The following is a 110,772-nucleotide window of genomic DNA, read 5'->3' as shown; positions in this document are numbered from 1 at the left end:
TTGGCTTCTCCATTTCCTAGACTGTTCTTAACATCCCCCTGTCTATTTTGTACCTGCCAATTATGCTTCTTAATCCCTGTACCTTTTCCCCCATTTTCCCCCTTCCCCTTCTCAGCTGATAACCCTCAATATGATCTCCATATCTATGATTCTGTTCCTGTTCTACTTGTTTGCTTAGTTTGCTTTTTAGATTAAGTTGTCGATAGTTGTGTATTTGTTGCCATTTTAATGTTCATAGTTTTGGTCTTCTTTTTCTTATATAGTTTCCTTTAATATTTCATACAATAATGGCTTGGTGATGATGAACTCCTTTAGCTTTACCTTGTCTGGGAAGTACTTCATCTACCCTTCCATTCTAAATGATAGCTTTGCTGGGTAGAGTAATCTTGGTTGTAGGTCCTTGCTTTTCATCACTTTGAATACTGCTTGTCAATCCCTTCTTGCCTGCAAAGTTTCTTTTGAGAAATCAGCTGACAGTCTTATGGGAACCCGTTTGTAGATAACTCTCTTCTCTTGCTGCTTTTAAATTCTCTCCGTATCTTTAGCCTTTGGCATTTTAATTATGATGTGTCTTGGTGTCGTCCTCCTTGGGTCTAGCTTGTTAGAGACTCCGTGCTTCCTGGACTTTTATGTCTATTTCCTTCACCAAATTAGAGACGTTCTCTTTCATTATTTTTTCAAATAAGTTTTCAATTTCTTGCTCTTTCTCTTCTCCTTCTGGCACTCCTATGTTGATATGTTTAATGATATCCCAGAGACTCCTTATTCTAGTCTCTCTCTTTTTTAAATTATTTTTTCTTCTTGCTGTTCTGATTGAATGCTTTTTTCTTCCTTATGTTCCAAATCATTGATTTGATTATTGCCTTCATCTCCTCCATTGTTGGCTCCCTGTGGATTTTTCTTTATTTCACTTAATGCAACCTTCATTTCTGCCTGGGTCTTTTTTATGCTGTTGCAGTATCCAGTAATTTCTTTGAGCATCTTGATAACCAGTGTTTTGAACTCTGCATCTGATAGGTTGCTTATTTCCATTTCATTTAGTTCTTTTCCTGGAATTTTGTTCTGTCCTTTCATTTCGACCATATTTCCTTGTTTCCTCAATTTGGCGGCCACCCTGTGTTTTCAATGTATTAGATATAGCTGCTTTGACTTCCTGTCTTAGTAGTGTGGCCTGTTGTGAAAAGGCACCTGCAAACTGTCTGGGGAAGAGCCTTAGGTAGTCACCAGGGCAGAACAACCTATTTCACCTGTTTGTGGCTCTGTGTAGGAAAGGGCTCAGAGAGGGGACAATGCCGCTGCCTGGCCTCTGGAGTTTTGCCCAAGAGGAAGCTGTCTTCCTGGCACTTGCCCCTTGCCAGTCACTTTACTTTCTCCCTGTATGTCATTTGTGCCCTTCCAGCTGTTGCCCTGGTGCTGAATCCCAGCGTGGGTGGATCTATGTGAGTCCTTATAGTCTGTTGTGGAGCCCTTATGAGAAGTCCCCTGAGAATCCTACACTTTCTTCCACCTCCGCAATCCCACTGTTTTTTTGTAGCCAGAAGTTATGGGGACTTATCTTCCTGGTGCTGGAGCCCTGGGCTGGATGGTCTGGTCTGGGGCTGGGACCCCTCAGTCCCAAAGTATCTCTCCCAGTTTTTATCCACCACATGTGAATGTGACACCACCATTCCACTGCCCCTCCTACCCTTCTGGATGAACATGGCTTCTTTAAACACTTGGTTGTTGGACTTCGATACAGCTCGATTTTCTGACGAATCTGAATGTTGCTTGTTTTGTAGTTTAGTTGTAATTTTTGCTGTAGTTGTGTGCAGAGGCAAAGCATGTTTATGCCTCCATCTTGGCTGGAAGTTCCTCTTGTACATTTTTTTATTCATTTTTAAATAAAATGAATACTCGCCTATTTTTTACTTGTTATATAACAATGGGTAATTCTTTCCAAATGTTCCACATGATCAATTGCTTCAAAGTACAATTTTCCTCATAGGCCAAGCATCAGTCAGATCACCATCAGCTGCACTTCTTTCCTGGAAGATCTACCTCTGAGAGCTTATGCCTTCTGAGCTGGCTGCTTCCTGGGCCACCACACAAATATCACCTAGGCTTCCCCATGACCATGCCTTTTTTGTTCATTCTCTCTCCCATAAATTTGATGACTCAGTGCTATGCTTCCTACCTGGGCATCAAAGGACACTTTGTCAAAACTCTGCAAGTGAAGAGAGTTTTTAATTGTGGATTTTCATTTCACAAATAGTATTTTGTTTATCCTAAAGAATCAACACTTGCACTAATAATTCACAACTGAAAGACACTTTCAAAATTAAGGCTTCGTCCTTAATCTAGAGTATTTATAACTTGGGTCTCTAGGCATATTCTCATACATCTGGAGTGGTATCTTTTTCTTTAAAAAGAGCTCATTTGGCCCTGGCTGATGTGGTTCAGTGGTTTGAGCACCAGCCTGTGAACCAAAGGGTCTCCGGTTCAATTCCCAGTCAGGGCACATGCCTGGGTTGTGGGCCAGGTCCCCAATTGGGGACGCACAAGAGGCAACCATACATCGATGTTTCCCTCTTTTTCCCTCCCTTCCCCTCTCTAAAAAGAAATAAATAAAATATTTTAAAAAATACTTTATAAAAAAAAGAGTTCATTTGTATACCAAAATGTGAGAAACATCATCTTAACTGAAAGTAATAGTCCCCTAACAGTTTCCTCTGGACTCCAGCTGCAGTGGGTAGGAGATGGAGTCTGTGGCAGGGGTAATGGTAATAAGGGATGCTTTTTATCACCGAGACATTCAGCTGCCCAACCTCCATGTGCATTTAATGAATACACACACACATGTACACACACAAGTGCATGTGTGCGTGCACACACACATACATACCTACTATTTCTTAATCTTCTATCTTTACTCTCCATTGATGTTAATGGCAAACCTCATTCTTATAGGCTGGAAAGTCCAACTTTGAAATATTCTATTCTTCATCTGGGCCTAAGTATAAGCAATCATTTTCTACTAAATCATTGGGCTTTTTTCTTAAATAAACTTTTCATTTGGGATAGTTTTAGATTTACAGAAAAATTGTGAAAATAGTACAGTGGATCTCCATATGTCCCAAACCTAGTTTCCCCTATTAGTAACATCTTAACATTAGTGTGGTACATTTGTCGCAATTAATAAACCAATGTTGATACATTGTTATTAACTAAAGCTCATACTTTATTCATATTTTCTTAGTTTTTACCCAATGTCTTTTTTCTGTTCTAAGATCCCATCCAGGATACCACACTAAGTTCAGTCATCATGTGTCCTTAGTTTCCTCTTGGCTGTAACAGTTTGTCAGATTTTCCTTATTTCTGATGACCTTGACAGTTTTGAGGAGTTCTGGTCAGGTATCTTGTAGAGAGCCTCTTAATTGGATTTGTCTGATGTTTTTCTTATTATTAGACTAGGGCTATAGGTTTGGGGAGGAAGGCCACACAGGTAAAGTGCCTTTTTCATCACACCATATTGAAGTTACATACTAGCAACATGACTTACCACTGTTGATGTTGCTGTTGATCATCTGGCCAAAGTAGTGTTTGTCGGGTTTCTCCACTGTAAAGTTACTCCCTTTCCCCCTCTATACTGTACCTTTTGGAAGGAAGTTACTCTGTGCAGCCCACAATGAATGAATTCCCTCTCCTTCCTTGAGGGCAGAGTTTCTACATAAATTATTTGGAATTCTTCTGCATAAGCGATTTACCTGTTCTCTCCTGGTTATTTATTTTTTTAATCATTTGTTTATATCAGTATGGTCTCATGGATATGTATAGTATACTTTGAGTCATTACTCAATATTACTTTTTTATTTTGTTACTCAAATTGTTCTAGCTTTGACCATTGGGAGCTTGTGTGTCCTTTTCACATGTTCTCATTATTATGTGTTTTGTTTTGCTTTGTTTTGTTGAGTATTACTTTATTTTTTGGCATTTCAAGATGCACCAGGCTCATCGTGTATATTTTAAGTACCTGTTTTCACAAATGATGTGCCTATTAGAACTGATTACTGTTTTATAGCTTAAGACCTAAAACAAATAGTTCACTTGGGGAAGGTAGCAATAGATGTTAATAAAAATTTTCTGAAGTACCTGCTCTTCTTTCTCTAATTCTTACCTTTGTAAGAACCATAAACTAGGGCCAGAAACCTCAGAATCTCCTGCTTTCTTTTATGCTCCACTACCCTCTTTCTTGTTAATTTGACTGTTTTTCAAATGTTTACCTTCCTCTCCATCCCATTGCCAAACTCAGCCTATTTCCCTGTGCCTCATGAGACAGCAGCAAAAGCTTTTGTCTGCATAGTTTCCTACGTTCACTTGCTTTGCTGACATATCTATCCCTTTCCCTTATGCTAATTGTCATAAAACATGTTAGCTCTTTACTTAACATGGCCCTTGCTGAGATTGGCATCTAAGGCCTTCCTCAGATATGGTCCCATACAGCTGCATCTTCCAGGACACCCCAACCCCCCCGGCACTCTGCCCTGGTTACCCCAGAACACTGGGCCCTCAGCATGGGGTAGACCCCTAACCTCTATCCTCAGCCTGTTGGACCCAGCATAAGTTCCACTTCTTCATCCCTTAGTACTCTCACTGGACTCTGTTTATAACCCTGTTATAGCCCACATCATTCTCCAACTGGTCCTACAGTTGTGGATATGTCTCTCCCACTAGGTTGGAAGTCCCTTATGGGCAGGGGCCTGTTTGTCTTATTAAGCTTTCTTTCCTTCATGGTGTCTGGCTCAGGACCCCACATTTAGAGGCAGTTTGATATCTGCTGAACTGATGAATGTGCAAATACTGTGTACTCATATACCTGTTGTTTTGTTCTCAAACACCAGAGGGCACTATTAGTGTGTCAAGGAGGAACATTATAATCCCTTAGACCTGGAAGGTGGAGAGTGGCTAATGAAAAGCTTGCCTCTGTTTCGAGAGGCACAGGATTTACTGCTCTTCTCTTGTTCGAAACACGTCCGTTTGAGTTTATTCATGAGTTCTGCTCCTCTTGGGTTTAGAGATTAGTATGAGAGTTATTAATGACACATCACAGGTCAAATCCTCAGACAGGATTGCCTTCATGGTCCCTCCATACCCAAAGTACCCCTTCCAACTCCATCTGCCCTCCTCCCACACCCAAAATTGGGATTGCCAGTCCCAAAGGGAATGGGTGATATGGTTCTGTTCCTCTTCTGCCCAGCCCTCCTACCACACACACACTGACTTTGCGGCCTCTGAGTGATGGGTTTGTTTGTTTAGAGAGAGGAAGGAAGAGAGAAAGGGGGTGCCGGGGGAGGGGCATTCATTTGTTGTTCCACTTATTTATGCATCCATTGGTTAATTCTTGTATGTGCCCTGACTGGGGATCAAGCGCACAACCTTGGTGTTTCGGTGGCGGTTTAAAAGCTTTAATGACCTATGGGCAGGTTAGGAGGTTGTTAAGAGAAACAGCACCTACACTGGCCATAACTCCAGGGTCACTGCATCAGCTCCCTGTATGTTCCCAGGCTGGCTGAAGGTGAGTTGCAGCATCCCCAGGTGTGAGAAGGGCCCATAAACTAGGGAGCTCCAATCCAGAGAACTTGATTGCCTGTTTGCAAAGGTCTTGTGTCTTGTACATTTTTTTTTTCCAAAAAGCAACATGGAAATTGAAGGCAATAATGTGAAAAGTTGATGATTTTCAGAAAACAAAAACACTTGTCCTCCCTTTTCCCTAGCAAACCCCCTTCATCCCTGGGGTCCCTGAGCAATGGGATAGCATGAGACCCTGGTGGAAGGAATGAGGCCCAGGAACTCCTCCCCTTATCTGTGGTAAAAACTTTTTCCTTGATCCTGCCCTGCATGTCTGCCTGATAAACAGGAAGGCATCGCACCGTCAGTATCCATCCGTCTCAGAGCATCTGAGCCCTGTCTGGGCCATCAAAGCCACCCCCAGCGTCCAGGAGCATTCTGGAGGGCACTCCAGTTTCACCAAAAACAATCCCCCATTGTGTTTCCCTCTTGGAAATCATGGATTTGTAAACAGTCCCTTACATTTAGGTAGGTCCTGCCCTGGCTTTGTGCTGGTGTGTTATTTTTTTCTTCCTTGAACAATGTCCTTTCCAGTAGGGCCAGCCTGTTCACACCATTGTCTGAGACCCTTGGACTACAGGAAACAGCACCAGATTCTTATCAGCTGGTGGAGAGGGGGAGGGGTGGGCAACCAGAGTGAACAGATGAGGTCATGTCCATAAAGCAAGCTGCTGGTCTGCCATATCATTCTACTATACCTTTATCTGTGAGAGCAGAGCCTGCCCCCCTTGTCCTCCTAACAGGACAGTCTGGGCTTCAAGTGTCCCTAGCATGGTCCCTCCATCTGATGGAAGAGACCTGGACTCCGCTTCACAACTGTCCGCTTGCCCTGGTCTCTCTCTGCTCAATAGGATGCTCATCATTGTGAAACATCCTCATTGGTACAGATTAGGGTACACTTTAATCATCTCCCTCCCTAGCGGAAAGAAGTCAAGATTGGTTGGTCACCTGAGTCCTCCTCATCAGCAGAGTCCCTGAGACAAGCTGGTGGCCTGGTGTAAGAATGAGGACAGGCATTCTTTAAGAGGCCGCCTCCCTGGAGACTGCAGTGTTTCCCATCCTCTGTGGAAAATGATTTTTTTTAAGACGGCATTGAAGAACCAGGAGTTTCCTTAATGAAAATCCAGCATGGGAAGTGAAAGGCTTCATTAGGACAGTCTCTAAGGGACAGGGACCAGCAGTGGTACCCATGGTAAAGGTGGCAGGGGCTGTACAGTGGGAAGTAGGCACTGGGCCACAGCGTCGTTGCCTCATCTCCTGTGCACCAGGGGTGTGGGTGAGTCCGGAAGAGGAGCCAGGGTGGAGGCCTAACAATCCCTGAGCTCATCAGGTATTGTATCCAAACCTAGCCCCACCCATTAATTCTCTCTCCATACCAGGGCCAAGTCTCAGAACACCCTGGGGATTTGATCTTGGTGTGTGTTGAACTTTCTCCTTGCAGGAGCTCCTGCAACAGGGACTTGGGTAAGGCTGGGGTAGATCCTTAACTCAGATGGAGATTGGAGTGTTTCCTTGTTCTAAGAAGGCAATGTGGCTGGCTGAAGAAGCCTCCATCTGCTGGGCTAGCAGAAGCATGCAAGCAAGTTTTCTGGGGTCCACCAGCTCTCGCTACTTCTGAGGCATCTGCCATCCGGAGAGGACAGCCTGGCAGGGAGCTGGCCAGGCTCCTGATGGCTGCTGACTGCCACCTCCTCCAATTGGGAGATTCTGGGTGTATCTGGGGACCTAAGCTGGGCTTAGCTGAAATGGAAGCATAGAACCATTTGAGAAAGAGAAAAGGGCTGTTTTCCTCTCTTACTCTGTCTTCTCCATGCCCGCTACTCTTCCTTAGAACTAGTCTGTGGACTGCAGGACAGACACCGACTTGGGGTGAATCCTAGCCCTCCACAGAGGACCATACCAGACACAGGAGGAGCAGGAAAGTGAGCTGGGGAGGCATGTTGGGTGTAGAGGGCAGAGTCCAGGCCCAAGGGTCAGCAGCCTGGCAGCTTGGCAGCCTGGCCCTGAGGTGGCAGGTCCTGTTCTGGTGCTGACCATGGGAAGCCAAGATGCGACTATTTCATCTGGGAAATAGGGGCCTCCCAAGGAAGAGATTAATAATCTCACACGTTAAGGGAAAGAATCTAATCAGCTCTTTCCCAAAGTATACTCTTCAAAACATTAGAAACGTGATATGGTAACTGCTCCGTGGGGGAAGGGGATAGAGGACCAAATGTTTTGGAGAATGTGGAACACACAGTAGGCATGCAAATTAAAAAGAGACCATTATGGGCTCCTCAGGGATTTCACAGGGCAAGCAAGCAGGCAGTGCCCAGCTCTGCGGGGCTAAGAAGGCAGAAATCCCTGGATTTATATGACTATTTTAGTGAAATAATTTTTCCACAGGACACCATTTTGAAAAACACTTGACTAATGCCTTTAACAAAGACCTTTCCAGCTCTAAATGTGTTTGGGAAATCATAAAACAGACACTCAAAGGCCAGGGGAAGTATAAGATTTAGAGGAAAAAGCTGGCAGAGGAAGATAGAGTGAAATCCCTGAGGCAGGAAATACAGCTTAAGATGGGAGGAGAGAGGAGGATGGGGCCCAGGGAGAAGGGCCTACTCAAGGGGTCTTCAGGGCACGCATGGCAGTGACAGTGGGAGCAGAGGTGCTGTGTGACTTGGAGAGCCATGTGTGAGGGGCGAAGGGGGCTGTGGAGGTCACATTCACATACCCCTCCCAGCCCAGCACTGTGACAAATAGGTGCGCTGATGATGCTCATGAGTTGGTGGCTTGAGGTGGGGCAACTGAGTTTCAGGTTGAGTCAGGTATGGGTGTTTGTGCACAAACTAGGAGACAAACCTAGGGTCCCCAGGCTGCAAGACAGGACTGATGATTGAGTTATTAAGCCCCCCTAGTCTATCACATGGATTGAGGGGCCCATGCAAGCAAGAGGCTAGTCTCTCTGCTGAGATGGAGCTATGTCCATTCCCACCTTTTCTCACCTCCCTCTGTCACCAGTGGAGTCTGCTCTCTGGGCAGCAGCATAATGTCACAAAGGAGTGGGAGCCTTCTAAAGCACACCTGGTAAGCCAGACTATTGGGGCCTTCCTTCCTCCCCAGAAACTGCAGCCCCCACAGCACAGCCTGGCCCCCAGGCAAGAGCACAGTGACCTTAATAAACGTTGGTATGTGGTTTGGGATGAAGACAGGCGCCAGGCCAAGTGTTGCTGTCACAAACGTCAAGTGTTATTGTGAAAAAGAAGCAGGGCTGCCTACGTGCCCAGCTGCCCTTTGCCAGCACTTTATTTTTTTTTTTTTCTGGCTCAAGATCTTCCTGAAGTTCCAAGAAGGTCAGACTCAGAAGCCTGAAGGGCAGGATTTTCCTTATTTAATAAGCAAACTCAGCTTCATAGACAATATCCTCTGACTCCTTCCTTCCCTGATGCCCACCCTCCCTTCTAGAAAATACCACCTAGGGAGGCCTTCTCCCTTGTGGAATGGATGGGGAAGGCTCTTCATTCCAGTTCACACAGATGGTATCAGTCAATTTAGTACAGAAATACACAGAAACAATAACATAATTATGTGATGTAAATATTAACTTCATTCCCTTCCTTTTAGGTTCTGTGTGGTAGACCATTGTACTATCCTCACTAGAGCTCAGGGGTGGTCATGACAAAATAACAAAAGTAATAAGAGGAAGTATGTTCTGAAGACAGAGAAACCACAAAGCCCATCTCAACATATGGATACAAAAATAGAATTCACACATAGAGGCATTTCCAGGAGTTCTAACACATAGTACCATGGGGTTGGGAGTTGGTAGAATCTATTGATGATGATCCACATGCAGGTGTTTGTTGTTCAGGATTTTGAGCTCCTCCCTCTGTCTTTCAGAGTAGCTTCCCCAAAGGACCCTACCTGGAGCCAGCCACACCTGGGTCCAGACTACAGACCCAGGGCCTGGTTGTTTCTTCCTAGCTCCCCTGGGCAGAGGGGCAGGGCTGGCTGCAGCTTTGACACTATTGCCGGGGCTCTGCCCCTCTCCTCCCCTTCTTGTATGGCCTCTATCTCCCTGCCCCTCTCTTCTCCAGCTCCCTGCCCACAGTCCTCCTCTCCTCTGCTTTTTCCCGGTAACAGCCCAGCCATAGTAACCCAGGCCCAAAGTGTTGTCAGGTTCATCTCGATGCTTCTGGTTCACTGTGCAACGTGTGAAAGGAGGGCCTATTTCATCCCAGTTGGGGATTGGGGGACTGGCACAGAGACAATCCAAGGCAGACACAGTCTGGGTTTGGGCTCAAGGGTACAGGAAGTCCTGTCTGCTTTTTATCTATTTTGTCCTCTTTTATTCATCTTGGTTTTTTAATGGAGGGACTCTTGAACCCGATGCTCCTGTCTCCCTCCTGTCAGTGTTGTGCGTCACTAACTTGTTCACATAGCTGGGAACAACTTTTCATTTAGTCCCTCTTCTCCTCCCCTGCTGTGCTCCCCAGCTCAAACAGACATAACTGCTGATGGCAAAACACCTCCCTACGCGCACAAACAGAATGCGTCCGTCCTGGCCACCTGAGCCTCAGCCCCAAGAACAAGCAGGACCTAGAGTTCTTAGCAGTTTTTTCCCCTTAAAAGGAAAAAAAAAATCAGCTTCATAAATGAACCATCCACAACCAGTCCTTATTTAGCAGAAACCAAAGATTCTGGGGTGGGAAACATCTGGCCTTCCTGGTGGCTCCTGAGCTAATTGATGCCATCTTGAGTCCTTAAGTGTGCCTGCTCCTGGGACCCACAGCCCATCCTAGGGTCTCCCACCCTCTCCCCATCTCAAAAGCCTCTCAGTTATCTGTGTCCCCGGGCGCAGCCCTGCCCCTCCCTGGCCCTGCCTGCCAGCTACGGCTGGCTCCCAGAGCTGCCACATTCCCACCCTCCCAGGCTGTGGGCGTGCTTGCATTGCCCTGGGAAAGACAGCCCACTCCTCCCCATCTCTGGTTCACAGAAATGGAGATGACATTCTCCTAGAACCCATCCTCACCCTGATCATCAGCATGGACACCATGATGGTGGGGAAGGGGGACACTATCAAGAGGGGTAGGCATCCCAGGAAACGTGGCCTGGCAGCTCAAGAGCCCGGGGAAGGGAAGTCAGGCTGTGAAGGCCCCTTTGGTTTATAAAGTAGGGCCCGAGTCCCAGCTCGCCCCCAGGTTGCAGGGAACTCTAGCAATCTGTGCTTCTGTGATTCTGAGATGGAGAACAGGTGGTGGGCAACGGCAGGTGACTACCAAGAGATCAGGGCACGGAGTGGGGGGTGGGGGTGGGGATAGAGGTCTACCTTCTCAGCATTTCCTTTTTCCCTTCCCAGCTCAGTCAGTGTGGGTCTTCTTAACCGGTGCTACCTACATTAGAGGTAACATCGACCCTCCTCCGGCTGCCTAAGGGCCCCCTCTCACTACCTCCTCAGAGGCACCCATAAGCCCACTCTAAGGGTCACTCATAATGGCCTCTGTCCTGCAGCTGGGAAAGAACTGCCCAGTCCTCTTGCCTCTGGGCACAACAGGAAATGGGCTCTGGGGCCACCTCTGAGAACACATAGCAGGCCCACTGGGATTGCCAGTGGCCAGAGGGTGCTGGCTCCATCTGGAACTAAGAGCAGAAAGATGCAGGGAACAGGCGCAGGGTCCCTCCATCAGGCCCCAAGCCTTTCCTGTAGCGGTCTGGTAGGGGTTTGGGGTCTGAGACTCTAAGAGGTGATCAAGCCTGCTGGCCCCCTCTGCCTTAGTTGGGTGGGTGGGAGACACTGGGGGCTGATACTGGGCCACCTGGCCCATCCCAACCACCCCCTCCTTCGCCTTCTATGTGGCCTCCACTTCCCGGGGTGTCCGATTTCGCTCGGCCTGCACCCGGCTCTTCACCTTCTTGCCCAGCTCCAGCCCCGCCCAGCTCTTGCCCTTGGCCTGTTTGCCCCTGCTCCGAGAGGAGCACCACATGCGCTCACAGTACTCATCCACCCGGGGCAAGTTGGTGAAGCCGATGAGCTGCAGGATGTCCTTGTACCAGGCCTTGGGTGGGGTGGAGGCCAGGCCTCCCCGGGCCCGGGGCTCCTCTGGCCTCCGCTCCCTATGGAACAGGCTGTTGAGCTGCGCAGCCACAATCACCTCCAGAGCCAGGCGGGCCACCGTCTGGGAGAAGCCGTGCTCCAGCGTCGTGCAGGTGTACGTGCCCTCATCGAGGCGGCTCAGCCTGCGGAACAGCAGCCCCTGCTCCGTTTGCAGGATTCGCTCATCTGTCTTTACCTGATGGGTACCAGGAGGGCGTGAGGGGCGCGTGGAGCAAGGCACACATCATCAACTTCTCTGCACCCAGCTTTTCCAAGCGTGCCATCTCAGGGCCCGGTACCTGGGCACTGCCCTTGCCCATTCTCCCCTTCCCAAGAAGGGACCAGCAGCTTGGCAGGCTAAACCTCCTCAAGACTAAGCGAATTACAGGCAAGGCTTCACCTTCTCATCATCCAGAACATGGCCTGTGAAGGGCGGTTTTCAAAAACTTGACTGGCCCTGGCTGGTGTGGCTCAGTGGATTGAGCGCCAGCCTGTAAACCGAAGGGTTGCTGGTTTGATTCCAAGCCAGGGCACATACCTGGGTTGCGGGCCAGGTTCCCAGTTGGGGGTGGGAGAGAGGCAACCAATCTATGTTTCTCTCGCACATCTATGTTTCTCCCTCCCTTTCCCTCTCTAAAAATAAATAAATAAAATCAAAAAAATTGTTTTTGATTAGTTTCTTCCTAGTCAAAGCTCTGGGACAGCCCTGGTTGGTGTGCCTCAGTGGACTGAGCACTGACCTGAGAACCAAAGGGTCGCCTGTTCGATTCCCAGTCAGGGCACATGCCTGGGTTTCAGGCTACGTCCCCAGTTGGCATGTGAGAGGCAACCACACATTGATGTTTCTCTCCCTCTCTTTCTCCCTCTCTTCCCCTCTCTCTAAAAATAAATAAATAAAATCTTTAAAATATATATCTCTGGGACACCTATGTTGGCTTTGTGGGGGGCCCTGGCACATGTTCCCACTGACCGAGGGGGTAAGAGGGTGTTCATGGGCTATTACCCAGCCCCAGGACTAGAATTCCCCTCACTCTTCACGGTCTGCATTATTCACTTCCCCCACAGTGCAGGCCCACAGCCCCAGCCAAGGGTGGGCTCTGTGGGATGAGCGCCCATCACAGGGTGGGAGGTGAGAAGTGCTGTTCTGACTCTGGCCCAGCCGCTGTCTGGGCTTTAGTTTACACATCTGTAAGCTGAAGCTGGCCTGCTTGGGCAGCTAGTGCTGTGTAATTTCATTTCATTGCTCGCCCTGCCTCTGGCCCCATGGGGAGTCTCTCAGCGCCTTGCCCAACAGCTGGCCCAGGGCTGGCCTCCCCCAGTTCCCAAGCAGGAAGGAGAGCCCCTACTGTAATCAACCCACTCCCTCCCCTTCCCTGGCAGTGGGAGCTCCTGAGAATGGTTTCTCCCCCTGCCACACCCACGCCCATTCTCAGGCCCCAGAAAGAAGCTGTCTCTGGGGTTGACAGACCTTTCCCAATGGGGTAGGAAGGCCTGGGCAAATAGTTGGACTCCAGGGAGGAAGTTTGAGGCCAGGCAGTGGGGGTTTGGGGGTGGGAGATGGCCAGTGGCACAAGCCTGAGGCAGAGGAGGACCAGGAACCCCTGGGGAAGAGGTCCCTTCAAAGATGAGCCATATGTGTAAGCATGGGGGCTTCCTGACCAGCCTAGACCTCTTTCCTTCTCTTCCATCTCTGCTTCCCACCTTTCAGAGTTCAGCTCACTCCCTTGGGAGTTGGAGGGCTCCCTGTCACTGGCAGAGTTCCAGGCACATCAGGCCTGGGCATTCCCAAATGGCAGGAGTGGGGCATCTCCTTCCAAGCACCCCAGGGGTCTAATACGCAGTTTTCTTCAGCTGAACTTGGCAGGTTACCCCTCAGAGCACCTTCCTAGGACTCAGGACTTGGGGTTCAGGGAGGAATGTGACCTAAAGGCAAGGGCAAACTGGAAGTAGGGTCCTCACTCACCTGATCGGGCCCCTGGTCCCCCGGCCTCTGCAAGAGCCAGCGCACAGTTGCCTGGGGAGACTTGGGCAGACACTCCAGGAAAGTGCTGTTGTGCTCCGTGCCATAGACTGTAGTGGTCTCCACGAGTCCTGCAGCCTCTTCTGGAGGAAGGCAGAGCAGGCTCAGCTCAGGAACTATGCATGGGACCCCTGACTCTCACAGTCCAGGACCCCCCACCAGTGATATAGGGACCTCAGTGTCCATCAGTCCCCAAGCTATTCACTCTGTCCAAAGACCCAACACCTGTATACTGACAGAAGCCCCACAGATAGGGAAACTGAGGCCCAGTTTACAACAGGGCAAGTCTGAAGCCTCATTTCACAGAGGTTGAGCCCAGGCCATGGGGTAAGTAGGAGTCTTGTGAGAGCTCAGCCGGCGCCCACATGGCTGCCACTCACCTTCCTGGCTCTGGCCCAGGCACTGCAGGGCAGGGTTGCCGTGACGGATGTCCTGCCGGCGGAACCGGCGCTTGCTGCTGCCAGGCCGGTAGCGGGTACAGGAAGCACCATCCCAGGCACAATATGGGTCCCGGGCCAGGCAGCACTCTGCACAGGCACTGCCGTAAGTCTCGCACTGGTGCAGCTGCAGCCGGGCCACGCCCAGCCGCGAGCCCACATACAGCATTTGCTGGAGAGGGACCCAAGTAGAGCCCACAGTGAGCCTGGGCTTCCCCAGAAGCAGCTGGGCTCTCAGCCTCCTTGGGTTTTCTGAAATCCCTGACATTTTCAAGCAGTCTTCCAGAACCTCTTGGGTGCATTCACAGAAACAAAATGTGTATCACCCACATGCTGTACACCAGATCTTGTGCTAGGGCATGCAGATGATGGGGCACACCGGGGGCCTTTTCTCTAAGGGGCTTCACCTGCTCACCCTGCTTCTGACCTGGGCCCCCACCCTGATGGCCTTTAGCCTGACTTCCTTCCCTCTGACCTTAGAGGTGCACTCTGCTTTAAGCAATCCCAGTACCAAAGTTGGGATTTACCCAAAGATAAACTGAGGCAGATGAACTTCGGAAGATGGCATTTGCCACTTGCAAAAGGACATGGCGGGCCTCTAAGAAGTGGCTGACTTCCTTGTTTGATTTCAAATCTGGACTTGGTTTTCAAACACTTTTTTGCCTCTGCTGAGAAACAGGTCCGTTGTGGATCTCCTCTTATCTGAACACAGCCTCACTTACTCAGGGCCTCCCACTGCCCACTGGTTTCATGACTGGGAATCTCAGCTACCAGCCCTCCTTGCAGGTCCTAAGCAGGCTGCCCAGCGCCTGCAGCAGGGGCTTTCCAGCAGATACAGGCAGTGCTCAGGAGGCTTTGAGCCAAGGGAGGGGAGGAAGGAGGTGCGAGGAGGGTGCAGCTGCTCTTACCCTTTTGACGGAGATCTCCATCTCAGTGATGGCTGTTGGCGCCTGGGGAAGGAGCAGAGTACCAGGAGAGGGCTGTCAGAGAGCTCTCCACTGCACCCCCTGCTTTCGGCCTCCTTTAGCCCCACAGTGGGAGCCACCTAGCTCCCAGCCTGGGTCAGTGCATGCCCTGGCAAGATGGCTGGACAGTCTTTCCCAGAGGTCAGGTTACAAGAAAGGTCTCCTTACCCTGGCTGGCCTCCAAGCAGAAGGCTTGGAAAAGCAGATCTCCAGTGTCCCCTCTCACAGCCCTGTTCCCCAGCAATGAAGCAGCTGTCTCAAATCACCCATCCCATGTTGGGAGGCATGACAGTCCCCCAGACACACCACCTGTCTGATTCTATAGAGGAGTCAATGGAACCCCTTGAGCACTTGGACTCTCAGCTACCTCCTCACAGTGAGTGTGTTGATCAGGGCTTTGTCAAGGGGGTGTTCATCTTGCCCATCCCTCCCTGGGTACACCCAACTTCCAGCTCACAGATCGCACCAGCATGCCCCTCAGTCATTCAGCAGCATCAGTGAGCCCCTGCAGTGGGACTGTGATCACTTCCAACCCCCACTGGCTGCAAGTTCAGTAAAGACAGGCCCACCTCCCCTGTGTTTTCCCCCTGCTTCCCTAGAGCCAGGGCTAGACCCAAGAATGGAGCTTGAGGGGATCCCTCCCATCAGCCCCCTCCTCGCTCACCTTAAACACCTGGAGCTCTTCCAGAACCACTTCCTCAGGCTCAGCCAAGCCCCCAGCCTGGAGGGCCATGACCTTAAACACTGAACCCGAGTCTGAGGCAGGAAAGAAGGGGTCAGAAGGGGAGGAAGGGGCAGTCTGGGGGCCAGCGCACCTCCCCAGTCCAGTCACTTTACTCAGCCCACCCACCAGTCCCCAGGAAGATGACATCATAGGTCCCGTCCTCTGCCTCCACGCGATCCACCACGATCTGGCGCAGCTGCTGGGCCAGGTGGGTTTTGACGAGGACAGGTCGTCCCTGACGAGGCCGCACGGACTGAAACATGAGCGGGTGGGCGCGGGCAAACTGCAGCACCTCATCTGGGTAGTCCTTGGTGCTGCCAAAGGGTCGTCTGGGCTGCGCGGTCATCTTGCTGGGGCACTGTGGCAGAGGCGAGGGGAGCACCCAGAGTCCTGAGATCACACATGCCCCACCCCAGCCTGTTTCCACACCTCACTGTCTGGGCATGCCAACCTCCCAGGGACTGCTCTCACTGTGTGAGGCTCCTTAACGTGGTCAGGGCTCCCTGCGGTGCCACACCTCACCGTGACCCCGCCCCTCTGGAACCCTAGCTTAGAGCTGCTATGGAGCTGCACACAGACACAATGCTATCCCTACGTAGTGCCCTCCTGGCTTCTGCTCTGCTGTCTTCCCTGGCCTGGCCAGATACTCACCACACCAGGGCGGGGGAAGGGCACCTTGCCCCCATAGGGCCCCCACTGGTGCTGGGGACCATCTTGGTGGGCAAAGGGCCCCTTGAAGACCTCCCAGATGTCCGCCATGTGATATAAGCAGACCGCAAAGCCCTGGAACACAGCACTGCAGAGGGCAGACAGGAACAGTCAGGCCAGGGTGGGCATCATAGGTGGTAAAGGGGAAGTCTAGCTCTTTGGGCACAGCAGAGTGCGACAGTGCCTGCAGTCAGCAGAAACCAAAAAACAGACACTCAAGCAAAGGTAAAGAGGGAGAGACAGAAAATATAGCCACAGGGTCACTGAATCGGGGACAGAGATAGGGACCCATGGCAAATCCAGGATACGAAGGCAGAGGCTCAACAGAGGAACCCAAGGTACAGAGGCCTGGCCCAGGTGGGGTAAGGGGAGGCCAGTGTGCCTACCTGACTGTGCTGAAAAGTGCGTACACCTCGAGGTCCTTCCCTGCCTTGGGCCACAGCAGGAACACATCCTCTGAGAGACAGAAGGCCACTTCCAGTGTCCCCCAATCACTGGCCCTGAGCCCTCCCCACTCCTGCTCCCAGGCCTGCCCTTGGCCCTTCCCTTACCCAGCTGGTCAAAGTGGGTCTCGGCACCCCCGGGACCCGGAACAGAGCAGACCAGCCTGGCCTTGAGAAAAGTGCTCCATTTATTCACCAGCACCCTTTGGCCGCCAGCATCATTCTGTGGGTTGGGGGCTCAGGGTCAGCCTTGGGTCCCAGAGGACAGATAGGCCCCTTCTCCTGCTCCTCCCCCCTCACCCTTCGGCAGAGAAGCACAGACATTGGCTTCATACCCTCACCTCATTTTCCCTACTGCTGAGGGAGGGGACAGGTTGGGGAAGAGGAGTGTAACAAGGACTGAAGTCCCTCACTGCCCCTTCCCAGCTCTCACCACGCAGACACGGCCCACGCGGCTGACAGTGACATGGCCTGGGCCACCGTCTGGCGAGGGGGCAGTCTCCGAAAAGAAGAAGTACACCTTGTCATCATTCTGGTCAGAGTTGTCAGCGATCCGGGTGGCCATCACAAACCGGGGGTCTGGGTGAGAGGTGGTGATAGGATGAAGCTGGTCGGGGAGCCTTACAAGGGAGGACGGGTGGCTGAACACAATGGGGAGGGCAAGAGGTATGGGGACCCCACTGGAGGCTGGTGTCCCAGGGGGTACAGTGGGGATGGGCTGCTCCTCCTCTCTCCACTCCAGCATCAGCTCTCCTGCTTCCTGCAGACCTCCAGCCGGCCTCACCCTCAGCAGACCCCTTCACTCACCATGCAGGAGGCTCTGGTCAGAGTCAGAACGCAAGGCCGGCCAGGGACCCCCACTCCGGAATATCATGGCCTCACGCCCCAGGAAGTCAGCAGTGAGACCAGTGTACAGCTCCCCACCTGGGGTGGGGTGGGGGCAGAGTTAGGGGAGGAGGGCCTAGCCACCATCCTTTCCCAATGAATCAGCCAGCTGCCACCCTCCCATGTCCACCCAAACCTGGGCATCACCCACCTACATAGGTGCTGGCGAAAGGACGGTTGGGCTCATGAGGGCACCGCCCCCGCCCACTTTCAACACTGTGAGGCTCCAGATGGAGTACGTGCTGGGAGAGAGGGAGAGAGGGGTGTCACCTGGGAAAATAGTAGCCCCCCAGGCAGTGGCCATTGCGTGCAGCTGGAGAGTGGGGGTGGATGAAGCTGCCCTTGATTCGGGGCCTTGCCAATGGGGTCAGCTCTCTGGCACAAAGGCGCCTTTCAGGGCCCTGAAACCTCTGCCCTGACCCAGGCTCAATGGGGAGAGTTCAGGCAGCCTGGAGGAAATGTCATGCTTCCCAGGCCCTTGTGGGGCCTGCCCAGGCTCACCTCCCCACGGTGCCCAACCGCGATGAGGGCGCAGGTGGGATGGAAGGCTCCAGTGCCACAAGCCAGCAGGTGGGTTCGGTTGTGAGGCTGCAGCACCCTCACGAAGTTGGCACACTCCATCTAGTGGGGAGAGGGGCAGGGGATGAGGGGCTGCTCACCATGTCCTCGGGTCCCAAGACTCAGCCCTGCCTGGCTGATGAGCTCTGGGGGTCTAGGATGACATTCTTCATGGATCTTTAAGAGCCCTTCATATCTGTTTCAAATTACCCCAGCACAGGCAGCTGGAGGAGTGACCAGCCATAGGCTATCCTGGGGGTTGGTCAGGGTTGGGACAATCACTCCTGAAGGCACTCACCAAAGGATCTCTTCCCTTTCGAACACACTCCTCTCTCTGTCCGGGCTGCGGCGGCCACAGAACCTGAAACACAGCCAGGCTGACCCCTGACCTCACAGCCTCACTTTCCCCACTGGGTCCAGAGTTGCCCAGCTCTCCGACAAACCCTCACTTAGTCATCCCAGCTCACCTCCCGGGGGTCTGCCCATGCCTGGTCCAGCTGCAGAGAGTAGATGGCATCGCGACCTCCCAGAAAGAGGCGGTCTCGGTACTCATCCAGGTACATAGCCCGAAGGTCCAGGGAGCCCCGGGGACCCAGAAAGATGGCAGAGCGGTTGGAAGACAGGAGGTCTACAAGGGAGCAAGGGCAGAAGTCAGGGCCCCCTCAGCCAATGTGTGGAAATGAAGGGTCCCAGCTGTTCACGCCCCCCCCCCCGACATCTGGAAAATGTTTCCATCCACAGGGCTGCTGGAGGGCTTCTGGGAAATGGCTTCTGGGGTGGGTGGGACAGGGGGCTCTAAGCCCCCACCCAGACCAGCCCACCCAGGGGCCAACTCTTCTCCCTCCTTTCCTGAGCCCTCGATATTTCAATTCACATCTCCTTCCCAGTGGCCCGTCTGTGTTCTATGCAATCCCAAGGACAGATGGCCCCATGGCAGAACTTAAGGGAGCAAGCTCCAGGCTCTAGTCCAAGGATGTGGCTAAAGAGGATTTCCTCCTCCATAGACCCCACCTACCCAGGCCCTAGGGACAGAGGGTGGCTGTCTGGGGATGCTGGTCCTAGGGGTTAGGCTCCTGAAATAAATCCTTGGAGTTAGGCTAGGGAGTTGGAGGTGATGGGTGGGTAAGGGGGGCAGACAGCAAGAGGGGTGAAAGGGGCCTTGGCCACACTTGGGAAGAAGGCCAAGCATTCTATGCCTGCTCAAGTGGTCATCCTCAACCCAGCGACCACTCCATTCCAAAATTCATTGACAGTCTCTTCCAGGAAGCTCTCCATGGATGACAGTACTTTGGAGGGGATTTGCCCTATTTAGGCTTTTTCTTATAGCCTGACCTCCCTCAAGAACCACAGCTCCAAGGGCAGAACTACATTCTTCCCCACCCCCCAGACCCCACTTTCAGACTCTCCAGAGTGGAGCCATAGCTCCCCACTCATACTCTCCAGAGCCTGGGTCTCCCCCCTTACACTAGGGTTCCCAGGGAAAGTGAGCAACCCTCTGACTTTCTAAGAAGAACCTGTGGAGAGCCTGTGTCTCAGGGACCTTCTCCTGTGTACTGTCTCCACAGACTCAGAAGCCTGTGCCAGCAGCAGCACAACACATCAGGTTAGATCTACAGAGAGACTCCTGGGCCAGGCTGGAGAGGGAGGAGCAAGGCCAGCATTGGGAAGTGGGCTGCAAGAGGCAGGTGGGTGGGAGGAGGAGGCTGTGAGGACCGGGTGAAGGACCCCATTGCAGAGAGAGGAGGAGAGGGGCAGGATCCTGCTACCCATCCCCCCCTCCCCCACCCCACTGTCTGCCCTGGGCAAGGAACCCCTGCTGAGTGCAGACAGATCCTTCAGACCTCCCTTGTCTGCCCATCCCCATCTCTCTGCCTATCTCTACTGAGGTCACTCAGGGTCTCCATTGGTCTCTCTCCTTTTCGCAACAGTCCCTCAGGTTTTCCTCTGTGTGACTCTGTCTGTACCACCTTCACCCTGGCCATGCCTCTGGGAGCTGTCCCTTGCCTTCTCCCCAGTGCCTGCCTCTGGTGGCAGCCAGAACACCATCCCCAGGGAATGACAAGGAAATCCTTCCCAAGGGCTGTGCAGGTAGTGACTGCATCCCTCCAACTGGCAGAACAGACTGCCCTGGGTGGCTGGGGGCCCCCACAGCTGAGGGCACTACAGGGTCCCAGATTCCCGCAGACACACAAACAAACAGGGCACATGGTCCCTACCTCGGTAGGAGAGCCTCAGACGGGGCACGCTGGGGCTGGGACTAGGACTGCCCCCACAGAGCAGGAGGCCCCCCAAAAGGCAGCAGATGGCGCAGGCTGAGGGGGTCATGATGGGGGACCGAGGACACCACGCTGCCCGTGCAGCCACCCTCTGGTCCCACTGCTGGCTGTAGTTTGCTCTCTTGCCACCAGGGCCGCCACTTATAAGGCAACGGCTCCGCCCCATCCAGGGCCAGGAAGGCGGAGGAGGAGGGAAGGGCGAGAGCCTGCTTTGCACCTGCACTGACGCTCTCCATCCCGACCGGCATGGTTTATGCCTCTGTCTGATTGGCCAGTTCCCCTGTTGCCCGCTGGGGAGACTCTTTACCATCTGGGGTGTGGGTAGTTTACAAAAAAAAAAATGTCCACAATCCAAGTCTCCAGGCTCTAGCAAAATGTCAAGGGGGTGATAACCTGGAAGAGAGGTCAGGAGTCAGAGATCAGAGGTTAAAAGGCTGGATGAGGGTCTGGTTGGGCTCTCCTTTGCTCTCTGCCCCTCTGGTGCCCATGACAGAGACAACCCACACATACAAACCGACTCTAAGCCCCAGTCTCTGATACCAGCGACGTCCAGATCCCCGAGACCTTGACTTGGCTCCCGAGCTCCCTACAGGGTTCCAAGTTAGTGAATGTGTATGTGTGTGTGTGTGTGTGTGTGTGTGTGTGTGTCAGGGCAGGGGACAGGGCATGTCATTCCAGCCGAAGGAGCTCCATATTTTGGGTGGAGGCTTGAGGTTTGCCACACTTTACAGATCTGGGATTGGCAAGAGATGAATGTCTGACCTCCAGGTCCCATCCTAGCTCACTGGGCAAGGGACCCTCCCACTATCCTGCCTGTCTCAGCCATCCAGTCGTTCCAGAGACCCAGGGCCCAGAATGTCACTCAGGGAGTGGTGAGCTCTTCCCAGAACCTCCCTCTGCCCCATAAACCCTGTACATACGATCCCTCCAGAGTGAAGATGAAGGGAGGATGCTCACCCTGCCACTCCCTCTGCCCTAAGCTCAGATCCAGGGGGCAAGGAAGCCACAGAGAGAGACATGAAGGAGATGAGACTGAGGGGCTGAATCAAAGCAAGTGAGGGGACTATCACATGCCCCCTATCCTACAGTAGTTCTCATCCCTGTCCCCCAACAGCTGCCTCTCCACCGCACCCCTACACTCAGAATCTGAGGCCCTGGCAGCAAAGAAGACTTCAACCTTGAGCCAGTATTGGAACTCCCAGAATTCTAGAAACTCCTGCAAGTTACGCCTCCCAGATGAACCGGACTGAGACCTCAGATTATGGTCTCAGATTGGGGGTTTAGAGAGTGAAGGAACTAGCCCAGGCAAAACAGCGGGCAGAGAACAGGCCCCATCAACCCTGCCCCTTGCTGGCATTCTTTTTTGCTTTGGTGGCTCCTGGAGTTGGTACTTGGACCTCACTTCTCCTCCCCATCTCATCCTTGGAACGTAAACAGGTCGGCCCCTTGAGTTAGCATGAGAAGGACCCAGGAACCTTGAACCCTGTCTCCCTATCCCCACCTCCCCCTGACATACACATGCCTTCTCCCAGAGGGAGCTCTGGCCTGTGTGGACAAGAAGCTACTCAGGGAGGCCAGTGACAGGCCCAGACCACCCGTCTCTGACTTCACTTGAAAACGTTAGCCAAAGCCCTTTCCCACTCTGGGTCTCCATCTCCTTCCAGGACCAGGCACTAGTCTCCTTGGGTGTAACAGACTCTGTAAATTGGTGAGGGGTGCTTGCACAGGGACCGCCATGATGGTGATTATATTCTGGTCCCTCAGAGGGGTGAAACCCCTCTGCTGCCATCTCCCTGGAGAGATGTTTTGGGAGATAGCCAGTATCTGGTTGGAGTTTGAGCCAGACAGCCCCTCAACCAGTATGTAGCCATAGGCTCTGGGCAGAGGCCCAACAACTCTTCATCCTCCCAGCTTGCTGCAGGGATCTCAGCTCAGCCAGACCCCAGAGCTGAGGCTGCAGGGGAAGCCTGGATCTACTGGAGCACGATGTGGGGGGCAGCCCCTTCCACACAGCTTGGGCCAAGGGCAGGGAGCCCGAAATCTAAGGTTAATTTGTTGTGTGACCTCAGGCAGGTCCTCTCCTTCTTTGGGCCTCAGTTTCCCAATCTGGGAAAGAAGTAAGGATCTTCTGTAAAGGTCCTTGTTTTTAGGCTGCAGATGAAAATAGAACCAAAGGTGCCCCTGAGAATCTGTGGGCCCAGCCTCATGCATCTTGTGCCATCTAACGGACAAAGTGGGAACTGCGGAAGGTCCCAATGTTGCTGGCTCTGTCAGGCTCTGTGCAGGTCAGCAGGGCCACCCAGGAGAAATCTCTTGGGGTGGCAGTCAATAACCAGGCAATCATAATATGAAGAGGGAGGGGCAGTGAGAGAGGTTACAGTCAGAGACGTTCCAGGAGACAGAGGAAGTCTAGGGAGGCTTCATGGAGGAAGTGCTATCAGGGCAAATGATGACACAGCCCAGAAGAAATGGAGAGTAGTGAAGGAAGAAACACAGTCAGAACTAGGTGATATATGTAGAGGAGCTCAATGCCATGTGTTAATGGGAGCTTGTGTGATGTGTGTTAATGAATCAGATGCTACCATGTAGGTATGTGGAGTGTCACAGTCCAGCCTCTCCCAGCTAGAAGGAAAGGATGCCCCAGCCTCTCCCCCATCAATCTCCTTCCGGAACAGAGATATTGGGACAATCCCATGGGGCTCCCTCCTTGTGGACCCTTTCCTTAAGGCACTAGCCAGTACCCCTCCTTAGATGAGCTTCCCTGAACTCACATCTCCCTCAGCTCCCATCCATTTCTCTGTTCCCTGAGCATTTGCAAAACGTCACCAGTGTTTTCTGCACTCTCCATCTCCCCTTTACCTTGCTCAACCCTTTGGTCCTCTCCAGCCAGATTCCCATCCCACTGCTCCAATGAAATCCTTATGTGCAGGTGGCCAAGGCCTCAGGGGCCTCCAAGTTCCCTAAAACCAGAACCATCCTCTGTCTTTCATGCTTCCTTTCTTCCCTCCCGGCTCTTGGGGCCCCTCACTGACCCAGGGTCTCTCCCACTTCACTGGTCATGTGGGATGCAGCTACCCATGTGGGATGCCCAACGCACAGCCCTGGGCCCCCTCTCACTACACACCCTTTTTCTGGGGTCTCATCCAGGACCAGGGCTGGGCAAGTGCTCCTCACTCTGATGACACCTGAGTTTATAGCTCTCCCTCTGCCCTCTTCTTGTCTCCAGTGTTGCCACCATCCTGTTCCAGAGGCATCTCAGCTTTGCCAAGGACCAAGAACTCTCCATTTCCCCTGTGATAATCCTGCCAGAAATGCCTGTATCTAGTCCTGAAGAAATCCCAGACAAACTCAAATCGCATGAGAGTCTACAAAATAATTGGCCTTTACACCCCAAGTGCCAATGTCATGAAAGACAAGAAAAGACTGAGAAATTGACACAGGTTGAAAGAGAGTAAGTGGATAGGATGACAAGACACAGTGTGTGATCCTGGGTTGAATCCTGGTCCAGGAAGAGGTCTTTAGCAGGACAACTGACAAATGTGAGTGAGAGAGGCAGATGAGTTAGTAGTGGCCTGGGTTTGCTCATTGTCCTGTGGCTATTTAAGATGTTAACATTTGGGGAAGCTGGGGGAACTGCAAATGGGGAGTTCTTTGTACTATTTTTGCAAGTCTGGAATTTCAAAATGAAAAGTAAAAGAATGTAGGTCCTGGCAAGCAGCTCAGTTGGTTAGAGCAATGTCCTGATATGCCAAGGTTGCAGGTTCAATCCCCTGTCAGGGCACATACGTGGAAAAACAAATGAATGCAGAAATAAGTGGAACAACAATGCGGTGTTTCTCTCTCTCTTCCTTTCTCCTTCTCTCTTTCTAAAAAATAAAATCAGTTAAATTTTTAAAAACATTTTAAAGAAAAGTTAAAAAAAAATTTAAATCTAAAGGAAATAAGGAAACTCCACTTTCCAATACCCCACCACCAAGAACCTGTGCCTCCCCCAGGCTTCCATGTCAGGGAACAGCAGTTTCATCCTTGATATTAAAGGCCATCCTTGAATCATTACTTTCTCATACCTCACATTCAATCCTCTGGTTCCAAATATGCCCTGAATCTGTACACCTCCCTCCACCCTTCTTGCCTCACTGTGCTGAGAGCCACCATGCCTTCTCACTCTAAGGCTGCTGAGGCTGCCTTTCTGCTGAAATGCTACAGTCTCTTTCCATATGCCCTCCCTCTGTGGTTCTTCAGGCCTCAGCGCAGTGCCACCTCCTCCAGGAAGCCTTCCCAGGTCACTCTATCCCATGGCTACCACACCTCTACAATCCTCATTCCAGCACCATGCTGATTTACTCACTGCACTCATCTCCCTCTTTGTCTTCCTGAGGTGACTACAAATTCCACAAAATTAGGGACTGAGCCTCTCTCTGAATGGCCCCGGCATCCAACCAGCGCCAGGAACGTAGTAGGAATGACTGAACCATGAAATAGCGCTCTGGTTGGTGGTGCTGCCCACTGTAGTCCTGTCTCCTCTCCTGAGAAATCGTCATTCCTGGGTGCATGTGTAGGTCCTGGAACTCTCCAGCTTGCTAGGGTCTCCTGCCAGCTCTGGCCTCCGCTAGAGGCATCTTCAGAATTCCAACACTGTCTCTGGAATGCTGGGCCTGCCTAGGGAATGCCAAAGCTGGGGCACAGGTGGGGAGGCTGTGGAGCGGCTGGGTGGAGCGCCTGGGTGGAGCGCCTGGGTGGAGTGAGGACAGCTGCTGACATTCTGACTGGAGCCTAGACACCATGGCAGCTGTCCCAGCTGCAAGCACAACAGCTCACACTTCCACTTCCTTGCAGCACCCCCACGCCCAGGACCAGTATGTATCACTCTTCTGGTTGTAGCTCTCTGGCCTGGATACCCTCACCAAGGTGGGAGCCACTGGGCTTTGAGCCTCCATTCCCTGTCAGGGAGGGAAAGTGGGTTGCTGGAGCCTCCAAGGTTCAGGAAAACTGGAAATTAGTCTCACATGGACCTGGTCCATCAGACAAGAGACCTCACTGGGAGCCATGTGGCTCTGCTCTCCCCCAGACTCACTGGATGACCTTTACAGGTCCTTGTGCCTCTCTGGGCCCCAGGGTCCTCACCTGTCACATGGGTGAGGGAAGGCAGAGTAGATGATATACCCCTTGATCCCTGGGAGTCAATGGTATCAAAGGGAAATCCAAGTGAGTGGCAGATGGACTAGAGCTGCAGGCCCACTGGGTCCCACAGTGCTCTGCTTAGATGGAGCTGGGGCTGCTGTGCGCATCCAGGGCCCAGCTGGGTGCTGCAATTATTTCTCCCTCCAAGTACAGGACCCTCTGGCTGCCAACTAGCTAACCAAAGCCATGGCCCCAAGGAGCTTGTGAAATGCAGATTCCTGGGCCACCCCAAACTCTAGATGCTGAATCGCTGGAGATGACACCTGGGCATCAGCAGTTATAGAAAGGAGGCAGTGGGGTATGGTAGTCAGATCTAACCTAATCCCTTCTACACAAGGCTTATTTCAGGACCAGTCAGAGCAAGGACTCTGGGATAGATGGATGTGGTCCCCAGGGCCAGAGCGTTTTCCGGCTGGTGAAATGTCCACAGCACCCCCAGAAGGAAAGCAAGACACCAGGCCTCCAGGGAGCAGAGCTTTATTTGCATTCCCTAGGACAGAGCTAAGGAGGGAGTCAGGGAGTGCCTTCCATCAAGGATACACCGAGGGTCACATCCTGGGGACCTCGGCCCCCTGCCCTACCCCAGGGCCCAGCTGGAGTTGGAAGGTAGCACACGCAGCTCTGAGCGAAGGTCAGCATCTACTCCACTCCCTTCATGAACTCCAGGAATTCTGTGGAGAGAAGGGCAGGCATGAGCTAAAGTTGGGGGCCTGCAGGGCGTGGGCAGCGGGGGATCCAGCGCACCACCCCTCACCATCATAGTCGATGCGGCCATCGTTGTTCTTGTCACCATCCTTCATGAGCTCCTCAATGTCATCCTCCGTGATGGTCTCGCCCGTAGCCTGAAGCATCACCTTCAGCTCCTCCAGGTCAATGTAGCCGTCAGCATTTCTGCAGGGGTGGGAGCAAGGGAGGCCTCAGAGCCTATGGTGGTGGAGGCCAAGGGGAAGAAGAGCCAGCCCCACCCACAACCCAGTAGGCAGGGCAGAGCCACTAGGAGATGAGGCATCCCATTCCCCCAATGCACAGAATGGGAGACTGAGGCCTGGAGCTCATAAGACTGTCCCTCTCCCCAGCTCTACTAGAGTTGGGGTCAGAGGTCAAGGGTCATATACTCACTTGTCAAACATGCGAAAGAGGTCAGACAGCTCCTCCTCAGACTTCCCTTTACTGTCATCCTTCATGCACCGAACCATCATGACCAGGAACTCATCGAAGTCCACTGTGCCACTGCCTGGGAGTTAGAAGGCATGACCATTAGAGAGGGATGGTCAGAAAGGCTGGCACTGCCCTTGACCCTGGACCTGAGTATTCTCACTGCAACCACACACCAATTTCATGAGGCAAGGTAGTCATTATACACATCGTATGTATGAGATGACCGAGGCTCAGAGAGATTCAACAGCTCCTTCAAGAGCACAGAGAAATAAGTGGCAGAGCCAGGATTCAGGTCCCCAATGACCTGGGGGTGGTATGGGTCTGGGGACTGGGGCAGGGCAGAGGGGCTTACCATCCTCATCCACCTCATCAATCATCTCCTGCAGCTCCTCAGGTGTGGGGTTCTGGCCCAGCATCCTCATCACCTTGCCCAGCTCCTTGGTGCTGATGCAGCCATCCTCAGCGCCCAGCACGAAGATGTCAAAGGCTGCTTTGAATTCTGTGTTCCATAGGGGATGGGGAACAGAGTGGCCAGGGCTCAGCAGCCAGGACCCCAGAAGGCCAGAATCCTGGGGTCACCTACCAACCTGCCCACTTCCCTCTGAGACCTCTATGGTCACAGCAAGGGGGACCCCAGGTTCTGGTCTCCAGCCTGGGGTCCTCATGATCCCCTAGCCCAGCCCTGTTATTGGGGCACTCACCATTTTTCTGCTCTTCTGTCAGCTGCTCTACCTAGAGAGGAAGAGGTCTCAGGACTCAGGCTCTCGCCACAGTTGAGGAAACCTACCCATCTCACAGGTGGGACCACTGAACCCAGGAAGAGGCAGGCCATTTCCAGGTCACAGAGCAGAGGCCTCAGTCCTCCCTCCCTGCCCTCAAAGCCCTTCGGTAACCCAGCTGGCTTCACTGAGACTGGGCTCAGGGCCAGGGTGACAGGTGGGCACCCCCTCCAGGACTAAGGTGACCCTGAGTAACAATAGTCAGTGACCACTCAATGCCCGATCAGTGGCCCTGCTGAAACCCAAGCAGGGTAGTCCGAGGGACAGCTGTGCCTCAGGTTGGGACAATAAAACCAGTGTGGGGGTAGGTAAAGCCACTCACTGTAACCTGACCAGGGTGGCCACTGGGCTATTTTTAACGGGGGACAAAGTTAAACCTGGTGATTGTTCTGGGGACTCTGGCATGCAGGGGGTGGGGCAGCGTTATCTGTCCCCCTGGCCTGCTGGTGCCTCAGGAGCCAAAATTAGTCCCCAGCCCTGACTGGCCTTGTATGGACACGGGGAGAGGGCTGCTCCCCCCAGCTCTATGGACTTCTACAGGATAGGCAGAGGCACCCCGAGAGCCAGCTGCAGCCCTTCCCTGCCCAGCAGTGGGACTACAATCCCGGAGCTGAAAGAGGGGCTCCTTTGGGGACAGCAGTCTGTGCCAGATGTCCTTATCTGTGGGGCAAGGGGAGGTCAGCAAACTAACCCTCCCTGAGATGGAATAGCATCTGAAGCCCCTCAGTGATCTCAGAAGGTTACAGCGAGGTGAGGCGACCACTCTCCAGCCCTAACCCCCAGCTAAGCCACTGAGCCCTGAGCCTGCTAGGCCAGATGGCGGTTTCGGCTTCTATTCCTTCTCCCTGGCTCTTCCCCATGCCCAGTCCTTCCCTGCCTGCCTCAAACTTCAAAGCCCCTTTCCCAGCTCAGGATTTGGCGCTGCAGCCTCTTCCTCACAACCCCTTTCACCGCCTCCACAATATCTTCATCCATCCCAGGGACTGGAGGGGGCTGGGGAACTGTGAGAGTGTGGGAAGCAGAATTTGAGGGGCAGAAATGGGTATGGGGACAAGGAGACAGTGAAAGACTGAGATAGCTCAGAACAAAAAGATGGAAAGATGCTGAGAAAGGCAAAGGCCCAGAGACCAAAGACACAAATGCAGAGAGATATGGCCAAGAGACAGTGACACAGACTACACATTTGGAGACAGAGGCAGACGTGATGTTAAAAGGTGTGACCTCCCTACCTACTCTGACAGCTCCTCTCCAATCCACACCCCAGAACACCAGACCCACTGTCCTCTTCAGGGCCTCTCTTAGGTCCCCACCACTTTGCTGGGGTGACCTTGTTCCCCCATCCTGAGCTGAGTGACTCCCAGTGGGCCCACCAATCCCAGTCCCTTACCGCAGCCTTGTAGATGTCATCCATGCTGTCGGCTCAGAGGGCAGGCTGCTGAGGCTGCCAGGAGTCCCTGTGCTTAAATAGCTCTGCCCCGCTGCATTCCGGGCCCAGCCCACCCCTGCAAGTAGCATCCTCCACCCCCTTTGCCAGCCCTGGTGATCTCAGGCTGGCCTGAGTCCCTGTGTCCTCTGTCCAGGGCAGGAAGATGAAGGGCCCTAAGACCAGCTCTCTTTTCCTTTGTTCCCCTATAGTCCCCGAGGTGACTCTCTGTAAAGTTTTCTTCAATGAATGAAAACAGAAACCTGGGACAGAACAGGAACTGCAAAGTAGTGGGTCTGGGCCAGGCCCCTACACACAGCAGCTTAGCCTCCCATCCAATCAGGAAGGTGGGTGATACTCCCACTTTTCAGATAAGGAAACTGAGGATTCTGGAGGGGTGGTGACTTGCCCAAAGCCTGGTAGACTTGGCAGCCCCTGCCTCAACTTAACTTCTCTGCAGTAGGGGGCAGCTGTATGCAAGGAGAGGTTTGGGAGTATAGGGCCTGCTAAGAGAAGCCTCTAATGCTAAGTTCAGAGCACAGTGCTGATGCACTTTAGGACAGAGTGGTCTGGAGCACTTCAGCAAGGAGTGCCAGAGGAACCACACCCCACAACTTTCATCTCATCTGAGCAGTGCTATTTCTGGGCTTGGGCCAGCTGCATTCAGTCATCCAACAAACACATCTACAGACGCCCCATCTATGCCAGACCCTTTCCCATCCAGCTGGGTTGCCACTACCTTCTTCCAGGTCTGGGTCTCCTTTCCCTGGGTTAGGGCTCTGTCTCTGTGCCTGTGCTTCCCATTCCAGCACTGTAGTTCGTCGGTTCAGGGCCAGTCTGCCGGCCCCTCATTTCAAGCTCTAGCAGGAGACCATCTGGCAGTCTTGTGCCCAATGACCAGCACATAAGCCTTCCTTCCATCTTCACCCCGCTGCCCCATACTGAGTTTCCTCTAGATAACCACACCAGCTCCCTGCCTTGCAAGCCAGGGCACTTCTTGAATTAACCCACTCAATTCTCCAGCGGCCCACGTGACAGAGGATATCGCGTCTTGGAGAGGTTAACAACTGGTCAGTTACTCCGAGCTCTAAACACGGCTGGTATCTTCTTTAACCCTCTCATGACCAACAGAGAATGAGCCCAGGAGCCAGGGAGGGGACATTACCTCCTCTCTTTTTCAGAGAAGGAAACTGAGGCGAGATGGAGCACTGACTTCCTTCGGGTAGCCAGGGAGGTACCAGGCACCGAACGGTATTTTCCAAAGCTCCCCGCCACGGGCTTCAGTTGCTCCGCGGCTGCAAAGAGTGCGAGGGGCTGCGCAAGCCCGGTACAGATTACGCAACCGGAAAGGCCCGCACAGCCTGCGCATGCGCGCCAAGAGCGGTTGCTGTCAATATATGCGCGAAGGGCGGGGCGAAGGCTCGAAGCAGCGGAGGGGCCAAGATGATGGTGTGTCGCGCGATGGGGGTGGGGGAGGGGGCCTGTGGAGGCCGGGGGACGGTAGGACGCTGACCCCGCCCCCTGCTGCTGCCTGTCTGCGCCGGGCGGCCGCTGAGCCCGGAACATGGCGACTGCGGCGCTCAGCTTCGGGCCCGAGCGGGAGGTCGAGCCGGCGAAGGAGGCGCGCGTCGTGGGCTCTGAGCTCGTGGACACGTATACGGTGTGCTGAGAGCGCGGGCGCCGGAACCGGGGGTGGCGGCTGGAACCCGGAGTCCGAGTCGTGGGGGTTGGGGAGGAGGTCCGGGCTCCACAACCAGGGAGATACGGGTAGGGGGCCAGCGATTTCGAGGAGTGGGCCTGAGATAGGGGTATCTGGGGAAGGGATATGGATCCCGTAGGTCCAGGAAGAGCCCCAGGGAGAGGTATTGGGAAAGGGTACTCGTTCAAGAAAGGAGGCTTGGGTTGAGGAAGATCTAGGGATAAAGGGAGTCAGGGGAGAAGAGGGGTTTAGATGAGGAGGAGGTGCTTCTAGAGTCTGAAGGCCTGGAGGAGCGCCAGCCTGGGAGGATAAGACGGGGTCCAGGAGGAGGGGATTAGGGAGGGGGTGTCTCATGAATGGAATTTGGAGAACTCTCCAGTCCTTATAGAAGGAGAGGGGGCGGGGTTTTGATCTGGGGAGCTACGGGTTGCAGTTGAGATTTGCTCCAGAAATGAGGGCGGAATTGTGGTCCCGAGGTCCTGGGGGTCAGGCGGTGACAAGAAAGGGGGATTGAGTGGAGCATATATACGGGGAATTTGGGGGGGGGCGTCTCTCAGGGCTGAAAATACAAGACCGAGGACTCTGAAGGGTCTTGATGGCTTGGAGAGCAAGCCCCCCACACACACACTTCAAGACTATATGGGAGAGATGGTGGACAGAATTGGGGCGGGGTGCGGTACCCGACTGTGATGGGGTTGGACGCCAAGTCTAGGGCCTGATAGGCTGCCTGAGGTGGGGGCTTACTGAGCACCTCCCAGCCTCCTATCCTTTGTTCCCAGAGGGTGGGGGGCTTTGGCCCTGCCTTTGCTCCACCTCCTTGGCTCTCATCTTCACCCTTCTTCTGAGGGTCATTCCTCCTTCCTTAGGCGGAAGAAGGGGGAGGGAAGCTGCCAGGCTGGGAAGAGGGGCTGAGGGCGGATCCTGGAGCAACAGGCCGACCCTGGAGAAATGGCTGCTTCGCTGTGGAGGCATCAGCTGAGTTGATTATTTTCTCCTCCCCCTTCCCTGCTGGCTGCAGAAGGGGTGGGGCACTAGGACCAGGGGTCCTCCTCTAGGTGAGGGTTGAGTTGTCTAAGCCAATGGCTGGCTGGCCCTCAACCGTGGGCTGCGTTGAATTGGAGGGTCAGCCCAGAAGAGCTCTCTGTATTCCATGGGCTGAGCCCCTCCTCTGAATGGGCGTGGGCAGGTGGGTGATCCAAGCCTACCCTACCATCTTGTTTCCCGGTGTGCTGAGTTGAATGTTATGTTATTAATATACCTACCTTTTCATTGAACACTTGCTGCATGTCAGGCCCTGTACAAAGCATGTTGCATGCATTACCTTATTTGATTCTTAAACCTATCAGATTTTAGGACAGAGGAACTGATGCTCAGTGAAAACTTAAGCTCCCAGTCACTTACATAAGTGACTCATACATAAGCCACAGCCAGGAAATGTCAGAGTCAGGTTTTGAACTTAGGTCTTCCTTGACTCCAAGGCCCAGAGCCCTAATCACTAAGCCATTTTGCCTCCTGTTAGGGCTTGCTAGTCCATCACCACTCTCCCCTCCTCCCACTCCCACCCCCTTTTCTATCAGCTTTTTAGTGCTTTGACTCTTGGCTCAGCAACAAAAATCACAGCTATTAGCCAGCTGAAAGAGTTGGGAAAAGGCTTGCTTCCAGGATATAGGCAGGATCCCTGGGAAAAAATACAGCAGAAAAGCTGGCCCTGCCAGACCTAGCCCTATTCTGCCTCCGTCAGAAGGGTGGCCTTACCTGAAGCTCTGGCTGGATTGGGCTTTGGATTATCTGGAGAATGGAAGCAAAAAACTAAAGAGATGCCTTGATATGATAGCCATCTTTTTAGTTCCTCACTATTGGACAGAGCCACAGACTTATCCAGTGTGCCTGCCACATCCAGTGGTAGGCCATGCGGGAGGCTGAGAGTGTGCCCTGCTGCACAGCAAGAGTCAGGTGCAGGGGCTCGTGGGCAGGGGGCAGCCTAACTTCGTCCTGGGGGTTGAGAAGGTCTGAGTGTGCTATAGCTATTGCTAGGGTTTGGGTGCGGGTCTCTTTGTTACTGACTAGGCAAGGACTGACTGGTTTCCCTTTTAGGTTTACATCATCCAGGTCACTGATGGCAACCATGAATGGACAGTCAAGCACCGCTATAGCGACTTCCATGAGCTGCATGAAAAGGTAGTGAGAGCTGGGGGACCTGTGTCTTAGGACTTGGGGGCTTTTAGGCCAAGTAATCATTGTGCCACATACTAGTTTTAGGACAAAACTGGCTCCATGCCTATAATTTTCTTTAGTAAACCAGTTTATTAATTTAACTGGCAAAAAAAGAAAAGAAAAGAAAAAAAAAGACCTAGTGGCTCCCCGGAGGTCAACCCTAGCTTGAGATAGTGTGTGAGGAACATATTTGAACTTCAGTTTTAAGATAGCCAGTCCTAGCTTGGATGTGAGATGCTGGGACACTTTCCTGAGGAAGGAACAGGTTTGAACTTGTTTGACCTGACTATAGCTATTCCATAGCCTTTACTCTAAAACTGGCTGTAATTCCATTTCTTTCTTTGCTTTTAGAAAGAGATGCCTTTTTCTGAGTCATTTGCAGCCGGAGTGTTTTAAAGATAGGCCACTGCCCTGATTGGTTTTCTTACTTGTTTGGAGAAGATGATGATTTTTTTAGGTGCCTAGAGGGCTCCTTTTCTAAATGTCTCCGGGTGGAGCTTCCTATCTGGAATTGTGTTGGTATTTCTAATACTAACTGAACTCGATGAGGCCAAGGCCAGATGCACTGGTTTGACCACTAATCCTGGTACACCTGCCACAAGCACCGGGGAAGTTATGTCAACCATCAGGCTGCTTGCCTTGGTCTTGCACAGCCTCAGAGCCTCTTGGTCTGTGGTTGACATGCTTATGTTTTCTTACAGCTTGTTGCAGAGAAGAAGATTGATAAAAATCTGCTTCCGCCTAAAAAGATAATTGGAAAAAACTCAAGAAGCTTGGTGGAAAAGAGGGAGAAGGATTTGGAGGTCTACCTTCAGACACTCCTGGCCACTTTCCCTGGTGTTGCCCCCAGAGTGCTGGCCCACTTCTTGCATTTTCAGTTCTATGTAAGTTCCTCTCAGGTTTTCTCTTTTGCCTGCAAACCCACAACCACCCAAGCTCAAGGTAGCAAACAGTGTAGACCTCATCTTGGAGGAAAGGTGGCCTGAAGTTTGATCCTGAGGCTGACAGATGGAGGAACATCACCCTGGCGGGGATGGTGTGTGGGCAGGAGCATATTCACTGACATATTTGCCTTACATTAGATGAACTGTGACTAAAGAGAGGCTTCCTTCCACCACAGGGTAGCAGAAATGGTCTATGGGTGTTTAAGCTAGGTTTCCATCCAAATGGTTGGGGACAGATTAGAAACAGCTGACACCTGGCATAGGCTAGTGTTGAGTTGTTGGTTCACAGCTCAAGACTTAGAATTGCCACCTTGGGGCATTGTTAGGGTATGAGGTGTGAGTGAGGGTTGATAACTTCCTTTGATGGGAGTGTGTGTCCTGGAGCAGCCTTGCACTCCCTTCTGGATAAAAGAACAGCTTTCAGGGGCTGCTGGTAACAGGATGAGCTGGCAGGCTTCAGGGAGGGAAGTTTGACAGTGTGAAACCAAAACATTAAAAACAACTAACAGTTCCATTAAAGAAAATTATTAATGACTTCAGAACTAGAAGATGGGTGAGGGGAGGGGAGAGATAGGCACCAATCTGTTGCTGCACTTACATATGATTTCACTGGTTGATTCTTGTTGTGCCATGACCAGGGATCGAACCCACAACATTGGTATATCAGGACAATGCTCTAACCAATGGAGCTAATCCAGCCAGGACACAATTCCACTTCTTAGGATTTTTTTCCCCACTTCTTAGAATTTATTCTAAGGAAAAAAGTTAGGAAACTGTGGAAAGGATTTAGGTAGTCATTCCAGGATTGTAGCAAGATACTGAAAATAATCAAAAGTCCAATAGGAGGTGATTTTAAGAAAAGGAAAGAAGGAGTACAAACATCCAGTTGAATATTGTGCTGGAAAAATGATGGTGTGGCTATGGATTTGTTGACATAGGAAAATAAGTACATTACTGTATGAAAAGAGCGAGCTATAAAACAGTATGTAGAGTATGGTACCATTGTATTAAAAAAGATTTTATATTTGGTCTGGGAAAATTCTAGAAGGTTATACACCAAAACAATAGTAGTAATTATCTCTGGGTGATAGATTTTTGATTATTATATATTTTTTTTATCCTCATCTGAACACATGCTTATTGATTTTGGACGGAAGAGAAGGGAGGGAGAGAGAAAGGGAGAGAAACATTGATTGGTTGCCTCTCACATGCCCCCTGACCTGGGACCCAGGCATGTGCCCTGACTGGGAATGGAACCCATAACCTTTCAGTCTACTGGCCGACACTCCAATCAACTGAGCCACACTGGCCAGGGCTGGGTGATAAATTTTTAAGTAATTTACATGTACTTATTTTCCCTTCATGTGATAAAGATGGAAAAGAATCCACTCCCTTTTCAGGCTCATCTTTTAGGAAGGGACTTACAGAGTTGTGGTCTTAAAGGTCCAGACATGTTTAAAACGCAACTTTTCCTGAAGTACTTTCAGAGTAGGACAACTGAACCTTTCTTGGAATGCTAGATCAAACGTGGACATTTTGGTAATAGCACTAGTGTTGGGCTACTAAGCTTAGAGGGGCCATAAGGGGATGGCAGTTACAGATGGGATATGTCTATAGGCTTTGGATTTTATTTAGCATATACCAACAATGTATGTGATTAGCAGCAGTTCCCTGGTGTAGATATTTTTTTACATTTTCTTTCCTTAGGTCAGAAAAAAATTCACGAGTCTTTCGGACTCTGCTGGGTAGTATTTTAAGAAATACTGCACTTTATGAAGCTTTGATTAGCTATTTAAAGATAAAACTTGATAAGCAGCCCTTTGAATGTATGATTCACTGATTATGACCTGGGTCTTTGAGGAGGTGGTCTCTGGCTGTCTCAGGTTTTCTCATTTCTGAGCATGGAAAGGCCTGCACTTCTCTTTGGAGATGTGTTTGCCTGAGATGGGCCTGCGATTGGCCCACATGTGTGGTTGTGGTTTGAGTCATGCTCTACTGCTTGGAGCAGTATGAACATATTTGAAATTACTGTTATCATACAGGCCCCTGGGTTATATAAATCCAAGGAGTTAAAAAAGTAATTGACACCTTCATTCAATTAAATCAGGGGTTCTCTCCCTCGGCACTGTTGGCATTTAGGTCTGGGTAATTGTGGGGGCTGTTCTGTGCAATGTTTAACAGCATCTCTGGCCTCTACCCACTAGATGCCAGTAGCACCTCACCCGCCCAATTAATCACAACCAAAAGATGTCTACAGACTTTACCACATATCCCCCTGGGGCAAAATTGCACCAGATCTGGAACCATTGGATTAGATCTTCAAGTGAGTTTGAACAAACAGGGCCTAAACATGTGTCAGCCTTTACTATAGTCTGGGAGCCCTTAGAGAATGTTTCTCTTAATCTCTGCCCCATCTAGGTCCTTTCTGAAATTGTTCCCAGCATGTTCCACCTCTTGTAGGGCTGACATTGGGCAAGGTGGACCCAGGGAACCCTATTTGGCTAAGGGGTGGATTTTTTTTTTTTAATTGAGATATAATTCACATATTAAAAACAGTTCATTCTTTTAAATGTACAATTCCCTGGTTTTTAGTATATTCACAAAGTTGTGCATCTATCACCACTATCTGATCCCAGATCATTCATCACCCCAAAAAGGAACCCTGTACCATTAGTAATCATTTCCCGTCCTGCCTTGCCCCTAGCAATCACTGACCTAACTTTCTATCTCCATGGTTTCACATAAATGGAATCATACGATATGTGGCCTTGGTGACTGGCTTCTTTCACTTAGTGTGATGTATTCAAGGTCCTTTCATATTGTAGCATAAATCAATACTTTGGTCCTTTTATGGACTGAGTAGTTTGTTTGGATATATGACATTTTGTTTATCCATTTGTCAGTTGATAAACATTTGGATTGTTTCCACTTTGTAGCTATTATGAATAATGCTGCTATGAACATTCATATAGAAGTTTTTGTGTGGACATGTTTTCATTTCTGTTGAGAGTAGAATTACTGGGTCATATGGTAAATGTTTTAACTTTCTGAGGAACTGCCAATTTTTTTTTCATGGCAGCTGCACCATTTTACATTCTCACCAGCAATGTGTATATTCTTAAACACTCCACATCTTTTCCAGCACTTGTTACTGTTCATTTTTTTTGATAGCCATCCTAGTGGGTATGAAGTGGTATCTCACTGTGGTTTTGATTGTACTCACCTAATGGCTAAGGATGTTAAGCATGTTTTCATTTGCTTATTGGTCATTTACGTATCTTTGGAAAAATGTATTCAAATACTTTGTACTTCTAAAAGTTAGGTTACTTGTCTTCTTGTTGTTGAGCTGTAATTCTTTATTTTGGATGGTAGATCCTTACCAGAAATGTGATATGCAAATATTTTCTCCCATTGCGTGGACTGTCTTTTCATTTTCTTGATAATGTCCTTTGAAACAAAAGTTTTAAATTTTGATGAAGTTCATTTTATCCTTTTCTTCCCCCCATTGGTGTTATACCTTGCCTAATCCAAGGTTACAAAGGTTTGCAACTGTTTTCCTCTACACATTTTACTGTTTTAATTAGCTTTTATGTTTAGATCTTTGATCCATTTTGAGTAGTATATGGTGTGAGGTAGGAGTCCAACCTCTTTCCTTTGCAGAATGGATTTTAATGGCAAGGAAAGAAAGCACTCCTGCTCTCCCAGCCAACTCTGAGATGGAGAATCTGGGGGCTGGTGCAGCCCTGGGTTGCAGTGAGAGGGCACTGGGTCTGTTACTGTGCTGTCTCTCTTCAGATAACTGATCCCACCCTCCTGGACCCTTAGTGATAGAGCTCACCCCAGAACCCTGTAGAGCAGAGGTTTTCCCATTCAATGAGGTAGAATACCAGGGAAAATGCCAACACTCCATTTTGGGGGGGACGCTCTCTAATTGTGGACTTCAGAGGCAGGCAGAGTGAAGTTGATCCCTCAACCCAGTTGCTTCCAAGTCAGTTATCTAACCTCTCTTGTGTCCCAGTTCCTCTTTTGTCAGCCAGAGAGTGATGATCTTGGCTCTTGAGGATTTTAGGATACAGCGCAGTGAAGGTAAACAGCCTGGAAAACCAATGGCCCGTGGCTGGCACACCAGGTGCCAGCCAGTACTGTCTGTCCTGGTAAGGAAGGGCCCTCAGTTCTTTTCAGAGGTGGCACTTATGTTATTTTCTTATTTTAAAGCCAGTTGGCTAAAACAAAGATGCTTTTTGACATTTGAAATCAGGATCTAGGATGGAATTGTTGTCTTCACATCAGCCTTAGCATTCCCACCCACCATTTTTTTTAGTTGCAAAGTACTGATTTCTTTGCAACTTAGTCTTGGAGTTCTCTTCAGTCAAAGTTTAGGCTTGAATCCCTCAATGGGGAATGTTTATTCCCTGATTCCTCCTAGAATGCCTTGTCATAGACATGAAATGAGAGTTAGACAGGGGCATGGACACAAGCATGTGTGTGTGAACCGCAGTGATGTGTAACTGAGTCCCTCGATAATGTCCTGTGGAGCACTCTGCTCAGGCGTGTGCCAAATGGAGGCATCAGGCTGGCCTGGGGTTTGCATTGAGTGCAGGTGTGTGTGTGCTGGGGCACAGCTGGTTATGGGGATCCTGTGTGCACAGACATGCCCAGTGAGAATGGAAGTTGCGGAGCCACAGCGTAACTAGTCCATGGTGCGTTTGTGTGCAGCTCACACTGCTGCCCAAGGCTGCACACCAACACAGGAACCCGATCAATTAGTCTATAATACATTTGGGGGTAGGTGTTATAGTTTTTAAGCATAGCTAATAATATTTTTAATTGAACTTTTTATTGATGTAGAAAGAATGTCTTTTCTTTCTCTTTTTAATACATTCCAATTCAGACATTTGTTGCACCCTGAAGCACTTCCAGTCCCTTCAGCACAGGTTGGTTGGGGCATGTGAAGCAGGAAATCCTTTTACCCAGGAGACCTCCTAGGAGCCCCAGAGTGAATAACACAGGGTGGAGGGGCTTAGAGCTGCTCAGACTCTCTCTCAAGGCTCTCCAGGCAGTTTGACTGCAGCAGGGATAGGGAGGTACAGATTTAGAGATAGGGCTTGATTCTCAAAACTGTTGGTAGAAAAATGAGCCTTTGGATTCAAGCTCTTCCTAATCTTCAGTTCTTCACAGGAGCCAAGGAAAATGTAAAAATGTAATTGAGTTTAAGTTGTTGCAAGAGACTGAAGTTGAATGCCAGTGTGAACTGACAGCCTCTCCCTTCTAGCTAGAGCACTCTCTGCTTGGAGCCTGCCTCTGTCCCTCTGATGGCCCTTTTACATTCTACCCTGCATCTTCCTAGACTCTGAGCCCCTTAATGCTGGGGCTGTGTTTACTCATTTTTTCCTCTTTGGCTTTTTGTCCATTTGTGGCGGAGAAATCTCTTAAGTTATTCTCACATTATATGTAAACTGAATTTCAAGCAGATTAAAGAAATAGACACATTTTTAAAAGACACCATAAAGTACTAAAAGAAAACATTAGAAAAATATTTGTATAATCTTGGGGTGGGGGAAGAGGACTCAGAATCCACAAAGGAAAAAAAATCACAGATTAAACAAAATAAAAATGAGAAACCACCATGAACAAAGGTAAAAGTCAGACAGGGAAAAGATATTTGCAGCATGTGTATACAAGATAAGGAAGAGACAAACAAACAAAAGAGAAAAAAACAGGAAAAGGATACCCTTGTCTCTTGCAACCTGTTGCCTTTCGAGTCCTGTAAACCTGTGAATTACATATCCTAGTGGCAGAGATGTTCCTGTGAGTTACGCAAGCAATTGTGCAACCTCCATCTGGACCTGTTTATGAAAAGTCCTGTTGGCTTCCATCTGTCAATTAGTTACAATTCTTACCTGCAGGATGTGGGTCTGAGGGCCTGATTATTCCACTAAAGTGCTAAAGCAGTTGGTTGTGTACCGAGAGGTTTCATGGCCAAGTTCTTGGGTGTGTGACTGCTACTTTCTAACTACATAGAATTGGAGAGTTATATTATAGCACCCCTCTCCTCAGTTTGCTCATCGGAGAATCAGGTTCCAAAATAATATCTTCCTCACGTAGGGCTTTGGTAGGATTGAGTGAGCCACCACATAGCGAGTACTCAGACCACCGCCCATCGTGAGTCAGGACCTCAGAACTTGACTGAAGGCTTGTCCTTGTCATGCCTCCTCCTCCATCACATCATTCTTAAAGGGTGTTCTTTTCCTTCATCTTTCTCATGACCCTGGGGCCAAGTGGCACTGTTGCAAGGCTTGAAGGGATGAGCACAGGAAGAGAGCAAGTGCTCACTCTTACCTAAGACGCTGTTAAAACATAAAAGAAAGTGGCAATGGCCACTGTCAGGGAGGGTTGGCTCTGGGAGGTCTTTTATCACAAAGGTCATGGGAGCCCCCTTTCCAAAAGAAACAGGACATCCTTTCTACCATACCCTCTCCCGGGCTCTCCCAGAGCCAGTTTTGGGAGCTGCTGGCTTCTGGCCAGTGCTTGACATAGCCAAGCTTTGTCGGACTCCTCGGTCTCATGCTCTCAGCCAGTGCCCATGTGGGCATTAGTCTGGTTTCTGTCCTCTTTTGAGGAGATATTTTCAATGTTTATATAACTGGAAATACTTAGTTTCCCTTTCTGTGCACCGTGGTTCGTTACAGTTTACTCTCCTTTATTTTGTCTGACTTTGTGGAGAGCTGGCACTGCAGCAGTAGAGGAGATAGGCAGGGAGCATGCACGTCCTGGTGACTAGGGGCAGGGGGGCTTCCTAACTGGGTTTTGTTTTCTCTGCAGGAGATAAATGGCATCACTGCAGCATTGGCTGAGGAGCTCTTTGAGAAAGGTATGGGGCCAGGGTCCCTGCAATACTGGGTGCAACTGGCCCAGCCCTATTACGCAGCCAGGGGTGTAGGGTGGCACAGAACTCCATCAGTTGGGCTACGCCAAATGAATTCTAGCCAGGGCTCACCTCCCTCCAGTTGCCCAAGTCCCTGGATCTAGTCCACCACCGCCAAGCCTGCCCGCCTACCTGCCCTGCAGGGAGCCAAGTCTGATGAGCTGTGGTCCTTTGCCTTAGGGCTCTCAGGCTCGTCTCAGGGGCTAACCCCAAGCTCAGGATCTAGTTTAAAACCCTATGGTGGAGTTCTCGAACGTGTGTGGCATTGTGTCCTCTTGCATCTGGTTTGTCCTTACCTGAAAGAGTTCAAATGACAAACAGAAGCCAAGCATGGGTCATGGCCCTGCCAGAGAGCATAGTTACAGTAGCTAACATGTAATGGCTGTTTTCTGTGAGTGTTCAGCATCTTACTGTCTACACCCCCAATCTGGGGGGTGCAGAGAAGGACACTGAGGGTGACAGGCCTGGTAATCTGCTTGAGCATACATGACTTGAAGGAGCCTACTGGGGACCAAATGCCAATTTGTCTGGCTCAGAACTGTCACATGTTCTCAGGCCCTGCACTGTGCCAATACCTTAGGCCTCACCTAACTCAAGATGTCTGCATCTTGGAGGTTGCATCATACATCTGTTGCCCACAAGACTGCCTCACATCAGCTTTGTCCTTGCTCAGTGCCTAAGATTTCAACTGAGACTCTCTTCAGGGAGGCTTCCCCAGTTGCACGTTCCCATGGCTCTTCCCTCCTTTGTAATCACATGTTCTGGGTGTGCCCTCTGCCCACCATGAGTTCAGGAGGGCAGCTGCTCCTGTGTGCCCAGGACCGTGGTTTTGTCCTGATGTGGTGCATTACACGTAGCAGGTATTTGCCAAATGCTTGTTAACTGCTAGCCAGGTGAGCAGATGCCCTGACCGCTTGACTGGGACTGGACTGGGGGTGGATGCTCACCCTGCGGGGCATGGCTGTTGCAGGAGAACAGCTCCTGGGGGCCGGCGAGGTCTTTGCCATCAGGCCCCTGCAACTCTATGCAGTCACCGAACAGCTGCAGCAGGGAAAGCCCACGTGTGCCAGCGGAGATGCCAAGACTGACCTTGGGCACATCCTGGACTTCACCTGTCGCCTTAAGTACCTTAAGGTAAAGCTGCAGCAGCTCACTGGCTGGCTGTGTGTGAGTAAGGCTGGATGGGCCATCCCGACACGGAAAGCCACCTTTGGTGTTCTTGGCACTGAGCTTCTGGCTGTGAGCACTAGGGGGCAGTCGTGACTCAGTGTCCTTTGATTTAAACCTTGGCTTCAGCCTGCTTTGTTGATGGGATGTGTGCCCATCCTGTCTCACAGCCAGGCAGAGCTTCATCAGGGGGTTGTTGCTGTGGCATGGCCCGGTGACATGGATGTGGTGCCATGTGGCAGCATCCTTGACTCAAGTCATACCTGTGGCTTCAGGTTTCTGGCACAGAAGGACCTTTTGGGACCAGCAACATTCAGGAGCAACTCCTGCCTTTTGATCTGTCAATATTCAAGTCTCTTCATCAGGTGGAGGTAAGGTCCAGTGCCCCTGGTGTGTAGGCAAGGCTGAGCCCTGCACAAGCATCATCGTGCTTATGACTGTGTGGCTAGAGGTATTTTTGATGTTGTGTTTGGACTAAATCGTAAGACGCTGTTACTTTTGTATTTGTCAGTATGTGGCAGTAAGGCAGTAAATAAGTAATAAGTAAGGCCAAGCCGAAAGCAGAGGAAGGGGGCCTCTGCTGTTCTTGGCTGGTCTACATGTCTCTGCTCCTGTCGTGGGCAGGGCGGAGCACCAGTGCCCAGCTCCTTATAGGCCTCCTCGTTGTTCGAGTTGAAGTGTGAGAAGTCATCCTGAGGGTCAGGCAGAGCCACTTCCACATCTTTCCCAAGACAAGTTGGCAGAGGGCTTTGAGAGCTCTCTGCCCTCTGGCATGCCCACACAAAACAGGAAATACTGTGCATTACTCACTACTGAACTCTTGGGTTTGTCATGCCAATTTTGTTACTGTTTTAAAAATGATAGAGGACTCCATAACAGATACTAAAAACTGTATTTAAGCTTCTATTTCTCAAGCATGGCCTTTGTATTTGGCCCTGAAACATGGCTGTTCCTTTTTCCAGATAAGCCACTGTGATGCCAAGCATATCCGGGGACTGGTTGCGTCGAAGCCCACCTTAGCCACGATGAGTGTCCGCTTCTCAGCAACCTCAATGAAAGTGAGCGCCCCGTTTCTTTCCTGAACACTCTGTGGGGCAGGGTCCTGCACTGTGGTTCCCCCACTGAGGGTGGGTATGAGCACTGCCACAATCAGAAACCAGAGGCTGGACCTTCTCTGGGCCTCGGAAGCCACACAGTCATGCAGGCCCTCCCAGGTCTTAGCAGCTCCTGGATGCTTTAGTGTACATCTTCATCAGAAATCACACTGTAAAACAAGATATTTTAAGGAACTGGGTCCCCCACCCTCAAAAAAAAGTCACTGGTGTTTGATGAACAAATTGTTAAGCAGTGGCAAGTGGCAGGACATTTATTGGATTGATATAAATGTTCTTCTAAGCTTAAAAAGCCCTGACTTAGCACTTGTTTGTGTCTTGTTCTTAGTGAACTTGAAGGAGACGGGTGAGGTTATGGATATTTTAGGCTGTTTTTTGTATGTGAGCAACAGAAATACTCGAATTGCATATGTAAGGGTTTTTTCTACTTACCTTTTTATGGGTTGCATCTTAGTAATGTTAAAATCCTTCTCCAGAAAAGCATAGTAGCTACTTTTATGACTTAGACCAGTGATTTTCAACCTTTGTCATCTCATGGTACACATAAACAAATTACTAAAATTCTGCAGGACACCAAAAAATATATTTTTTGCCGATTTAACAAAAGAAAAAATATATAATTTTTATTTTATTCACACTGGGTGGCTCTTGTGTTGGCTGTTGTCGTTTTTTTATTTTTTTTTTCAGATTTAATGTGTTTTATTGATTAAAATATTACATTTGTGCCAATTTCCCTTCCCTCTGCTCCCCTCCACCCGGTGGCCCCCCTCCCTCCAGTTGTCCCCCCCTTTTAGATTATGTCCATTAGTTGTGCATACAGTTCCTCCCAACCTCTCTCCGTCTATTCCATTCCCTCCTACCTTGATCCCCAATTCCTATATCATCTCCCTCCCTTTCCCCATTCCCCCTCCCTGTTGACCTCCCCCCAATATGCTTCCCGTACCCACAGTTCCTTTTCCACTCTCGTTGCCTATTTAGTTTGCCTTTGTTTCATCTCCCTAGCTTCTGTTTTTTAAACCAGTCCCTTTAACATCTCATATAACAGTGGTTTGGATCTAATGAACTCTTTCAGTTTTATTTTGTCCTGGAAACACTTTCTCTGTCCTTCTATTCTGAATGACAATTTCGCTGGATAGAGTATTCGTGGTTGTAGGTTTTGGATTTTCATTACTTTGAATATTTCTTGCCAGTCCCTTCTTGCCTGTAGGGTTTCCCTTGAGAAGTCTGCTGATAGTCTAATTGGGACCCCTTTGTACATAATTCTTTTCTTCTCTCTTGCTGCTTTTAAGATTCTCTCTTTATCTTTAATTTTTGACATTTTGATTATAATGTGTCTTGGAGTGGTTCTCCCTGGGTCCAGTCTCTTGGGAACTCTCCTTGCTTCCTGGACCTGCAAGTCTATTCCCTTCCCCAAGTCTGGGAAGTTCTCCTTTATTATATTTTCACTCAATTTTTCAAGTTCTAGTTCATCTTCCTCATTCTCTGGCAAACCAATGATTCTTATGTTGGGCCTTTTATAGCTGTCCCAGAGGTTTCTGATCCTCTCATTGTTGCTTCCTATTTCCTCTCGCTGCATTGGTTGACTGCTTGTTCCTTCTCCATATTCCAGTTTGTTGAAATGAACTCTGGATTTTTTTTCCTCACCATCTGTCTCGTATGCGGTTTTGTTCCTTTCGTTATGAAAGTTTTTCGCTTCTTTCTTATCTTTTTCCTGCTCTTTTGTGAATTCTGTAAGCCACCTGATAACAATGGCCCAGAACTGAGCCTCTGACAGGTTTCTTATCTGTTCATCTGTCAGGTTCTCTATCTGCTGCCTGGTGAGCTGTGTCACCGGGATTTCTATAGTTGTCTGCCTCATTTTGACAGATGCATTTTGTTTTCTTGGGCCGGCTGTCGGGGGCAGTGCCTGTGTACGCGTCACAAGTCAGCGACCGGCGCCTGTCTGCGACCTATTTCGCAGCCCTGTGGTGCTTTCTTTCTTTGGGGGCGGGGGTCCAAGATGGATTCACACAGTTATTCAGCTAGGAGACCGGGATCCGTCCTCCCGCCCCCCTGGGCCTCACTGTTCAAGGCGATGCGGTGGCCGCTCTCCCCAGCGCTGGGGTCGCGCACTGCCAGGGGCTTGACTGCCTCCGGGATTTTTCGCCGCCCCAGGTGCGACCGCAAACAGCTTTGCCCTCTTTAACTCTTACCTGCCCAAATGGCACCGCTGGTTTATAACTTCATATGTTGGGCTTCCGTGTAGTTTTATTTTCTGGAATTTCTAGTTATCCTTTGTTTTGAAGTAGTTGTATTCCTCTCTAGTTGTAGAGGGAGACCTAGCGTGTCCGTCTAAGCCTCCATCTTGGCCGGAAGTCCCTCGTTTTTTTATTTTTAATGCTAATCTGAAGGAAAAGAGGTCAGTGCCCCTGACTAAATAATCAGATACTACATGATTTAAAATTTCTTGCGGCACACTGGTTAAAAATCACTGACTTAGAATGTCTAATTAGCATTTGGATTTGGTGAAATTTGAGGCTTACTGGCTAAAAAAAGGAGGCTTGTGTGGAGAGCAAGGGTGCTAGGCAACCTTGCCCCTTTCCGAAGCACTTCCTGCCGCCTGGCCCACGGCGCCCAAAGTGATCCATCGAGAGGAGAAGTGTTGTGGGCGTGGAAAGTCAAAATGCAGAGGCCTGCCTCCCTTCCCTTGGTGGGTCCCTGTGCTTCATGCTGCTATCTCAGAATTGTTGGGTTGGGGCCCTGTGAAGTGACAGTTAAAAGGGCACAGTGGGGGTCACAGCGCCAGCTTGGAAAGCACAGTTGCCTGGAAATACCATGAATTCTGACCTTTAGCCTCAGGGGTAAGCCAGAAAAGGCATCACTGTATATATGGCAAAAGCATTTGCTCATGAATCAGCACCAGAACATATTCCAAAAAGCTGTTAATATTGCTAAGTTTTTCAGTTATTTCACAATCGTTTAAAGACATATGAACCAAAGCCCAATTTTAATGCAAGTTTACTTCCACATGCTAAATATGTTCAAGCCCTTCCTGAAATTTTGCAGTGATTGCGTTCCCAGTGAGTGTTGCGTGAGGGCCCAAGTATGCTCAACAGATGTTCTTATACAGGAAGTCCTTGTTCCTGAAGCCTCGGAATTTGATGAGTGGGAGCCAGAAAGCACAGCGCTGGAAGGTCCCGTGACTGCCATCATCCCCACATGGCAAGCGCTGACCACTCTAGACCTGAGCCACAACAGCATCTCCAAGATTGACGAGTCTGTGGTATGCTGTCAACAGTGGGCTCTAGGGTCTTCTCTGGCCCGACCAAACCCTGAGGTTGGGTATTTAACTTGGCTTTTTCTGGAAGGACCACAGAAAACCTGAGCTTTGTGCATTGTTCACAGGTTTTTAATTTATTTCAAAATGGGATTTTTTTAAATAAGTGAGATAGTGCTTAGAATCAATGCATATTAATTGCATGCACACTTGATAGAAAAACACAGTGAAAAATGGAATTTACTCTCAAGGAATGGAGTGGAAAAATCACTCCAGCAATTCAGATGTGTCCCTGGAAGAGTGACATTTGGGAAGTAGGAGTGTGATTTCTGTATCTGCTTCTCAGTGGGTAGGGTTGGAGAAGGGTGGACAGACTTCCTTCTCTGGGACCTTGCCATTTGTTATTTTCATAAGCCAAGTGCTCCATAAAAATGGAGGTGTGTGCTCATTATTGGAGTCCCTTTGTGTTCCTGTGGACATGCTGCAGGGTGGACACTGGGACATGTCACATTAGTGGCCCCGCAGAGATGGCCAGCCCAGGAGTCCAAGGGCAGAAGGAAGCGTGCCAGGGTGGTGTCTGTCTGCCATGTGCATGGGGTGACGTAGAGTCCAGCCTCCTAAAATAATGTCACATGTTGGTTTAGTTTTGTTTTGTTTTCTTCACAAGAAACTGATTCCAAAGCTTGAGTTCCTAGACCTGAGTCACAATGGAGTGCTAGTCGTGGACAACCTGCAGGTAATTAATGTCTTTGGAGACCGTTACCACCTATGGGCTTCTTACAAGGTCCCTGAAAGTTCAGAAGGCTGACGCAGCCTTGGGAGTTTGGCTGTACCTTGGAGTTTTCTCTCATAATCACCTGAAAGGTATCTGGGTGCCCCTGAGGTTTGTAGGGGCAGAGGCTGCTGCTATCCCTTTAGGGTCCCAACAATGCTCTGAGCAATTGTTGCTGTAGTTCCCCAGAACTAGAAAAGATGCATAAATACAAATCAAGCAAGATGAAGATGATACACCTCCATCATAAAGACGCAAGCCTCGTTTTTAAACTTCACACCTACCCTGTTGGTTGTGCTTCCTTCTACAGGGTGGTGCCCCTGGGCTGTGGGATGTGCGGGTGGGAAGAGGGAGTTCCCTTCCAAATATGGACAGAGGCAGTGGAGCTGGGCATTTTAGGTTGGAAGACCCATCACATCAGTAGTGTCAGTCCCCTTTATTTGGAGCCTTGACCTGAAATACTTTACCCTGTTCTCAATGCTGCCATAGCACCTGTACAACCTCGTATACCTTGACCTGTCCTACAACAAGCTGACCTCCTTGGAAGGAGTTCACACTAAACTAGGGAACATCAAGACTCTGAACCTGGCAGGTAACCTCCTGGAGAGTCTGAGTGGCCTGCACAAGCTCTATTCCTTGGTCAACCTGGATCTCAGCAACAACAGAATCGAACAGGTGAGCCAAGTCCCAGAAGGACCCCAGGGTTATGGGATGGCTATGCCTTGGTGCCTGTCACTTTAAAGAATGGTAAGGATTCTTTCACTTAAAAGAGACTGTCAAATGTATTGTCATGTTGCTGGAGTGTTACAAGAAGGAATGAGGGAAATGGAATTCGTGCCTTGCAGATGGAGGAGGTCAGGGGCATAGGCAGCCTCCCGTGTCTGGAGCACGTGGCTCTGCTGAACAACCCTCTGAGCATCATCCCTGACTACCGGACCAAGGTGCTGGCTCAGTTCGGAGAGAGGGCCTCTGAGGTAGGCCAGCAGGGTTGGGGGTTGGGTGAGGGTTAGCTTGTTCAAAGAGCTTAGTTTGGACTGAGTCCATGTCTTCACAGGCAGAACGAGCGGTGTTTTACCCTTGCCTCTTCAGAGCATTTTCCTCACCCTAAATTGCCTTTTAGTTCTGGGAAGTCTGCTGCCTCCCCAAGAAAAAAAACGTCCTCTCACGCTTCTTGCAGCCTGTCCTGTCAATGGCCCAAGGCTGCCATGGTTCCCCAGTGGATTCCCCTCACATCGCTTCTGTCATAGCTGCAGCCCTAGAGGGCTCCCCAAGAGCCCATAGGCGCAGGCTGAGTGTGGAGGGACTGCCTTCAGCTTGTTAAAGGAACATTGAATATTGTAGGCAAGGGTCAAAAATAAGATATTTAAAATAATCATGTTTCCTGGGCAACTTCTGGTCATGAAGTCTGACTACAAACCCAAAGAGTATGCCCACCTTTGCCATTGTGCCCAGCCCAGTATCTGCTGCCTGCTGACTGCCTAGCCAACTGCAACCATGCCAGCCAAACAGGTCTTTAGCCAGGTTTCTTGTCTCCTCAGCCTCTCAAGCAGACCCCTTCCCCATTCTCCCAAATCCCAGGCCAGAAGATACCTGGAAGTCTGCATTCTTCTCTCATTCTCCCCCTATCCCCATCTCTTTTTTACTCCAAGTGTCACCTAAACAATGTTCACAAGATGACATCTCCTCCTCTCCTGGCTCCAGGCCCTTGAGACCTTCCCTCATTTGACTACAGTGCCTGCCAGCCCACAGCCACCCCAGCATTTGCAGATAGGGGTGCCCACTTCTCATGCCTTTGTCCTCCAGTTCCCCAGCCCGAAAGCCTTCCCTGTTGCTCTTTACTGATCTGAGTTCTGCCCTAGTTGGTGGTTTTGTTCAAGTCAGCACCTTTCCCCATTCCCAGCCGCCTCAATGAACCCTATACCCTGCCTCATCTTTTTGGGAAGGGACTCCCAGCAACAGACTAGGCAGTGTGGGACTTGCCTGGGCCTCTCTGGGGAGCTCCCAAGTCACTTCCATGGGAGGCGAGGAGCTCATCTCCCCAGGGGCTGAGCCTTGCGGGGCCTGGCCCACACTGGAAGGGCTCCCGCCAGTCTGCTCTTGCTGTGCTGGCCAGCCCCTGGGCTCATATCTACTTCTTGACTTTGTAGGTCTGTCTGGACAACACGATGACCACAGAGAAGGAGCTGGACACTGTGGAAGTGCTAAAAGCAATTCAGAAAGCCAAGGAGGTCAAGTCCAAACTGGGCCCCCCTGAGAAGAAGGTGGGTCTTTGTGTGGCAGTTGGGAGGTGTGGTGAAGAGCCAGCAAGGAAGCAGCTGGCTCCTATGGGCCTCGGCTGTGGGCATACTCAGAGACATTGAGCATGACCTTGGGCAAGTCACACCCATCTGTTCTCTGTAAGGTGGGGGTGGTGATAGTGTCTGCCACACAGAGCTGTAAAGACTGGGTGAGACCAACTTCACCATCCCTGGTGTTTGTGAGAACCTCTTGAGTTTCTCCTCATCCCTGGCTGTCGAGTTCTGTTCTTCTCGATCTTTCTCTTCTCTCCCACGCTGACTTGAGCACCCTCTTAGGTTGGTGAGGATTGCCGGCCCTCAACTGCCCCCTGCGTCAGACCTAGCAGCTCCCCTCCCACTGTGGCTTCCAGCTCCGCCTCCCTGCCCCAGCCCATCCTCTCCAACCAAGGTAATCATGTATGTAACTTTCTGCCTAGCAGAGCCACACAGGCCCTGCTGGACCTCCTGGCTGGGCTGGGGTTTGGGGAGACACTGGCACCTGCTACCAGCAAGGCTTAGACACAGGGAGGGTGTGTGTGGTCTGCAAGCCAGCTCCTCTCCTCTCTGGGTGGCACATGGTGGGGGTGCCTGGCCTGATTCTAACTCTGTTGTTTGTTTAGTGAAGACACACACACACACACACACACACACACACACACACCCATTATTCTGACACCCACATCCAGTTTCTCTAGGGTACCACAGGGTATCTAATGGGGTCCTGAGGCTGCTTTCTGAACAGGCTTGGGGCTGCTGGCTCATTAGGACCCTACTCCCCTGCAGGCAGTGTGGGTGGATTGGCTCTTTATTAATGGGAAGCCAGTCCTTGTGACTTTCCTGGGTCGGCTGCCCTGATCCCTGTGTGGGGAGCTTGCTTTTATCATCGCCTGTCTCTGTGGCTCAGCCCCAAACATTGTTTATGGGGCCCAGACAGGCTGTCCAGGACCCGTGGAAGACCAGTCCCTTTCACCCGCCCACTGTCTTAGCGTTTTCAAAGGGCTTTCACCTCTGAACCCAGGCATCCTCGGAGATGAGTGAGTGAAGCAGGTCCAATGAGAGTGTCTGCTGGCCCGGCCCCCACAGAAGAGGGGAGGGTGTGCCGTCCCAAGTGGAGCCGAGGCTCGGGACGCACAGGAAGGAACGCCACCCGCCCACCCGGGCTCCTGGAGACGCAGAACTTGGTGTGAGGTCTTGGGAAAACAGTTTGACCCTATGTTTCAAGAGCCAGAAAAACGTTCCTACACCTTGACCTGGTAACCCCACTGGTGGGGATTTTATCTTGGTGGGATAAGATAACGGGAAGGGGAGAGGAAATGCTCACTGCAGCGTTATTTATGCCAGCAAAGCAGGGGATGTGACAAACATCGAGGATGAAAGGGAGATTAAGCTGCGGTGCAAACTACTCTGCAGCCATCACATCGGAGGGGAAGGCTGCATAGGAAGAAGGGAGAGTGCTTAGGCTAAGTCGGCCTGCTGCCGTGTAGTGCACCACGGTCACAGCCGAGAGATGTGGGAGGGCATTCCTGAGAATGGACTGTGATGCTAGGTGCCAGAGTGATTGTCAGTTTGTTTTTGTAACTTGACTGAGACATTTTTATTTTATTGTTTTACATAAAGGGGGCGAGGGGTTTGTATCCTACTGAAGACGCTTCCCTGACCCCATCTACTGCCTCGGGTCAAAGCCCTCTTCAGGCCTCATGGCACTGCGGAGGAACCCCGCGACTGGGTTTCTGGGGGACAGGGGCTGCAACTGGTCCTCTAGGCCAGGGGCCAGCTGGTTCTCAGTCAGCCTTTATGGAGTTGATTAATGAGTGTATGAGTGAGGGAGCGAGTAGAGAACAGGCTGGTAAAGAACAAACCACAGGCGGGGTGAGTGAGGTATCTGCCCCCGGGGCCACAGCTGCAGGCAGCCCTCCCTTGGATGGTGAAGTTTCTGCACCGGCCAGATCCAGGCCTCAGCCTCACTTCCTCAGTGCTCCCCTGCCCCCCACTCCTGGGGACACACCACCAAGTGGCTCACTGTAGTCTGTTCCCCTTTCCCAGCTGCTGGTCATTTAGATGTTGTCTACAGATTTGCACCTCTTGAAAATAAAACTGCAGTGGATGTCTTTGTGTGCACATCTCTTTCCTTTTTGTGAGAAACAAAGGTCGGGCCCTATCTGAGCACTCTCCTGACGTCCCCTATCCCATCCTCTGAGTGGCCCTTGTTTGTACTAACTGGGCCAGGAAGGAAGCAGAGAGACTGTCCTCATCCTTATTTCCTCAGCTCCAAACAGGGCATGTGGGGGTGGGTAATGGCAAGAAAATGTTCCTTTTCTTTCTCGCTAAGATGGAGGAATCCACAGATGTTTGTGTTTAGCCCTGTGCTGCTGGATCTTGCCTGGATGGCCATGGATTTCTCCCGTGTGGGAACAGCTTTGCTCCCAGCCTGATTCCCTAGAAGTGCACATATTCGTGAATAAACTGGATGCTCAGGGGCCTGCGTGAATGAAGGGGAACTGTCCAGTGGACACCAGGCCTATGGTCATATCAGGAGCTGTTAGCCAGCTTGTTGGAACCATGGAGGATTGTGACCGATAGGGGCTGATGTGCAAAATGCTGGGGCGGATTCTCCAGGAAGGTGTGGAACTGAGAGGAGGCCATAGAGAAGCAGTTAGGAGCAGACTCCTGGGAGTCAGTCAGCTGAGTTTGCATCCCAACTTCCTTGGCCGTGTTCCCTCAAGCAACTTGTAGCCTCTGAAGCTCTGTTTTCTCAATTGTAAAGTGTATACACCCTACTTCATCAATTCTAAAATGCACACATTTCCACCTTGTGACTTCTCCGAAGTTGAGATGCGTCTTCCAGTCAGTGGTGTCTCATAGTTGCTGTCAGCCAGTTGGTGTTCGTGATGGAGTCGTGTGAGAACCTTCCGTGGACACCTGCTAAGACCAACATGGCACCACATCTACGCATCTTAGGTGTGATGAACTGTGGTAAATAATAAGAGTCGTGCATGAGCTAACAGTGGGAAAGCACCGAGCACTGCTCCTGGCTCATCAGAAGTGGTCAATAAGGGCTTCCCTCTCCCATGTCCTTATTGGGGGATTTCAAGATAACCAGGGCAGTGCCCCTGAGGAACTTGAAGTCTCTTGGGGAGGTGAGCTGTACGTCCAAGGGAGAACAGGACAGAATGATTTGGGGGCATTTTGTAGAGGAAGAGGTGTGTCTAGAGCAGAGGCCTCTGCAGTGGAGGTGGTGTGTGAGAGGTCCTCAAAGGATGAGTGGGAAGAGGGAGGCTTCTAGGAGAGAACAGTGTGCTTATGCATCGCTGTGTGCTTGCTGCCCTTCCTGCCTGTGTAGGGTCCTTGCTGCTTCGCTCAGGCTGGGGAATGGGGTCTGGGCTTGGGCCATTGGCCTGCCTATCCAGTGGGCAGAGGACCTGGGCTGCGTGAGTTGTCTTGGCCCTGGGCCACAGCTGAGCTAGACTAGGGTCAGACCTCTGGGGCCCTGAGGGCTCTGAGTCATTCTTTGGACCCATGGTGACTGGTGGTAAAGCCAGGATGTGGAGGCAAGCCCTGGGCTCCTCCAGATTTCTGTGAAACAAGGGGTTGATGCCCAGTGTTCATCTGACTAGCTGCACTTAGGAACAAAAGAGGCTTTACCCTCCGCCATCTGGAGTGACATAACAGGCCCAGCCATGCTGTTTTCATAAAAGCCTCAGCAGGGTTTTAAAACACCCTGTGTTTCCAGGGTGCATCAGTCAGTGTGTGCTGTCCATGGGAGGTTGCCTAGGGGAGGGTCAGTGGGATGTGTCCTGTGGGAAGCAGGCCACAAGTGCTGGGTATGGGTTGTCCTCGAGGTCCTATGCCCTTGTGTGACTGTGAAGCTCTGTAGAGGTGTCAGATTGGTCTGGGGCTACATTTAGTTATTTTGCTGGAAAGAGGCTCTAGGAGTGGACACGTTTAAGGCTCTTGATGGACATATTGCCAAACTGCTCTCCTGACAGGTGGGCCAGCTCACACCCCAGTGCCCACCTCTACCCAGTTAGGCCAGGTCTGGGCCATGCAGTCAGTCTGAACTTTGCCAAAGCGAGAGACAAAACTGGTGTCATTCCAACTTTCAGTCAGCTTCTGATTTGTGAAAGAAGGTGAGCATTGTTTCACCTAGTAGTGTCTACTGGCCATTCTGTTATGGAATGTGTCTGAATCTCTGCTGTCTCATAATGGGATTTCCAACTTTATCCCCCTATTTCTGTTACCTGTAGCATACTTTTATAGCTTAGACAAAATGTTTGTCAAATATTGCAAATACTTTTTTCCCATTTGATTTTAATTTTGATTTATCTTAGGTTTTTTTTTTTTTTAGTTATAAAAATTTAGTTTTTATGTAGTCACACTTCAAAGTCTTCCTTTGGATTTAGGTTCAGAAAGTCTCTCTACCCTGAGATTAGACAAATAGTCATTTGTTCTTTCTTCAAGTTAGTTGTAAGATTGCAGTTTTACATTTTTTTGTGTAATCCATGTGACTGGGTTCGGGGGTCTGACTACCTGCCCCCCACCCGGCCATGCTGGAATCCTGAGGGCCCAGCCCCGTTTGTTGAATGGCTGCTCTCCTTGCCCCGCTGTCCCACCTGCCTGCCCCTGGTCTCTCCAGGAATCATGTTTGTGCAAGAGGAGGCCCTGGCCAGCAGCCTCTCATCCACCGACAGCCTTACTCCTGAGGACCGGCCCATTGCCCGGGGGTGTTCTGATTCCCTGGAGTCCATCCCTGCGGGACAGGTAATGCCTGCCCCCAGCTTCTGGGGATTGCTGTCTGGAAGTAGGAGGTGGCCTGGCTAGAGCTGTGGCAGGTGCTGCCAGTGCCTGGTGTACTCTGCTTTGTAGTTAAGGACCTATGTTCAGCCTCCGTCCTCTTTTCTCTCCCTCTCCGTCTCCCCCTTCACCTGCCTCCCCCTCCCTCTCGCCCTCCGTCAATAGGAATAGGCAGTTCTCTCACTGGGGGGCAAAACCAGATGACCTTTGATCCTAGGGACTTCCCTAGGGAAAGGAGTTCAGAAGGTTCTGGGGTGGGGAGGGCTTGTTTGGGTCAGGAAGGGGGTTTCTCCTATGCTGCCTGGCACCCCAGGACCATTCTGCCCATTCCTGCATGTCACCCTGGTAGTTTGGGACACAGTATGATTCTGACACCTTCTCTGTGACTATTTTGAGGGTTCAGGAGCTTCTTCCTGTGTCCTGGGAAGAGAGGAGGAGGGCAAGTGTGGTGTGAGTGGCTCATTTGCCATGTGTGTAGGGAATGTGCTTGCTACCTAGGCCTCCTGCCAACCCTGTCTCTGTTCAGCAACACATTTATGGCATGTGACCCTGCAGTAGTTTGCAGAGTCCTTGCCCTGTCCCAGCACTCCATGGCACTCTCTCCCTTCACTCTCCCTAGGGTCCCATAGTAGGAGGGAGGTTCCCTAGCCCTAGGGCTCCCAGGTTGCCCAGAGACTACTGGGAAGGCCTTGCCAGGAGCTGTGCAGCCTCTGTTCATTGCGACTTCTGTTGGCCAGTTACCAAATTGGCATACTGTTCATGTGAACCCTCTGGGCTGGCACGGGTAGAACTCGGATGCTGGACCCAGAGGCACAGACTGAGCTGCAGAGTGGCGAAAAGGTCTGGCCCAGGAGTTGGGAGTGTTGGCTAGGGAATCAGCACCACTGTGCATTGGTGGGATAACTGGGAGTCTGCCTGTGGGCCCCAGAATCCACCCCAGAATGGAGCGTGGTATGGTGAGGAACTTCCTGCAGGGAGGAGGGAGGGGAGAGCGAGAGCGAGTAGGTTGCGTGGGGCGGGGTCCAGCACCAATAAATGCCGGGGAATGGCTGCAGCAGGTAGGGGCTGACCACATTTCCTTCTCTGTCAGGTACCTTCTGATGATTTAAGGGACATGCCTGGAGCTGTTGGTGGTATAAGGTAAGGAAACGGTTAAGAAGGCCTTCTGACACACTCAGTTGTGGGCTAGTGGTAACTAGTTTGTTAAAAATCTGTTCACAGAAGTCTGCCAGAACTCTCTCTTTAAATTAAATAAACAGATGAGATGAGCTCTGGTCTGCTTCTAAATTCTAATTCCTAAACTGTGCCTGATGTCAGTTATCCTACACTAGGGGTCAGCAGATCAGAGCTGGTTTGGTCCATAGCCTGCGAGCTAAGAATGATAGTTTAAAAAAAGATTACATGGGGGGGTTGCCCCCAAAGCCCGAAGTATTCCCCCTCTGAACCTTTGTGGAGGAAGTTTCCCATTCCCAGCATACACGCACTTTTTCATGAGAGCAGTAGTGGCCAAGAGGAGCTGGAATTCATATGTGAATGTCCTGAGACGCCCCTTTCTCAGGGTTCCCCTAACAGGAACTGTTGTTATCGAGTGAGTCCATGTGCTGGAGCATTCATTGCCTTTGGGGCTCCCAGCCAGAGCCTGAATGGGTAAAGTTTTTGTGATGCTTTTTTTGAGGAACCTGTGATGTGGGCAGCACTGCACTGGACACCTGTTATCTGAGACCTGGGCATGTGGATTTGAAGAAACTGGTGGCCCCAGCCCTCTGGCACTTTGGCTCTCCAACAGGGCACTTGTCCTAGGAATAGGCTCAGCTATTTAGCAGGCTTGGGAGACCCACGAGTTGGTTCCTTAGGACCAGGGTGAAGCAGTAGGCCCCAGACTTGAGAGGTGGGATGTCCCAGCCCAACGTGTCACTGACCTAGCTTCTTCTCCTCACTCAGCCCGGAGCATGTAGAGCCAGAGGTCCAGGTGGTGCCTGGGTCTGGCCAAATCATCTTCCTGCCCTTCACCTGCATTGGCTACACAGCCACTAACCAGGACTTCATCCAGCGCCTCAGCACACTCATCCGGCAGGCCATCGAGCGGCAGCTGCCCGCCTGGATTGAGGCAGCCAACCAGCAGGAGGAGGGCCAAGGTGAGCAGGGTGAGGAGGACAACGAGGAAGATGATGTCGCTGAGAACCGCTACTTTGAAATGGGGCCTCCAGATGTGGAGGAAGAGAATGAGGGAGGCCAGAGAGAGGAAGAGGAGGAGGAAGAAGAGGAGGAAGAGGGTGAGGAGGAGCGCCTGGCCCTAGAGTGGGCCTTGGGTGCAGACGAGGACTTCCTGCTGGAGCACATCCGCATCCTCAAGGTGCTCTGGTGCTTCCTGATCCACGTGCAGGGCAGTATCCGCCAGTTTGCGGCCTGCCTCGTACTCACCGACTTCGGCATTGCCATCTTTGAGATCCCACACCAGGAGTCTCGGGGCAGCAGCCAACACATCCTCTCTTCCCTGCGCTTCGTCTTCTGCTTCCCGCATGGTGACCTCACTGAGTTTGGCTTTCTCATGCCAGAGCTGTGTCTGGTGCTCAAGGTGCGGCACAGTGAGAACACGCTCTTCATTATCTCAGACGCCGCCAACCTGCACGAGTTCCATGCTGACTTGCGCTCCTGCTTTGCCCCGCAGCACATGGCCATGCTGTGCAGCCCTGTGCTCTATGGCAGCCACACCAGCCTGCAGGAATTCCTCCGCCAGCTGCTCACCTTCTACAAGGTGGCGGGTGGCTGCCAGGAGCGCAGCCAGGGCTGCTTCCCTGTCTACCTGGTCTACAGTGACAAGCGCATGGTACAGACGGCTGCCGGGGACTACTCAGGCAACATCGAGTGGGCCAGCTGCACGCTGTGCTCGGCTGTGCGGCGCTCTTGCTGCGCACCCTCAGAGGCTGTCAAGTCTGCTGCCATCCCCTACTGGCTGCTGCTCACGCCCCAGCACCTCAACGTCATCAAGGCTGACTTCAACCCCATGCCCAACCACGGGACCCACAACTGTCGCAACCGCAACAGCTTCAAGCTCAGCCGCGTACCACTTTCCACGGTGCTGCTGGACCCCACGCGCAGCTGCACCCAGCCGCGGGGCGCCTTTGCTGACGGCCATGTGCTGGAGCTGCTCGTGGGCTACCGCTTTGTCACTGCCATCTTTGTGCTGCCCCATGAGAAGTTCCACTTCCTGCGCATCTACAACCAGCTGCGGGCCTCGCTGCAGGACCTGAAGACCGTGGTCATTGCCAAGACCCCTGCGACTGGGGGCCAGTCCCAGAGCCCACTCGTGGGTAGCCAGCCTGCTGAGGACAGGGTCAGGTGAGACTGAACACAGGCTTTTGGGGTTGGGGGCATGGGGCTGCTCTGCCAGGGAGTTCACATCCCTGTGTCTGAGACCACTCACCCATAAACCACATCCCTGAGTGCCTGCAATGTGTGAGTAGGTCCGGGGTGGGCTGAGCTCCTCAGCCACTTCTTAGTTCCTGACCACCCTCAGAGGGTCCTTGACTCCCTTCAGCTTGGTGCTGGGCTGCTTCACTCCCAGGCCTTCAGAAGAGGCCTAAGAAAGCAGTCCTTTTCACAAGGACAGTCTGGCCCAGTCCCCTGCCACTTAGGGCCCTACCTGGCTGGATCTGGGTCCCTGGGCTCCTGCCACCAGTGTAAGACAGGCTGAGGAGATTACCCCTCACCTTGCATGGCCTTTTCTGCTCTGTTCCACTGTGCTTAGGCACAGCCTCTAAGAATCACCCTTAACTCCCTCCCCCAGGGGCTCACAGTCCTCTGGCTTCTCTGCAGCCTGGGGACTGCTTTAGGTATCGCCCGCCTCTGACACCCAGCTCCAGGCCTTCCCCTGTTGAGAGCCACACAGCCCTTCTCAGGAAGACCTGGGTTGCTCACAGGCCCTCTTTCTGCACATAATTTGGGGAGTCTTTTCCAAAGGAACTTGTTGGCTTAGAGCAGTAAGATCTGAATGTGTTAGCTGGGTGGCACCCCATACAAAGCTCCATTTCTTCTGGGGGATACTGAGGCACAGAGAGGGGTGGAGTGGCAGCTGGCAGCTCTGTTCTGTTCCTTCTCGCTCTCCTCTCTACCCTGCTTCTGCCCCTGGGCCTGGCTTTCCCTGGGTTCCCTCCCTGGGTTTTCCTGTGGGCTGCCTGGGGCTAGGGTCGAGGGAGCCTATGGGTGGGGGGGGGGTTGTACCCACAGCTCACCCCACCTGGGGCCCAAGGGGTCTGTGCCCTTAAGGGTGCTCCTGTTTCCTTTCACTTCCCCATGGCTTCGCATATGCTAGGGCTTCCCGTCCTGGGCAAGAAAGCCCTTCATTTGTCACCCCCTGTCCCCTGAGACACAGTCTAGCTCACTTTCTCTTCTATGCTGGTGGACAGTGGAAACCATGTTCTCACCCCAGCATCTCACTCCAACTTGTGCCCCCCAACCTCTTCTTGGCTGAATTGGGTACCCCTCTTATGCCCAGCTCAAATCCCATGCCCTCTGTAGAAATCCCTGATGCCTAGGTGATAGAGATCAACTTGTGCCTGAGGTGGCCCTGCACAGCTGTGTCTCGTCTCTCTGTCCTTGTGGTAAGGCTTTGGTGACATTTCCCTGCCTCCCCAAAGCCTGGCTGGAAACTGCCCACACTGAGGACTCCATGCAGAAAGCAGGCCACTGTTTCATCCCCACAGATGCATCTCAGGCCCATGACAAGCAGGAAGACAGCCCAAAGGCTTCTTAGGGGCATGTGACCCAGGAAGGATCAGAGCCCCAGGCATCTAACTTAATAGCTGGACTGTCCAATTGAAAAGACAGTGTCTATGAGCTTTAAGCGTTCTGAGCATTATTTGATCTAGGGCTTAGAACAGACTGGAGAAAACTCAGTGTGGCCATGTGCCTTGGTGGCTGGGTTGGGGTGGGGGTTGGAGGGGGAGCCTGAGCCACCTGAGGAGGACCCAAAGGCAGACCAAGGAACAACTTGAATGTTTCGTTCTCAGACCTGGGGTCGTGCTCTGGACACGAGTGGCATTTCTGACGCCTCTACCACCTTCCCAGCCTGGGGTGCCAGATGGCCTATCTTGTTCCCATCTGCCCATCTCCCTCCCAAGACAAAGGGCCTGGGTACCTTTTCTCTGCTTTTTTGTCTTTCCTTTGAGAACCTATTTATAAAATCCCTAGGGGACCCCAGAGGTGGGGTGTGGTACGTACCTTCCCCTCATACTCTGAGGTGTACACGTGCTATGAATTTCCATTTGTGTCCACATCTGAATGTAGTGTTTCTTGGGGGATTGGGAGATGCAGCAGTGACCAATGTCCACCAGATGCCCAGGCAGAGGCTCCAGCTCCAGCCTCAGCCCCAGAGGAGGTGTCAGTCCCGGTCCCAGTGGAAGTCCCAGCTCTGGCCCAGGCAGAGCCCTCAGCCCCAGAGGAGACCCCAGCTTCAGCCACAACAGAGGCTTCGGCCCCAGAGGAGACCCCAGCAGAGACCCCCGCTGCAGCCTTAGTGACGGCCTCAGCCCCAGTGGAGGCCTTGTCACAAGCTGAGGCCCCTGACCAGTACCCAAGTGAGCACCTGATCCAGGCCACCTCAGAGGAGAACCAGATCCCCTCCCACCTGCCTGCTTGCCCGTCGCTCCGGCACATCGCCAGCCTGCGTGGGAGTGCCATCGTTGAGTTCTTCCACAGCAGCATTGCCGAGGTAGTGGCCCGGGTGTGGGTCCTGCTGGGTCGTGCCAGTATGGAGAGCTAGCCTAGTTGGCCCTGGGGGTGTGGCAGAGCTTGTGTGGGGTCAGCCTCCGATTCTCTGGCTTCTCGGTGCTGGCTTTTCCCCCAGCTTCAGCTGTTTACAGTTTTGAGGGCCCAGGTTGGGAGGTCCTGGACTGCCCTTCGCTGATCAGTTGTCCTGTCACCGCCACCCTGTGGCCACTCCTCTCCTCAGGTTCCCGGCAGACCCCACTGCACACCCATATTTCACCCCTCATGTCCTTTCTGCTTCCAAGCTTGTCAATCCATTGACGGGTTGTGATGACAGTCCTGAATCCCCCTGCCCCAGGCTGTGGGCACGTCACGAGGGCGACAGAGCTAACAGGGGTGCCCTGCCCAGGGGTCTGTTGTCACGCACAGTCTGGAAGAGAACTGCATGTGCGGCCTGGCCCTGCTTTCCGGCAGGCGCAGACCCAGCCCCTTTGTATCCAGGTGGAAAATGAGGAGCTGAGGCACCTCCTGTGGTCCTCGGTGGTGTTCTACCAGAGCCCGGGGCTGGAGGTGACCGCCTGCGTGCTGCTCTCCACCACGGCTGTGTACCTCGTGCTGCACGACGGCCTCCGCCGCTACTTCTCCGAGCCGCTGCAGGGTAGGCGCCGGGGCCTGCCGCCATCTGGGGAGCTGGGAGCCTGCACCTGAGAGGGGAGCTGGGCTCGGTCTTAGAGCCAATTGTGTGGCTTCAGGCAGCAGCGACTCGACCGCATTGGACTTAGAGTCTCTTGTGGGGGACAGGGGGGTGAAACAGCACTTTCCCCTAGCTCTGTCATGAGGGACCTAAGGCCAGGCATGGAAGCACCAACCAGGGCCTGGCAAGCACCTGGACAGTAGCCATGACAAGGTATTGAGCAACCTCTGCCCCTTGGGGCCTCGGCGGGAGGCTCCTGTGACTGCACTGAGCCAGGCGCGGCTCAGACCCCAGAATGCATTGCCTGGGAGGCCATGTGTGCGTGGAGGGTGGTGGTGGCTCCTCAGCAGGCCAGGCCAGCCGAGGGGACCAGTTCCTGCTGGACGCAGCTGTGCTCCTGGGCTCCTCACGCTCACCCGGCACAGTCACCAACCTTCTTCTCCACCACAGATTTCTGGCATCAGAAAAACACTGACTACAACAACAGTCCCTTCCACATCTCCCAGTGCTTTGTTTTAAAACTTAATGACCTGCAGACGGTCAACGTTGGGCTTTTTGACCAGTATTTCCGGCTGACGGGTAAGTAACCACTGCTCCGTCCTATTTTAAGTTAAGGCCAGTGTCACCAGTGGGCTTCCACCTTCCACATGTGGGTGCATGATCGCAGGCAGGGTTATCTCTGCTCACAAGCCATTTCACCAGGGCAGGAGGAAGCAGCCTCAGGAACTGCTGAGAGTGCAGGACTCAGCTGCCAGGGCTCAGAGCGGGAGGGGGACAGGCAGTGAAGCGCTGGGCAGTGCCGGGAGGGCAGGCAGAGTGGGCCCTGTGCTCAAGGGCAGGATGTTTCTGACTCACTTCCTGAAGAGAGAAAGCTAAGCTCTTTTCCTAATGCCTCTGTATCCCCTTCCAGAAAAATGTCACACCCCTTCCGGTCTGAGAAATGGCCATCTCCTCAGGCCTTGTGAGACTTTCCCACATGGGCCTTGCTAGTCCTGGCTCTGTGGTCTTCAGGTTCAGGCTGACCTGCTAGAAACTAGAGAGCTCCAGGGGCAGGGCTGGGGAAGCAGCTGCCTGCAACCCTGACCAGTCTCTTCTCCCATAGGGTCCTCCCCCATGCAAGTGGTGACTTGCTTGACTCGGGACAGTTACCTGACACACTGCTTCCTTCAGCACCTCATGTCTGTGCTCTCCTCCCTGGAACGCACACCTTCACCTGAGCCTGTCGACAAGGACTTCTACTCTGAATTTGGGAACAAGACCACAGGTACCCCTGCCCAGCTCAGGCTGTAGACAGGCCACCTGGTCTCCTGGGCAGCCCTGAGAGCTGCAGCACACCCAGAGCATCTCTCTGCTTCTCTCCTCCTCACTTTTTTTCTCCTGTTGTGCTTAACTGGCTTGCATCTTCCATGGCTTTTCCATGGCAGTCTCCATCCCAGCAAACCCTCAACCATCTGGTAGACAAACCTTAAGTGTCTGCTCTGCTCTAGCCTGCGGGCCTGTGGGTCTCCACCTGGGCATGGGGCTTGGAATGCTCTCGCCCACCTCTGGCAGATAGCAGCTCATGCTGCCATCTCTGGGTGGCATGGGGCCCTCCCAGCCCAACCACAGACCAGTTCCAGCCTTCAGCCCTTGCGGGCCTCTCTCTCTGCAGGGAAGATGGAGAACTACGAGCTGATACACTCAAGCCGTGTCAAGTTCACCTACCCCAGCGAGGAGGAGATTGGGGACCTGACATTCATCGTGGCCCAGAAGACGGTTGACCCAGAGAGGGCACCAGCCCTCAGCATCCTGCTGTATGTGCAGGCCTTCCAGGTGGGCTCACCACCACCTGGGCACTGCAGGGGCATGCTGCGCCCCAAAACACTGCTGCTCACCAGCACCGAGATCTTTCTTCTGGATGAGGACTTTGTCCATTACCCACTACCTGAGTTTGCCAAAGAGCCGCCACAGAGGGACCGGTACCAGCTAGATGATGGCCGCCGCGTCCGGGACCTGGACCGTGTGCTCATGGGCTACCAGACGTACCCACAGGCGCTCACCCTCGTTTTTGATGATGTGCAAGGCCACGACCTCATGGGCAGTGTCACCCTGGACCACTTTGGGGAGGTGCCAGATGGCCTAGCCAGAGCCGGTCAGGGCCACGAGGTCCAGTGGCAGGTGTTTGTCCCCAGCGCCGAGAGCCGCGAGAAGCTCATCTCCCTCTTAGCCCGTCAGTGGGAAGCCCTGTGCGGCCGGGAGCTGCCTGTCGAGCTCACTGGTTAGCCCAGGATGCGGCTGGCTCTTGCTGCCCTCTGTGGCCAACCTGGCATCCCCTCAGTGTGGGGAAGCAGGCTTTCTTTGTTCTTTTTAAAATGATTTCTCCTCCCTCTTGGCACCTTCATTTGACTGTCCTCCCAGAGAATGTGAACGTATGTGTTCTGTTGATTCTTTCTAATCCCAGGAGTGAAAGGGCTGGCGCCTCCGTGTACCATTGGCCTCCTGTGCATCTGTTTCTCACCCCTGGTGTTGCGTGGTCAGGCTCAGCAGTGTCATGTCTTCTGTCGTAGGACTGTTGTCAACATGTGGCTTCATGGGTCCTATTTACTCTTTTACATGTCTTTTCCTGAAATGTCAAGCCCAGTCTTGTTGATGTTGATGTTGTGGGTGTTTGCTGCTAATCATGAAGCTGGCAGCAAAATGCACATTGGAAGTTCCCACCCTGTGCAGTTTTCCAAAGTGGAGGCTTCTCCTGGTCCAGACAGGTGGGAGAGCCCTGTGGGGGACCGGAGTCCTCCAGGCCTGGGGCTGAGAGGGATGGGGGTAGGGGACCCAGAGCTGCCAGCACCAGTGTGACTCCTGTCGCCTGTTTTCTCTATTCCAATAAAGTAGAGTTTGACACAGTCTGGATCTTTTATTTCAGGGTCCACTGAGGTTCCAGCAGGGCATTGGCCCAGGACGTGGCTTGAGGGAGAAGGGGTCCCCTAGAGACACAGGAAGGTGAGGTATTAGGGGAAAGGAAGGAGGGAGGAGAGGAGGAAGGGATGAAAGGCAAAGGAAGTGGCTCTCTCAGGGCCAGAGGTTGGGTGGGTGGCACTGGAACCTGAGGGGCAGAGGCAGGCTGTGAGGGGGCCTTCGGACAGGGCCATGCTGGTCTGTGGCTCAACCGTGAGCCTCTGGGCAAACAAGAAGAGTGAGCACAGAGGCTCACTGCCCTTCTGCCTTCTTCAGGGCTGGGATGTCACTCTTGGGCCCACCCCCACCTAGGGCTGCAGCCTGTAGTGAGGGTAAGGCCTAGAATCTAGAATACCTTACTGTACGGGGTCTGGGGGTCTCTGAAATCGCTGCAGGGGGCAGGCCAGTGGGAGCTGGCCCCAGCTGTGGAGAGTGGAGAGGAAGGCCCGTGCCCATCTGCGTTTGCTCATGTCCCAAGAGGTGGGGATGGCCTTAGGAAGTCCTGCTGAGGGAGAACCTAGGACTTCTTTGGGACCCAGGCCCTGTGCCCCACCATTACTTAACCAATTTCTAACCCCAGAGCAGGGCCTCTAGGCCCTTCGTGCCTCCCTCTCATCCAGGTCCAACCAGAAGCCTCAGTGCCCAAGGTGCAGGGCCATTTGGGCAGGATTGGGAGGAGGTGAGTTGGGGGGTCGGTGGGCAGCAGCCAACCCAGCTCCTAGACCTGCTTCTGCTGTAAGTTTTCTGTGGGTGCCAGCAGGGTGGGGATCCTGGCCCAGAGGACCCACCGCCCTTGGGAAGACTGGGGGTGTCGAGGGGGAGAGCCACTAAAGGGATGGTCTCCCCACTGAACCCCCTAGCCAGATCACAGACCAGCCCAGTGGCCCCATCAGCTGCTGGGAGAGTGGGAGCCCCCTGAGGATAAGTAGGAGGGGGACAGGTGATGAGGCTTCCCCAAATCAGGCCATTATCAAAGGCATTTACAAATGGCCACCTGCCTCATCTTAGTCCTCTGTGAACAGGACAGTGACAACCAGGTATGGCACACGGAGGCCTCACCACCTGGGCTACTGTTTCAGGCCCCATCGCCCAACGTGTTAACAGCCGACCCAGCCTGGGTCCAGTGAGGGCCTGACTTACTGGGGGAGGCATGCAGTTGGGGGTGAGAGCACTCTGCAGGCAGCAGTCTTGGGATTGAATCTGAACACTGGTTAACTGAGCAACGTGAGACGAGTTACCTAGTCCCTCTGAGCCTGTTTCCCACCAGCAACAGAGAGATAATAAAAGTAGCCATATTCATTCATTTGTTAAATCTGTATTGAGCATCTACTGTATGAACTAGACAGACACTGTCCCTGTTCTCCCATAGCTGACATTCCAGCAGGGGAGAGAAAATGAAATAAACCAGGATCAGCTTGTGGCCAGTGCTATGAGGAGAGGAAGGCTAGTGACCTTTGACCTGAGACTGGACCCTGAGGTCAGTCCCTGAGAGAAGATCTGGAGTGGCAGCTGCTTGACGTGGCTGGGAGAGCAGCGAAGGTCAGAGGCTGGCCTCATGTGGACATGTGTGGAGTGCAGGGCTCCTGAGTGGAGAACAGATGGATGGATCAGGAGGGAGAGCTCTGAGGAGGCCCCTGGGGGAGGAGGGAGATATAGGGACAAGATTGGGGGCTGGACTAGTGGGAGGGGTAGCTGGGGTAGGTGAGCAGGAGCAGTCTGCTGTCCACTGAGCACAGAGCCTGGCAGGGGGTCAGAGGCCTGATCTTGCCCTCAGCAGTTGGTAAGGTTGAGACAGACCTGATTCAGGGCCTGAATCCCTCAGAGCCCCTGCAGACGCTTGGGGCGGGGAGTTGTGTACATTTGCGTTTGAATTTTTTTCACAACCTCTGGTAGACCCTAGTTGGTAGCTCATGGTGGACTTGGAGGCTGTGATGCCAGGAGAGGGTCCCGGGGCCCCAAGCAGGCCCTGGCCATCCATGCAGGGGTCAGTAGCCAGCACCTTCTCTTCCGCCTGCAGGCTGCTGATAGGCAGAAGGAAATCCTGGCGGGTTCCTGTGGGGGTGAGCTGGCGGGGCCTCCAGGCTGCTTTTAAAGCAAGTGCCCGCCCCCATCCCACTTGCCCGCCCTGTGCCTGCCTCTCAAGCTCATTCCCCAAGCAGGCTGCCCCAGCTCCATGCTGGACAGTGTGCTCGCCAGCCGCCGCTAGCCATGGCAGGGTCCCAGGGCCGCCTCCTGCTCTGTCTCCTGGCTTCTCTAGCAGGCTCCAGCATCATCGGGGGGCAGAAGGTGAGTGTGAGCCAGTTGCAGGGGGCTATCCAAGTGTCCAGGCCCTGCTGGCCAGTGGCGGGAGCAGGGAGGGAGTGTGCACAGATAGGGCACAGCTCTGGGGACGCATGGGGCAGCCAGTTGGTCTCTAACCCCCCCTGAGCAGTTGGAGGGCCAGGCTGTTGTGTCCATCTCCCTAGGCTGAGGTCTGTGTGTGGCTGCTGGGGGTGGCGGGGGTGGCAGGGGTGGCAGCCTGCCCTCTACCCAGCCAGCCAACCGTGTAGTGTGGTGTGTGTGCACAGCTGTCCCCAGGTCTCCCAGCCTGAGTGTGAGAGGCAGAGCCAGGCCTGTCCTCCTGTCCTCGCAGCCCAGACTGAGCCCCGATTTCTATGTGGTCCTGGCCTGGGGATTAGAGAGGTGATCACCCCAAACCTCAAAAGGCTGACAAACTGAGACTCACATGGCACAGGTGTGTACGTGCTGGTGTGTGTGTGTGTGTGTGAGTGTGTGTGCACCTGTGCCAAACCCCAAGAATGCCCAGAGGCAGAACAAGGTCTACTGACCCGTTTCTCTGGGTAAACAGCAGCCAATGATAACACCCTTACCCCTAAGAACTGTCATTAAATGAGCTCACAGCCCTGGCACACCGGTATTACCCCCTCACACCCTCACAGCCCCTGGGCAGTGGGTCCTGTTGTTCTGCACCTGAGGACAAGGCCTGAGGATGGTGAAAACAGGTCAGTCCAGCTCTGGAGCTGTGCTCCAGTCACCGCCTGTGCTTCCCCGCTTGTGGGGGGGCCTGCAGGTCCATGTGTGCCCACCCCTTCAGGCGCCCCTCTGCAGGCGCCCAGGCCCCATAGTAGGAGCGGTGTTCCAGCTGGGGTGTCTAGAAGAGACTTCCACCCTAAGTATGGAGAGAGAGTCACCTGGCTGGGGCCTGCCTCCAGGTGGGAGACCCTCCCTTGTGAGGCCAAGTTCATCTGATTCTTGGGGCAGCTACTGCTGCCCCTGTGTCACTAACAGGCAGGCAAGCCCAGAGAAAGAAAGAACTTGCCCAGGATTCCACCGCTGAGCCAAACCAGGACAGATCCCAGGCCCCCTGCCGTCTTGGGCTTTTTTTTCTTCTTGTGGTCCCTTGGAGGAGAGGAAGGAAAGGGACCGTGCAAGGTTCAGGGCCAGATCAAAGTTGGGAACAGGCAGATCTGAGTTTGAAAAGGAGACAGTGATGGTGGAAGAGCCAAGGGTTACAAGCTGATCCTGCAGATGGGTTCTTCCTGCTCCCTTCTTGCCTCAGTTTCCCCATGTGTACAATGCAAAGGAATTTCAAAGGCCTTGCTGTCTCCTCATGTTCTGGAAACGGGTCAGTGAGGGGCTTCAGGAGAAACTTTTTCCTTGTCAGAGAACCATGGTTCTGACCACCTCTAAGCCTGCATTCTGGGGCTGGGGGTCAGCCAGCCTAGCCCTCAGGCAGCCTGGGTCAGGGAAGAAGGGCCCAGGGGTTCTTGTTGACAGGGACACACTATTGCTGGCCTCCTCTCTCGTACCATCAGTCACTCAGCACTCCCAGCATCCCATGTTGTGTGAGACCCACTATAAATATTAGGAAACTCAGGCTCTGAGTGGAAGGGATAACCTCTGGTTCACACAGCCAGTGAGGGGCTGGAGCAGGACTCAAATCACAGGCAAGCTCAGGCAGTAGAGGCATGGAAGACTTACTGGAGGAGGGGAGTCATAACACCTGTCCATTCAACAGTCTTTTGCCAAGCACCTCTGTGCTAGGAGTATGCTTGTGCTGACAGAGCCTGGGTCTCCAGCTGGGGGTTGAAAGCAGAAGGGCGTTGCTCTAAGGCAGCAGCAGAAGCAAGTTGAAGGATCCCTTCGTCTGAGGGAGATTAGGTCCTGGGCCCTGGACCTCAGCTTGGGGGAATTTCACAGCAGACTCACACTTCGTGTCTCCTCAACTTCCCCAGCAGCATCTCTGTGGGAAACAGACATTGCAAAATCTGTTCTGGATTTGCGCAGGGGGGTCACTACCCGCCTGGCTCAGGCAGATGCCAAGGTGCCCCCAGGAAAAAGGGAATCTGATTCAGCACTTGGACATGATCCAGTCTCATCCCGCCCAGTGGGACCAACAGTGACTGGGGTTTGGGGCTGCCCCCCAGTGGGAGCCTGAGTGCCTGCCTGTGGGGCGATCCCAGAAGAAATGTGATTTGGCTGCTGGCTTATGCATCCATCATCCTTTCACACACATTTACAAATGAGACGTCACATGAATGAGTGTCCACCATGGGACACAAGGCTGTGGCCTCCTCCTGTGCCCAGAATTCTCCCACCACTTTATCAAAGAGGACAGTGCATTCCCATTGCCCCTGAGCCCCTCTCCAGGGCTGACCAACAATGTGCTAAGAGCTGGTCCCTAGTCCAGTGGTGACCACACTGGCAGCTGTGCCCAGCTAGCTGGCCAGATGGCCCTCAGGGAAGCCCGCTGCTCACTGAGCTTTTGCCATGTGCCAGCAGCTGCCCTGACCTTGGAGTTACCCAACTTCCTAGCCGCTCCCTGGCTCAGCAAAGACCGAACCTGGGTGGGGAATGAGACCACACTCCCAGCCCACAGCTTGGCCTGAGGCTGCTCACAGCAACTTCCCTCTGCAGACCACAGCAGCATGAGCGGAAAGAGCCAAATCACAGCAGTTGAAAGGCTATTTCTCCTCTTCTCTTGCTTTGAGAAACCACACATCTATAATGTGTTCTAGGAAGATGTCCTGGGCTCACTCCTTCTGGACCACTGTGGTCAGCATTTTTTAGACGACAACATCTTAGCTCTCCAGGACGTGCCCCAGGCACCCCCTAAAACCTCTCCTCTATTAAATGCATCTTCTTCCCATGGCCCTTTCTCTCAGCTACAACCAAGAGTTTTGCTTCCGTCTGTCCAAGGTACAATGCTGTATATTATTGGGACTTCGTGGCTGTACAGGTATTGCCACAGACAGTGGACTTGTGGGAACTATGGCAGGCCAGTGAATGGGACCATAGGCTTTCTTGGCACCCTCAGGTGACAATCCAGGGCATGTGCCTAGGTTGCAGGCCAGGTCTCCATTTGGGGTGCACGAGAGGCAACCACACACTGATGTTTCTCTCCCTCTCTTTCTTCCTCCCTTCCCCTCTCTCTAAAAATAAATAAATAAAATCTTAAAATAAATAAAAATAAATAAAACACAAACTGAGTCTCATAGGGCTGCCCCGACTGCCTCACCTCCATGGTCTGGCCACCAGCCTCTCTCCAGCCTCTTCTTGGCTGCTCTGTCTTGTCACATATGGTTGTTTGCTCCTTTCTTCCCACCTTTTGCCTTTCCTATCCCCTCTGCCAGGAGCACTGCCTTGGCCAAGTCTCCTACATCCTTTAGGCCCCAACTCAATAGTCACCTCTTCCAAGAAGTTGCCCAGGCCTCCAGCCTGGGTCCTCTCAGCTCCCTTGCTGCCAGCATTGCCCATCCAATGATGGGCAGTGGACCCTTGGGTCCCAACCAGTGGGGCGTGAGCCAGGCCTGGGATCAGGTTTCCAGGAACATGACTCCTTGGCCCAAACACATGCAGTCTGCCTCGCACACTCCTGACCATCTGGGCCAGCCCCTCAGGTCTAGGACAGGCTCCTGTGTCCCTTGGGCTTGCAGAGAAGGTCATTTGGCATCAGGGTGCAGAAACACTCAGAGCAGAGTGGGGAGAGGTGTGCTCCCCACCCAGTATAGCCACATCATTGCTTATTTTTATTTTATTTTTTAAGAATATTTTATTGATTATACTATGACAGTTGTCCCAATTTTTCCCCTTTGCTCCCACTCTGCCTGGTACCCCCATTCCCTCCAGCAATCCCCCCTTCCTTTGTTCATGTCCACGGATCATGCATATAAGTTCTTTGGCTTCTCCACTTCCTATACTGTTCTTAACATCCCCATCTATTTTGTACCTACCAGTTATGCCTCTTGATCTCTGTACCTTTTCCGGCATTCTCCCCCTGCCCCCTCCCCACTGACAGCCCTCCATGTGATCTCCATATCTATGGTTCTGTTCCTTTTCTAGTTTTTTGATTAGTTTGTTTGTTTGTTTGTTTTAGATTCATTTGTTGACAGTTATGAGTTTGTTGTCATTTTACTGTTCATAGTTTTGATCTTCTTTTTCTTAAATGTGTCCCTTTAACATTTCATATAATAAGGGTTTGGTGATGATGAACTTCTTTACCTAGTCTGGGAAGCACTTCATCTGCCCTTCCATTCCAAATGATAGCTTTGCTGGATAGAGTAATCTTGGTTGTAGGTCCCTGCTTTTCATCACTTTGAATACTTCTTGCCAGCCCCTTCTTGCCCGCAAAGTTTCTTTTGAGAAATCAGCTGACAGTCTTATGGGAACTCCTTTGTAGGTAACTCTGCTTTTCTCTTGCTGCTTTTAAGATTCTCTCTTTATGTTTCACCTTTGACATTTTACTGATGATGTGTCTTGGTGTGGTCCTCTTTAGGTCTAGCTTGTTTGGGACTCTCTGTGCTTCCTGGATTTGTATGTCTATTTCTTTCTCCAAATTAGGGAAGTTTCCTTCATCGTTTTTTCACATAAGTTTTCAATTTCTTGCTCTTCCTCTTCTCCTTCTGGCACCCCTATCATTTGGATGTTGGCATGTTTAAAGTTGTCCCAGAGGTTCCTAAGCCTCTCCTCATTTTTTTTAGTTCTTGTTTCCTCATTCTGTACTGGTTGACTGTTTATTTCTTCCTTATGTTCCAAATCATTGATTTGAACCCCAGCTTCCCTTCTCTTCGCTATTGGTTTCTTCATTTCATTTAGTATAGCCTTTAGTTTTTCCCTTATGCATTTGCCGTACTCAATCATGTCCGTCAAGTTGGTGAGCATCGTTATCACCAACTCTGTCTGTCAGGTTGGCTATCTCCTCATCGCTTAGTTCTCCCGCTAGGACCTTGATCTGCTCCCTCTTTTGGGCCATACTTCTCTGTCTCCTCAACTTGACAGCCTCCTGTGTTTGCCTCTGTGTCTTAGGTAGAGCTGTGGCACCTGTTAAGTTGTAAGAGGCGGAGCTTTAGATATTCATCAGTGCGGGGCAACCGTTTCATCACACTGTGGCACTGTATGTGGGGAAGGGATCTGAGAGGAATAATGCTGCTTGTTTGGCACTTGCCCCTTTCCCAGTCATTTCACCCACTTCCCATATGTGACTGGCCCTCCCCTAGTTGTTGCCCTGGTGATGGTTCCCAGAGTGGGTGTGTTTGCAGATGTTCTAGGACCAGGAGGCCTCTAAACAGATTCTCATGAGAGAGAGGCAGTTTCTTCCACTGCCCCAGGCCCCACTGGTTTTTGCAGCCAGAAGTAATGTGGCTTTATTTTCCCGGCACTGGAACCATGAGTTGCATGGTCTGGCATGGGACTAGGATCACTCCTCAGGTGTCTCTCCTGGCTTTTATAATGTGTGACTGCTCTTTCCGATGGCTGGCCACAGCCACTGCCTTGCTGCCACTGCCGCCACCACCACAACCACCACACCATGTCCTCTCCACCCCAGCCCCGCCCCTCCTACCCGTATGGATGAGTATTTCTTATTTATATCTTTATTTGTTGGACTTCCATGCAGTTCGATTTTCTGGTAGTTCTAGTTTTTTTTGTTTTGAGGTAGATGTAATTCTTTTTACGATTGTGGAAGGAAGCAAAGCATGTCTACCTATGCTTCCATTTGGCCAGAAGTCCAAGAGTCTTACTGTTTATTTTTAAATAAAAGGTGAGTATGAGCACTAGGTGGAGAGTCTGGGTTCACATGCTGTCACTGGGTAGCTCTGAGCAAGGGCCGCCCACTGGCAGTTCAGTTTCCTGATATGAATGGCCAAGGTAGAGCAAAATGGCTAGATTCTCTTTGTGTCAGAAAGCTAGACCCTGAGGCTGCTGGGCATGCCTGTAAGGCCCTGGGCAGAGGTATGTGGCTGTGGACACAGCTCATGCCATGGCGGTCCCAGACTGTGATAGGCAGGCTTCCCCATGTCAGGGCCTTCCCTGCCCTCATTGTATCTCCACTAAATAGATGGGAAACCAAAGCCTAGAGGGGGTTGAGAGGCCCTGCAGGGATTTGGACAGAGTCAGGACTGGTACAGGGTCCAGGCGCTTCATTCCAAACCCCATCCATGACCCAGGTGCAGTCCAGACACTGTGATGTGAAAACCAGATTTGTCACTCATGTACCCTGCACCATATGCGCTGCCATCAAGAAGCAGGTGTGTCCCTTGGGCTGGCTTCGTGAGTTCCCGGAGAAGATATCACAGGACTGCCGGTGCGAACCCCACCCCCATCCTTGTCCATTTCCAGGAGCATACTGTGGGGTGTCAGGGGACCAGGAAGAGCCTGGCAGGCCTGGCAGGGTGGGCAGGGCCTCACTTACCACGCATTTATTGGCTCTTCCAGTGGGTCAGAGAAAGGAGGAGTAAGAGGGTGGGGGCCGGTGGAGTTTATTGAATACCTACTATGTGCCAGTCCTTGTGCTCAACTCTGGGCCTGGCACATAAATGGGAGGTGGAGAAAGAACACAGGAACCTAGGATCGGGAGGCTGGGATGGGGGCTGCAGGGTGGGAGCCCTGCCCACCACCCTGCCCACCCTTTATCCCCAGCTATGAGGTGCAACTAGGGGGCTCCCTGGTGTCCATGAGGGGCTGCAGCCTGGCATGCTGGAAGGACGTGTTGGAGAAGGCCTGCTGCCCTGGCTACTGGGGGTCCCAGTGCTACGGTATGGGGGGAGGAAGTCCCTGCTTAGTTCCTCACACCCCAGTCCCAGGATCTCCATCTGCAGTATCTGTCTGCATTCCTCTCATGTTGTTCATTTAATGAACACTTACTAGAGCCAACACAGTTTGCCACCTGGCTCTGGTGGCCCTGGGGAGGGGCTGGCATCTGGGGCTGCCCAGAGCTGCTGGGGTCAGGGATGAATCAAGAGTTCTTAGACCACAGCTGAGTTCTGGGACATCCACAGAATGCCCTGGGGGGGCAGAAACCCCATGCAACGGCCATGGGACCTGCCTGGATGGCATAGACAGGAATGGGACCTGCGTGTGCCAGGTAAGAGTCGGGCGGGCTGGGGTGAGGGACAGTGGAAGGGCCACGTTGAGTGGGTGTGTTCCTCCACCAGGAGAACTTCAGTGGCTCAGCCTGCCAGAAGTGCCAAGATCCCAACCGGTTTGGGCCTGACTGTCAGTCAGGTGAGCACTAGCAGGACAGGAGGCCAACGCCAGTGTCCACCTGGGGGCCTGTGGAGACCCAGTTCCAGCAACCAGCCCCCACCAGGCTCCCTCCCAGCTCCTGACCCTTTCGTTTCCCCTCTAGGGAGACAAGTTTTGGTTCATCACCCTCCAGCCCTTGCACATGTTGTTCTAGGGGCCTCATGGAGGGCCTTCAAGCCCTCCTGGAACGCCCAGGCTGAGCTAGCAGCCTCCCTGGGCGCGCACCATCCCTGTAGTCCTGCATCCCTGCTCTGCTCTTCTCTTGAAGTTGTGCCTGTTGGAGCCGAGTTCTGGAAATGTAAAGGGCAAGGGCTCTCCCAATGTGTCGCTGGGTGAGGCTAGTGTCCCACCTGGCCCTATGTGTCCTTCCTAGTGTGCAGTTGTGTGCATGGCGTGTGCAGACATGGGCCACTCGGGGATGGAAGCTGCCAGTGCTTTGCTGGATACACTGGACCTCACTGCGACCAAGGTGAGCAGAACTGTGGGGGAAGCCTGGGCAGCGGGTTCCTAGGGGGCCAGAACAGGAGAGGCCAACTGGGTGACAGATGGGGCCTGAGCCACAGCAGGACCTCTGCCTACAGCCTGACCTCTGCCTACAGCCTGATTTCTTTCTAAATAGGAGAGGTACACAGCTGGTCAGGCAGAGAGGGGTCTCATCTGAGACCTCCACTGCCCAGGTGCCCAGCGAGGGCAGACCATCCGTGCTCTTATGTTCCTTTCCAACCTGGGGCTTCGGCCACTGCAATACTCTCCCCTCTCCACTCAGAGCTGCCTGAGTGCAAGGCCCTGCGCTGTCCCCTGAACTCCCAGTGCTCTGCAGAAGACCCCACCTGCAGATGCCTGCCTCACTACACCCAGCAGGGCAACATATGCCAAGGTAAGTCTGTGACCTAGAGGGTGGGAGCCCCAGCTCAGGGTGAGCAGGCACTGGGAGGATGTCGCTTTAAACCAGCAAGTGCAATCTGGCCATTCTGAGGGAGGAAGAACTGTTCCCGAGGGAGGTGAAGGGGACCTGTCCCCACGGTCTAGATCAACCTGTTCACTGTTCTTTGGACCATCATGATGGAAGCCGTGGAAGAGATAAGCTCTTGGGAGCCAAGCTCACTTGGGCTTTCTCTCTGCCCTGGCAGCCCCTGACCCCTGCCAGCCATCGCCCTGTTCCTCATTTGCCCAGTGCTCAGTGAGCCCCACTGGGAAGGCACAGTGTCTCTGCCCGAAGAACTACCATGGCGATGGGACAGTGTGTCTGCCCCAGGACCCATGTAACACCAACAATGGTGGCTGCCCCAGCAACTCTACCTTTTGTCAGTACCAGGGGCCTGGCAAGGTGAGCTGGGGCCCGGGCTGGGCCTGCCCCTCAGTCCACCTACCCAGGGACCCTGGGCAAATCAAGGGCCTTCTGGGAGCTTCAGTTGCCCCATTTGTAGATGGGAAGAGAATGGCACCCTCTTCTTGGAGGGCAGTTGTAGGGGCTAAGCAGAGCTCTGTGGGTGTGGCAGACAACAACAGTCCTCATAGACATGATGTCACCCTCCTGGCCCTGCCCAGGCCTCCTGCATTTGTAAGCCAGGCCTGGCCAGCATCAACAGCACGGCTTCTGCAGGCTGCTTCGCCTCCTGTTCCCCCTTTTCCTGTGACCGGTCAGCCACGTGCCAGGTGACCCCAGATGAGAAGACCAGGTGGGCACAGGGGCCTTGGGGTGGGCATTAGGGGCAGGGGAGAGAGGGTAGACTGGGCAGGGGCAGGTGTGCACCCTCAATTCAAGGCTGTGTGGGGACAGGTGGGGGTGGGCCAGGAGGTGGTGACTGGCACCATCCCCTGCCCTAACCAGTTCTCCCCACCCCCTAGCTGTATGTGCAAGGAGGGCCAGGTGGGGGATGGACGTGCGTGCTATGGACACCTGCTCCACGAGGTACAGAAGGCCAGTTCAATAAGGGCGGCGTTCCTGGGACTGAGAGTCACCCTCGCCATGCTGGGTGTGTGACCTTACCCCTCGTGCCCAACACTGCTGTCAGGGAGGGAGGGGTTGACTGCAGAGATACCTTGTTTCTCTTCCCAAGCGCTATGGAAGCAGAGTGGGCTGTGGTGGGGTACATGGTGGAGGTAGGAGCCAGCCCTGCAGCCCCTGATGCCCACATCTACTCTAGACCTAGACCAAACGGCCCCTAGCACCACTCTCCAAAACTGAGGATTGTTGCCTTAGGGTATCCCCAGGTCCATTCTGACGCACCCTCTCCTGTCCCCCCAGACCAGGGCTGCCGGGAGATCCTCACCATGTCGGGCCCATTCACTGTTCTGGTGCCGTCCCTCTCCTTCAGGACCTCCTGGACCATAAACGTGAGCCCCCAGCCCCACTGAGGAGCTGGCCGCAGCCTTTGCCTCCTTCCTGGACCTTGCCCCAGTCTTCAGAGCCTGGGAGAGTCCCCAGCGAACACGCTGGGGAACTGAGGCCTGGGAGGCATCTTGTCCCCTCTGCTGCTCAGGCAGGGTGGCATGAAGAGGACCACCTGCCCCAGGCCCCCTACGCACCCCAATCCCCTTGTGTCTGCAGGCATCCCTTGCCCAACAGCTCTGCAGACAGCACATCATCGCAGGGCAGCACATACTGGAGGACTTAGGGACCCAGCAGCAAACACGCAAGTGGTGGACACTGGCTGGGCAGGAGATCACTGTCACTTTCAACCAGTTCATGGTGAGGAGGAGAGAACCTCACCCTGGGAACCAAAGGAGTCATAGGTGGGGGGCACAGCTCTGGGATAGGGGGCTGGCGTATGGAATCTGAACCAGAGGTCTCATTTCTGAGAAGAAATATACCTACAGCCCTGGCTGGTGTAGCTCAGTGGATTGAGTGCTGGCCTGCGAACCAAAAAGTCGCTGGTTCAATTCCCAGTCGGGGCACATGCCTGGGTTGTAGGCCAGGCCCTCAGTGGGGGGCATGAGAGAAGCAACCAACTGATATTTCTCTCCCTCTCTTTCTCCCTCCCTTCTCCTCTCTCTGAAAATAAATAAATAAATAATAGAAATACACCTACAAATACAAAGATCTGCCCCAGAAAACATTCACCATCCACAAGGCCAACTACCCAGCAGCTAATGGCGTCTTCCACATGGTAAATGCCCTGCGGTGGCAGCTCCCACCACAGCTACCTGACGACCCCAAGGTAAGCCAGTGTTCTCTGCTCCCTCCACCATGTGCCACTGGGTGACCTCTTATCCCCACAGACCTTAGAGGGGTGGCAGGGGTAGTTCTGGGCAGGGCTAGAGCAACCTCATCGATGACTCCTCTGCATCCCTAATGCTTGCTCCTTTTTACAGAGAACTATCAGCCAGATCCTTGCCTCCACCGAGGCCTTCAGCCGGTTTGAAACCATCCTAGAGGTGAGTTTAGGGGAAACGTCCTAGCCTATCTGATCTTTTGGTCCAGGACTGCTCATTAAACAGAATGTGCCCCACAATGTACTGAGGTTTGGAGTAGCACAGGCCTTTGCCTATGCCCCATCCTAGAACTTGCCCGTCACCATCCTGAGGTTCACAGTTGATGTCTACCGTCTATGCCTGGTGGGAGTTCCCTGCAGGCCGAGGCAGCAGGGCTCTGAGGTAGGGGCTGGCCACAGAGCCTGCCTGAGCTTCCCCTCCACTACCACAGAACTGTGGGCTGCCTTCCGTCCTGGATGGGCCCGGGCCCTTCACGGTCTTTGCCCCAAGCAACGAGGCTGTGGACAGCTTACGCGACGGCCGCCTGATCTACCTCTTCACAGCAGTAAGCTAGGCAGAAAGGAGGGGCTGGGGATGTGGGGGCACTAGGGCTTCCACCTCCCCTACTGGGCCTCCAGTAGTCAAGTCCTCTTTCCTCTGCCAGGGTCTTTCCAAACTGCAAGAGCTGGTGAGGCACCACATTTACAGCCATGGCCAGGTGAGAGGACTTCCTCCCAGAGGGTGGCCAGCGAGCACACAATGCTGAGTTGTTAAGGGGTTTGTCTGTGGGAACCAGCCTTCCCAGGGACCCCTTCTCCTCTCCTTGCCCATCTGGACGATTATAGCACAGAGGAAAGAGCCCAGGGACCCAGGTGGTACCTGTAGATTAGCTGGACAAGACTGATTGTGGCCCCGAGGTGTGTGACTAGTGCCCAGCCTAAGGTCAACCCTTCCTCTGTCCCAGCTGACCATTGAGAAACTCATCTCCAAGGATCGGGTCGTCACCATGGCAAACCAGGTCCTGACTGTAAATATCTCTGAGGAGGTGAGATCCAAAAGCATCTAGAATGAATGGACCTATGGAAGGGCTGGTGATGAGTGGCCAGTCATTTGGCCTCTTTCAGATCTGCCTTCATGCTCCAAGCCCTGTGGGGAGCAGGCCCTGGTAGGGGTCATATGGGAGGCAGGCCCAGATCAAATCCTCCTGGAGCCTGACATGCTGGGAGGGCTCCAAGAAGGAGGAGGGAGAGCACATGGGCAGAAGTGGTCCATGTGGCGGGAACCATATGGGTCAGGGCATGGAGGCTGGAGCAGTGTTGCCAGAGCAGGAAGCACCGCCAAGGAGAGGGGAGAAAAGACAACAGCGCAGGCTGGCCCTTCACATCGCTGGGCTGCAGAGTGGTGGTGGCAGGGGCAGGACTGAGCCGGCCGGTGTGGATGGGTTATACACTGGGCTCTGCCACAGGGGCGCATCCTGCTGGGACCTGAGGGGGTCCCGCTGCGCAGAGTGGACATGCTGGCTGCCAATGGCGTGATCCACATGCTGGAGGGCATCCTGCTTCCCCCAACTATCCTGCCCATCCTGCCCAAGCACTGCAGCCAGGAGCAGCACCAGGTCGTGGTGGTGAGTGCACAGCACACAGCGGGCCTTCCTGAGACCCCAGCACTGTTGGTGTAGGAGTCATCTTCCAAGGGCGGGCTGATGGTGACCCAGGCACAGACCCCAGGGACCCACCTGGACTTGCCCCCATCCCCTGCCTGCTGATCATCCCTGTGAGACATCCTTGCATCCTCTGCCCCTGTCCACAGCCTCCCTACCCTGGCCTGGGACCCTCACATTCTCACACAAAGCTCTTTCCCTCACTGCAGGGCCTTAGTTCTTGCTCTCTCTTCCCCCTGCCCACTCGCCATCCCTGGCCCTCCTGTGGTTGACTCTTTCTCAAACCCCAACCCTCGGCTCCATACCACTTTCTTGGGGTTTGCTGAATAAACAAACCAGTACTGACCACTCTCTGCCCTTCCTATGCCTTGCCCAGGGCTCCTGTGTGGACTGCCAAGCCCTGAATGCCACCAACACATGCCCGCCTAACAGTGTGAAGCTGGTGAGCATCCCTTGCCCCAGCCCTCAGGGTTGACCCCTGGCTGCCCAGGGTCAGGGTGGGACAGGGGCTGAGAGGTGAGGCTGGACCTGGAGGCTCAGCACCCTTCAGTCCTACTGAGTGTGGGAGTGCTGGGCCCAAGGGGCTGAGGACCCTTTGACCGGGCAAAGGAGGTCAGCCCCTTGGGCCCAGCACCTGCTGACCAGCTTTGCACGGCGCATCCCAGGACGCCTCCCCTGAGGAGTGTGTCTACACCCATGACCCTGCTGGGCTCAACGTCCTGAAGAAGGGCTGTGCTCACTACTGCAACCAGACCTTGCAGGTGAGCCTGGGCACAGGGCACTCTGTCCCCAGTGACCTGGGGCACCTGCTTCTCCTTTGAGACCCCCAGGTTGGGCCGAGCGGGCTGCCTGACTCAGAGAGCTGTGCTGCATCCTAATAATGGAAAAGGTGTCCCACAGGGGCCTCACCCACCCCTCGTTCTAGAGATGGGACCAGGGAGCAGAAGCATCGGGGCGCTGGGGTGGCACAGCACCAGATGGACCTTCAGACTCTCTCTGTCTCTTACAGAAACCTGGCTGCTGCAAAGGGTTTTTTGGGCCTGACTGTGCACAGTGTCCTGGGGGCTTTTCCAACCCCTGCTATGGCAAAGGCAACGTGAGTCCCCTCCTCCCTGGGGTGAGAGGTGGGGGAGGCAGACCTCTCTCGAGCTGGCCAGTGACTGACTGGCTGTGTGTCTGAGCCAAGCCTGCCTCTGTCTGGCCTCAGGTTTCTCACGGCTAGGCAGTGGAAGTTGGGTCATATTATATTTATTTTTTTCATTAGAAATAATGAAAAAATAAATAATTGGATAGGTTTTTACACCTACTTTCATAAGGCTTTTTGTGAGTAGTTTTCTTTTGTGGTCTGCTTTTGCCGCTTTGTAACATCAAGGTTACTTTAACACCTGGCTAGGGAAGAACAAAGGAGTCATGTGTTTCCAGGTTGAGCAGAAGTCACCCGTGAAGCCTCCAGGGCGGGGTGCCCTTTAAGGGGGCTAGTTTTTGACAGCATTGGTGATTCGGAAGGTCCAGGGGTAGGTCTTCCAGGGTGAGCAGGAGCTCAGAGTCAGCCCACCCCTAACCCAGGGGTGTTAGGGAAAAAGATGGGGAGGGTCCCCTCCCCGTGCCTGATCCAGCCTCCTGCCCACCACCAGTGCAGCGACGGGATCCTGGGCAATGGGGCCTGCCTCTGCTTCCCTGACTACAAGGGCATTGCCTGCCACATCTGCTCCAACCCAAACAAGCACGGACACAAGTGCCAGGAAGGTGCGTGGTCTTAGCCCAGGCTGAGTGCTGGGGAGAAAAAGGTTCTGCTTGGTGAGGGGGTGGGGACTCCCAGGAAGGGGAGCAGAGCTCCAGGAGGAAGGGTTAAACCCCACAAGTGGAGGAGGAGTTGGGAACAGAGAGAGATGTCTCCTTCACCCATTCCAGGACGAGAACTGTGGCTTAATCTAAAGCATTCAGGATTAGGTCAGACAGACCAGAGAATTTCCTGATGGTGGATTTGGAGGCAGAGCAGCTAGAACGGGGTGACTGAAAGCAATGAATGCCCTCCTCTCATTTGCTCTGCCTGTCTGTTGAGTCTGGGATGACCCCTGATCTTGTGACCCTAAAGTCAAATCCTTGCTGGCCGCCCCGTTCCCGGCACTGCCCCAACTGCATCCTCGCTCCCAATCATCTCTGCCCTGCTCCCACCTCCTCCCTACAGACTGCGGCTGTGTCCATGGTCTGTGTGACAATCGTCCAGGCAGCGGGGGAGTGTGCCAAAGTGGCACATGTGCCCCAGGCTTCAGCGGTCGCTTCTGCAACGAGTCCACAGAGAACTGTGGGCCCACGGAGCAGGCCCAGAACTGCCACCCGCATGCCCGCTGTGTTAGCCAGGGGGGCATCGCCAGGTGAGGGCTTGAGCTTCCGCTCTGCCTGTCCATGACCTTACTGCTCAGCCTCTTGCCTTGTCCAGAGGTTCACTGGAGGTCCCTCATTCACCTGCCCCCAGGTGTCTCTGCCTCGATGGCTTTGAGGGCGATGGCTTCTCCTGCACACCCAGCAACCCCTGCTCCCACCCAGACCGTGGTGGCTGCTCCGAGAATGTCAGTCTCCTTGTCTCCTCCCTGAAGTCCTGACTCAGGGGTGGGAGGTGGGACTTCTCTGCCCGCTGCCCTGCAGCTCTGACTCATTTATCTGTGGTTCTCGTAGGCTGAGTGTGTCCCTGGGGCCCTGGGCACCCACAACTGCACATGCCACAAAGGCTGGAGTGGAGACGGCCGTGTCTGCGTAGCCATTGATGAGTGTGAGCTGGATGCGCGAGGTGGCTGCCATGCTGATGCCCTCTGCAGCTATGTGGGACCCGGGCAGGTGAGGCACATCAGGCCTGGGGACAGTGGGTGGGGGACATCCGTTCTGGGGTACTCTCCCCATATCCTATCTGACACCAGTAATGTCCACTCCAAGAACTCAAGCTCAGGGCCTCAAACCTTAGACACCAATGGGAATCCAGTTGTGAAAAATGGAGTTGTACGACCTGGAAGCATCAGACCTGTGCTGGAAGCCATGTGAAGGCCCCAAGAGCTTTCATGGAAAGTGCTTTGCAGGGCCAGTCTAGGCAGCACTTTCCAAATGAGAAGGCTGTGACTCCTGTCTCTCAGAGATAAAGGACTCTCATAACCAGATCAATGAGTTCTCCGCTCTAACTGGGCACTGGGGCCATCGTCTTCATGCATTCACTCATTGGTTTCCCAAGTGTTACCAGGAACCTGTTCCATGCTAGTTCTCCTTCTGATGCTGAGTAAAGCAGGAAGAGAGCCCTGTCCAAGGGAAGTGACATCCCAAAATTTTTATACTCATGGACTCCAGCTCTAGAACTTTGCAATTCCAGACTAGTCACAGGGTCTCACAACCTGGAGCCTTCCATGTTAAGATTTTCAGGCCTGGTAAGCCTGAGGACTGGCTGGCATTTAAGAATATCTAATGTGCCAGTTGAGAGGCCAGACCTGGCTGCTTCGCATCAGCCTCTTCATGGCCCAGGCCTGTGCAGGGACCTATGGGCTCCCTGTCCTCCCACCCCACAGGGCCCATGGGGCCTTACCAGTAAGAGCTCAGATGGGCATGAGGGCTGAAGCTCCAAACCCCACTAGGAGCTTTAAAGTTCGGAACTGAGGACAGCAACAAGCAGGTTGAGATGCTCCCAACTTGCAAACAAGGGCAACTGGGGTCTGGGGAGTCTTGCCAGTTACTCACCTGCAGTGGCTCCAGGCCCAAGGACACTGTCGTAGTGGGAAGGACCAGAGCTGCTGAGCAAGGTAGCAGGGTGGGAGGTGGGATCGAGCTGCCACCCCTGGGGCTGCCCTTGGCAAACACTGGACCACTTACCACTGCCACTGACCCCGGCAGTCCTGGCAGGGTCCAGGCCTGAGAGCAGAGGGGCATGGACTCTTGCTCGTTGCTTCCCTGCCGTTGCCGTCACTATCAGATACATCCTAAGAGCCACTCAGGGCTTCAGTCTCCCCATCTGGAACACAGCTCTCCAAAGCTGGGACTGGGGTCTGAGCAGGCCTGCCCGGGGGACAAGGCCCAGCAAGAGCTGAGGACTGGAGGGAGGAGGAAAGGATCGGGTGCTCCTGCTGAGATGAGGCCTTTCACTCCCAACCTCTCCAGAGTCGGTGTACCTGCAAGCTGGGATTTGCGGGGGATGGCTACGTGTGCAGCCCTATCGACCCCTGCCGGGCAGGCAACGGTGGCTGCCATGACCTGGTGAGAGGGCTTAGAGCCTGGGAAGACTCTCCAGGGTGGGCCTTGGCTGCATCTCTCTGGGTGTCCCCGTCTCTGGTCACGACTGACTTCTTTCTAAACCCCAAATCGAAACCATGTTGCCCCCTTGCCCACAGGATAGAGCTTTCCACTTTTATGAAGGCCCAGCCCCTGCTCAGCCTCCTCTCTCTACTCTGGCCTATACTGCCCCCATGCCACCCTCCTCTGCAAAGTCACTGAGTTCCTTGCTGTCCCCTGATCTTGCTCAGCTCTAACACCACCATACCTCTACCTGGAAGGCTTCCCCAAGCCACACCTTTGGCCTGGTTATCTCCTTTTATTCTCAGCTCAGGCCTCTGGGTGATCCTACAGACCCGAGCTTCCATGACCCATCTGTCGGGTAACCTGTGTCAGACACGCAGTGATCCAGGAGAGTAGGGCCAGGCACACCCAAGGAGCAACAGGAATGCAGGCTGGATGGACAGAGAGACAGATGGTGGGGACAGGTGGTTGGAAAGGCAGGCAGTAGGAGGATAGGCGACAGGCTGAACAGAGAAATGGAGGATGGGTGCTGTCCAGTTTGCCACACGGGTGCTAAATGGAGGGTTATGTCTGTGCCCATCCCCACCCCAGGCCACCTGCCAGGCAGTAGGGGGAGGTCGGCGGGTCTGCACGTGCCCCTCTGGCTATGGGGGAGATGGCTTCAGTTGCTACGGAGACATCTTCCGGGTGAGTGGTTCCCTGTGCTTGGAGAGGGGGGATCTCCTGTGCCTCAGGTGGGAAGGAAGGGCGTTGGGAGGAAGGGAGGCTCAGGTTTGTCTCCAAGCCTATGACATCAGCTCTTTCCCTCCCCTTAGGAGTTGGAGGCAAATGCCCACTTCTCTGTCTTCTACCAGTGGATCAAGGTAGGACTCAAATCCAGGAGGCCTCCCTGGACATAGGGGTGCCACCTAACATCTCCATGAGCTGGAGGTCAGGGCAGACCTGGAGGCTGGGAGCAGATGATCTCAAGATGATGGCTGCCTTCATCCTCCTCCTGTCCCTCTGCATGCCGTGTGAACAGAGAGCCGGCATCACACTTCCTGCCGATAGCCGAGTCACAGCCCTGGTGCCCTCTGAGTCTGCCATCCGCAGGCTGAGCCCTGACGACCAGACCTTCTGGCTGCAGCCCAGGATGTTGCCACAGCTGGTCAGGTGGGCAGCCTGGGTTGAGCCCTGGGAGGGGGCTTCTGTGAGAGACCCAGCCCCTCCCTAGAGGTTCTTAGCCTGGCCTGTGTTCATTCCTGGGGATAGAGCCCAGTCCCGGGGGTCTCTGTAGGTTACACTAATCTGGTTCCATGGTACCCACCCCCAACTGTGCCCCTCAGGGCCCATTTTCTCCAGGGTGCCCTCTCTGAGGAGGAGCTGGCCCGGCTGGGCGGGCAGGAGGTGGCCACCCTGAGCCCCACCACACGTTGGCAGATTCACAACATCAGTGGGGTACGTGGTGAACTCTGGGCAGAAGAGGGACCGTGCAGAGCATGGGAGGGAACTTGAGTGATTGCAGGCTTCCTGGACGAGGGACGCCAGGCAGTGAGGTTGGAGTCCCCTCGCCCTGCCCAGGGCTGGGCTCAGGATATGCCAGGGACACTTTTGCTGCTAGGCTGGACTATGTCTTTGGACCAGCAGTGACTGTCTTGCCAGGAGCTGTCTGTTCATCTTTGTCTTGTGTACAGACCATCCCTCTCATGCACGGGTCCTGCTCAAGGTCTGTGGGCCCGTCTGGTTAGTCCTGAGTCTTAGGGTGTCGGGGCAAGGCTGGGGGCTACCTGTGGGTGCCTGTGTGCCCAGCGGCCTCTCTGTTGGTGCTGCACTGACTCTTAAACATCTGTCTGTGTCCGCTTGTGGCTGAGTTCTGCCTGCTGCCTTCCAGAGGGTCTGGGTGCAGAACGCCAGCTTGGACGTGGCTGACCTCCTTGCCACCAACGGTGTTCTACATGTCCTCAGCCAGGTATGGCTGGAGGGAATGTGCTCAGGGAACCTCCTAAGCAGAACAAGTGGCAGTGACATACTGACCTGTCCCCATGCTCTGTGACAGGTTCTACTGCCTCCAAGGAAGGACATGCCAGGTGGGCAGGGGTTGCTGCAGCAGCTGGACTCAGTGCCTGCCTTTCACCTCTTTCGGGAGCTGCTGCAAGTAAGGGCAAGAGGAGAGGTTCATGGTCAGCGGTGCCCTTCCCCAAGAGTGGATGGAGTGGGCTGGCTCCCAGGGCCAGGACTGAGGGCGGTTATGCCCAAACCTGACCCCGACCTCCTGTCGCTAGCACCATCACCTGGTGCCACAGATTGAGGCTGCCTCCGCCTACACCATCTTTGTGCCCACAAATCACTCTCTGGAGGCCCAGGGCAACAGCAGCAGCCTGGTGAGGTCACTGGGACAGAGGTGGGGGCGGGGTGCAAAGGGACACAGTGGGTGCAATGCCACTGTCCATGGCACCGGGAGTCCCTTGAGCTTCTCCTTCCCCTCAGGATGCAGACACAGTGCGGCACCACGTGATCCTAGGGGAGGCACTCTCCTTGGAAGCCCTGTGGAGAGGGGGACACCGGAATTCCCTCCTGGGACCCGCTCACTGGCTTGTCTTCTATAACCACAGTGGCCAGGTTTGTGGGGCCAAGGAGACCCAACCCTGGGCACCTTGCTCTTGAAGGCCCTTTCTCTTTGGAGTTCCTCCACCTGGAGACTCCAACCTCTGCTCCAGGAACTGCCCATCCTGGGAGGCCCCCATTTGTGGAGCTAGCCCTAGCCCTGGGGTGTAGCCCTGAGGTGAGGGCATGGGTCGGGCTTGGTTCAGCCTCCTGCCCCACTTCCCAGCCTGAGGTGAACCACGTGCAGCTGGAAGGCCCGGTGCTGGAGGCGCCTGGCGGCACACTGTTTGGCCTGTCAGGAGTCCTGAAGGTGGGCTCCAGCCGCTGCCTGCATAGCCACGCTGAGGCCCTGCGGGTGAGATGCTGGGGCCAGAGGGGGGCAGCAGGCAATTCAGAGCTGGGAGTGGTGGACTGCTGGGATGGGCACGTGGTCAGCCTGCCCTGAAGGAAGATGGGTTTGGGGGCCTCTTCCCCAGGACCACTTGACACTCTGCCCTCCCTCCCTCCAGGAGAAATGTGTAAACTGCACCCGGAAATTCCGCTGCCCTCAGGGCTTCCAGCTGGAGGTGAGGCTGGGCTTGGCACAATTCCATTCCTGCTTCGCCTGCCCCCATTCCTCCCAAGGAGTCTGACCCCTGGCCAGCTCTGCTCCCGACGCATGGGGAAGCAGAATGGCACAGGCCCCTCGGCTTCTCTGGTAGATGCCAGGAGGCTTGGGCCTGGGTCTGCCAAGGCAGCCTCACTCAGACATGCACTCGGGGGCCTGTGACCCTGTGGCCCAAGCCCGGACCCTGCCCGCCCTCACCTCATCAGGAGCCTGCCCCTTCTGTCCTGCTCACGCCTCACCCATGAAACCTGGAGTCCATCTGTCTGTCTCCCCAGTCGCTACACTGCCCCACCCAAGCCAATGGCTGAGCCCTCCTGCCTGTTCCCACTTCCAGGACACCCCCAAGAAGAGCTGCCTCTACAGTTCTGGCTATTCCTTTTCCCGGGGCTGTTCTTACACATGTGCCAAGAAGATCCAGGTTTGCCTTGAATCTCTGCACCCCAATCTTTGACCAGAGTGAAGGCTGTGGGAGTGCGAGCCCAGGGGAGACCCCAGATTAGATTTCAGGGGCAGAGGCAGGGCCAGGACTAGGGTAAGTTCAGTAGAGCAAGGGCCCCGAAAAAGGGGAGGGGACAGAGGTCTGGGTCAGAGGGGCCAGTGTTTGTTCCTGTGACTATGCCCCCAAGGAGGGGATGGGAAGAGGAGAAAGGCCCACAGCTGGCACCATCAACTGAGCCCCAGGGCAGCAACTGGGTCCAGCTCTGCTCCTTGCTATGGGATCTGGTGCAGCCCTGCTCTGCTTGAGTTTCACCCCTGCATGGAGAATGTTGTAGAAGGTGGTCTCCTTTGTTATTTGGCTTTGTGGACCCAAGATGCCCTACCCTCACCCAACATTGTTCTTGCCCTGGTCTGTGTGGGTGCCTCCTGCCACCCCTCCCTGCAGGTGTCTGACTGCTGCCCCGGTTTCTTTGGCATACTGTGTGAGCCGTGCCCAGGGGGTCTGGGTGGGGTGTGCTCGGGCCACGGACAGTGCCAGGACAGGCTGCTGGGTGATGGGGAGTGCCGCTGCCATGAGGGCTTCCACGGAACGGCCTGTGAGATGTGTGAGCTGGGCCGCTACGGGCCCAACTGCACTGGAGGTGAGGATTGAGGAGGGGCAGGGATGGTGGGCGTCCTGATAGCAGACAGCATCATGGAGACATTATGGCAGGGGCAAGACAGAGGCAATGGGTAACGCTTGTCCTGCTTTGTCCCCTCTCAGTGTGTGACTGCGCCCACGGGATGTGCCAGGAGGGGCTGCGAGGGGATGGAAGCTGTGTCTGTAATGTGGGCTGGCAAGGCCAACGCTGTGACCAGAGTGAGTGGCCCCAAAGGGAAGACAGGTGACCCCCGGGGAGGAGGTTCCTGGGTCTGAATGACCAGAACCATCCCTCCTGTCCCCAGAAATTACTGGTCCTCACTGCCCAAAGGAGTGTGACCTTAATGCCAAGTGAGTGAGCTCAGCCTGGAGTAGGTGGGCAATGGGTGGGGGACTGGAGGGAGGGCAGGGGCTGGATGGGCATGGGCTGACTGTTGTCATCCCTCCTAGCTGTGTGCAGGACTCAGCGGCAGCCCCTGCCTGCGTCTGTGCTGCGGGGTACTCGGGCAACGGCACCTACTGTTCAGGTCCAGCCACCCTAATGTCCTGAGCGCCCCATGAAATTTCGGGGTGGCTTTCCCACAGAGCCCTCATTACCCCCTCTAGGTCCAATCTCTTTCCCTGTCCTGTTCTGGGTCTTAGCCCTCCCTCTGGCCTTTTCCTTTCTTTCATACCCTCCTCCCATACCCACTCTATCCCCTAACCTTTTCCTCCCAACTCTCTGGGGTCTTCTACCTAGAGGTGGACCCTTGTGCCCATGACCATGGGGGCTGTTCCACCCACGCCAAGTGCACCAAGGTGGCACCAGGGCAGCGGACATGCACCTGCCAGGATGGCTACACAGGCGATGGGGAGCGGTGCCAGGGTGAGGCTGGGGTCCTCAACCTGAATGCATGGGGGCCTAGAAGTCTGGTTTCAGTGCTCCGAGTCACACTGGGAAGGGCTGAGTGGCACCCAGGGGTGTGGGGGCTGAGGTGCTGAAAGTAGAGGACTGATGAATGCAGGGGCCACTGAGGGCCCCCCTCATCCCCGTGTCTCTTCCCCTAGAAGCTGACAGCTGTCTCATCCGCCATGGGGGCTGCCACATGCACGCTGAATGTATTTCCACAGGTCCCCAGCAGGTCAGCACAATAGGGTTGGATACGGGGGCTGTCCCATTCCCCCATGGGTAGGGGGGTGACGAGGCCCAGGAGAGGTGCCCCCTGTGTTCAGGGAGCTGGCCCACTCTTGGGTCCCAGCAGCCTCACCGTTCAGTTTTGGGACAGGTCTTCTGCATCTGCCGCGAGGGTTACAGTGGGGATGGCATCTGGACCTGTGATCTCCTGGACCCCTGCTCCCAGGTCAGGCTCCAAGCCCCACCCCACTTCACAGGGGGAGGCAACTGAGGCAAGTTCCAGCCCTCCTTGTCCCCAGCAGGGTTCTAAGCGTCTCTGAAGGGTGAGCCAAGTGTGAACAATCAGTAGGAAACAGGGCTTCTGGGGGTCGGACAGGGATCTTCCTGGCCCCTTCCACAGGGCTGTCTGGGGCAGAGGAGTCCTGGAGCCACTGACGCTTCTCTCTCTTATCCCTGCCTCAGAATAATGGAGGCTGCAGCCTCTATGCTGTGTGCAAAAGCACGGGGGATGGCCAGAGGACCTGCACCTGTGATGCAGCCCACCCCGTGGGTGATGGTTTCACCTGCCGTGCCCGAGTCAACCTGGTAATGAAACCCCAGTCGGACTTCTGACCCAGCCTTGGCTATGCCCCCATTGGGTCTGACACATGATATTGGTTAAGACCCCAGGTTTGATCCTGATTCTGGCCCTGACAATGATCCTGGCCCCTGACTCCACCTGGGCCTGACCCAGCTATGATCCATGAAACTAATCCTGACCCTAGCTCAGACGCCCCTGGCTTTCCTTTCCTCGTCTCTGCCTTGGCAAGACCTTGGGTCACAGGTGCTAGAACAGGCACCAGGCCCTGAATGGGGGCCACTCAAAATCTGAGCTGATCCTTGCCCCCCCTCAGGAGCTCCTTCGGGACAGGCAGGCCTCCTTCTTCAGCCTTCATCTCCTGGTGAGTGATCAGTTGGCCTCTACTTCCTTGGTCTAGCCTGTACCTCTCTGATCTACAGGCCCCACCTGTCTCTTGGCCTTGATGTTCTCATTTGATCAGGGGGTTGGTGTGGTCTCTTGGAATACAGATCTTTCCCTGAAGATTGGTGGAAGCCACAAGCTGGTCACAAGTTGCCCCTCTTCCACTCCTGCTGTTTCCCCTCTCCCCCCAGAAATACAATGAGCTCAAGGGCAACGGGCCTTTCACAATCTTTGTGCCGCAAGCAGATCTAATGACCAACCTGTCGAAGGTAACAGTCCCCAGGGCCAAGGCTGAGGAGGGATGGATACTGCATAGGCCGAGGCGGCAGTTGGGGGCCACCCTACCCTTATACAACTTTCATTTCAGGATGAACTGACCCGGATTGGAGCCCATCAACAGCTGGTGTTCCGCTACCACGTGGTCGGCTGCCGGCAGCTGCGGAGCCAGGATCTGCTAGAGGAAGGCTATGTCACCACGCTCTCGGGGCACCCTCTTCGCTTCAGCGAGAGGGAGGTGAGCACAGGCACCACCCCCGACATGAGTGGTCCACAGACTCAATCCCCCGCCCCTGCGAGCTTGCATCCTGTCTCCACGCGTGTAAGACCCTCTCACTTCACCTGGGTCGGTGGGCGGGCTTTAGTGAGTCGGAGTTGAGTCCAGCCTAGGACCCTGCCCACTGTCCTGGACCTGTCTGCCTGCTTAACACCTCCTGGCTCGTGCAAGTGCTCCGCTCCTGGCTGAGAGAGAGAGAAGGAGAGGGAAAGAGGAAGAGAGAGAGAGAGAGACAGAGAGAGAGAGAGAGAGAGAGAGAGACAGAGAGACACAGAGAGACAGAGATGACACCTGCTCTACATCTTGACCTTGCTCATCTGTTCTGAGACTTGCGCAGCCAAAGCTCCACCCCTGCCTCAGGCCCTACCCACAGTTCAGGAGCCACCAATTGGCTTCATTCACTTTCGCCCCCCCCCCACGCGTCCATGCCCTGCCTCCAGGGCAGCATATACATCAATGACTTCGCACGAGTGGTGAGCAGTGACCACCAGGCAGTGAATGGCATCCTGCACTTCATCGACCGTGTCCTGCTGCCGCCCGAAGTGCTACACTGGGAACCTGACGCTGCCCCCATCCCGCGGGTATGACCTAGAAGGCGGTAGCTGGGGGCTTGAGATTCTCCCTTCCCATCTGAACTCACAGCTCACCAGCGCCTTTCCCTAGAGAAATGTCACCGCAGCAGCAGAGAGCTTCGGTTACAAGATTTTCAGCAGCCTTGTGACGGTACTCCTCCCATGTGTGAGCCTGTCAGTGTGTGCATATGTGCACATGTGTGTATGACTGTGTATGCTCACCTGTCTCTGCACACCCACCTGTGTGCAAGCCTGTCCCAGTGTGAGTGAGCACATCTGTGTGCATAGGCCATGTTTGTATGCATGGGGTTCCCGGTGTCAACACAATGTTATGCTTGCTATATGAGCTCACATACCTGAGAATAGGGTGTGCAAGTTTATCCCTGCATTTATGCTCACATATATCTGCCTGGCATGGCTATAGAGGAGTGTAGCTGGTGGGAAGGCTGCCGGGGTGGGTCCCTGGAGCCTCTCCCTAGTCTCTGCCCATCAGTCTGACTAGGCTGTGACTGCCACACCTCTGCTCCTCCACACCAGATGGCTGGTCTCCAACCCCTGCTTCGAGATGTATCCCATAGGCCCCTCACGATGCTGTGGCCCACAGACTCCGCTCTGCGAGCTCTTTCGCCTGATCGCCAGGCCTGGCTATACCATGAGGACCACCGTGACAAGTTGGCAGCCATTCTTCAGGGCCATATGATCCGTAACATAGAGGTGGGTGCACCCCCAGATCTTGGTCCCCACTGACCGCCCCCCAGCCTGCCTGCTTAGCTCCAACTGGCTTCATCTGCTCAGGCCTTGGCGTCTGACCTGCCCAACCTGGGACCACTTCGCACCATGCATGGGACCCCCATCTCTTTTTCCTGCAGCCGTTCCCGGCCGGTGAGTCTGGGGAGAAGGCTTGAATGAGGGGAAGAAGCAGGGGCCTTGGTATTGGGGTCAGGCTCTGTGCAACTGTGACCTCCATGTACCCAACATTCTCTGCCTACAGGGTGAACTCACAGTGGGTGAGGATGGTGCCCGAATTGTGCAGCGGCACTTGCCCTTTGAGGGTGGCCTGGCCTATGGCATTGACCAGCTGCTGGAACCACCTGGCCTTGGTGCCTACTGTGATGGCTTTGTGATTCGGCCGCTATGGCTGGTGAGGAAGGCCAGAGGTGGAAGGGCAAGGGCCCAAGCCCACCTGTACTGTTCACCCATATGACCTTGCTGTATCGGCCTCCATTCCTTCCAGAAGATTTGCGGCATCTGCGGGCAGGAACCGCCCTGTCCTGAGGGCTCACATGAGCAGGTAAGGGGCTGAAAGCCTAGTGGGGTTTGGGCAGGGGCAAGGGAGCACCAAGCTCAGGTTGTTTGCAGCCTGACTCCTCTTGGCTCAGGGCAGCCCCCAGGCCTGTTGGCGCCACACCTCAAAGTTCTGGACATCTCCTCCATTGCACTCCTTGGCACTGCGCAGCGTTTGGAGCCAGCCCCAAGGTCGGGGCAGGGGCTGCCACCGCAACTGTATCACTATCACCTGGAAGCCCAGGTGCTGCCCTGGTCACTATGGCAGTGGGTGCCGAGGTGAGGATCTTGAGGTTGTGGACACTGCTGATTGGCTCCTCTGGTCACCAAGGGCACAGCTCTGGCCATTGTTTCTGAGAGGAGTTGGGGTGGTCAGGGGCTGGGCAGGTCGTGAGTGGATTTTGCCAGGAGAGAATGCTCTAAGGATGGGATGCGTGGGTAGATGGTACAGGATCTGATGTGGTGGGCTGAGGGTCTGGGGGTTCTCCAGAGCATGGGGGCCTGAGGGTTCTCAGCAGCATGGGGACTTGGGTAGATTGCTGCTTCTGGAAGAGCCTGGGCTGCCACTGGGTGGATGATGGACGTGTGGCTGGGCTGGGGATGCCTGTGAGGGCGGGGGTTTGGAGGGGCGGTGGTGTCCTGATGAGAGTACCTGGACCCACTTCACTTCTCCCACCTTATCCCCTAGCTTGTCCTGGGGGTGCCAGCCACCCCTGTAGTGACCATGGTGTGTGCATGGATGGCATGAGTGGCAGCGGGCGGTGTAGGTGCCATTCAGGGTTTGCTGGGACAGCATGTGAACTCTGTGCCCCTGGGGCCTTTGGGCCCCAGTGCCAAGGTGAGCTGTCCTGCCCCACCCTTCCCTGCTACCTGACTCCTTTGGCCCACATGCCAAGTCCATCCTCCTGTTTGTCCCTTTGTGCAGCCTGTCACTGCACCTCTCACGGCCACTGTGATGAGGGCCTTGGGGGCTCTGGCTCCTGCTTCTGTGACGAGGGCTGGACTGGGCCACGTTGTGAGGTACAGCTGGGTGAGTGCCCCTTGTGCTTGGGCCCACCCTGCACACACCAGTGCATGCCCCAACTGCATAGTCAGGTGGAGGCACTGACGGTGGCTGGGAGGGGCCTGGGGGTATCCAAGAGGGCAGCTACTAATCTTAATGTGTGGGGTGGGCCCTGGGGGACAGAGCTGCAGCCGGTGTGTGCCCCAGCCTGTGCGCCCCAGGCAGTATGCCGTGCAGGCAACAGCTGCGAATGCAGCCTGGGCTATGAAGGGGATGGACGCACATGTACAGGTGAGCAGGTGGGTGAGGACATGAGATGGGAGGCCCCGTTCCCCTCCTGTCACCTGGTCCAACTATTCTCTCCCTGGCCCCAGTGGCAGACCTGTGCCAGGATGGGCATGGAGGCTGCAGTGAGCATGCCAACTGTAGCCAGGTAGGCACTATGGTCACCTGCACCTGCCTGCCAGACTACGAGGGTGATGGCTGGAGCTGCCGGGCTCGCAACCCCTGCGAAGATGGCCACCGAGGGGGCTGCAGCGAGCATGCTGATTGCCTGAGTACTGGCCCAGTGAGCAGGAGGGGAGCCAAGCAGCTGGGTGGGGAAGTCCCGCAAAGTGGGTCCCCCTGGTCACGGAAGGGCACGCACCTACTCTTTTGTCCCAGAACACACGGCGCTGTGTGTGCCATGCTGGCTATGTGGGTGATGGACTGCACTGTCTGGAGGAGCCTGAGCCACCCGTGGACCGCTGCCTGAGCCAGCCGTCACCGTGCCATGTGGACGCCGTGTGCACTGACCTGCACTTCCAGGGTGTGCTTCCCTGCCTGCTCCCAGTTCCCGTGCCTTACCTCAGTGGCCCCGGCTGACTGTGCATTCCTCCGTTCTGCAGAGAAACGGGCTGGTGTCTTCCACCTCCAGGCCCCTAGCGGCCGTTATGGTCTGAATTTCTCAGAAGCTGAGGCAGCATGTGGAGCCCAGGGAGCTGTCCTTGCTTCTCTTCCTCAGCTCTCTGCTGCCCAGCAGGTGCGTGGGGCCCAGAAGCATGGAGTCAAGCCTGTGGGAGCCCCTTAAGTTGGGCCTTGGGTCTTAACATCCTCTCCTGCTCCTACAGCTGGGCTTCCATCTGTGCCTTGTGGGTTGGCTGGCCAATGGCTCGGCTGCCCACCCCGTCGTTTTCCCTGAGGTGGACTGTGGTGCTGGTCAGGTGGGCGTAGTCAGCTTGGGCACCCGGAAGAACCTTTCAGAGCTCTGGGATGCCTATTGCTACCGGATGCAAGGTGCAGCAACCCCCAACATGCCTCATCCCCCAGCTCTGCTCCTTCCCACTGACTCAACCCACCAAACCACCAAACCCCCTTTCCTGCAGATGTGGCCTGCCAATGTCATGATGGCTTTGTGGGTGATGGAACCAGCGTGTGCAATGGGAAGCTACTTGATGTACTGGCTGCCACCACCAACTTCTCCACCTTCTATGGGGTATGCAGGGCCCCAGAGGGTTCAGGATAGATGGGAACCCTGGGGAGGAAGCATGCTCACTGCCCCGTCTTCCCACCTTCCCAGATGCTGTTGGACTACGCTAATGCCACTTCTCGAGGTCTCAACTTCCTGAACTTTCTGGACGATGAGCTCACCTATAAGACACTCTTTGTCCCTGTCAATGAAGGCCTTGTGGACAACATGGTAACTAGCAGTGGGTATGGCCTGCTTCCTCTGGCTGGCCTAGGCCAAGGGTGAGTGGCCTTTGCTTTGCCCACAGACGCTGAGTGGCCCAGATCTGGAGCTGCATGCCTCCAATGCTACCTTCCTTAGCACCAATGTCAGCCAAGGTACCTTGCTCCCCTCCTACTTGGGCCTCAGACTTGTCATCAGTGATGTGGGCCCTGACAACAGTTCTCGGGCCCCTGTGGTAAGTCTGGCCGTTGTCCCTCCCCACTGACCCTAGCCCTCACTCATCCACTGGGCCTGACTCTGGTCTCTCCACAGGCTTCAAGGGCAGTTGTGGTTAGCCGTGTCATTGTTTGGGACATCATTACCTTCAATGGTGTCATCCATGCTCTGGCCAGCCCCCTCCTGGTACCCCCACAATCTGTGAGTGCATGGTGGGGAGGCAGGCAGAGCTTCAAGGGGCAAGGAGATGGCCTGGCCAAGTTCCTTATGTTCTCCTTGTTGGCAGGGGGCAGTAGTGGCACCTGAAGCCCCGTCTGTGGCAGCAGGCGTGGGAGCTGTGGTAGCCACTGGAGCACTGCTGGGCCTGGTGGCTGGAGCCATCTATCTCCGTGCTCGAAGCAAAGCCACAGGCTTTGGCTTCTCGGTCTTCCAGGTAGGGCTGGGTTGGGGGTTGGTGTTCGTGGATCTTGCTCAAGGCCCCTCACCACTCACCTCTCTTCTCAGGCAGAAAGTGATGCTGATGATGACTTCTCCCCATGGCAGGAAGGGACCAGCCCAACCCTGGTGTCTGTCCCCAACCCAGTCTTTGGCACTCATGATGCCTTTTGTGAGCCCTTTGATGTGAGTGTGGGGGACGGGGGAATGTGGAGGTGGGCCCAGGGCATGGTCTCAGCCCAGCAACACACGGTCCTCCCTGCAGGACTCTCTCTTGGAGGAGGACTTCCCTGACACCCAGAGAATCCTTGCAGTCAAGTGATGCATCAAAGGCACAAGCGGGAGAAAAGGCCACTTTATTGCTCATTTGGACAAACATCCAGAGTAGGCAGCCCAGGAGGGACTGGAGCCTGTTCTGGACAATAAAAGTGCCCTCAGCGGATGTGGGCCATGTCGCTGAGGAAGGGTGTCTTCATGCAGCCGGTGCAGAGCTGGTCCATCCAGAGTGGGGCCTCATGCTGCAGGGGTGTGCGGCGCGGGTAGAAGGTGAAGTCGACGCGGTAGTTAAGCAGGCAGCTGAGGGAGGCCATGTACAGGTCGGAGAAGCGCACAAGGCGCCTTGAGAAGTAGGTGGGGTTGTGGAAGGTGCGGAAGATGCTCCCAAACTGAGCATTAAACAGGGCCTTGGTGATACACCTGGGGTGGGAGACACAGGGCACTTGAGGGGCCACACAGGATGGAGCTGGACAGGGACTCCTGCCCTAGCCTCATCCTGCTCACCTCAACTCCTGCCGCTCCTTCATCCAGGCAGCCAGCACCTGCCGCGACTCAGCATCCTGGTAGGTCTGGGGGACACAAGGTGTGCACTGGATGTGTGCGCCCAGGTGGCAGCCCCAGTCCCTCTCCGGGGACATCCTGTCCAGCCCCACACCTGCATGCGCTCCAGCAGCCCTGTGAGCGCCTGCTGCCACGTCAGCGAGTGCATGTACTGCTCTGTGTTGATGATGCGGATCTCACGCTCCAGCTCGGGGATGATGGCACCTGTGCGCCAGCCATGCCGCAGCATGAGATCCTGGTGGGCAGGGTGGAGGACAAGGCTCAGCACCAGCAGGGGGGCTCCCTCCCCTGCTAGCCCAGTCTTGCCCCCCTCACCGCCAGGTCACTGTAGAGGTGGTCTCCGAAGTAGAGCACACGGGGGCCGCGCCATTCTGTCAGACGCAAGAAGTCAAACAGGTTTCCCTGGGGAGAAGTGGGGGAAACACTGCTGAGCCCAGTGTGCCCAAGAGATTCCCGTGCTGCCAGAAGCACGTCTGGTTCTCCACTTGTTCTCTCAAATTCCCAGAGTGAGGCCTTTCCAGCCGGATGCTGGATGCCCTTTCCCATGGCCTTGCTGTCCCCTCTGAGCTCTGGCCCTTGCTACGTCCACCTCACACTCAGAAACTGGGTCTGCCTGTTGCAGAAAGGTCTCCTGTAGGCCTGGCATGGTGCCCTGTGCCTCTAGAGTCCCCCCTCCCCTCTCCCTGTGGCCTCACACCCATCCCAGGCTAGGGACTGAGTCTACTCCTTGCAGGAAACAAATTGCAGCAGTGACCCCATGGCCCTAAAGTCCTCCTGGCCTCCCTGGCCTGAGCCCAAATGGACCCAACAGACCAACGGCAGACCTCACTGGGAGATCATCTGCCCCTCCTGCTCCAAAGCTGGAGAAAAGATGAAAACACTCAGCCAGGCTCAGACACAACAGAGGAAGCTCCCAGGCGAGCAGAAACTGGGGGAGCTCAGAGCAGGAAGGGCAGCAGCTGCGGGGCAGGAGCCCACACTCCGGGTGAGAACTGATACCCAGCAAAAAGGAGTTACTACTGCAGCCTGTGCACAAGAGGCCAGGGAGATGAAAGCTATGGGGGCACAGGTGGTTGTGAGACTTCATTGCTGAAATTAGCTCAGGTGGAGAGGGTGAGGTTCAGGGGACCCCTCAGACAAGGGATGTATGACGGGCAGAGTGGATGTGCCCTGAATGAACCAAGAGAAAGAATCTTGAGGCACAGATGCTGAGTTAGGAAGGACGGAGCCTGAGGTTCCAGCAACAAGAGAGAGATGGAAGGGCAAAGGGGAGAGAGCAAAAGAAAGACAAGAACCAAATAGGATCTAAAACACACACACACTTCAGAATATCAGGCATAAGGGAAAATCTGAAAGCTGCCAAAGAAAAAAGTCACATGTTCCCCACAATGGTGCATGACTCTCAGGCTCTGCCAAGATGCTAAGACAAAGGAGAATATGACCCTGAGCTGAGGGAAAGAGTCTGCACCCTAGGGGGCCATGAAGACTTGGGGGCCAGCAGGGTGGGTGGAGGAGCAGTGGGCAGGGGTGTAAGCACTGCCTGCAGGGCAGGCCTCCCAACTGGATATCTCGAGCCTGCTCCCTGTGGCTGTGCCCCTGGCCCAACTGCTGGCTTCCTTCCTCCCCCAGTTTCTAGATTCCCCCATCCCAAGAAGCCCTGCTCACCAGCTCAGCCGGGATTTCCGCATTCCATTCAGGGCCAAATGCCTAATCACCTCCAGCTCAGAGCCACCTCCCCAACCCCCGACCATGCCCCTTCTCATCTTCCTGGCCAGCCAAGAAAGGTCTCCCCAGAGGCCATGAGCCACCCCCACCAGCTCCCCAGCCCAGCTCAGGGACCCCAACCAGGCTTGTCTGGTTGTAGCAGAGTGCTCATCCCCAAGTAGTAACAGTGCCATTTATTGGACACTTAGTTAAATATTATACCTATTTTATAGATGAAGAAAGCAAGACACACAGAGGCCAAGTAATTCAGCAAGGCTCCCTCTACCAACCAGAAGTGAAGTTGGAAATCAAATGCAGGCAACCTGACAGATAGGCCAAGTCCTCAACACTGCAAAGGCCTGTGCCCTGAGAGCCGTGCCCTGAGAGCCATTCCCTGGTGCCTCAGACACAGGCCCATGGCACAAGGGAACAGACACTCAGCAGATGTGTAGCGGCTGCTCAGGGCCCAGGAGGTAGTGTTACTGCTCCCTGGAGCTTTGGTTAGCTGTGTGCACCCTCCACCTACTCAGGTGCTACTCCTACCTAGATGGCCCTTACCTGCCGATAGATCTTGCCTTTTTCCAGGCGGGTGATACGGTCCCAATGAAGCGAGCCCTTCTCATCAAGTTTTCTGAAAGGCCTAGAATAGGGGGTAAAGGGCTTGATTTCCAGTCTGCAGCAAGACCACGAACTGGGTACCATCCCACTCTGCAAAGGCCCACCTGCTCACATGGGACACATGCCAGCAAGGGGGTATCCCCACCCTAAGCACACGGGACAGCAAGCAAAGGCTAGTCCCCACTACCTGCCCCCATCGCCCTTGCCAGGCCCATACTTGCGGGGGTCGGTGAAGAAGCTGGGCTTGTCCGCCTGGACAATGACCACATCAAAGAGCTGACGCCAGTCAGGACCCACCATGTGCCGCATCCCCTTGTCCCTGGGAAGAAATGGGGCAGAGGTAGCACAGGTGGTCAGAGGGAAGCCAGCCTGCCCCTACCTGGCTCCCACCCTGCCCCCTCCTCCCACAGTGGGGTGGGGCTCACACAAAACTGAAAGGACTGTTGGTAATGAGGAACAGCTGTTTCCCATGGTCCACCAGGCGGCTCAGGACAGCGTACGTCTCATCCCCTCTCAGGATGTACTTTTCTAACAGGGGGAGATGCGTCTGTGAGAGCCAGCCCAGCACCCTGCCCAGGCAGGCTGCAGCAATGACTATCCACCCTTACCCATGTCCCGCTCGATCCACTGGTACATGAGGCCCTTCACATGCACATCTCGAATGGCGTCCTGGGGGCAGTGGAGGGACAGTGAGGGTGCAGTGGGGACCAGGAGGCCCTGCCCTGATGTGGCTAGACCTCACTTTCCCTGCCACCCCAGGCAGGCCCAGCATCCTGACCGTTACGTCCTTGTAGAGATGTGCTTGGTCAAACTCCAGGCCGTGGCCCAAGAAGTGATCCACCACGCAGGAGAGCAGCGCCATCTCTGGCAGCGAGAAGATATCCATGAACTGCTTGATGGAGGGACCCTGGGGAGGGGGACACCGCTTCAGCAATCCCTTCAGCCCCACAGCCCCCAGCTCTGGAAACCAAGGGCTCTGAATCTGCCTTGGGACGCTGGTAGAGGGATGCAGCTTGTGTGCCAGGGGTGTGGGCATGGCTTCCCAGGGATCGAGCAGCCATAGTGAGATCACTGAACATCCCCTGGGCAACAGCAGAGTGAGTACCTTGCCATAGAAGCCACTCATCTGGTACAGTGGGATGTGCTGCGTCCCCCCATATAGGTCGATCACCTCCTCATCTGGCACAGGCTGCAGGCCTCTGGGTGGGCATGCAGATGTCATTAGTTCAGAGTGGTCCTGAGCCCAGTCCAAACTGTAGGGTGGGGAAGAGGGGGGCAAGGCAGGCCAGTATGGACCTGGAGCAGCGGACTAGTGGGGTCAGGGCAGAGTCAGCACTGACCTGTAGGCTGTTCCCAGCTGCACATAATGGTAGGCATCAATCTTCATCAGAAGGCTCTGGGGGCACAAGGGGAGTGGGATGGGCAGTGAGGAAGGGGTTTGCCATTGGCTATGAGCCAGCCTCTTCCACCCCAACTCTGAAGCCCCAGTTGGATGGTATCAAGGGGATCATGGACATGCCAAGAAAAAGCTACAGCCGAAGCCAAGGGGTTAGAGATGAATATCCCTTCACTGGGGATGGAGGACTAAGAAATTGGCTGATACACAACCAGTAAGAAGCAGCCAGGAGGAGTTAGTAGTCTAGCCACTCACCTTCTGAATGTCATAGTGGAGGCCACGGATGGCAAAGCTGGGGTTGTAGTCATACTTGCGAATACCCTCTGGGTACTGTTGGGGGAAAGGGGACCAGGCCTGAGCCAGTGGCGCTGCCACACCTTTTGGCTGGGCAGCTGCCTTCGGGGTTCAACTCAGCTACCTGCCCTCCAGGGCCTGGGAAACCTGCCTGGCTAGCCTCACCTTGTAGTGCTCAATCAGGATGTCGCGGGCAGCATTGAAGATCTCTGGGTGCAGGGAGTCTGCATACTGGGCCAGTGTGTAGTCATAGTCGAAGCCATAGACCTCAACATCATGCAGGCTGATCTCATTGTTGGCATAGATGGCTGCTGGGTTCAGGAGACTGCATACCTCAGGGGGCAGGAGGTCTACAGGAAGGGATGCAAGTGTGAAGATGATCACAGCAGCAACCAATGGTTACTGAGCACTTTCTAGGTGTCTGGCCCTGAGATCTTCACAGAACACCCCAAGTTGGGTACTCAGCCCAATGCTGCATATGGTCAAAAGACAGCTCAGAGAGAAGTCATTTTCCCAGGGTAATATTAAGGCAGAGCTGGCAATGGCTAGAACTACCTGTGGGGTTCTGGGTTATATCATCACTTGCAGCCCATCAGGTACACCAAGCTTGTGCCTTTTCCAGGCATGGCTATTTACTGATCCCTTCCACCCTGCCTGAGGCTGGGGTTGGTGACTAAGGAACATTATCAGAGTGGGAGGTATTGGGTAGCCCCTCTGCTTCTCATGCTCCCAGCTCTTGAACACCTACCAGCCTTTGAAGCAAGGCCTAATAGCATTTCAGCTGCCTGCCAGCCCACATAATGACATTTGCTGCCTCTAGCCAGGGAACATTGCTAATTATGTCAAGCAGGACGTGTGATGTTGGGTTCTGGGCCATTACCCAGGCTGCTTCCCTCTGAGGATGCAGTCATAACCACTCTAAGCCCCTGGCTGCTCCAGAGGCTGAGTGGGGGCATATGCAGAGTGGGCTCTGGGATGCCAGGTTAATCTGCCTTAAGTTTCCCCATATGTACAGTTGGGGAGGTGGGTGAGGAAAAGGGCGTGGTTTCTTTTTTAAGATTTATGTTTAGAAAGAGGGGAAGGGAGGAAGAGGGAAACATCAATGTGTGGTTGCCTCTCACAAGCCCCCAACTTGGGACCTGGCCCAAAGCCCAGGCATGTGCCAACTGGGACTTGAACCAGTGACTCTTTGATTCCTAGGCTGGCACTCAATCCACTGAGACACACCAGCCAAGGCAGAGAGTGGGTTTTGCAGTCACAGAGATCAGACCAAGCCCTCCTTTTCATGGCCATGACTAGGAAAGTCACCTCACCTTTTGGGCCTCAGTTTCCTTGTCTCTAAAGGGGTAATAAAAATTGTACCGAACACACAACACAGCTCCTCTCCCTTGGAAGCAACAATTAAACTATGTTAAAAAAAAAAAAAAATTATACCAACCTACAGAATTACTAAGAGGGTCATATGGCATGTGCTCTGTGCAGCATCCTCACTCTGTGCCTGTGGCAAATGTAGGATTAAATGGGCAATGGAGCCCGTTACCTCCCTGTCCTGGATTTCCTTGCATCACTCAGGGAGCAGGGTTTGCAGGTAGAGAGAGGAGCAGGCAGGACAAGGTGCCCCTGGGCACTGCCTTGCAGAGGCTCCGTTCCTGACACCTCTAGCCTATGGCTGAAGCCCAAGCCTCTAGGGAATTCCTGTTTCAGCCACAATCTGTCATGTTCTGAGCAGAAGCCACTGGCCATGCAGCCAGGCCTGGCAGCCTGTGCTCAAAGGCAGACACTTGCTGATGAGATCCCACTCTGTCCCTAACCCCACTTCATTTGGAGCGAAGTGCAGGATGTAGGTTGGGGAACAGGTGTGGCTGGTTCCTCTGGTGGCTCCAAGCCAACCTAGGCCTGGCACAGAGCAGCTGCTTTGAAGATGATTCCTGGGTGCAGACAAAACACTTCTCACTTTGGATGCATGCGAGATACAGCTAGCTGACTTCAGCCTTTCAGGGAGTTGCTTCTGAGATGCCCCTCATCTGGTATCAATAGGACCCTGGGCCTCCCCATCCCCATGTCCTGAGTTCCTGGGTACTAACTGTGACTCTTGGTACAACATCCCAGAAGGGGAGGGGATCAGCTTGGCAGTGCAGCCCCTTGTGGGCAGATTTCTGGCCAAGTCCAGGCTTCCACCCCTGCCCTTGAGGATGTTCCCAGGGATGGACAATTCTCCTAGGAACAAAGCAGGATGAGGAAGCTGCCCACAGGGCCTGGCCTCTTGAACTTATTTCTGGACTGAAGAAAAAAAACATAGCTCTGGTGCCACAAGGTCCCACTCCCTTCCATAAGGCTGTTGTGGTGCACAAGGCCAGGTGAGCAGAACATATCCTTTACCCACACTGGCCTTCCAAGTTCATTGGTCTCATTGCCCAGCCCCTGCCCCTCCTTCCTCCTCCTCCCTCCTCAGCCCCCAGCTCCAACGACCAAGGTAAACCCCTCCCCACGGCAACCATGAGACTGACCTGTGGGTACACCCCTCCCAGGTGTGCTGGGTGCCTTTAGCTCATTTTATTCAATCCTTACTTCAATCCTGTGAGGTGGTCACACTTATTCCTCTATCATCCAGAGGAAGAAACTGGGGTTCAGGAAGGTCAAGTCCCTTGTTCCAAACCATCCAAAAGTAGTCAGTGGAGTAGAGATTTTTAGTTCAGTTACCCCACTTGCCTCTCAGCCAGGCATCCTGCTGAGGTGGGGGTGGGGCTTTCTTGAGGACTATCTTTCTGGCTAAGGTTTGAATAAAGGCACACTTTAATGCCCTGAATTTCCCCCAGAATACATTTAGAAGGGGAATTAGGCTGGCTGGAGTTAGAAGGGGCAGGGAAGGCTGGCTCATCCTGGCACTCACCCTGGCGTTCTGGAAACAAACTTGCCCCTTTCACATCAAGAGGAGCTTGGGTGGGGGTTCTTCTTGAATATCAGAAAGATCCATGTGTGCCCTGAGAGACAAAGCTCAATAGATTTCCCAGGTCCTTCCCCCTCAACACCTACTAGGTAGGCTTCTCAAGCTGCTCCATAGAGGGTCTTACTCAGGTCCAAAGAAAAGACATCTTAAACAGCATCCCAAGCCTGTCCCTCTTTTGAGGGTGCGGGGTGGTGGCATCCTGATAGAGCCCCATAGCTTCAAAATCATCATTCCTCAGGGGTCTTAACCATTCCACATTCAGCTTCTCAAGAGGTGAGTCCAGCCCCCCCACCCCCCCACCCCCCTGCTCCCAGGTTTCCACCCAGTTAGCATGGCAGCCCCAGTTCAGTCAGCTGGACTATTTCAGATTGGGCTACTTTGCCTTATCTGAAAATGAAAGTCTTGTCACCCCTGGGGACTCCTCCTGAAGTTCCCCAGCCCCTTCTGGGTCTGGGTCTAAGTCATCACCACAACCCTGTGGCAGAAGCCCCAGGATTGTTTTACACCATAAGACAGCAATTTTTGACCCTTTCCATCTCATGGCACTCCCGTTAGTAAACGAATTATTAAAATTCTGTAGCACACCAAAAAATGTTTGTCGATATGATTTAAAAAAAAAAAAAAAAAGGTAAAATTTTGATTCACTCACACCAGACGGCCTTTGTTGCATTGGCTGTTATCATTTTTTAATTTGACAATCTAAGGGAAAAGAGGTCAGTGCCCCCAATTAAATAGTCAGGTAGCGCATGCTTTAAAAATTCTTGCAGGACACCCTGTGAAAACTGCTGTCTGTCCTAAGACACTGAGGGTCTGAGGTGAGGCTTGCTGGTCACTACCCAGCTGTAGAGTGATAGGGCCAAGACCCAAACCACATCTGTCCGGGGCAGCGGCAAGGCCCCAGGGGACTCGTGAACAACAATCAGCGCTCTCAATTCTCTGGCCTCTGGGCCTCAGGCGTCCCAGCCTGCCCCCTCTGGGAGGAGGCTTTAAGTTTCCTCAGCCCATTTTGCAGAGGGAGAGAGGAGAGACTACAGGAGGTTTAGTGAGCGCCATGGCCAAGGACAGAGCAATCCTGGACTGGGACAATTCGTCTCCCTTCTTCTTCCCCTCCAGGTCTGAGTGCTCCGAGCCTCCAGGGTTTAGTAATCAAGAGGTGTCGGAAATTCTAGTCGGAGTCCGCCAACGCAGGCCAGCCAGTCCCCGGGGGTCTGTTCGGGCCAGTGCCGCCGACTGGCTTTGTCCCTGGTTCTCCCGCCCCAAACCAAGGGCCTCTAGGAGAAGAAGGGGTTGGGGGCGTTCCCTCTGCAGCTTCCTGGAGGGCGGGACCCCGAAGAAAGACCCCGGGGCCTCTACATTCCTGCGGACGCGTCAGGAACCCCCAGTTCCTGCTGATGGAGCCAGCTCCGGGGTGTCGGGGCGTCCCCAGAGACCCCCGGGACAACCCAGTGGAGCCTCCCCCTAAGAGCTGCCTGGCCTTCGGAGCCCCAGCGGGCCCCACTCCCCGAAGAGCGGAACCCCGACGGCTCGGGGGCGGTGCCCTGGCGCTAGGTCCGTCTGTCCGCCGCCCGGGCGCGCGCCTATAGCCGCACGGGACACCTCCCCCCGCCGGAGCTCGTCCCACTCGGGCTCACCCACCGTGCACCAGTCTCCGCATGTCTTGGTAACGAGCCCACAGGTGCGCGCTGAGCTCGGCGCCGCCGGCGGGTGCCGGGGCGGGCACAGAGCGCGGAGCGCCCGGGCAGTGGGCGCCGGGACCCGGGGGGCCGCAGCCAGGGCAGGAGGGCGAGGACGAGGCGGCTCGTGGCCCGCCGTGGCCTGGGCTCGGCAGCCAGCGCCGAGCGGCCGCCCGGAGCCCCGCACCCACCATGCCCACTGCGAGCCACCCGCAGAGCCCTCCACCCCGTCGGCTAGTCCACCACTCTCCGACTGCGCGCCCGCCACGGTGGCCGCGTGCCCCTCGCCGCGGCCGGCCAATGGGTGAGGCTCGCGGAGTCCGGCCGGCCAATGGGCGCGCCTCTTGGCCCTGGGGGCGGGAGGTCCTGGGACGGGGCGGGACGGACTCCCCCACCCCCACTCACGAGTCTCCGGCGCCGCTGAATATTTTGCGCCCCTTTCGGTGGCCACCACGCCGATAGCGGCTCCTTTTGTACCAGTTCCGGGAGATCGGAGGGCCCAAGAACGGCTGTCCCTGCGAGGGTCCAGACGGCTGAGGCACTGAGGGTCCACCCGGGTCCCCACCCCTCTTTCTTCCCTTCTGCGCCCGGGTCTTCCTGCCCCTTCCTTCACCTCTAGTCCTCCTGATCTTAGCTCCTCTGGCCTTCCCCCAGCCACGCTATGGGGGTCCTTTTTCCCCGCCTCCGGCCCCTGACTAACTGCCAGCTGACCAGACGTCGGTGCATTCCACTGGGTTAGTGAATAGAGCCCTTACTGCGCGCTTCCCGGTGCCATCCCCACATATGGTGAGACCTGCAGCGCAGCCGACGCTGAGGCAGCCCTTTCTCTCTCCCGTCCGGTACCTCACCCAGGTGACCCTTTTTTAACTCGGAGCCACAGGACTGGGTCTTGCGATTTAGGTAGATGGGCCAGGAGTCAGTGCGTCTGCCAGTTTCTGACCTCGGTAAATGGCTGCACCGACCCGCCCCGCTCCTGGCTTCCTCGTGTAGGCCCTGTCTTGATATCCTTCGTCTCTTATAGCAATGTCGCTAGAGTTTCCAACGAAATTCGTCTTTCCTGCTTGAAATCACTCTCCACCCTTGTTTCTTCTATTCAGATCCGTTTTCTGAGTCCGCATGCGTATCAGTTCATGCACTGAGCCCTGAGGAGGCCTAAGCAGCCTGGACGGGCCCTGTTAGTCGAGAGCTGGCAATTTGGACACTATTTCCTAACGGTGTGGTACATTCGAATATCCACTGTACCGTGGCCGAAGACCTACAGTGTGTCAGACCCTGGGCCAGGTGTTGATGCAGGATAGAGACGCAAAGGTGGGCCCGTGGGTGGATGGCTATGCCCACCTGATGGCCTCAGTGAGTTAGGTGGGTACTGAGGAGCTGACCACACGTAAGCTTCGTCTGGGCAGGAGATGGGCGCTTGTGGTATCCGGCCCCCAGAGTCACCAAGAGAGATGGGAGTGAGCACGAAGTGGGTGTGTGTGAGCGGACTGGATGTGATGGCCCCAGAAGGCAGGTTATTAAGGCAGCATCTGGGGCAAGGCTGCTCAGCTGCAGGTGCTACCACCATTTCTGGAGGCCCTGCTTGCACTCTTTTCCAGACCATTTTGTAGATTTTATGTCCACATCGTCAAACTCTTATTGGTTCTTAGTTTCCATTTGATTTTCTTAGATTGTCTAATAGTTGTCTTCCTTCTCAAAGGTAATGAGGTGACAGCCTCTTAAAGACAGCAACCACAACAGCAAGAGTTCTGAAGGCTCTCAAGTCAGATTTCTGCTTCTACCTGGTTAATTCCAACTTCTCAGTTCTCCATCTAGAAAAGGAGATGATGAAAATAGAGGCGAGATTCAGTAGGCTATGGTATCTATATATAAAGAGCTAGGGCTCAATAAATCATCATATTATAGCTAATTTATTTTTTTAATCCTCACTCGACATTTTTTTATTGCTTTTAGAAAGAGAGGAAGGGAAAGAGAAACACTGATGAGAGAGAATCATAGATCGGTTGCCCTCCTGTATGCGCCAGGATCAGGGATCTTAAGTGCCCCTAGGGGAATCATAACAGTGCCCTGACTGGAATCAAATGGAGCCTGCAACCTTTCAGTTGAGCCAACACTCCAACCAACTGAGCCACAGTGGCCAGGAATATAGCTAATCTTAACTGATTATTTACTATAGTTAAGGCATTGTGTTAAGTACTTTATTGGTATTATCTCTGAATCCTAACAGCATCACAGGAAAGTCCCCATTTTGTGTAGCAATTGAGGCACAGACTGGGAATATATATGGAGGAGGGGATGGTTTGACAAAGCCTACGCTCTTAAATAGTTCTGCTCTTCTGTGATTATTGCAAATGAGATGATGCATAAAAAGCACGTACAAATCCCTGCATAACGGTAAGTGCCCCATACAGGATAGCTTTAATTAATTTTAGGGTTCTTTGACTCAAGATGCTTACCCAGACTTTTGTTGTGAAAATGGTAAAGTTCAGCTTTCAACAAGGCTTATCAAATTGTTATTTTTAGAAATCTAGCGACCAGTCACGAACCCGAAATAAATGCAAGGCGTTGCGTAAGTGCAGTTTATATTACAGTGCATTACACGTTTGGTTCATCAGAGAGGGTCCTCACTTCCAGCAGGGCTTAAAAGAAAAAAGATGGCGGTGCCAGAACAGCGGGGACGGCTTCCAAGTCTCAGCACTAATTGCACAGGAGAGGTCCCGGTACCCGGCCCGGCAGGCGCCACGTGGGAAGCTCCGCCCCCTTGCACCGCCCCACCTCCGCCTCCAGAGCCCAGACGCCTGCGCGAGCTTTCTCAAGCTGGGTTGGGCCTCACAGAGCACGCGCAGTTCGCCGCATGCTACTGGCCAATCCCCTTGCCTTACTGTGCTCAGATTGTTGAAGCCGCTGTAGGAACTCAGGTCTGGGCACCTGAAGCTCGCCCGCTGGTGTTAAGGTAGTGCGGCAATCGCTCTGCAAACCCGACCACCGGGCTCAGCAAGGACAGGCAGGACGGTCTCGGCTCCACCCCGGCGCCTCACTCCAGGAGCGGTGGCTGCTCGAATCGCTCCTGGTTCCACTGTACTCCTCTCCACGGTCTCGGTCGGGCATGTTTTCCAGGGCCCAAGTGAGGCGGGTTCTGCAGCGGGTGCCCGGAAAGCAGCGATTCGGCGTCTACAGGTTTCTGCCCTTCTTTTTTGTCCTGGGAGGAACGATGGAGTGGATCATGATTAAAGTGCGCGTGGGCCAGGAGACCTTCTGTAAGTAGGGATGCAGCAGCCTCGTTTCATTGCAGGAAGGCAGGAGGCGGCCCAGGACCTATTTTCCTGTGAGATATTCGTTCCTAGGTTGCAGACTGCTCATTCTACTCAGAGCGCAGACCTGTTTTTGCGTCCTCAGGGCAAGTGCTGTTCCGTTCACTGGGCCCTCGAGACCCGCCCGGGCTTTCCTGTAAGCGGGGCAACAAAGGCACTTTGGTGTCAAATCTTGAGACCTTGCCTACACGTTGAGGGGAGGGCAAGTGACTCAACTCAGGACAACCTCCTCTCAAGCTTGCTGGGGACATTGTTTGGGCCTAAGGAACAGACTTGCTCACGGTGGAAGCGAGTGGGATCCTGAGGATTCATGGAAAGTCCTGTTAACTGGCCGGTCCTCTCTGTACTCTTCAGTCCAAACCCGGAGGGAGCTGGTCTGCCCGGCTTAGTTAATTACCACTGTCTTTACAGTTATTGGCACCAGCGCCCAGCACTGTGGACAGAATGCCTGACGTTGCTTTGCTGAGCACTAAGTCTGGTTGGGCTAGTTTGTCTTCTGAGAAGGCTTCCCTAACCCCTAGACCCTTTCTGCTGTTGTCCCTCCAGGAATACTATCACTTGTGAATTACCAACCCTCATTTTAAAAACATTTGTTATCTTAGAGCTTTCTAAAGATTTATTCCTGTGTTCATCCATTCAATTTTTAATGAGCAGGTATGAGAGGATATAATGAACCAGGCAGAACTCCTACCCCAGAACTCTTTAACAGCAGAGACAGATCATGAAGACAGTTACTACTAAGTGTTATCAGTGCTCTGAGGAGAAAGTGGCGGGAACATGGGAGTCTTGGGTGAGGCACTTCAATTGGACTAGATGGTGCAGGGAAGGTTTCCAGGAGCCTCCATGTCAGGTAGGCCCTGAACATTTGAGTAGGTGTCAGTCAGATGAGGGGAATGTTTGTTAGTGAAGCTGAAAGTGCCTCATGCGAGTGGTAAGAGCAGACATGGGGGCGTGCGTGTTTGAGGAACTGAAACAGGTGAGGGATAAAGTGGTTAGAAAGGTGCCTGGGCAGGTCCAAAAGACTGGAGAACCAAGGATGTATCCCAAAGGATTGAAGGGTTTTAAGTGGCAGTGAATTAACACATGTGGAGAATGGCTTCTTGTGGACAGGAGACTGGCAGGAACACTTGGGTTGTGTGTTCAGGATTGAGATGGTGGCCTGGTCTCTGGTGGGGACAGAAGGGATGCCAAGAAATAATGGAGTTGAGAGACACCCAGGAGGAGTCCTGACAGGGTTTGGTGATTGAGTAGACAGACTCAGGAGATGAGGAGTGGAGGTTTCAGGTAGGGTAGCTGGGGCAGGGGGAACACAGGTAGGACGATCCCGGCTCTGTTTGGATGTCCTGAAGTAGAGATGGTTGTACAGATCTGAAAGCAGGCAGATCTGGGCCATAGATTTGGGTTTGTGGGTCATTCACAAGCGGATTGTGATGAAAGTCGGTCAAACCCCAGTATTTTAAGGGCGACTGAGAGGCAAGCAGGGAAACCACAGGGGTTTGTTATCACAGAAGACCCGAGTTTCAGAAAGCTGACTATGCAAATGGGAGGAAAGCCCCCTCTCCCCTACCAGGAGAGACTTGAAGATACGCAAATCTGATCAGGAAAGAGGGTGGAGTCTGGAGATACTTTGGATCTTGAGAAGTGGGGAGAGGATGGGATCAGAGCACAGCAGTAGGAGTAGCCCCTGGAAGTTAGCTGGGAGTGTTCTTTCCTGATGATTTTTCTCTGGGAGAAAGAGCTCATGGTCATTTGGGGGTGGCTGAAGAAGGGTGAGGGTTCTGGCTTAGGAAACAGTATTGTCAGGCATCCCAATGGACCCAGAGAGATGCATTATTGGCCCCACAGTGCAAAGCAAAGCAGTGAGGCATGGAGAAGAAAGTTGGATTAATCTATAGTTGGGGTCTTGAAGGTGTGTCAAGAAATCAGAGGGTATTTCAGGAGGTTTGGGCAGCAAGAGAGGAGAGGGGGCTAAGGGGTTACTCAAGGTCCAATGGCCTGGGGAAGAAGTTGGTAAGGGTCCAGGGAAGTTGGTAAGGGTCCAGGACGGAAGGGCTAGAGAGGTAGTAGAGGTTGTGGTCAAAGCACAATGAATTACTACAGAGGAACACCCCCAGTGGATGTCAGAAGTTGTGTGGGGAAGGCAGGGAGGCGAAGGATGCTAGTGCTTTTATCACTGTGGGGGGTGGTGTTGCCTGGGACAATGGCACAGGACAGGGTCAAGGAGCCTGAGCTAGATGCTGTTTTCAGCAATTAAAAGGGAGTGATGGAGAGCAGTGCCAGTGCAGAGAAGATGGCGCATGATGTAAGCCCCAAAGAAAGGGGGGTGGCAAATCAGTAGCCTGGAAAAGCAGGAGCAGAGAACAAGGAAACTGACTTCAGCTCCCCAGTGTGAGTCCCAGGTGTGGGATAGGGAGCAGCAGAGAGCCATAGGTCAGGGAGTGCCTTTGAGGAGCCAGGTGACTTCAGAGAACAGAAATTGTAGGGGATAAGGAAGTGAGGAAGTCTTAAAATCTTAAAATATTGTTAAGAGATATGCTAGGACATGATCCTATCTTTGAAGACTCATACCTGCTATTGAAGTCCAGAACTCCATTAACATAGCCTCATTTAACTCGTTTTAAATTGTTTATTTCGGCATCAAATTAAACATTAACATTGAGATTCAGATATAGTGACTGATCTAGACTATTGGTTAAATTATTCAGATCTGAGCATTTTTAATTCCTCAGTTTCTTATATTTGTTCAATACAGATGATGTCTACCGTAGAAAAGCCTCAGAAAGACAGTATCAGAGAAGGCTGGAAGATGCATCAGAGACTGAACTTCAGCAGTCAATAAAGTGAATATGAAATTTGACTAGTTTCAACTTCTTTAAAAATGTACATTCATTAAAAAATACATTCATTTTCTTGTTAGGGGGAGCGCTTTGTGAAGTGTATGATTGTCTGACACTGTGCTATACACCTGAAGCTAATACGAAATAATATTGAATATAAACTGTGATTTAAAAAACAAAACACACTGCTAATATCCCAGCAAGTTCCTCCTTTCCTATGCACTCATTATGGATGGTGTTCACCTGTCTCTAAGGTCTGCACTGGAGAATTTGAATATGCTTGGAAAACTACATCCCATGTCTTCTACTTAAGTGACATCTCTGTGCAGTTATGTATCTGAACTACAGCAATTTGTGCTTCTTTAAATTCTAGGGCAAAAATAAACTTGAAGCATATAAAAAGTTCTAGGCAATATAGTCAGGAATTTGCATTCTCTTGTTGTCAGGAAATGGCATTTGTGTACATTTGGCAAGGAGAAGGATCAGGAATTGTGTCTGATACAAAGATACAGCTGAGTCAGGCTAATTTGATTCTGACTACCTTCAATAAAAGGTGACATATTAGCCATAGAGAGACAGCTTTACATTTATAGTTTACATAGTTATTCCTTAGTTTTCATTTGTTTTTGATCATCTATTAGATTCAACAACTAAAATATAAATAAACTCAATTTGTTAGTATTTCACTGCAATTCATTTCGGAGTATACAAAG

General features: G+C 53.5%; 6 protein-coding genes across 11 annotated transcripts; 3 read left to right on the top strand and 3 right to left on the bottom strand.

The window, feature by feature from the left end:
• Nucleotides 1-10,892: 10,892 nt before the first annotated feature.
• SEMA3G (semaphorin 3G) lies at nucleotides 10,893-20,796 on the bottom strand. The gene is made up of 16 exons (XM_090284078.1): nucleotides 20,637-20,796; nucleotides 18,888-19,048; nucleotides 18,719-18,781; nucleotides 18,364-18,483; nucleotides 18,014-18,104; nucleotides 17,785-17,901; nucleotides 17,411-17,556; nucleotides 17,086-17,200; nucleotides 16,921-16,990; nucleotides 16,478-16,622; nucleotides 15,953-16,184; nucleotides 15,767-15,858; nucleotides 15,046-15,087; nucleotides 14,081-14,309; nucleotides 13,644-13,783; nucleotides 10,893-11,876 (listed from the first exon to the last, which is right to left on the bottom strand). Exons 1-16 carry the CDS (start codon nucleotides 20,743-20,745, stop codon nucleotides 11,436-11,438), a joined length of 2,313 nt encoding a protein of 770 aa, XP_090140204.1. The 5' UTR covers nucleotides 20,746-20,796; the 3' UTR covers nucleotides 10,893-11,435.
• Nucleotides 20,797-26,338: 5,542 nt separating this feature from the next.
• On the bottom strand, nucleotides 26,339-29,283 carry TNNC1 (troponin C1, slow skeletal and cardiac type). Its single transcript, XM_090284077.1, has 6 exons — nucleotides 29,202-29,283; nucleotides 27,737-27,767; nucleotides 27,388-27,534; nucleotides 26,997-27,111; nucleotides 26,632-26,768; nucleotides 26,339-26,548 (listed from the first exon to the last, which is right to left on the bottom strand). The coding sequence occupies exons 1-6, from the start codon at nucleotides 29,223-29,225 to the stop codon at nucleotides 26,517-26,519; spliced, it is 486 nt and encodes a 161-aa protein (XP_090140203.1). The 5' UTR covers nucleotides 29,226-29,283; the 3' UTR covers nucleotides 26,339-26,516.
• Nucleotides 29,284-30,726: 1,443 nt separating this feature from the next.
• Nucleotides 30,727-63,672, top strand: NISCH (nischarin). 6 transcript variants are annotated; one of them, XM_090284071.1, is made up of 21 exons: nucleotides 30,730-30,897; nucleotides 33,031-33,114; nucleotides 33,852-34,034; nucleotides 40,917-40,965; nucleotides 41,990-42,153; nucleotides 42,462-42,557; nucleotides 43,149-43,244; nucleotides 46,408-46,560; nucleotides 47,222-47,290; nucleotides 47,816-48,001; nucleotides 48,172-48,300; nucleotides 49,474-49,587; nucleotides 49,900-50,011; nucleotides 54,236-54,360; nucleotides 55,484-55,533; nucleotides 56,335-57,732; nucleotides 59,680-60,103; nucleotides 60,574-60,757; nucleotides 61,244-61,372; nucleotides 61,896-62,057; nucleotides 62,445-63,672. In XM_090284071.1, the coding sequence occupies exons 1-21, from the start codon at nucleotides 30,802-30,804 to the stop codon at nucleotides 63,053-63,055; spliced, it is 4,614 nt and encodes a 1,537-aa protein (XP_090140197.1). In that variant the 5' UTR covers nucleotides 30,730-30,801; the 3' UTR covers nucleotides 63,056-63,672. The 6 variants fall into 6 exon arrangements, 5 of the variants coding, with proteins under 5 accessions (XP_090140197.1, XP_090140201.1, XP_090140200.1 ...); XM_090284075.1 differs by having other exon boundaries at nucleotides 30,731-30,897; nucleotides 59,707-60,103; nucleotides 60,601-60,757; XM_090284074.1 differs by having other exon boundaries at nucleotides 30,731-30,897; nucleotides 59,707-60,103.
• Nucleotides 63,673-65,880: 2,208 nt separating this feature from the next.
• On the top strand, nucleotides 65,881-94,838 carry STAB1 (stabilin 1). The gene is made up of 68 exons (XM_090284070.1): nucleotides 65,881-66,010; nucleotides 72,169-72,305; nucleotides 72,641-72,756; nucleotides 73,000-73,085; nucleotides 73,156-73,225; nucleotides 73,620-73,715; nucleotides 74,013-74,123; nucleotides 74,377-74,573; nucleotides 74,795-74,925; nucleotides 75,095-75,222; nucleotides 75,495-75,583; nucleotides 75,798-75,938; nucleotides 76,267-76,407; nucleotides 76,562-76,624; nucleotides 76,893-77,006; nucleotides 77,106-77,159; nucleotides 77,406-77,486; nucleotides 77,907-78,065; nucleotides 78,478-78,543; nucleotides 78,767-78,862; nucleotides 79,111-79,197; nucleotides 79,736-79,847; nucleotides 80,290-80,476; nucleotides 80,578-80,671; nucleotides 80,778-80,936; nucleotides 82,236-82,331; nucleotides 82,962-83,057; nucleotides 83,186-83,233; nucleotides 83,392-83,522; nucleotides 83,696-83,807; nucleotides 84,241-84,318; nucleotides 84,406-84,504; nucleotides 84,632-84,730; nucleotides 84,837-84,968; nucleotides 85,180-85,308; nucleotides 85,463-85,519; nucleotides 85,895-85,978; nucleotides 86,444-86,639; nucleotides 86,762-86,857; nucleotides 86,944-86,989; nucleotides 87,089-87,165; nucleotides 87,378-87,503; nucleotides 87,686-87,759; nucleotides 87,904-87,978; nucleotides 88,215-88,337; nucleotides 88,646-88,693; nucleotides 88,905-88,982; nucleotides 89,081-89,227; nucleotides 89,707-89,847; nucleotides 89,930-89,989; nucleotides 90,376-90,552; nucleotides 90,634-90,720; nucleotides 90,830-90,979; nucleotides 91,073-91,129; nucleotides 91,218-91,401; nucleotides 91,811-91,960; nucleotides 92,048-92,416; nucleotides 92,500-92,693; nucleotides 92,789-92,933; nucleotides 93,013-93,146; nucleotides 93,235-93,400; nucleotides 93,490-93,599; nucleotides 93,684-93,803; nucleotides 93,880-94,029; nucleotides 94,107-94,211; nucleotides 94,297-94,443; nucleotides 94,515-94,631; nucleotides 94,711-94,838. The coding sequence occupies exons 1-68, from the start codon at nucleotides 65,933-65,935 to the stop codon at nucleotides 94,765-94,767; spliced, it is 7,860 nt and encodes a 2,619-aa protein (XP_090140196.1). The 5' UTR covers nucleotides 65,881-65,932; the 3' UTR covers nucleotides 94,768-94,838.
• NT5DC2 (5'-nucleotidase domain containing 2) lies at nucleotides 94,786-104,186 on the bottom strand. Its single transcript, XM_090284058.1, has 14 exons — nucleotides 103,877-104,186; nucleotides 99,460-99,644; nucleotides 99,256-99,330; nucleotides 98,945-99,000; nucleotides 98,710-98,803; nucleotides 98,383-98,511; nucleotides 98,213-98,273; nucleotides 98,030-98,132; nucleotides 97,822-97,923; nucleotides 97,545-97,626; nucleotides 95,598-95,684; nucleotides 95,377-95,517; nucleotides 95,226-95,290; nucleotides 94,786-95,141 (listed from the first exon to the last, which is right to left on the bottom strand). The coding sequence occupies exons 1-14, from the start codon at nucleotides 104,106-104,108 to the stop codon at nucleotides 94,880-94,882; spliced, it is 1,674 nt and encodes a 557-aa protein (XP_090140184.1). The 5' UTR covers nucleotides 104,109-104,186; the 3' UTR covers nucleotides 94,786-94,879.
• A 2,583-nt stretch (nucleotides 104,187-106,769) lies between these two features.
• On the top strand, nucleotides 106,770-110,079 carry UQCC5 (ubiquinol-cytochrome c reductase complex assembly factor 5). The gene is made up of 2 exons (XM_090284069.1): nucleotides 106,770-107,168; nucleotides 109,975-110,079. Exons 1-2 carry the CDS (start codon nucleotides 107,018-107,020, stop codon nucleotides 110,064-110,066), a joined length of 243 nt encoding a protein of 80 aa, XP_090140195.1. The 5' UTR covers nucleotides 106,770-107,017; the 3' UTR covers nucleotides 110,067-110,079.
• The last annotated feature ends 693 nt before the right edge of the window (nucleotides 110,080-110,772 follow it).

Source organism: Furipterus horrens, unplaced genomic scaffold, assembly GCF_987537825.1.
Source record: "Furipterus horrens unplaced genomic scaffold, mFurHor1.1.pri manual_scaffold_7, whole genome shotgun sequence".
Taxonomy (NCBI): domain Eukaryota; kingdom Metazoa; phylum Chordata; class Mammalia; order Chiroptera; family Furipteridae; genus Furipterus; species Furipterus horrens.
The sequence above is the reverse complement of the archived record's forward strand: the minus strand, read 5'-3'. Positions and strand labels throughout refer to the sequence as shown.

What these genes read in the sequence shown, in the direction of transcription:
- SEMA3G (XM_090284078.1), bottom strand. Translation starts at nt 20,745, where the DNA reads ATGACCCCCTCAGCCTGCGCCATCTGCTGCCTTTTGGGGGGCCTCCTG. An exon ending in TTTCGCCAGCACCTATGTAG is followed by an intron (nt 17,902 to 18,013) that starts GTGGGTGATGCC and finishes ACCCCACCCCAG; the next exon opens with GTGGGGAGCTGTACACTGGT. An exon ending in CCTGGGCCAGAGCCAGGAAG is followed by an intron (nt 13,784 to 14,080) that starts GTGAGTGGCAGC and finishes GCCTTCCTCCAG; the next exon opens with AAGAGGCTGCAGGACTCGTG.
- TNNC1 (XM_090284077.1), bottom strand. Translation starts at nt 29,225, where the DNA reads ATGGATGACATCTACAAGGCTGCG. An exon ending in CTCTTTCGCATGTTTGACAA is followed by an intron (nt 26,769 to 26,996) that starts GTGAGTATATGA and finishes CCACCCCTGCAG; the next exon opens with AAATGCTGACGGCTACATTG. An exon ending in TGGCCGCATCGACTATGATG is followed by an intron (nt 26,549 to 26,631) that starts GTGAGGGGTGGT and finishes TTCTCTCCACAG; the next exon opens with AATTCCTGGAGTTCATGAAG.
- NISCH (XM_090284071.1), top strand. Translation starts at nt 30,802, where the DNA reads ATGGCGACTGCGGCGCTCAGCTTCGGGCCCGAGCGGGAGGTCGAGCCG. An exon ending in CTTCTCCGAGCCGCTGCAGG is followed by an intron (nt 60,758 to 61,243) that starts GTAGGCGCCGGG and finishes TCTCCACCACAG; the next exon opens with ATTTCTGGCATCAGAAAAAC. An exon ending in ATTTGGGAACAAGACCACAG is followed by an intron (nt 62,058 to 62,444) that starts GTACCCCTGCCC and finishes CTCTCTCTGCAG; the next exon opens with GGAAGATGGAGAACTACGAG.
- STAB1 (XM_090284070.1), top strand. Translation starts at nt 65,933, where the DNA reads ATGGCAGGGTCCCAGGGCCGCCTCCTGCTCTGTCTCCTGGCTTCTCTA. An exon ending in ACTGCAACCAGACCTTGCAG is followed by an intron (nt 78,863 to 79,110) that starts GTGAGCCTGGGC and finishes TGTCTCTTACAG; the next exon opens with AAACCTGGCTGCTGCAAAGG. An exon ending in ACGGTGGCTGCCATGACCTG is followed by an intron (nt 82,332 to 82,961) that starts GTGAGAGGGCTT and finishes TCCCCACCCCAG; the next exon opens with GCCACCTGCCAGGCAGTAGG.
- NT5DC2 (XM_090284058.1), bottom strand. Translation starts at nt 104,108, where the DNA reads ATGGTGGGTGCGGGGCTCCGGGCGGCCGCTCGGCGCTGGCTGCCGAGC. An exon ending in AACAGTCCTTTCAGTTTTGT is followed by an intron (nt 97,924 to 98,029) that starts GTGAGCCCCACC and finishes ATTTCTTCCCAG; the next exon opens with GGACAAGGGGATGCGGCACA. An exon ending in ACCTCTACAGTGACCTGGCG is followed by an intron (nt 95,518 to 95,597) that starts GTGAGGGGGGCA and finishes CCTGCCCACCAG; the next exon opens with GATCTCATGCTGCGGCATGG.
- UQCC5 (XM_090284069.1), top strand. Translation starts at nt 107,018, where the DNA reads ATGTTTTCCAGGGCCCAAGTGAGGCGGGTTCTGCAGCGGGTGCCCGGA. An exon ending in CGTGGGCCAGGAGACCTTCT is followed by an intron (nt 107,169 to 109,974) that starts GTAAGTAGGGAT and finishes TGTTCAATACAG; the next exon opens with ATGATGTCTACCGTAGAAAA.